Genomic DNA, 144,179 nt, shown 5'->3' with positions numbered 1-144,179 from the left:
TTTATTCAATGAGGTTGGAGCAAATCTGACAGACAGCATTGCTGCCAGCTGACACACGTTATGCCGACATTGTGTCAGGAATGAGTTGAGCCAGGGCGACCAAATGCAGCTTGAACCAGAATTTATTGAAGGGAAAGGGAATTGGAAGAGAGGTAGGTGGGGAACCGAATACACAGACAGAATAGAGACTCACGGCCAGCAAACAGACAGACCGACAGAAGTTCGCTTGGACAAGGTTACAATTCTGACCGTGAGCCTCCAGATAGACCAGGGGAAAACCAGACAACAGGAACACTGGGCACGGACAGGGACGGAACACAACAGTAGACACCAACAAGGAGGAACACACGGGCAGGGTTTAAATACATCAGGTAACAAGAGGGAGCAGGTGACAGACATGACGATAACAAAGGAAGTTGACGGCCGAGCGTGCTCTGTCACGGGACTGTGAGCCTCCAGACAGACCGACAGGGACGTGAAACAAAAGACGTGAAGACATTATGACAATGATCCGACGGGTAGTGAGTGGCAGACAGGACTTAAATACAAAACAGGTACCAAGAGGCAGGTGACTGTAGTTACATTGATTGAGGTGACGCAGGAGAGGAGGGGCGACATGAACAGAAACCATGGCAACCTAGACACATAGCAAAACTGGGGACGAGACGTGACACATTGATGTTTTAATTTGTATTTGTTGGGTTGTAGTTGATGGTGTTATTATACCGAATGTGTTTGTGTTGAATAAAAGGTTGGGAAAAAAACGTTATACCGACATTTGTTATTTTGGGGAACACCAACTCAAATACATATACACATATACATATTGTCATATAAAGCAGTTAACCAAATGTCAGATTTTTATGTTTTAATTGGCGAATATAAAAACAAGGAATAAAACACCAGACGTTTTAATGTAAATGTTTATTAAAATCCATCCATCCATCCATTTTCTGAACCGCTTAGTCCCCACGGGGGTCGCGGGCGTGCTGGAGCCTATCCCAGCTGTCATCGGGCAGTAGGCGGGGGACACCCTGAACCGGTTGCCAGCCAATTGCAGGGCACACAGAGACAAACAACCATTCGCACTCGCACTCACACCGGGTAGCACGCCCGCCTCACAGTTAGTAGGATGGGGGTTCGATTCCACCTCCGGCCCTCCCTGTGTGGAGTTTGCATGTTCTCCCCTGGCCTGCGTGGGTTTTCTCCGGGCACTCCGGTTTCCTCCCACATCCCCAAAACATGCTTGGTAGGCTGATTGAGCACTCCAAATTGTCCCTGGGTGTGAGTGCGAGTGCAAATGGTTGTTTGTCTCTGTGTGCCCTGCGATTGGTTGGCAATCGGTTCAAGGTGTGCCCCGCCTACTGCCCGATGACGGCGGGGATAGGCTCCAGCGCAACCGCGACCCTCGTGGGGACTAAGCGGTTCATAAAATGGATGGATGGATGGATGGATGGATGGATGGATGGATGGATGGATGGATGGATGGATGGATGGATGGATGGATGGATGGATGGATGGATGGATGGATGGATGGATGGATGGATGGATGGATGGATGGATGATAATAATAATAATAATAATAATAATAAAAGTAAATTTCAAACCAGCAATCTAATGTGAAATTGCAGTAGATATATTGGATAACAATATTTAGGCGCATATAGTATGTATACACGTGTTATTTAAGAACTACTGTATTATAAGATAAGATTGCCCAAAGAGAAGCATAATCTCCCCGTTGTTGCATAGCTACGCATTCCCTCATGCAATAAAGTTAGTCGTTAGCTTGGAGAAAATGAGCACAAAAGAAGTGGTGTTTCAGAGAGTGGTTCTTTCTTTCCTTGGCAAATCGTTTATCTACATTCCGGCTTACATAGTTCACGCCAGGAGACGCTACACGTTCCCTGACTGATCCGTTGATGCACGGGTAGGCACTTCACCCATTGACTCATTCGCGAACGGGAAAGTCAGGATTCGTTCTCTCATTGATCCGCTCAGTTGGTGAGCGGAAAATGTAATTCACGACTCATTCGTGAACGGGAAGTACGTCATTTTCTTCTTCGTTTTGTTTTACGGCGAGGTGGCACCAGCTTCAATGCGCATTACCGACACCGACTGGTTGAAGTCATATGAACTGGAAAAAAAAAAGAATCACTTTAGGAAGTGATTCGTTCACTCTCGTTCACTGAAATGATTCGTTCCTTTGGACGAATCGTTCACTCACGAGCCAACACGAGCATGAATGCAGCGGATTTGGTCGTCCTCTCACGCCTTTTTTTGCTTTACCATCTATGTTCTGCCCTCCAAGCACCTTTATCTCGTCACACACATGGTCGCGCACGGCTTCCTCTGCTTTTTTGATCGGTGAGACAACGCAAAGGTGCGCTAATGAGGGCGTCCATCTGTTCCTTTAGATTCCTCCACGGGACGTCCTCGTCTTCAATCAGAGATGAGGGCGAGCGAGGAACACCCGCTAAAAACAGCCTGACCCGGTGAGCGTATTGAGGTAGAAAGGCGAATTGAGGGTGAGGGAAGGGGTGAGGGGTGACGGGGACCTTCGGGGTGTCACCACGGTGATGGATCACCGACACTCCTGCTTGAGGAACCCTCAAACTGACAGGAAGCTCGCCACCGAGGACTTCTACGTCTTTTCAGATGTAACGCATGCAAATTAGCATTGAAGCGCGTGTACCACGCACGCACGCACGCAAACACAACCACAGTCTGAGTGGGCACTCTGAAGCTGCGGTTTTAAGACGCCAGGTTAGGAAACGTTATTAAAGGTCATTAACTTCTCGTAACACACAATGGCGCCATCAAAAACAACAACTCTGCTGGACAGCGGCTGGTAATGACGTTTTTATACAAAAGCACAGCATGCCACGCACATGTGGCCGTAAACACCAGCACTTGGTTTACATTGACGTATTTTGTCAGCAACAACAGCCGGCAAACGCACACATTCAGTGCATATGATGACGATGATGATATGTCTTTATTTACAACATACTTACAACATAAAAGGAAGAAAAAATAATAATTAAAATAAAATACAATGAATAACACTTTAAAGTGCCATATTTAAGTCACACAAAAAACAGAATACTCAAAAAGGAGTAGGAGGAAGCAGAGCTTTTTACATTACTGCCCCTTTCTCACTTAATCCATTAAACTAATAACATATACAGTGCCTTGCGAAAGTAGTCGGCCCCCTTGAACCTTTCAACATTTCGCGACATTTCAGGCTTCAAACATAAAGATATAAAAGTTTATTTTTTTGTCAAGAATCAACAACAAGTGGGACACAATCGTGAAGTGGAACAAAACTTATTGGATAACTTAAACTTTTTTAACAAATAAAAAAACAGAAAAGTGGGGCGTGCAATATTATTCGGCCCCCTTGCGCTAATACTTTGTAGCGCCACCTTTTGCTGCAAGTCGCTTGAGGTATGTCTATCAGTTTTGCACATCGAGAGACTGGAATTCTTGCCCATTCTTCCTTGCAAAACAGCTCGAGCTCAGTGAGGTTGGATGGAGAGCGTTTGTGAACAGCAGTCTTCAGCTCTTTCCACAGATTTTCGATTGGATTCAGGTCTGGACTTTGACTTGGCCATTCTAACACCTGGATACGTCTATTTGTGAACCATTCCATTGTAGATTTGGCTTTATGTTTTGGATCATTGTCCTGTTGGAAGATAAATCTCCGTCCCAGTCTCAGGTCTTTTGCAGACTCCAACAGGTTTTCATCCAGAATGGTCCTGTATTTGGCTCCATCCATCTTCCCATCAATTTTGGCCATCTTCCCTGTCCCTGCTGAAGAAAAGCAGGCCCAAACCATGATGCTGCCACCACCATGTTTGACAGTGGGGATGGTGTGTTCAGGGTGATGAGCTGTGTTGCTTTTACACCAAACATATCGTTTTGCATTGTGGCCAAAAAGTTCCATTTTGGATTCATCCGACCAGAGCACTTTTTATGGATATCTTTGAGAAATGGCTTTCTTCCTGCCACTCTTCCATGAAGGCCAGATTTGTGCAGTGCACGACTGATTGTTGTCCTATGGCTGTAGTTATCTGCAGTTCATCCAGAGTGATCTTGGGCCTCTTGGCTGCATCTGATCAGGCTTCTCCTTGTATGAGATGAAAGTTTGGAGGGACGGCCGGGTCTTGGTAGATTTGCAGTGGTCTGATACTCCTTCCATTTCAATATAATTGCTTGCACAGTGCTCCTTGAGATGTTTAAAGCTTGGGAAATCTTTTTGTATCCAAATCCGGCTTTAAACTTCTCCACAACAGTATCTGATGGAAATGATATACTTTTTATCATTGGATTCTATGTAACTACTTTTGTGTGCAAGATTCTCCGCAGAATCTGGCCTCGTGAAAATGACTTGGGGGCATATGGCAGTCATTAGCCACGCTATACAATAAGCCCCACAGTTAGCTAGACATGTGTAGATCATGAGATTGTCATGGGACGGCTGAAGCGGACAAAGGTCATGGGTACGGCACAGCAATGTATTCCCAGAGGCACTAAAGACTACATCTTTGTTGAGCTAATGGTCATGAGACGTCCATACTGCCCACTCATAAAGAGTACTCCCTGTGTTCTGTGGTAATGGGATATAACTATGGAATGTTGTTCTTTCTGTCTGGAAACCTATTCGACCATGTACACTTGCCCCTTTGTTTCTCTCTCAATAAAAGCACGGCGAATCTCAGAGAAGAGTGCGAATCTCAGCCACACTTGCTGTGTCCGGGATGCGCCCTTCTGCGCAGGAGAAAACGCTAAGCCAAGAAAGACCTACCGTCTCCGAGATTGATTTCAGATAAATGTTGTCAACCCAACATTTTTGGGGGCTCGTCCGGGATTTCCTGAAAATCTGCTCGCTGATCCGAAGAGTGTTGAAGACGCCGAATCCGTGCACGGCAGAGGTCACAGGACGCCTGAAGGAAAGCCCTGGGGAACAATGTTCATCCACCAGGCCGGCGTCCGGTTCAGCACCTCTCGGCAGCGAGGATTGACGGAAACTTCAAAAGAAATCTCTCGGAGACTCGGTGAGACCTTTTTGTTGGCTGCGTGGTTGGGGTATTTTAGTCCCCAGAAAAAGGGTACCTGGGTAAGGACAGCGGAGTCCTTGTTGTGAATTCCAAGTGATAGGAATTCGGTCTACAGATGGAACTTGTAGACGGAAATACACCTCGTTGTGTTAAGAAAATTCCGCGGTGTGAATGTGTGTGAATGGTAGCACGTATCACTCGCTATTGTGCTGCATGTAACATGGTGGGAAGAAATGGCAAATTTCTGTGGAATTCCTCACCAGAAAACTGGTCAAAGCAGGAATTACCACAGAAAGTTGTTATTGCACTAAAGAAACATTCCATCTTTAGAAATCCCTATGATTTAAATGTTGAACTAAATTGATTACAATGGGGGGCCGTCAAAGTGTTACTGACAATGTATCAGGGGATGAGAAGTATACGTTAAATAGGTTACCAAACTTGAGGCCGCAAGTATGATTGTCAGACAATGAAGCTATAGTGCGTAGGCGCACTGTTAGGCGTGGCTCAAGAAGAGGAGCCTGAGGCAGAAGCTCCTTCTGCTCCTATGCAAAACATGCATCTAATTTAAAAGACCTGAACCCCCCCCCCCCCCATATGATAGCAAAATATATTATGGTCAGTCAATAAGAACTCCTGTACAAACAAGAAGCATGACCAATTTCCCCAAAGTATAAATGACGCTGATGTATGCGAATGATACAGTTGTCAAACCTTATCTATGTGTTAAAATTTTGAAATTGGCTAAAATAGTGTGCAAGGAAAGTTACTAGACTGGGGTCTATTCAATTTGCACTGCAAGAAAAAATAAAATAAAAAAGGAGACATTAAAACTGGAAAATGCACTTTTTGGAGAAATTGGGGTAAATACTAAATAAATGAATATTCATAATAAAAGATGAATAAATACTTAGGAGATACAACAGAATGATGTTCGAGCAGAATTGAATCAGTTGAAACATGTAGAACTTAGAGGTGAAATATGAATTTTGTAAAATTTTGCAGAAATTTTAATCAATCTTTTATTGGCCAAGTTTGAGCATGCCATACAAAGAAGTAATAATTTAACGTGAAAATATGAATTTTTTAATTTTGCAATTTCGGGAATGTTTAAAAACTTTCCCAGTGTGATTTAAATGGGCTGAATGATGTGAATTTCAAACTGGGACAATGTAAAGGTGAAATGTAGAATTTGCCTTTAAGAATGAGTGGAAGGAAAATTGCCCTAAATTTGCAAATTTTGTGGAAATGAAAAGCTTATGGAATTAATTGAATGCAAGCATCTCTTGAGTGAATTTTTGGAATATGTCAAAATCGGAATGAGTGGGTTGTTTTACCAAGAACCTTGAGATAGGACAGATTCAAATGAGGACTGTGAATTAAAAATGATGTAGTATGACTGTGTGGACAGCTTGAAGAGAGCTTGAGGAGAGTGAGAACAGTGCATGCGTGCGTGCCTGTGTGTGTGTGCGCGTGTGTGAAATGCAAATGAGCAGGAATGAATGACAAGATTTGACTTAAAAAGAAAAAAAAAGATACAGCTTGACTGGTTGACGTTGTTGGAGACTACTATGTGAAAAGTAGTAGAACAACTTTGAAGAAAGAATGATTTTGAGCATATTTAATGCTAAGAAAAGAAAATAGGGCTTATTTCACAGTGGTTGACTGATTATCATGAATTGAATGGCTCGTTTTAGGCTTTCATCTAAAAGTCAAGTCAAGTTTATTTGTATAGCCCTAAATCACAAACAGTCTCAAAGGGCTCCATATAGAGAAAAAATCAAGTTTTCGTCTACAATGATGATAATTGCTTTTGAAACAAAGGAAGTGTAAGGATGAGATTCCTTTCTCCTCATGCAGCATTTAGGCCAGAGAGGAAGTGAAGTCAAGTAACAGAAGTTAGGATGGGTAAAAACCAGAAGTAAACTATCTTGGTTTACTCTCAGCGAAAGGGAGAGCAGGGAACAGGTTATATTAGACACACCACGACCTGTCACGAAGAACAACTGATGTTTTTTTTGTCATTACTGCAGAGCTTGGGCTCCATGCTATGCTGAAATTGCTAACCCACTAACAGGAGTGGCACATGGACAGCCGTTAGCAGTCAAAGATACATTCGCGTGGACACCAAAAGTAGAAGAAGGATTGACAAGATTGAAAATGATATTAGTTCAAACAACAAAGGGTGTGATAATGGATAAGGTGCTATTGACGATGTCAATAACAAAACTGTTTTGCCAAAATGACTTTTAAGGCAACGCCTGTTGTGTCACTTATGTGACAACAGGGGGGAGATGAGTTATTAGTTACCTATTAGTTACCTTTGGTTTAGATTCTTGAAAAAAAAATTTTTTTAAGCATGTCCTGTTTGTGTGAAACATGATCCACACAGGAACCTAAAAGAAACTCTATATGAAAATTCGAAGATTCGAATAGTGGAGCCTAACAGGAACATGGAAAAAGTGAACAGCTGAGAAATGGCCTTCGATGTACTGGCAGTGAATTATAAATTCAGGACAGTTCAGTAATATCTGTAAAGTGAGCATAACACCATTAATACTGAAGTCAAAATAGAGATGATACTAGGCAAAATTTGGAAACTAGATCAGAAATTGAAGGCTCAAATCAGGAAAGGTGGAAAGGTAATAGAGAGAATGGCATAAAATCAAAGTTAGGAAAACAAAAGATAGATAGTAGCCTGGAAATAGGAGGAGTTTCTGGAAATTACAGTATAATTGAGAGAAATCACAGTTAAGACTTGCAATTTAAGTTTAGGGTAATCTGTCAATTTAAAATGGTTCAAATGAGGTCCATCACAATACATCCGAGCGCTCATGAAGGAAAGGCGCTGTCCTTCTCAGGTAGATTAGATTATTGATAATAGTAGAATTTGAAGTTTGATTAACAGAAGGCACTATGGAATTTATGTCAAATTGGAAGATGATAATTAAGTTTGGTACCCCAGTCTGTTTTTTCAGTATCCATCAGTGACTCTGAAACTCGATCCCGAGACTCCACCGACAGCTGAGAACATCAAGAAAAATGGTGCATGGCTCTAAGGCACCTTTGACCTTTGCAAGAGCAAAGAAGGACTAAATTTGTGCTTTGGGGGGAGCACAACGCTTCTGGAGGAGAACGACATCCTCGGCGGCGGAGTACAAAGAGTGAATGGACTCACAAGATGAGAATGGACTCAGTTGAAAATGGACTCATCCAAGAGTGAGGGATGAGTTGACTCTGAGACTACAACCAAAGATAACAACCTGACAATGAGGTGCGGCGAAAGACACACAAGACCTGAAAGATGCATCAAGACGTTATCAAACTTGGTGGAGCTTGGGTCAGAGTGGATGGAAGCTTGCTTGGGCACTGAGTTTGACACAACTGAGGAGTCTTGCTAAAAGATAAACAAATAAGGAACAAATTGTGTAGTGTTACGAAGAAAGAAGAAGTATCATAGTCAGAGGATAAATTTGGATGAAACAGATAGGCTAAAATTGTAAGAAATAAGAGTAGAATCACATTTAGCCCATCCAGCTTAACAATTAGACATTTAGTCATTAACAGTTCGGAGAAGGAAAAATAGGGCATTAGGATCTACTAGGATGCAGTCAAAAGGTGATTAGATTATTCAATGGAGGTAATTAATAAAGTAGAAGTTAATCACACCTCATAGGGAAATTCTGGTGTCAAAACAAAAAGTTTGATAAGATCAAGGAATAACAGCCATGAAAACTTTTGACAGTTAAGAATAACACTGCATGAGACTCACACCAAGTGACAGTGAACGCGATGACAAATGTGATAGGACTCGGAAAACAAATGCCTTAACATGGCAAAGTGAAAATAATGTAGTGGAGTGGACTGTTGGAGGAAGACTTTTGAGTATCTTTACCCAGGTGCTCGATCAGAACGATGGATTAGGACAAGATTATTTAAGGACCTACTGAGGCTGCTTCTTTCCCCATGCTCACCCATGAACATGCTCAGCAGTACAAATGACTGAATTTTTAGTCATTTAATTGGCAATTTTACAGTAAAGGTCCGGTACGAATGTACGAAATATTCACTTGGGAAGAACATCCAGAAATGAAGGGTTTACCGTTAATATTCGCTGATTGCCTGTTCACTTACACATACTAAATTTGTTTGCTGTTGTATGAGTGATAGATGCAAATGGATTGGCGCTTGTGTGGTTACGAATATGTGTGTGTGTGTGTATTGAGGGCAGTATGAAAGGCCAAAGTATTTTGTGGTTGGTATGAAAGGGTCACAGTTGAGGGTGAGATTCCTCTCACCTGAGACGGGAACACCCAAGCGTGATGACTAACAGCCGATGGTTAATCAAAGGCACCATGAACAACAAAAATAGTTCATGGAGAAGGCCGAATTCAGCAACACGGATGGACAAGACAGGACTGATATCGAACACTAGGACGATGGACATATGACATGACGAACCTGAACTCACCCGACAAGGTGACAGACTATGTAGATGACAACCATACATATGGAACTTAAGCTTGCTTGTGGCAAGTGCGAGCTTGGCTTTGTTTCTGTGTGTCACTTGACTTATTGCAGCGTCAACCGACAGCCAAGGAGCAGATTGCTGGTTGTTTTATAACTTGTATTACTTTTGCAGGTTGTCGATTGCAGTCTTGGAAAGTTCATGTTGAATTCACGTGAAAATGTTAACCCTAACCCTTTTGATTTTTATGATGATTGATGATTTTCAGGACGGAATCCCAGTGCGCCATGATTCATGGTGTGTCTATTTTCATTCAGTAGATACTCGATGCCTGTGTAGTTTTGTGAGCACAAGTGTCCGTTGTTGGTATTGCCGAGTGTGAGGTGCACAGTCAATTTTCAGGAACTTGGGGATGACGATCCTGGATGACTGCAAGATTCGACAGGACTGGCTGCAAGACGTGATGATGTGGTAGGACGTTTGCCGGTTCCTTTTTAAATACCTAATGACACATTGGCCGAATGTGTCAAAGGGGGGTGGAGTTACGTTTGAGTGCGTAAGTAGATACATATAAAATTTAATTGTGACATTCAATGCTTTTTTGGATTCACTTGTTTTGGAGGCTTTAACAGGACGTGCCAGAATTCAACAGGCAGCAGTCACAGGAGAAATCGTGCGAGACTGACAGCACGATGAGAAATAAGGAAGATAATTCATAACTCCTGGGGGGAGTGTTGTTGTTTGTTTGTTTGTTTTAGGTTCACGCGGGCCTCTGGATCGTAGGAGTAGATGCAGGGACGCTTGGAGGTTCTATTGAACACTCCGATGAGACAACGACCACCAATCACCCCCGTGCCCCGAACAACCACAAAGGAGAAGAATTGTTTGCTGACGACTGGTTATGGAGATGTCGATTACTAGGGAACTCCTGAACGCTGACCGGGGCCTGGGAAGAGACTCTGAGGACGGTGAAGTGGACATAAGGATCTTGGATGGACAGCAGGCCCTGGGCAGTGATCCCAGAGCAATTCATCGACAGACACATACATATGCAAGGGGGGCAAAACTAAGAGCATTTCAACTTTGCGGTATGCTGTGATATTGTGTCAATATTATGTCCTTCATTACTTTATCAAATGACCACATGCGGCATTATTTTAATTAGTCACATGACTAAAAGGTTGACATCAGCATCTGCTGTCCAGAATATCATGTTGGCCCAGTGTGAACAAGATGAATGGGACCGCCTTGCATAAATCGCCTACCTGTCTATTTTTCTTGACGATCCAGAACAAAATACATTCCATTATAACGAACATAGCCAAAGCCGGATGAAGGGCTGTAGTTCTGATAAACTCTGGAATGTAAACTTTCATGCTTTTTGATGGTACTATACTATATTGTGTAAGCATATACTCATTTATACACATATGTAGTTATTAGTTGATGTTTTGTTTTCCATGAATTCCAATGTTAAACAGGGGGGAATGATGGAAATGATATACTTTTTATCATTGGATTCTATGTAACTACTTTTGTGTGCAAGATTCTCCGCAGAATCTGGCCTCGTGAAAATGACTTGGGGGCATATGGCAGTCATTAGCCGCGCTATACAATAAGCCCCACAGTTAGCTAGACATGTGTAGATCATGAGATTGTCATGGGACGGCTGAAGCGGACAAAGGTCATGGGTACGGCACAGCAATGTATTCCCAGAGGCACTAAAGACTACATCTTTGTTGAGCTAATGGTCATGAGACGTCCATACTGCCCACTCATAAAGAGTACTCCCTGTGTTCTGTGGTAATGGGATATAACTATGGAATGTTGTTCTTTCTGTCTGGAAACCTATTCGACCATGTACACTTGCCCCTTTGTTTCTCTCTCAATAAAAGCACGGCGAATCTCAGAGCAGAGTGTGAATCTCAGCCACACTTGCTGTGTCCGGGATGCGCCCTTCTGCGCAGGAGAAAACGCTAAGCCAAGAAAGACCTACCGTCTCCGAGATTGATTTCAGATAAATGTTGTCAACCCAACAGTATCTCGGACCTGCCTGGTGTATTCCTTTGTCTTCTTGGTTCTCTCTGCGCTTTAAACAGAACCCTGAGACTGTCAAAGTGCAAGTGCATTTATACGGAGACTTGATTACACACAGGTGCATTCTATTTATCATCATCAGTCATTTAGGACAACATTGGATCATTCAAAGATCCTCACTGAACTTCTGGAGTGAGTTTGCTGCACTGAAAGTAAAGGGGCAGAATAATATTGCACGCCCCACTTTTCAGTTTTTTATTTGTTAAAAAAGTTTAAATTATCCAATAAATTTCGTTCCACTTCACGATTGTGTCCCACTTGTTGTTGATTCTTGACAAAAAAATAAAATTTTATATATTTATGTTTGAAGCCTGAAATGTGGCGAAATGTTGAAAGGTTCAAGGGGGCTGAATACTTTTGCAAGGCACTGTAAATCAATAAAACAGAATACAAGTAGACGCAGTTCCAGACTTATTTTCTGTTTCCTTTTTACCTGTGTAGTCAGTTTGGCTAGGTTTTCCTTATTCTCGTACATGTTAAGGAACCAGTTTTTATACACTTTTTTGAACAGTTTTATGTTTGTGCTATTGTGTGCTAATTCTCTAGATCAGGGGTCTCAAACTCAACTTACCTGGGGGTCGCTGGTGGTAGAGTCTGGGTGAGGCTGGGCCGCATCAAATTGTAATCCACAAAAGTAATCCATAAAAAAGGTCAACTGATCCAATCTTCTCAATTTGAACAAATTAACAGTCAGAACATGCAGAACATGAAGAACAGGAACAGTTCTTCAGAACATAGGCTTCATTTCTACTTCCTCCTACTCCTTGCTGCCAGAGACTTGGCAGCGCTTCCTCTCACACAGCTGAGCCACATTTGGCTTGAGGGAGGAGGCAACTGAGACCCTCAGTATGGCTTTAAGATGCTAATCTTTAATTCTGGACCTGTACTTAGACTTATTGAAGTTCATTGTGGAGACGAGCTTTTCACACAGATAGGTGCTGCCAAAAAGGCACATGGTCCGCTTGAACATCCTGGAAAGCTCTGGGAAGCTGGGGGGCAGTTCACTCAAAAATTGTCCAAGCTCCACTGTTCTTCCACTCACTTCCCAGAATGTTAGAGATTCGCTCACTCCAACTTATTTTGAAAGAACCACACGGGAGACAAGTAAGTCCTTTTAGAGACCTGCAGGTAGAGAGTCCATTCGTCGCTGTGCGTGCAGCGATGTTCGAATGGAGGTCTGAACTCTCTTTATTAAGAGAAACAGAGTGGGGGTATGAGTAGGCTGGCTAGAAAGCCCTTGTCCTCTAGTCTAAACATGTCAGGGGATGTTTTACGACCTTGTGATAAAGAGGACAAGGTAGGGTATTTATTACCTGTTGCATTCCAACATAAGCATAAAACTAATCCAGCTAGGTTATTTATTACAAGTTGCATTCCAACATAATCCTACGATAAAGATAACCTGGAAAACCCTAACACTGAACTTTGGCTTTGAGTTCAGTATTGCACTGCAGGTCAATTAGCTCCATCTGCAGAACAGGGGGGGCATCCTCAACATCAAAGGAGAAGGGGTCAGCAAAAATTTTAAAAGTGGCTCTGTGTGTCTTGAAGTCTGCAAACCTGTGATCAAATTCTTCTTGTAGCTTCCCAATGGTATCAGCATACTTATCACCACTGAATGCTGTGCCTGAATCCATGAGTGTCTTGCAAGCTGGGAAATGGCAGAGGTTTTTCTGAGAAAGGTGGGCTTTCCATAACACAAGTTTCCTGGAGAATGCTCTGACATTGTCATATGCAGCACTGACAAGCTGGCCCTGGCCTTGTAACTTCTTATTCAGTACATTCAACTCCTGTGTGATGTCAACAAGAAAAGCTAAGTCCATCAGCCATTTAGGATCACTTAGCATAGGAACAGGCATCAAGTCAAGTCAAGTCAAGTCAAGTTTATTTGTATAGCCCTAAATCACAAACAGTCTCAAAGGGCTTCACATAGCCAAAATTGACAATTATTCTCAACGCATCCCCTGATCATAAGCTCCCAAAAGGGCAAGGAAAAACTCAAAAAACCCCTACCAGGGGAAAATGAGAAACCTTGAGAAGGGACCACAGATGGAAGGATCCCCCTTTCAGGATCACCAGGTTATAATGGATGCAGAGAGTACACAAGTAATACATGATATGAAAATCAATGAAAAAAAATGGATGTCGGAGGTGTCCTCGATTGTCCTGGCAGTGTCCTCAAGGGGGCCGAGCCGCAGCTCCCCCATCCCGAACTGGTCCCCGAGAATCCAGCCAGCCGCTAACCGCTTTCGAGCCACCTAACCCCCTCCCCAGCCGGGGAGGAGGTGGGCAGAGAGAACAGAACAAACTCCGGCCAAATCGGCCATCACAAGTTAGTTAAAGGCCATCTCATAGAAATGTGTCTTTAAACGTGTCTTAAATGTTTCTACTGAGGTAGTAGTTCTAATATCCATTGGTAGGGCATTCCAAAGCTCTGGAGCCCGAATAGAGAATGCTCTAGACCCTGCAGACATTTTCTTGGCCCTCGGTATAACTAAAAGACTAGCGTTTTGCGAACGAAGGTTACGAGACGGAACATAAGGAACGACTAGGTCGACGAGATATGAAGGCGCTAAGCCATGCAGTGCTTTATAGGTTAGTAGAAGAACCTTGAAGTCACATCTTAAATGGACCGGGAGCCAATGTAATTCGGCTAATATTGGGGTAATGTGATCAAATTTTCTTGACCGTGAGAGCAGCCTCGCAGCGGCATTTTGGACTAACTGTAGACTTTTAATACTGGATTTAGGAAGACCAGAGAACAATACATTACAGTAGTCCAGGCGCGACGTGACGAACGCATGTATAATAGTTTCCGCATCCCCAGTCGAGAGGATAGGACGAATCTTAGCAATATTACGAAGGTGAAAAAACGCAATCCTGGTTATATTCTTAATGTGTTTTTGAAAGGAGAGCGTTTGGTCAAATATTACCCCGAGATTAGTTGCTGTATCACTCTGAGTGATAGTACGGTTATCTATAGTTATAGTGGTTTGCTTAAATAAATGTTGATAACGAGTAGGACCAATTATCAACATCTCAGTTTTATCCGGGTTAAGACGAAGGAAATTGAGAGACATCCATTGCTTAATCTCCGCAAGGCACGCCTCGAGATTACAGCAGTCCTGTGGATCTGTCATCGATAACGGCATATATAATTGGGTGTCATCCGCGTAGCATTGAAAACTAATATTATATTTACGTATTATGCCCCCAAGCGGAATCATATAAATATTAAATAAAATCGGTCCGAGTACCGATCCCTGTGGGACACCACAAGTAACATTATAAAGCTCAGAGGACGTATTACCATGGACCACTCGGTGCGTCCTGCCTGATAGATAGGAATTGAACCAGCTTAGTGCTGACCCTGAGATACCAACACAACTTTTAAGACGCCCTAATAAAATATCGAAGTCTACAGTGTCAAAGGCAGCACTAAGATCAAGTAGTAACAATACAGACGCCGTATTTGAATCCATAGCTATGAGGAGATCATTAGTCACTTTAGCAAGTGCTGTCTCTGTAGAATGATTGGCTCTAAAACCAGACTGAAAAGAGTCATATCGATTATTATCGACCATGTAATCAATAAGCTGCTGTGCTACTACTTTTTCGAGAAGTTTTGCTATGAATGGGAGGTTTGAAACTGGCCTATAATTACTGAGACAGTCCGGGTCAAGATTTGCTCGCTTAAGTAGTGGTTTAATAATAGCGGTTTTAAAGGCCATTGGCACTATCCCAGAGGAAACAGACAGATTGATTATATTTAAGATGGACGGTCCTAAAATTGGAAATAATTCTTTAAGTAGTTTGGCTGGAAGCGGGTCGAGTAAACATGTTGTTTGTTTAGCCGTACTAACCAATTTTGTAAGCATTTCAAGGGACACGCTTTTAAAATTTGAGAGGGTTATTGCATGATCCCCAGCGCTAGTAACCGGCGGAGCGATTGGCATGGTATTCTTGATCTCGTCCCTAATGGACTCAATCTTTTGAGCAAAAAATTTCATAAACTCGTCAGCTGAGTGGAAGGAGCTATCGGGGGTCGGCTGGCGCAGAGTTAGCTTTGCCACTGTATCAAATAAGTATTTAGGATTATTTTTATTAAGATTAATGACTTGCGAAAAATAACGAGTTTTTGCTAAAATAAGCGCATCTTTATATTTCAGGAGGCTGTCCTTCCATGCCTGATGGAAAACCTCAAGTTTGGTTAAACGCCATCTGCGCTCATGCTTTCTACATAATTGTTTAAACGTACGTGTTTCATCTGTGAACCACGGAGTTGGCCATCTACGGCGAGTTTTCAGACGTAGCGGTGCCACAGAGTCGATGGCTTTTAATAATGTCGCATTGAATTCATTTGTAAGATTATCGATAGAGCCACTGTACGCGGGAAACATGGCGGTTGCCGGCGACAGTAACTCAAATAGCGCAGTTGCAGTCATGGAGTTTACATTACGGCTGCTATAATTCTGATTGCTCTCTTGTCTTTGACAAGGAACTAAAATTTCAAATTTTATTAAAAAATGATCAGACAGAACAGTAGTGTATGGCAGTACTGTTATATTTGAGGTTGCTAGTCCTCGGGATAATACCAGATCTAAGGTATTTCCATTCTTATGCGTTGCTGCCTGTACAGCTTGCGTAAAACCAAACGTATCGATTAAAGTTTGAAATGCCGAAGTCAGTGGTTCCGACGGTGAATTCATGTGGATGTTGAAATCACCCATGATAACTATATTATCTGCATTTGTCACTAGATCAGCCACAACTTCTGAAAATTCATCCAGGAAGCCAGAGTAAGCCCCGGGTGGGCGGTAAATAACAACAAGATAGAATGACGGTAACGCAGTGGATCGCACAATGAGAACTTCAAATGTTTTAAATACGTGAATTGAGCGAGGCCTAAATCTAAGCTCAGAATTTGAGATGAGGGCGACACCCCCACCCTTTTTTCGAGGACGAGCCACATGCGAGCTCACAAAATTTGGAGGCGAGGCCTCGTTAAGTGGCAGCAGTTCATTAGGTTTTAACCAGGTCTCGCAAAGACCAAAAACGTTTAGATTATGTTCCGTGATAAGGTCATTAACGAGAACTGCTTTCGTATGAAGTGATCTAATATTCATAAAACCGAATTTAAGTGTAATTGGTTGATCAGGGTGCGTATCTATCGAAGGATTTTTAAACGGGATGCGAGTAAAATTGTGTTCTCTAGGCCTAATATCACCTCTCAAAAGTTTATTAGGGCGGTGGGATGAAACGACCGTGGGAATTTGATGATGAGTATTTGTTACACATGTGAAGTTATCTAAAACAGGCACCGTTTCATCAGCAAGACCGGTCGGGACGGAGTGATTGGATTTGTCTACTACCCCAGTAGAAAGTGTGTTTATGTGTACTGCAGCACTATTTAAACTGTCGCACTCTAGTCTACACGAGGAGCTATGTGTATGCTGAAAGTCTAGCCTAGCGCTAGTTAACTTTAACTTAACAGACTCCAAACCCATCCTCACAGGAGGTCTAATCACCTGTGCCCTGACCTGCTCTAAAGTGACCTGTCATGAGTGGCTCAAACAGTAATCTATATTCCTAGAAAGAGTGAAGGCGCCTTCACGGTTAGGGTGAAGGCCGTCCTTCCTCAGCAGGTCGGGGCGGCCCCAGAAGGAGGACCAGTTATCTATAAAATACAGTCCCTGCTTTTTACAGAACCCAGCCATCCATCGATTAAGGGAGACTAATCTACTAAACCTCTCATCAGTGCCTCTCCCAGGCAGGGGGCCAGAGACAAATACTCGATGCCGACTCATCTTTCTGGCAAGATCACAAGTCCTCGCTATGTTTTTCTTTGTGATCTCTGACTGTCTCATCCTAACATCATTGGAGCCGACGTGTATCACTATGTCCGAGTAGCTAGTGTTGTTGGAACTACGCTGTTGACTAGGCCTATTGCGAGTCAGCTCCCTAAGATTAGCTTCTATGTCGGGTGCTCTGCCCCCAGGAATACACATTACCGTGGCTGGATTTTTAAGCGTAATGTTGCGGGTAATGGAGTCGCCTATGACCAAAGTGCGAGGGCCAGCAGACCGAGATGACTTTGGACGGCTATGCGTCTTACCTGGCTCATCGCGATTAGCAAGCCGCTTGGGGCTAATGCTAACCGGGCTAGCGGGCTGACTACAGCCCGCGTCTGTGTCCGCCGCAACTACTGTTATCGCACTATTCTGCTCTAACTGGCGGACACGTCCCTCTAGCAGAGACAACCTCTCTAAGAGAAGGGTGCAGTTGGTGCACGAAGCCGTACATACCTCTTGGTCCGCTGCCATACTTTGTGTCCGAAGAGCGACGATCTGTCCCATCCTTCTCGATGAAGGCTTTCACCTCTTCTCTCAACTCAAAAAACCTCTTCAAGACTTTCCCCCTGCTGAGCCAACGTACCTCGGTGAAGTAGAGCACGTCCTCATATTCCGACTCTATTTCTGCCAAAAAGTCGCGGAACTGTCGGTGCTTTAAAGCCCTGGATCTGATATGGTTGATCATTTTCACGACGTCAGACATCACCTTGTCAAACCCCAGGATTTTGCTGCAAAGGGCCTGCTGATGGATAATGCAGTGCAGAGCAATGGCATCCTCTACACCCTCCTCTTCCAGTTTTCTTTGAACAAGTGCTACAAGTCCGTTTTTTCTCCCCGTCATTGATGGCGCTCCGTCGGTAGTTATTCCGGCCAAACGTTTCCATTGTAAGCCGGCATCCTCAATGGAATCACACAGCTGTCGGAATATCTCCTGACCGGTGGTCTGGCCATGCATTGGAATCACTGAGAGCAACTCCTCCGTAACTTCAAAATTGTTGTCAACACCACGGAGATATATTGCAAGCTGCGCCGTGTCAGTGACGTCTGTCCTCTCATCAAGAGCCAGCGAGTATGAGTGGAAATGTTTAGCTTTCTCACGCAGTTGTTACCCGACAAATCAGAAATACGCTCTGCCACTGTGTTGGCGGAAATACTGATGTTACCAAACAGCTCCTTTTTTTCCGGGCAGACAATACTTGCAGCCTGGATCATGCACTGTTTTACAAACTCGCCGTCTTTGAAGGGCTTTCCAGCTTTTGCTATTATTTCACTCACAACATAGCTAGCTTTCACAGCCGCTTCGTTCTCTTTGCTTGTTTTTTTGAAAAAAACTTGTTGCCTCAGTAGAGATGATTTAAGTTTGAGATCCTCTCGCTCATCTCCCAGGTATTTTGCATACTCCTCAGCATGTTTAGTTGAGTAATGACGTCTGATGTTAAACTCTTTGTTAACAGCAACTTCACCCATGCATATTAGACAGGTTGCGACGTTCCTGTGCTCAACAAAAAAATATTCCGCCTCCCACTTCTCCTGAAATTGCCTGTGCTCATCTGCAACTTTTCTCTTCACGGCAGGTTTTGAAACAGACATGACGGGGGCTGACAAACAATGTACAGCACTAGGTGACAGTGGCAAGATATTTCCCTCCACTCGCTCATTCAAACATGTCAAAGTGCTAATTCGCCAATTAGCCAATTGCTAATTTGCCGAGTTGTCACGAGCCTGAGCTATGGGAGCCCATACGTGTCAAAAAAAGTAAAACGGCCAGATGCATGTGCGAAAAGAAATGCGCGGGCCGCACTAACACACAGCTTAGATGTCACGCAGGGGGCCGCAAAATATTGTTCCGAGGGCCGCAATTGGCACGCGGGCCATGAGTTTGAGACCCCTGCTCTAGATCATTCCACAATTTCACCCCGCAAACAGTCAGAAGAACTTTTCATAGTTGTTCTGACCTTTACACTCCTCAAATTCAGTTCCCCTCTAAGATTGTACCCACCCTGCCTTTCCATTAACAAATTTTGTATCCTACCCGGAAGCAGGTTGTATCTTGCTCTGTACATAATTTGAGCTGTATTGTGTTTGATCAAATCCTTGAATTTCAAAGTTTGTGTTTTTATGAATAGTGCGTTTGTATGCTCCCGACATCCTTTGTTATTGATTATTCTTATTGCTCTTTTTTGTAACGTGCACAATGGCTTTAGGTTGAACTTGTAGCTGTTACCCCATATCTCTACACAGCTCAGATATGGCAACATGAATGCATTATAGAGAATATGTAGAGATTTGGGAAATAACGCAGTTTAATAATACCGTCCACATCCCCTTCATATTATTTATTTCATATGCAGTCAAGCACGCACACACGCGCGCGCGAACAAACACGCAAAGTGACACACGAAAAGCTCAAATTTCAAAGCAACACTCGTCGAGTTGGCTTGAAAGCATCGTTCGGCAAAAATGAAAACAGGTTCAAGTGAAGAAGGAACTGCCAAAGGCAAGAGGAGGAGCCGGAGGAGGAGCCGGAGGAGGAGCCGAAGGAGGAGCTGGAGGAGGAGCCGGAGGCGGAGGCTGGGAAGCAGCGAGCTTCAGCAGAGGGCAGCAACGATGCAGCACATCCATCCGCTCGACAATGCTGACGCTTCCCGTTCATTGGATGGTCACGAATGGTGTCGTGCAGACTGGATCTCGCTTACCGACCCTTTGTCCTAAAAGGACTCGCTTTTCTGTCCCGACAGAACTTGTGCTTGTCAGGACGTAAGCGCCTGTTGTACAGAAGGAACTTGTAGTCACTCCGCCACGCCCGTGTGATCATGCGCGTGCGACGTCTGGGTATTAATCGAAATTAGCCAGTGCGTCTGCAAAGACAGTCATACCTAAGGAAAACCTCGTGAAAGCGACAGACACACGTTCAAGCTACTAATCCAGTGGTTCTTAACCTGTGTTCGATCGAACCCTAGGGTTTCGGTGAGTCGGTCTCAGGGGTTCGGCAAAGCCTCCACTGCGGAGGTCCCAACACGCCTGATTTACGGAGTAAATTCGTGACAACGCATATCTGAACTGGTCTCGTAAAGGCAACAGCAGAAGTCACAGTGATTTGCAGATATGGAATTTGTTTTGAGTTCATCCATTGAGTGGTTATGTTCTTTGAAGAAGGTGATGTTCATGCATGGCTCATTTCGTGCACCATAAACATTGACGTCTTGAATTTGAAAAAAATCTTTTTGTCACTAAAGAGGGGCTCTGTGAATGCGCATATGAAACTGGTGGGGTTCGATACCGCCAATAAGGTTAAGAACCACTGCACTAATCAATAATAATAATAATAATAGTACATTTAATTTAGAAGCACCTTTCGGTTCACTCAAGGTCACTTTACAAAGAGTTAAAAAGTTAAAAACAAATTAAAACAATAGCATTCAGTAAAGAGGATTGTGGAAAAACATGTTAAAAACAACAACAGTAAGGCAACTAGAGTTGAAATGCTGTCCTGAAATTGGTGGGTTTTGAGAGTGGATTTAAACTGTGGGAGGGAGTTAATATCGCGGATGTCAGGTGTTTTCCAAAGTTTGGGAGCAGTGCAGCTGAAAGCTCTACTCCCTATGGTGGTGACCCGGGCATAGGGGACAGTGAGGTGGATGGAAGATGAGGATCTGAGGGAGCGGGTGGAGGTGGCTGTGTGGAAGAGTTGAGACAGGTAGGGAGGGGCAAGGTTATGGATAGCTTTGAAGGTATGGAGGAGGATTTTGAAAATAATGCGGTATTGAATCGGAAGCCAATGCAAGTTCTGTAGGACGAGGGTGATACGATGGAACGAGGTGGTTTGGGAAATGATTCGAGCAGCTGAATTCTGGACCAGTTAGAGCTTATGGATAGATTTCTGGGGGAGACCGAAGAGGAGAGAGTTACAATAATCGAGACGGGAGGTGACAAGGCTGTGAACAAGAATAGCGGTGGAGTGGGGGGGTGAGAGAGGGACGGAGGCGATTGATGTTGCGGAGACGAAAGTAAGCATTGCGGGTAGTGGTGTTGATATGGGAAGAGAAGGAGAGTGTGCCATCGAGGATGACACCCAGACTCTTAACCTGGGGAGAGGGGGAAATTAAGGAGCTGTCAATGGGGAGGGAGAAACTGTCAACTTTTGATAGAGTGGATTTAGAACCAACTAAAAGGATTTCAGTTTTACCACTGTTAAGTTTGAGAAAGTTGGAGGTGAACCAGTTTTGTGGTTCGGAGAGGCAATGAGTCAGGGAAGAGGGAGGGAGGGTGGAGTTTTGTTTGGTGGACAGATAGAGATGGGTGTCATCCACGAAGCAGTAAGAGAGGACATTGAATTTACGGAAAATAAGACCAAGAGGGAGGAGGTAAGTGATGAAAAGGAGGGGACCCAGGACAGAGCCCTGGGGGACACCAGTGGAGACAGGGGAGGATTGGGAACGGAAGGATTTAAGTTGGATGAACTGGGTGCTGCGGCCTGAGAGGTAGGAGTAAAACCAGTTGAGGGGGGTGCCAGAGATACCGATGGAGGATAGTCTATTGAGGAGGATGGAATGAGAGATAATGTCAAAGGCCGCACTCAGGTCAAGGAGGATGAGGATGGAGAGTAAACTGTAATCAGCTGCAGTGAGGAGGTCAATGGTGATTTTTAGGAGGGCTGTTTCGGTGCTATGGCGTGGCGGAAACCGAACTGGAACTGTTCAAATAAATTATTTCGTGAGAAATGAGATTGAAGTTGAGAGGCAACAATTTTTTCAAGAATTTTACAGATAAAAGGTAAGTTGGAAATGGGGTGGAGGTTATTGAAGTTGTTGGGATCTGAACCAGGTTTTTTAAGAATTGGGGAGACAGCAGCAGTTTTGTAATATAAGGGAACAGAGCCACTACTGAGAGAGGTGTGGGTGATGGCAGTGATAAGGAAGAGCAGTGAGGAGAGGCAGGATATGACCAGGGCAGTAGGAAGTGGGTCTAACTGACATGTGGACGATTTGGATTTGGAGATGAGAGCAGAAATAGCAGAGGGATCAGGGAGTTGAAATGAAGAGAAAGGCAGACTGGACGAGATAGGTTCAGAGAATTAGGGAGAAGGGGAAGAGGGGCTCAATTGCTGGTGGGTTTTGTCAATTTTTTGAGTGAAAAACAAAAGGAGTGAGTTGCAAGTGTCGTTCGAGTACAGGTGGGGGGTAGGAGATCTTGGGGTTGATGAATTTTGTTGAGGAGTGACAAAAGAGCCTTAGGGTTCCCACGGTTGGACGAAATGAGACTGGAAAAGTAAGTGGATTTGGCTGAAGCAATAGAGTCCTTGTACTGTAAAATATGTTTTTTGTACATGTCCAGTACATGTACAGGTAGGGAAGTTGGTAAAGAAGTGAAAAACGGAGCTCTCAAGGCAGAATGGGAAGTCGTGGGTGAAGGGAAGAGCAGTGTTGCCCATATGGATGTTGAAATCGCCCAGTATAATCACATTAGGTGAAAGTATGGAGAGATGGGCAAAAAGAACAGCAATGTCATTTAAAAACTCTGGGTGGGGCTTAAGTGGATGGTAAACAGTGGCGACAATGGTAGGAATAGGACCAGACTGTTTGCATGCAATGCACTCGAATGAGCTGCATGTAGGGGCAGAGAGAGCCGTGACTTTCCACTTCTGGCGGTGAATTATTGCAAGACCACCCCCGCGACCAGAGCTATGGGGTTGCGAGATGTAAACAAACCCTGGAGGTGTAGCGTCGTTAATTTGTGAGAAGTCGTTGGGCTGCTGCCACGTCTCTGTCAGACAGAGAAAGTCGAATTTGCGTTCAGTGATTAAGTCCTGGACGAGGTGGCCTTTGCTCGTGAGTGAGCGGATGTCAAGGAGCCCAAAGTTGACGGTGGAGTTGTCATTCTTAACAGTAGCGTTAGCCGACCTGGGTAGGCTGGCTAACACACTGTGGTCAGCCTGGCGGCTGCCGGCGTTTCTCGGAGGACGATGGGTGGTGGACCAGAAGGATTTTATTAGCTTGGAATTGTCAGTTTCCAAAGTTCCGGCGAGAGCCCCGGTGGATATATCTGTGGCGAGGCAGGGGAGTGTCGCCCCGGAGGCACAGCACTGCAGGCGGAGGCTCAGACAGGTGGAAGCGTAGCCGGAGCAGCTCAGCAGCCGAGTACTGGAGAAGCCCAGACATACTAAGTCCGTGGAGCATCGACAGCGTAATCCAAGCGAGTGAAAATGAGTTTACTAAGCACAGTAAACACGGTAAAACGAAAAAGAACAGCCGGTGAGTAGCGGCAGCAAGACGCGCCAGCGTGCACTCAGACTGGAAGCATCCAACCTATGCCTACAGTGTGGGCTCTGACACGTGCGCAGCAGCATTGGCCCAGATAGCGCTGCCTTGGGCGCAACAAATTCAGAGTTATTCAGAGCGAGGCGCTTTGACCCAAACAAGGCTCAAGCCTGAAAGCTGGGCGAGTGTTCACATGACATGGCTACAACCTAATCAAATCATATGTGCCAAAGGAGATTGTTGAGCTTTTAAAAAAAATGGAACAACCTGTGTTAGATAAATTGTATATATATGTTATCATGCGTTCCCTAATGAGTACTTATTAATAAAGTTATTGCACAGAATGCTTGCTGTTTCACCTTGCAGACGTCCACCAGTCCACAACAAGTCATACGATGCTGTCTGGAGCTTCCTGACCTTCTACACCTCTGGGAATCCAAGAAAGTTGTTGATAGCTCAATCTATTTTGTTGATGTCTGCACATGGCATTTTGTCTTTGCACTCTTTTCTCATGGTGTCTTGTCTGCGACTTCTTGTTTCACATAGAATCTCGTTTCTTCTCTCATGAGACAAAGCCCACGCTAACCCCCACCTATCAGGGGCTAGTCTCACATTGTGGGTAGGGCATTCCAAATAAAAAGAGTGAGGAGTGTAAACAGATTTTTAGTGTAGTCGGATTGCTGTAAGTCTGAATGCACTCCTCGCGAGAAAAGACTCAATATTCTGCCTCACTGGTTTTGTCTGCTGATCCTTTTGCTGATTTTGAACCTAACAACCTGCATCCCAAGATGTCCAGCTGTCCGTTGGTCCATTGTTTGTTGTGGGCGTGCCTTCGGGCGATAGACGGGGGCCACCCTGAACCTAACCCACACAAAAGACACGATTTGCAAGTACACTTTTGTTTTTTTTACTCGAGACAAGTTTTACAAAGTACCGTAATTTTCGGACTATAAGTCGCGTTTTTTTTTTTTTCATAGTTTGGGTGGGGGGGCGACTTATAATAAGGAGTGACTTATATGTGGGGTTTTTTTCAAAAAGTTTCTAAAAAAAAAAAAAAGTGAAACCGCGATAAACGAACCGCGATGTAGCAAGGGATTACTGTAATTTGAATTTCAAGTGACGTCATCAGCGCAGCGTGGCGCGGCGGTTGTTTACAAAAAGGACAAAGATTGATCACGAGATGACGAAGGGCCCCACGTACTACCGGCATCGTCAGCGGCTTTGTTTCTAAGTGACACGGAGGACGAAGAGTTTGAACGATTTAAGGATTTGGAGTGACACAGAAGGTTTGAAAAACTATTATGGCTTTTACGCACACCTGGTCCTACTCTACGGAGCTCTCTTTCACCTCCGTGGATAGAAGTCGGGGGCCGGTGCTCGGCCGGGTGGCTGTCCGGGGACGGTGGATGGGGCTCGGTCATGGCTTTTATGCACGCCCGGCCGGTCCTATTCTATGGATCTCTCTTCCACCTCCGTGGCTGGAAGTCCACGCCGCCACACGCCTGGAAGTTTGTTTCGTTAAATAAAGAGCCGTTCACCAAACCCATGTTTTTCCTTGTACTTTGTTAACGCTACAATATAGTTATATAGTAGGTCTGTGGAATAACGACGAGGCTGACGTCAGGGCACACGCGCGGCGTTGTTGACAAAGGATGAGGAATTTAATCGATAGATTTAATGATTTAGAGTGCACAGATGATTTGATATTATTGCTTATATAATAGTTATTTGATATCTAATTTATATATCGTTATATGGGCCTGTGGAATATTTTGAAGTGCAAGCGCCGTCAGCGGCGCGCACCTATTGTTGACAAAGGACGATCGTTGGATTTAATGAATTGGAGTGACACAGATGGTTTTATAAACATGTTATTTATGTAATAGTTTTTTTTAATAACTCTGAATGTTACGTCAGGCCCGTTCTCAGCTCTTCATTTGTGTTTATGTCACGTTAGCATACCTGCCGTTTAGCCTGTTGTTGCTCGTTCATGTCTGTTCTTGGTGTTGGATTTTGTCGAATAAATTTCCCCCCAAAATGCGACTTATGCTCCGGAGCGACTTATATGTTTTGTTTCACGTTATTGTGCATTTTATGGCTAATGCGACCTATATTCCGGAGCGACTTTTAGTCCGAAAATTACGGTAAACTCAAACAATTCAAGGCCACCCAGCCCTGGGGAGACGCATACAGGCCGCAGCGTGGTGATGAGTGCAGCAATAGATGCAAGCCAGATAGAGTTCAGCGGCTATTTGTGTCTTTCTTGGAGGAGCGTTACATTTCTCTGAAGACAAAGGCATCTTAGAGCCTTGCGTAATGGCCCCAAATGTTAGCACGCTCTTCCCAAGCGCCGCTTTCTGCTCATTTCGTAGCAAACGTGTCACAACTCGTCCCCGGTTGTTTTATTATGTGTAGGTTGTCATGGTTTCTGTCCACGTCTGTGTACTCGCCCCTCCCTTCCTGTGTCTACTGACAATCTATGTAATAATTAATCACAGTCACCTGCCTCTCATTACCTGTCGCGTATTTAAGTCCTGTCAGCGTGTCACTCCCTTGTCGGATTATTTCATGTCTTCTGTTCATGTCTCTCGTCTGTCGTCGTTTCTCATTGTTTTGTCTCGTCTTTGTTCGTTTAGTTTCTCTCCAAGTTGGTGTGTCTCTCTGTCGGTTACCCCTGTCACTCTGCCTCTGTTAAGTTATGTTAGTTTGCCGGTTCTGTTGGTTTGTTCCCCACATCCTCCCTTCCAACTACCTTTTCCCTCAATAAACCCTGGTCCAAGGGCACTGAAGGGCCAGAGTGTGACGCAACGGCTCCGCCACATTTCCCCCATCCATAAGAACGTACTTGAATTTGGGGTCGCAGCGAGGAACATTTTCCCGTTCTGACTTGAAGTGTCGATGACGTGATAATAGTCCATATAGTCCAATGACAGAAAAATGCAAGACGGGGAGCTTGGTGCGTTACTGTCGATGCAATGATTAAACGGCAGGTTGGTTTGTGACATCTTGTCTGGCTTGTACCACCGAGGTGCGGTTGAATGCAGTAGCAAACACGCGACGCTGAGCAAGTCACGCAACACAATTATGACGGAAATGCGCCCCAGCAGGGATGCGCAGCGAGACAATTACAAGACATGTGCATGCAGCCACATCCAATAAAGATATTACATTAGAAAATAATGCATGCGCGCTGCTAATTGTGGACGGATATGTGTACATCTTCTCTTTAACTTCCACTTTCTTTGGCATTGTGGATGAATCATGATGCTTGATGATACGGATAAATGCGCAATCGTGGAGCGTGCAAGGTGGCGCTGCTGCTGCTGGCTTCCGTCGCCGTGGCGATGAGAAGAGAACACATTTGAAATAACTTGCCCCTGAGTTCAGTTGGCTAACTTTGGAAATTACACTTGGCCAAAGAACCGAGGGAATTGCTTATTGCTCTTAATTCATGAATTCGTCCTGGCTCTCTGTGTCCCCAACCTAACCCAACCCATACAACCACCACCATGGGAAATTTCCATTTTCAGAAAATTCTCAGAATTTGGTTATCTAAAATTTGTTTTATACGTGTGAAATATTGCATTTGCAACTCTGATCCAAATCAGACTCGTCACAAGTTTTTGTTACAACAGAGGGTGTCGTGTTCTGGATTTGCCAATTTGGGGCTTCAGCGGCCGCTGCTGTTGGCTGTGGCTGAGCCTTCTCGCCGCAAAAGGTTCTGGCTCTGAGCCCAATGCCCGTGAGTGAGAGGCCGAAGTCAAAGTTTCGATGTCGCTGGTGAGACAAGCAAGACAGAGCGAGCGAGACAGAGAGAGAGAAAGAGAGAGAGAGAGAGAGAGAGAGAGAGAGAGAGAGAGAGAGAGAGAGAGAGAGAGACTGTTCGTTTTGGAAAATAATTCTGCACGTCCAGCAGGAGGAGAGGATGAGGCTGTCATAGATCTCAGTGCAAATGTGGAAGCACTTACGGCCCTGGAAAGGGTTAAAGAGAAAAAAGAAGAGAGGATAAAAGCGGCTTGTTTAGAGCAAAAGCTGTCAGAGCTGCTCAGCGGCGATGTTTCCTTGACGGCATCCAGAAGGAGCTCCTCTCAGTTGCTCCTCAGCTGCTCTTCTTCCTCGGCCAATCCGCTCTCCTCCAGACCTGTCATCTTCTTGTCAACGCAGAAGTGGACGGTCCGGAGGGCCGCTTTTTTCCCGCGGATGTCGGCAGCCCGAACCTGAAGGCCAGCCAGTGCCTGCCAGGAGCCCAAATGCGTTTGCCACTCGTCGCCATTGTCATGTCTTTGCTTTGCGACGCCATCAGGAGTGTGAACCGGCCCTACGGTAAGTGCGCCCGACCGCCCACCTTTCGAGCAGAGACTCCGCCATTTGAGTCCAAGCATCGGACCTGAACTAAACCGCGTTGACCAGCATTGAGACTTTTGCGGGTGGATTTTCTAGCCATGAGAGTGGTTTGCTCGTAGACTTTGAAGGGCAAATTTGCTTCGAGCCATGTCGTGGGCGGCCATTGTCCTCCTCAAAACGATGACGCGTAAGCCGTCACACTCCAACCACATTTGACAGAGACGAGAGTGACCGGTGATTCTTTGGCATCGTCAATTGTCATTTTGAGGGAATCAAAATAAGATGATTTGGACACATTCCCCCAAAACAAAGTCACAGAAGTCACAAGGAAGTATCACGAGAAGCGACAAAGCGGCGAGGTGCCACGGCAAAGGGGCCGCTGACGAGCGGGCTGCCGTCGGCAGATGAGCCAGCGAGCGCCGTCCTTCCCCCCCATGCATGTGGTTGGCAAACGGACATCCCGTCGTGCTTTGGCCTTTTGCTGGCCTTTGGCCTTTTGCCGGCCTTTGGTCTTTCATCCCCGCTACCGCGCAGGCAAAGGGCAACCATGTCCTGCCTGATTTGCGCTTTGATGGCTCAGCGGCTGTAACCGTGCCGCGTCTGCAGACGGACGAACAGATGTTCGGTGTTTGCCTCTTTCTGTTTGCAATCAGTACGTGGGGGAATGCGGGGAATGAGATCCGTGTCGGGGTGGCGCACGACGTTTGCCGGGCTCAGAGCGGGACCTTTTCATGAAGGTGGTCGCTCTAGAATTGAATTGAAAAAGCTACAGAGGACAAGAATGTCAGCAGTTAAAGGGGAACCAAAGTCTGGCCTTCGGTTTTGTTGAGAATAACAATTTGGTGGCTGACGAGGCCTTTTACTTCTTCTTGTTGTCCTCTCTCCTCAGCTGAGCAAGATTGGTTGCAGAGCTGCACAAACTGCAAGGAGTGTTCCCGCGACAACGGCTGCGTGCACTGCGCCGAGCGCCTCTTCCTTCTGCTGCGTAGGCATGGCGTGGCCCAGCACGGAAGCTGCCTGCACGCCTGCCCCACAGGATACTTTGGCCAGAGGGGGCGCCACCTCAACCGATGCTTGAGTACGAGCGCAGCGCCGACGGCCACAATCACACGTGACAAACACCAGGTGGCGCGCATGCCACAAGTGCTGAAGCTTGATACTAAACTTTTCAAGGCTCTTGAAAATATGCACACAGCTGAGATGAGTGATGCTCCGCTCAGATTTCTTGCATTGCTTGTGCTCATTGTACCCCGCCCAGTCCAAATGAGTCTAGCAAGGCAGCGTCTGAACATGCAACCATTTGATGGGTTTGATTTGATGTTCGATTTGATTGGCCACGGGACCACTCGAGCGTGTGTCGGCCACGCCCGCTGACAAGGAAGAACATTTACAAATGGCAAAAATCTCAAAGGTTGCAAATAAGCGTCTGAGATGAAACACTCAAGTACTATACAGGAGCATCTGCAGTTGACAGCAATGCAAATGGCGATTTGACAAATGGGGCAGATTTGTCAGCAAAGCATCGGATGGGGCCTAACGGCTGCGTCCTTGTGCCGGCGCCCTCTGGAAATGAGAAGGTGTCAGCTTTTGCTAGCAAGGTGACGCAAATGGAGAGCTCTGCTGTTTTACCGGGTGGCCTTCTGAGAGCTGCTGAAGCATCGTCGAGTAAAACAAATTCCCGGGCGGAGTGCCCGGCCACTTTGTGACGGCAGCAGAAAGGGCGCATGGTTTCTTTAACAGCTTCGACGCTGCCGGGGGTGCGCGTCATGCTTTGATGCGAGTCGTTTTCGAATCAATGGCAGCCTTGTTTTCGCTTGACATGTAAGGCAAGGCTCAAAAAGCGAGCGGCAAAATGTCAAAATCCCCACTCGGCTCAAAGACACGTGGCGCAGCGCCAGGCCAGCGCATTGTTTGACCTCATGCCTCTTCGCTGTTGTGTGCAGAGTGCCGCTCGGCCAACTGCGAGCGCTGCTTCGGACGGGACTTTTGCACGCGGTGCAAATTGGGCTTCCACCTCTTCAGCGGCCGCTGCCTGACCGTCTGTCCCTCTGGGACCTTGGCCAACAACTCCCAATGTCTTGGTAAGGATCATGGGTTTGCAACGTGACGCTCGCACGACGTATCCATGGACAGTAGAGCCACCAACCGTGGCCAAGCTGCAAAATACTAAGAAACCCGTTTTGGTTTGAACCTTTCATTGTGAATATCAAACCTTCAGTTCTGAGATGTTCACTTTTGAAAATTGGTCCTGTGACTTGGCAACATAAAATTTGGAAGACAATTTCTATCATGGGCAGAGCCACAAAAAAGTCTGGAAAGACGCAGGAGGTCTGTCAAATGGACACAATTTGCAGACTGACTGACTAAGTGGTAAAGAATGTTTTTTGTCTTTGAAATTCACCACCTGGAGTCAATTTGCCAAACACGTCTGTCACGAGCATAAGCACCCAAAAAAAGACTCCCAAACTCTGAAAAGTCTCAGAAAGTCCTCCGTTTTGGTTAAGAGTTGGATGAGCCGCCGGCAAAGGCAAGACTCAAGAAAAAGTCAAGTCAAAGTCTGCTTTATTGTCAATTCCTTCACATGTCAAGACATACAAAGAGCTCGAAATTGCATTTCCTACTATCCCACGGTGGAGACATATTGCACCCAATTGGTCCACAGACAACAAAACATTCAAGTAAACAATACAAAAAGTAAAAATAAGAAGGCACATATAATGAATAAATAAGAGCTGTCACGGTCGGATGGAGCGTGGAGCAGGACGACCAAGTGCAGCTTGGACCAGGGTTTATTGAAGCAACTCAAAATACAGACTCGGTAAACTGACATGACTTAAACAATAATTTGACTGACTGACCGGGACGTGGAACAAGAAGACGGCAGGACATGATGGCACCAAGACAGGACGACAACACCGAACGACAGCAACCAAAACCAAAACCAATACCAAAACCAATACCAAAACCAATGATCCGACCGGGAGAGAGGGGCAGACAGGACCTTTATACACGACAGGTAACGAGAGGCAGGTGGGAACAATCACACTGATCATGGGCACACAGGAGGGGAGGGGCGAGCACACAGACAGAAACCAAGACAGACACATAGTGGAGCAGTTGGGGGCGAGACGTGACAAGAGCAACTTGGTTGAAATGGTGCAATTGTGCATACAGCAGACAGTCAGTATAATAGCGCAAAAGTACAAGTGGAGTAGTGCAAGTGGAGTAGTGCAAGGCAGCCATCGAGGCCCAAAAGGCCAGGACGTTATGCAGCCGAGGGTGGAGGTGGGAGAGAGCGTTCAGGATCCTAACAGCCTGGCGTATGAAGCTGTTGGTGAGTTTGGTGGTGCGGGAGCGCAGGCTTCTGTACCTCTTCCCAGAGGGCAGTAGATCAAACAAAGTGTGAGCGGGGTGACTCACATCACTCACAATTGTGGTCGCCTTGTGGGTGAGGTGGGAGATGTAAATGTCCTTCAGGGAGGGGAGTGAAGCAACAATAATGCTTCCAGCTGTGTTCACTATGCGCTGCAGGGCCTTCCTGTTGTATTCAGTGCAGCTTCCACCCCACCCAGCGATACAGCTGGAGAGGATGCTCTCAATGGTGCCTCGGTAAAATGTGGTCATGATGGCTGGCGGAGCACTTGCACGCCTGAGTTTCAGCAGGAAGTACAGGCGGCGCTGAGCTTTCTTCGCCAGTGATGTAGTGTTGGTGGTACAGGAGAGGTCTTCACTGATGTGCACCCCCAGGAATCTGGTGCTGCTCACTCTCTCCACCACAGCACCGTCGATGGTCAGTGGCAGGTGTTGGGTGTGGCCCTTCCGGAAGTCAACAACAATCTCCTTGGTCTTGCTGACGTTCAACAGGAGGTTGTTGTCCCTGCACCACGTGGTCAGAAAGTCGACCTCCAACCTGTATTGATTCTCGTCGCCCTTGGTGATGAGACCCACCAGAGTCGTGTCGTCAGCAAATTTCACTATGCAGTTGTTGCTGTAGGTTGCAGTGCAGTCATGCGTCAGCAGGGTGAAGAGCAGCGGACTGAGCACACAGCCTTGGGGGGCCCCCGTGCTCAGCATGATGCTGCTTGAGATCCCTCGCCAACACGTTCTACTTGAGGCCTCTGACAGAGGAAGTCCAGTAGCCAGTTGCATAGGTGGGTACTGAGTCCCAGTTTGTCGAGTTTGCAGATGAGTTGTTGTGGTACAATGGTATTGAATACAGAGCTGAAGTTCACAAACAGCAATCTCACATACGAGTCCCTATTTTCCAGGTGGGTGAGGGCCAAGATTGCATCCTCAGAGGACCGTTTGGCTCGGTATGCAAACTGGAAGGGGTCAAGGGTAGGGGGGAGGATAGATCTGATGTGTGTTATGACAAGCTGCTCAAAGCACTTCATGATGATGGGTGTCAGTACTACGGGGCAGTAGTCATTGAAGCAGGATGGAGCAGTTTTCTTCAGCATAGGTATGATGGTGGCAGCCTTGAAACATGATGGGACGATGGCTTGCTTCAGGGAAGTGTTAAAGATGTCTGTGAAGACACCCTTAAGCTCATCAGTGCAGTCCATCAGCGCTCGACCTGGGATGTTGTCCGGGACTGCTGTCTTACGGGTGTTGATAGCAGCAAGTGTCCTCCTCACGCTATCGGCAGAGAGGCACAGGGGCTGCTCGTGTGGAGGGGGAGGGGTCTTCAGCGGGCAAGTACTATTCTGAGCGTCAAAGCGAGCAAAGAAGCGGTTCAGATCGTTGAGTAGAGGGATGTTGCTCTCACAGCTCTGCGGCGTGGGCTTGTAGTCCGTGATGGCCTGAATGCCCTGCCACAGGCAACTGCCCCTGACTGCAGCATGAAATTTGCATCCATCATGGCAAGAGCCACAAAAAAAAAAACTAGCAATTTCCAGTCACTTGCACCACTTGTTCCTCTTGAGATGGCGCCTGAGGATTTTGTCAAATGGTGCCCCAGAGTCCACCATGGGCCGCTCTCGAATGGGCCGGCTGCGGGCAAGGTGACCTTTGAGTGCAGGGACGGCGGCTTGCCCCTTTGTGGCTCTTGTTTCTCCTCGGCACGGCACAGCTGCGGCCTCCCCCTGCAAGCGCTCCCTCCGTGCCTCTTCCAAGCTCGTCACCTTGAAGGCCATCTGTTGAGAATTGCTTTGAATGTTTGATGATGGTTTGCACATGTCACTGCTTTTGCTCTTTTATTGCTCCAAGAGACTGGCTCCATCAGTCGAATGGATGGATTTTTTTTCTTTTTCTTCTCAGACGATTGTGTCCTGGCGTCGCTGTCCGAGTGGAGTGCGTGGAGCGCCTGCCTGCGTGATGGCGCCCCTTGCGGCTTCAGGTCGGGACAGCAGAGCCGCACGCGGGAGAGCGCCCCGCCCAAGCACACACCGCCCGAGCACGCCCCACCCGAGCGCGCCCCGCCTGAGCGGACCACCTGCCCGTTGCATCGCGAGACCAGAAAGTGCCGGATGACCATGATGTGCCCCGCAGGTCAGGGGGCACCAGCCCACACGCACACATGAATTGCAAACCTTGTCAAGTAAATTCAGAAACCCATTTGTAAATGTCACAAATGCAAACGCGGGGCTAGGGAGGGGAGCAAAGCTTTGACACGACAGATCACTTGCGGAGCGGGCCAGGCAGCTTCTCGTTGTCCTCTTATTTTTGGACTCCTTTCTTCCCTTACCAGGTGAAATTTCTTCTTTCTTCCTTGACTGGACTCGGTCGCTTTTTCTCCATTTCTGTCGTTCTTTTCTTCTTGGGACCGAAACCCAGAACCTAAAAGTGCGAGGCCTCCCGTGGTGCCGCCCCTCTCCCCTCTGATGCTCTCCGTCATCAATTCCCTCAACGTTCCTATTTTGCGCTCCATTTCTTCCTTCTGTCACTATTTGCTTGCTTTACGTGTTGTTGTAGGACAACAAATGGAGGCAGCCTGCAACCTCCCAGTAGCGAACTACCAGTACAAAAAACCCTACGATACACAGAGTTGCCCTCTTGAAATGAAGACATCTCAGCTCCTTTCCTCGGCATAGGTCCAAAACGGAGCTCTTTAGCTAGTCTTACTACATCCATTTGGATTTCAAATTTTGTGAAAGAGTGGTGCTAACCTCCACTCTGGCCAGACCTTTAGGACGGGGAGAGTGCCCCCCCCCCCCTCCCCCCGGAGTGGAAAAGCTCAGCCGCAAATCTTCAGCACGCCACGCCGTCTCGTACATCAAACGCTAAAGCGGCCTGCTGGAATTTCAAGCAAAAGCTGATTCGTTAGCAAGCCGGTGTGGAATTTGGTAGTCGTATCCACCATGGGAAGAGCCACAAGACAAAAAGGCTCATGTTTGAAGAGACACAAAAAGTCCCTCACCGACAAACTCTTAGGAGCTTCTGTCAAATTTTGCAGCGGGATGTGCGGTGGGCAAGCCTGAAAAGATTCGTCAAGGTCGATCTTTTGCTGTGAAACACGGCCCGTTACCAAAAGGGCGCCTTGTGAATTTCTGTAGCCATGCAAACACATTTGGAGAGCCTCTCCATCTCCAAAATCATGAACACGATCGGCGGGCTGCGTCACTGACGCAAGCCAGGACTGTGTCCCGTTTCTTGGCGCATTTGTGCAAATGTTTGCCCATGCGGGATCAAAAGACAACAAGGGCAATTTCACATTTTTGCCACCCAAAAAAAGCTTGGGAATGAAAGCAAAGTTTGGTTTGCTTTTCTTTGCTCCATTCTCTCGGCCAACAAGCAAGCTTTTAAGCTTTTTGTGTGTTTGGTTCCCCGAGCGCAACTCTGACAGAAATCAGAAATCAATTGTTGAAATATAGTGGGACCGCTCAGTCGACACCAACTCGAGCCGACCGATGGCACACGTTCAGGACCAAAACAGACTTGATGGCTTCGCAGCATTTTGTGGCCAAGAAGTTTTTGCGATTTCTGTGACCAATATAAATTTTGTAATTCTTTTTTCAAATGATGAAAATAGCACTCAATAATTCAGTTCAAAATAAAAACAATGAATCTAATATTGGGTGAAATTATCAAATTTTTTGCGTTATTCATTGTTGAAGCAGATCGAGAAAAGTTTCAGAATTCCCTTCCTTTTCTTCCAAAACAAGACTTGACTTCAAAGCGAGAGCGCCGAAAATGTGGCAAAATACGTCGACGATGACTCACTCGGCGCTTTGGTTCGTGCCAAGTGGACAAAGTGGCAAAGACATTGAGCATTGTGTTCCAAAGTCAGAGCAGATGTTTGCAAATGTCATATTTGGAGTCCATGCAACCATCGCAGGGAGGAAGGAAGGAAGGAAGGAAGGAAGGAAGGAAGGAAGGAAGGAAGGAAGGAAGGAAGGAAGGAAGGAAGGAAGGAAGGAAGGAAGGAAGGAAGGAAGGAAGGAAGGAAGGAAGGAAGGTTTACGCGGGAAAAAAATAAAAAAATTGAGGATGACAATTCCATCAACCAAAGTCGCAAACGACGCTCCTGATGGGGTTGGGGGCTCGCTGATGCTGCCGCCGCCTCTGCCGGCAGCCATTACTGCGAGCAACTGCGAGAAAGCCATCAGAAATTGTATTTTTATGGGGGGCTAAAATAAATGTTATAACTTGAGGCCATGTGGCCTCGTTAGGAGAAACACAGATGTGCTCTTGTTCGATTCCAGAGTGGTGACGTGACAGTGAAAAACGTTGACGAGAGCAAGCGTGTCTCCACACGCAGGCGGAAAATCCCAACTCCAGGATAATTCTGTGTTCGTCCCTCATCGCACTGCCAACAAACATTTTGCTGTTGTGCCCCGCTTGCCCTTCTTTTCTGCATGACGCTGCTGTTTGACTCTTGAGCGGCGTCTAGAGGATCCTCAACTGGGAAGAGACAAGGGCTTCCTAGAATTACGTAACGAAATCTTCTTTCGACTTTTCCCCTCCCTCCCTTCCTTTTTTTAACCCCTCCGCCTCTTTTTCCTTCTTCCCCCTACGCTTTCCTTGTTTCTCCTTTTTCCCTCTCGCTGACATTTGTGACTTCTGCTCCTTTTCTTCTGCTTCTTTTCTCCCAGCCAGTGCATCCGTCCGCTTGCTCGCAGTCCTCAATGTAGCCGTGCCACAGCCTCATGCAGTCAAAGGAAGGCGCGTCAGCAATTTCCAGGCACCGTGAAGGGTCCTAACATTTGCTGAGAGCTCATATGTCCTCTCTGAGTGCAATCACACAAAATTGGTCCACACACTCTCTGGCTCGGGCGCAACTTTATGTTTGCTCATCAAAGTGCTTCATTTCTTCTTTTCATGTCCGCTGGTTTGGAGTGAACCCACACAAGCAAATTCCATGACGCGGTGAGACGGCACATGGACGAATTTGGCTTCCTGCTATTGGGCAATTTTTTCCTCTTCCTCCTCTTTCTTTACGTCCTGTCATGTGTCCCAATACTTCTGCATGGGTCAAGCATGGCATTCTCTTTTGCAACTTTTCTTCCCATGGATCCACATCACTTGCGTTCTTTGCTCATTCACCGTTTCTTATTCTGGCTGGGAGTCACGCGCATTCACGTGACCATGGCCCAAGTGTGTTTCCCGTGAATTGTCTCACAGTAAACGCACCGCAAAACAAGTTTTCAAATGCTGCTCTGGAAAAGGGCCTCAGTCTATGGCCTATGTGGGGAATAAAATGAAAAAGGGAGACGGTTGAGCAAAGAAACGGGATTTGCTTTTACAAGAGAAATGGGAGAAGGCAAGTTGTGCAGATGAGTTCAACTCAAACACGGGCTCCAAATGATGAATTCACGATCAAAAGAGTTCCCACTTCATTTGCTGACAGCTAAATTGTCAACAATCAAAGTCAAAGTCTGCTTTATTGTCAATTTCTTCACATGCCAAGACACACAAAGAGATCTAAATTACGTTCCCACTATCCCATCGCATGAATCGTCCACGTTTGCGTAAAAATTTGGCGGAGTTAGGAAAAACAAGCAGCCAAAATAGACGGCCACTTGGTAGGTCTGAGTTCTCTGCCCCCACCCTCCCTCTTCTTCGGATTTACTCCGGACAAAGCCATTTGCTGCGTGTAGGCGACCCAATCCCTCTGTCCACCTGTCTGTCCTTCCGTCCATTTGTCCACCCGTCTGCCGCCACTTGTTGTGACGTCCTTCCAAACGTCGGCTTTGGCCGCATCAGTCGTTTGCTGACATTTTTGCTACCGTCCCTTAAACAGAAACAGCCTGAGTTGTCTCGGTGCTGGCCGAGCAAACAAAATGGCTTTTGAAACATCTTCTTATCCCCAGTTTGAAAGGTTTTTATGGACTTTTGTTTTGATGCCGTGTGCTGGCATTAGTCACGCAGACACCAACCAAAGTTTGCCTTTGTGTGTAACACGTCCACATAATGAGGGACAGGACGAGCTCCAGCTGACAAGCTGAAGGATAAAGCGGGACAAATGGACATGGATGCTCCAGACTATTGTGTAGAAGGTCCAACGAAGCCCGCAATAAAAGAAAAAAAAATATATATATATATACATATATATATATATATATATATATATATATATATATATATATATATATATATATATATATATATATATATATATATATATATATATATATATATATATATATATATATCTATATATATATAGATAGATATATATAGGTCTTTCCCACGTGCTTTAAAGACATTTTCAAACTGATAACATTGGCTAGTTGATTTGGATGCTTCCAAAAATAAATTATTTTACACTACAAAATAAGACAATGACATTCAAACATTGAAAGAAATTGTCTAAAAAAGGACAACACATTGCACAACAGTTCTGACTGCAATGTCTCAGCATAGAAGGCGTTCAAAAACACATCCATTCAGTCAAACGTCCGTCCGTCCGTCCGTCCAGCCGTCCGTCCGTCGGAAAGGAAAGGAAAGGAAAGGAAAGGAAAGGAAAGGAAAGGAAAGGAAAGGAAAGGAAAGGAAAGGAAAGGAAAGGAAAGGAAAGGAAAGGAAAGGAAAGGAAAGGAGAGTGGCAGCTCTCCAAAGAAACGCGGCGTGGACGTTCAACAGAATGCGCAGCCTCAGCAAATCTTGCAAAGGCTGACACATCATCCAAAACCCCGTCGACGGGTCAACAGAATGCGCGGCAAAAAAACGAGCAGGTGGATTTGCATGAACGGCTGTTTCCAAAAGGCTTTTCTCGTCTCCAGGCACCAGAAGGCCGAGGACGCGAGGGCGAGGCAGCGACCATCCTAAGAAACCGCTGTGGATGCTGGCTATCAGCAACGCCAGCAATGTGCGCAACATTTTCTGAGATGCCCAGCAGGCCTGCCCGCTCAAGGACAACAACGAGGCAACAATTCAAGAGTCGGCTGCAAACTGGGACACCCTCTTGTCAATTTAGTGCACCTCGATAACACGGACGCAAGGATATCGCGGTGCTATTAAAGGTCCCGAGACGGGAGGGGCGGAGCTGCAACAAACAGTTTCCAGTCTTTGCAGAAAAGGTCTTTCCAAAGTGGCTCCGCTTGAAAGTGGACGTGCGTTTGGACAAGAGGGCGAGCTTTCAGAGGGCAGGTCAGTGGTCGCATTTAAAGGGGCGGGCCTCTAGCCGCTATGCTTGCGCAATGGCAAAATGTCAGCGGCCCAGAGCGGAAGGGTCCAGAGTGGATGGGCCCAAATTTGTGTGGTGAGGCACACAACTGCAACTTTCGAAATACGAGTCGTGTTTTATTTGGACTGTGAGGCCCAGTCCGAAGCAGTGGACGGGCCCCGCCTAAATCAACCACAAAAGCTATCCAGATATGCAGCAAATTCATCAGCAGAGACAACCGCAAAAAGGGGCAGGGCTTGAGACAGCGGCCCCGTGAGCATTTGTGCCCCCCTCCCATTTTGAGAACGGTGAGTCCTGGACATCGACTGACTCTTTGTCTTCCTGGGGGTCTGTTCAGGTAGTGTGGCAAATTTGAACAGGTTGCTTCCTTGCTAGCCCAAATTACAGTGGGGGAACAAATCCTCACAGCGGCCCCGTGAGAATTTGTGCCCCCCTCCCATTTTGAGAACGGTGAGTCCTGGACATCGACTGACTCTTTCTCTGGTTTCCTGGGGGTCTGTTCGGGTAGTGTGACAAATTTGAACGGGTTGCCTCCTTCCTAGCCCAAATTACAGGGGGCGAACATATCCTCACAGCGGCCCTGTGAGAAAAAGTAGACCCCATTACACTTTTTACATTGCTGTAGTGTCAACATTTAATTATAATGCACTCATTTTAATGCAAATTAATAAATGCAACAATATTAAGTTGCTTAGAACAGTGTTTCCCAACCAGTGTGCCGCGGCACACCGGTGTCACGTGAGAGATGTTCCGTGGGAAATTGTCCAACATTAAATACCGAGCGAGTTGTAACAGGATTACCAAACCACAGGTCAGTTTCCGCAAGGCTAATCGTGCATGCATGGCAAATCGGAGAATTTTGAGATTTCATGTTGTGGCATCGGCACATACTCAATTTATGTGTGTGTTGCTGTTAGTGTTGGCTCGTGAGTGAACGATTCGTTCAAAAAAGGTTGGGAAACACTGGCTTAGAAAATACATGAATAATAAAAATAGATTAATGATACTCACAATGAAGGAAAAGGTCTCCTTTGTAATATATACTCCTTGTAGCATGTAATGCTCCCCAAAACGTGGAGCTCCTTTGCATCGAGGTTCATGCAAAGATCTCACGTAATTATAGCATTGCTTTTTGGGAAGTGAATGAGTGTTCCGTCTGTACGATTGGTCTTTGAACGCACCTCGTGTCAACAGCAGAACGCGAATGAACTTAAAGAAATAAAATGAAACAAACCCTTTATAGAAATTAAAATTGACTGACGCAGATGTGTGTTCTTCATGTTTTTATTGAAAACAACCAAGTGCTGTTGCCGTATGGCATCGGTTTTTCGCTTTCCACCGCTTTCCAAACAAGGCGTGTGCGCTCCCGCGGCAGGGGAAACAAATCTTTACGGGTGAACCTACTTTGGGACACCTGTTGACCTCCCCTCCTTCAACTTTATTGCATGAAGTGATGCGTCGGTATGCAACAGCGGGGAGATTATGCTTCTCTTTGAGAAATCTTTATTTTATAATACTCACAGTAGTTTTTAAACAACCAGTTTATGCATTTATACGCCTAAATATTGCAATTTCACATTAGATTGCTGGTTCGAAATGTACTTTTATTATTATTATTACTATTAATTATTATTATTTTAATAAACTTTTATTTTAAAACGTGTGGTGTTTGAGTGGTTTATTCCATGTTTTTATTTTTGCACATGAAAACAAAAAAATCTGACATTCGGTTAACTGCTTTATATGACAATATGTACCGTAATTGCCGGACTATAAGCCGCACCGGATTATAAACCGCACCAGCTAAAATTGAGGGATATTTCATTTTTTTTCTTACATAAGCCGCACCGGACTATAAGCCGCACGTGCACACGAGTTTTTTTTACAAAGAAAGACAGTACATAGAAAGCCTTAACGTTTTAATAACATACTTGAACATGTCTTTCTTAACATTGCCTGTGATGCAGCAGTAGTACCGCAGCAACGCGGAAGTGTGCAAGCGAGTTATTAGCGAAGAAAGACTGGACACAGAAAGTTTTTTTTAAAGCTTTAATAACATACCTTAACATTTCTTTCCAAACACTGCCTGTGACGCGGCAGTAATACCGCAGCAACACGGAAGTAACACAGCAGCAACACGGTAGCACAGCACGAACAGGGCTGGTTAAAAAAAACATACCAGTAAAAGTAAAAAAGAGCCGTCTTCATCTTCCTCCTGTGCACTGAAACTATCGAAGTCTTCCTCCTTAGTGTCCGATTGGAATAGCGTTAGATATCCTTCGCCTCGCACTTTCTCAGTCTCTCTTTCGTCGTCGGTTTTATGCATTTCTTCGAGTGTGAAGAGGTTCTGTTCATGGTAATCTTATTCATGCACGAAGCGCTAAATTATATTAAACTAGCGAGCGACACGTATTGCTTAAAAGCGGCATCATATGCATTTCTTTTCTCCCCCATAATGACGGTTTGTGTATAAAAGCTTCCTGTCTTTGTGTGAATACGGGTGTGTGCGTGATGCGCGAGACGATCACGTCTTCTTCGGCGCATTATCTCTTCTTCGTCTGTCTCGCTCTTATTTCCTGCTAGAGCGCCCCCTGGAGCCCGGAGGCCGTAGAAATCCATAAGTACGCTCCAGAGTAGACACAAGATAATGTCATCAACATCGACTGTCTTTGGCTTAAAAGCGGCATCATATGCATTTCTTTTGTCCCCCATGATGACGGTTTGTGTATAAAGGCTTCCTTTCAGTAATGTCCGTCTTGATCGCGTGATGCGCGAAATGTAAACACAAACTAGCGCGTCTTCTTCGGCGCATTATCTCTTCTTCGCCTGTCCCGATCTTGCTTCCTGCTGGAGCGCCCCCTGGAGGCCGGAGGCCGTAAAAATCCATAAGTACGCCACGCCGCCGTTTAAGGTTCAAAGTAACCTTCTGAATAAAATGCATTAAAAGTTCACATTCATTACAACTTGTTTTTGGTGAGCAAAATGTCAGAAGAATTGAATTTAAATGCTGATTGATTGGGTTTTAATACAATGCAGATTACTTCACTGGTTTCTTTTATATCAAACAAGTTGTTATCAAACAACTTGTTTGATTTAAAAGAAACCAGTGAAGTGATTAAAAAAAAGGAAAAACAAGATGAACTTAGTACAATTACAATGCAGATTGTCCAAACAGCGTCACTGCTTTGTGTAATCTCTGAGTGATATGGCAGAGTAAGAGAAAGGGTTTAGAGCACAGGTGCCAAACTCAAGGCCCGGGGGCCAGATACGGCCCGCCACATCATTCTATGTGGCCCGCGAAGACAAATTGTGCATCAAATTCGTGTGTCGTTACTAGAATTGCAAATTGTCTTCACTTTTAATAATAGCTTTTTTTTTAAATATTTGACCAGTTTTTACTCGTCTGATTTGAAAACGAGTTATTTGTCAGTTTGTTTTGTAGCTTTTACTGTATATAATAGTGTTAAGAGTAAAAGTGATCAAGTCATCACAAAAATCTCGAAAAAAATCTTATATAAACCGCACCTGACTATAAGCCGCAGGGTCCAAAATTTTGGAAAAAAGTCGCGGCTTATAGTCCGGAAATTACGTTATAGGTGTTATACGTTGTGTTATATGTGTTGGTGTCACCCAAAATAACAAATGTAGGCATATTGTGTAATACTTACTTACTTACTTACTTACTTACTTACTTACTTACTTACTTACTTTCTGTCACGGTCGGGTGGAGCATGGAGCAGGACGACCAAGTGCAGCTTGGACCAGGGTTTATTGAAGCAACTCAAAATACAGACTCGGTAAACTGACATGACTTAAACAATAACTTGACTGACTGACCGGGACGTGGAACAAGAAGACAGCAGGACATGACGGCACCAAGACAGGACGACAACACCGAACGACAGCAACCAAAACCAAAACCAAAACCAATGATCCGACAGGGAGAGAGGGGCAGACAGGACTTTTATACAAGACAGGTAACGAGAGGCAGGTGGGAACAATCACACTGATCATGGGCACACAGGAGGGGAGGGGCGAGCACACAGACAGAAACCAAGACAACAGACACATAGTGGAGCAGTTGGGGGCGAGACGTGACAGAACCCCCCCCACAAGGGACGTCTCCCGACGTCCCAAAAAAAAAAAAAAAACTAGGGCAACCGAACCGCACCGCACTCGGGCGGCGACTTGGGGAACCGAACCGCACCGCACTCGGGCAGCGACTTGGGGAACCGAACCGCACTCGGGCGGCGACTTGGGGAACCGAACCGCACCGCACTCGGGCGGCGACTTGGGGAACCGAACCGCACCGCACTCGGGCGGCGACTTGTGGAACCGAACCGCACCGCACTCAGGCGGCGACTTGGGGAACCGAACCGCACTCGGGCGATGACTTGGGGAACCGAACCGCACTCCGGCGGCGACTTCGGGGACAGAACCGCACTCGGGCGGCGACTTCGGGGACAGAACCGCACTCGGGCGGCGACTTCGGGGACAGAACCGCACTCGGGCGGCAACTGCGGGGACAGATCCGCACTCGGGCGGCGACTGCGGGGACAGATCCGCACTCGGGTGGTGACTTCGGGGACAGAACCGCACTCGGGCGGCGACTGCGGGGACAGATCCGCACTCTGGTGGCGACCTAGGGGACAGAGCCGCACTCCGGCGGCGCCCTAGGGGACAGAGCCGCACTCTGGCGGTGACCTAGGGGACAGAGCCGCACTCTGGCGGTGACTTGGGGAACAGAACCGCACTCGGGCGGCGACTTCGGGGAACAGAACCGCGCTCGGGCAGCGACTTGGGGAACACAACCGCACACGGGTGGCGACTTGGGGAAACAGAACCGCACTCCGCGGAAACTCGGGGAAACACAACCGCACTGGGGCGGCGACTTGGGAAGTCTGTACCGCGATCGGCGGCCACTCACAAAGTCCGTACAGTGATCGGCGACATTCGGAAGGCGGGGCTCTGCGCGGCGGCAAGAGCCATCACGCGCCGCAGCAGTGGGAGTGGAGCCAGGGACGATCGCGGGTCCGACGCAGCTGGCTTGGATGTCTGGCGACGTTCGCGGGTCCTGCAACGCTGGGGTGGAGCCCGATGGCGGCCGTGAGTCTGATGACGCCGGGGGGGGAATTCCGATGGCGGCCGTGAGTCCGGCGTCGCGGCAGCGAAGTCCGACGACGGTCGCAGAGGCAATGGTGCCGGGAGGAACTCCGATGGCGGCCGTGAGTCCGGCGTCGCTGGAGCAAGATCCGATGGCAGCTGCAAGCCCATGGCGCTGGAACAAGCTCGGACGACGATCGGGCGTCGCAGCGGGAGCTGGTGGTGGAGGGGGGTCCAAGCGCTGGTCGTTGTGATGGTCGGATCATTCTGTCACGGTCGGGTGGAGCATGGAGCAGGACGACCAAGTGCAGCTTGGACCAGGGTTTATTGAAGCAACTCAAAATACAGACTCGATAAACTGACATGACTTAAACAATAACTTGACTGACTGACCGGGACGTGGAACAAGAAGACAGCAGGACATGACGGCACCAAGACAGGACGACAACACCGAACGACAGCAACCAAAACCAAAACCAAAACCAATGATCCGACAGGGAGAGAGGGGCAGACAGGACTTTTATACAAGACAGGTAACGAGAGGCAGGTGGGAACAATCACACTGATCATGGGCACACAGGAGGGGAGGGGCGAGCACACAGACAGAAACCAAGACAACAGACACATAGTGGAGCAGTTGGGGGCGAGACGTGACACTTACTTACTTACTTACTTACTTACTTACTTACTTACTTACTTACTTACTTACTTACTTACTTACTTACTTACTTACTTACTTACTTACTTACTTACTTAGGCCTTTACATTGCTTTCAGAACATAGGCCATTGATGAAGAGTTTCCACCCTCGTCTGTCTTGTGCCATTTTCTCCAGCTGTTTCCACGACAGTCCCCTCTTCTTGACATCCAGCTCTGTGCTCCTTCTCCAGTTGTTTTTGGGTCACCCTCTGCTTCTTTTGCCTTGTGGGTTCCATGTTAACGCCTGTTTAGTAATACCCGTGTTGTTTTTCTCAGGGTATGTCCAATCCAGCTCCACTTCCTCCTCATAAGATGTATCTCTATTGTTTCTTGTTTGGTGCGGTCCCACAGGCTGGTGTTGCTGATGCAGTTGGGCCAGAAGATCCTGAGGATGCGTCTTAGGCAGTGATTTGTGAAGGTTTGCAGTTTAGTGGTGATGTGTTTGGTCGTCCTCCATGTTTCTGATCCATGTAGCAGCACTGTTTTGAGGTTGGAGTTGAAGATTTGAAGTTTAGTATTGAGTGAGATTGTCAGGTCTAAGTACCATCAGACATTATTTTACACAATACAACAAAGAAGAGAAGACAATCAGTATTCGTTTTACTCACAAGGAGAATTATGTAGAAGGCCCGGTTACAGTCCTCCACCAATGAGCTTCTCTCCCGCTATCTCTTCTTTTTATTTTGGGTTGCCCTGGTTACAAAAGGCGTTGCTACACTAAAGGGAGGGGAGATTGTGGCTGTAGCAACGCTGATTAGCTAACGAATGTTATGTGGTGCAAGGCCTTGGCCGATTCGTGACTCCAGCAATGCAGAGTCTGTCCTGTTACTCCTCAGCTGGTTGGCAACCGGTTGGCTGACTCGTCCTTGATTAGATAGCGTGTTGAGTGTTGTTTTCCTGTGGAACAAGGATTTCTTGCTAAATGTCACACAATACTAATATTGAGTAAATATGGGATAACTTATATGCAACTACTTCAACAGATATGTTTTTTCTGTAACACTTAAAGACAGTCTCAATCAACAACAACACATAGATAAAAACTACAGAGTTGGCTTATAAGAACAGAAGTCCTTATGAATTAAACAAAGAACTAGTGAGATAAGAAAGGAAGGGAGGTAAAGGAATTCTCTGAGGCTAGACAGAGTCCTTTGTTGAAGCAAAGGACTCTCAACTTGTAAATAATGAGGCCTTTGGTCAGGCCGACCATCTAATTATTCCAACAGAAATGTTTTTGGTTTTCCAGATCTTGATATTGTGTAATGCGGTCACCTAATGGCCCAACGTCTTTGTTTCAGTATTGAAGTGGGTGAAACAGCAATGTGGACATATTTTGTTACGTTAGACAAACTTTTTCATGTTCATATGCGGGCAAATCTTATTATTTTATATAAACATAACTGCTCAATCAGAACATGGCTACAGCACCAAGAACTTTGTGGCCACATCGGCACACACGTGCGCACACACACACACACACACACACACACATACACACACACACACACACACACACACACACACACACACACACACACACACACACACACAAATACATATAAGGGCGGTAACCTCCCAATACACACAGGTACCAAATGGTCAGCTGATGCTTTCCCGCCTTTTCTGGACAGTATAAAATCTTGTGAACTCGAGAAGGAGACTGTTGTTTTATCTGCTGCCGTGCCTGGTGTACTGGCCGCCATTAAACAACCCAAGATCTTGCCAATAATGAACCAACTTGTTGGAATAATTTAGGTGAAGCCTTTGCTTGCCAGACCTGGGGGCCTTATCTTTTACGAGTTGAACTCCTTTTCATTTTCGTTCAACTGAGTTCTTCTAATTTTATCTCGTTCCAGGGATGTCCTTTGACTCCCAATCAGTTTTATGTATCCTTCCTGTCCTTCCCTTATCTGTTTGTTAACTGCTGTAAGAGGCCTTCACTAGCAATGAGCAGAGCTCCTTTGCACAGGCAAAATGTTCTTTGTTTAGTTCAAAGGAACTTCTTTCCTTTTTGTGAACTGTAGCTTTGATTCATAGATTGTTGTTGATCGAAACTGTTTTTTATATGCAGTTTGAAGTAGTTGCATATAAGTGATCCCATATTTACTAAATGTTTAAGTGTTTAGGGTTATTTACTCATTATTATAAACTCATTAGATAAACTTAGCAAAGGTTTAGTTGCATTGTTCCACAGGAACGCGGCATTCAACGTGCTTTACGTTATCTGATCACAGTCGAGGACGAGTCAGCCAACCATGGAGAAGACAGCCGGTTGAGGAAACAGGACTGCAATTCCAGTGCTGGGGTCACAGGCCAACAATTAAATGCTGAATCACACCACACTACATTCCTTAGATAGGCAGCGTTGCTACAGTTCCAAACCCCCTCCCTTTAGTGTAGCAACGCCTCTGTAACCAGGGCAACCAAAACATTAAAAAGAGGAGTACGCAGAGTAAGCACTCAGAATTGATGTAGATTGTAACTGAGCTTCCTTTCTCTATCGTTCTCCTTGCGAGTAAACCTATCCTGGTTGTCTTCTCCTCTTTGTTCCAGCGTGTGGTTTAATGTCTGATGGTACTTAGACCTGACACAACTCTTACTCCACATCTTTGTTTTTTCTGGCTCAACAACGGACATCCCAAACAACATGCAACAGATGGTGACCCTGACGTAATTTTGTCCAGTTGAGCGCTTTTCGCATGAAGAAAGTTGAGGCATTGCACTGCGGTTCGGAGGTCCGGGCCCCCACCCCCCCACCTTTGGGAGGTAAGACTTTCAGGGACTGTGACCTCCGCGCCGTAGTGGTATTGCCTTTCCTGACCCCAAATTTGACAAACCATAAATTGACTAGATTTGATGTAGAGGAACGTGTTTTCTTGGTACAGTTAAGGTAGAATTCATGTAGAGCAGGGGTGCTCAAACTTTTTCAGCTTACGAGCTACTTTTAAAATGACCAAGTCACAAAGATCTACCCACAACAATAAATTAAATAAATAAATAAATAAATAAATAAATAAATAAATAAATAAATATAGTGCGTGTATTTTTGTAACGCACTTAGAAAATGACATTGTGAGAAAAAAATCGACTGGTCAATCGCGATCGACGTATTGAACACCCCTGATGTTGAGTTGTTTCTTTGTTGAACTGTGTGTTATTGTATTGTGTTTTTTTTACAGGCAGCTGAGGCATGTTTCCAGCAGAGGGAGCGAAAATAAACTCCAGCCGAATCGGCTACTACAGGTTAATTAAAGGCCATATCATAGAAATGTGTCTTTAAACGTGACTTAAATGTTTCTACTGAGGTAGCAGTTCTGAAATCCATTGGTAGGGCATTCCAAAGCTCCGGAGCCCAAATAGAAAATGCTCTAGACCAGGGGTGCTCAATATGTCGATCGCGATCGACCAGTCGATCGCCAAGCTACTACTAGTATATCGCATGACGTTAAAAAAAAAAAAAAAAAAAAAAAAAAAATGCTGTATGCCAGAATCCAGCCCATCGCTTGATTGTCATACAGGTAGGCCTGTCGGGAGGCAATCACAGTGAACCGCACATGCGCAATAGACAGTGACTACAACCCCTCACCGCAGCATGTTTAACAGCCGCGCACACACAAACCGCCAAAGTTTATAAGCTAATCAACGCACGCACTCGCTTTTTACTTTTAAACAAAAGGTTTATGACCATCAAAAATGAGTGGGGTTGCTGGACCAAGTAAGAAGCCAAAAACGTATCACTTTCATACGGAATGGGAGTTGGACTTTTTTCTCACAATGTCATTTTCCAAGTGCGTTACAAAAATACACGCACTATATTATTTATTTATTTATTTATTTATTTATTTATTTATTTATTTATTTTATTTAATGTAGTGGGTAGATCTTTGTGACTTGGTCATTTTAACAGTAGCTCGTAAGCTGAAAAAGTTTGAGCACCCCTGCTCTAGACCTTGCAGACATTTTCTTGGCCCTTGGTGTCACTAAAAGACTAGCGTTTCGCGAACGAAGGTTACGACGTAACATAAGGAACAACTAATTCGACGAGATATGAAGGCGCTAAGCCATGCAATGATTTATAGGTTAATAGAAGAACCCTGAAGTCACATCTTAAATGGACCGGGAGCCATTGCAAGTTGGCTAACATTAGGGTAACGTGATCAAATTTTCTTTGCCGTGAGAGCAGCCTTGCAGCAGCATTTTGTACTAACTGTAAACTTTTGATGCTGGACTAAGGAAGACCAGAGAATAATGCATTACAGTAGTCCAGGCACGACGTGATAAACGCATGTATAATAGTTTCCGCATCACCGGTCAAGAGGATCGGACGAATCTTAGCAATATTACAAAGGTGGAAAAACACAATTCTGGTTATATTCTTAATGTGCTTTTGAAAGGAGAGCGTTTGGTCAAACATTACCCCGAGATTAGTTACAGTATCGCTCTGAGTGATAGTACGTTTATCTATAGTTATAGTGGTTTCCTTAAATAACTGTTGATAACGAGCTGGACCAATTATTAACATCTCAGTTTTATCTGGGTTAAGACGAAGGAAGTTGAGAGAAATCCATTGCTTGATCTCTGCAAGGCACGCCTCAAGATTACAACCCGCGAATCTGTCATCGATAACGGCATATATAATTGGGTGTCACTGGCGTAACATTGAAAACTAATATTGTATTTACGTATTATGTCCCCAAGCGGAATCATATAAATATTAAATAGAATTGGTCCGAGTACCCATCGCTGCGGGACACCACATGTAACATTATAGAGCTCAGAGGACGTATTGCCATGGACCGCTCGGTGCGTCCTGTCTGATTGATAGGAATAGAACCGGCCTCTGTGCTGACCCTGAAATACCAACACAACTTTTAAGACGCTCCAATAAAATATCGAAGTCTACAGTGTCGAAGGCAGCACTAAGATCGAGTAGTAACAATACCGATGAAGTGTTTGAATCCATAGCTATGAGGAGATCATTAGTCACTTTAGCAAGTGCTGTCTCAGTGGAATGGTTAGCTCTAAAACCAGACTGAAAAGATTCATATCGATTATTGGCGACCATGTAATCAACAAGCTGCTGCACTACTACTTTTTCAAGAAGTTTTGCGATGAACGGGAGGTTTGAAACTGGCCTATAATTACTGAAACAGTCCAGGTCAAGATTTGGTCGCTTAAGTAGCAGTTTAATGATAGCGGTTTTAAAGGCTGTTGGCACTATCCCAGAGGAGACAGACAGATTAATTATATTTAAATAGTTTGGCTGACCAATCCAACATAGTTATAGGATTTGGATGTTTTACCCGTAAACTTCACAATGACAAAGTTACCAGCAGACATATTCTTGTCACCGTCATCATCATCATCACTCTGAACATCTGAACTGTCATATTCAGTGACATCACTAAGTGGAAGCGGAACGTCACTCTCTTCTGAGCTACTGGGGTGTACTTTCTTTTTAGATTTGTTTTGCTTTGACCCTTTCAGGCTCCCCTTCTTATTTCCACTCCTTTTCTTCTTTTAAGCCTGTTACCGTAATTTTCGGACAATAAGTTGCGTTTTTTTTCATACTTTGGGTGGGGGGGCGACTTATACTAAGGAGCGACTTATATGTGTTTTTTTTCAAAAATTTCCCCCCCCCAAAAAAGTGAAACCGCGATAAACGAACCGCGATGTAGCAAGGGATTACTGTAATTTGAATTTCAAGTTACTCTTGAAATTAGTAACTTTTTTACTAATTGCGGCGTGCGCGGCGGTTGTTTACAAAAAGGACAAAGATTGATCACGGGATGACGAAGATGACAAAGGGCCCCACGTACTACCGGCATCATTAGCGGCTTTGTTTCTAAATGACCCGGAGGATGAAGAGTTTGAAGGATTTAAGGATTTGGAGTGACACAGAAGGTTTGAAAAACTATTATGGCTTTTACGCACGCCCGGTCCTATTCTATGGAGCTCTCTTTCACCTCCGTGGATGGAAGTCTGGGGCTGGCGATCGGCCGGGTGGCTGTTTGGGGATGGTGGATGGGGCTCGGTCATGGCTTTTACACACGCCCGGTCCTATTCTATGGAGCTCTCTTTCACCTCCGTGGATGGAAGTCTGGGGCCCGCGCTCGGCTGGGTAGCTGTCCGGGGACGGTGGATAGGGCTTGGTCATGGCTTTTACCAAGCTCTCTTCCACTTCCGTGGCTGGAAGTCCACGCCGCCACAGGCCTGAAAGTTTGTTTTGTTAAATAAAGAGCCGTTTACCAAACCCACGTCTTTCCTTGAACTTTGTTAACGCTACAATATAGTTATATAGTAGATCTGTGGAATAACGACGAGGCTGACGTCAGCTGCTCAAGCGTGGCGTTGTTGACATAAAGGACGAGGAATTTGATTGATGGATTTAATGATTTAGAGTGCACAGATGGTTTGATAATACTATTGCTTATTAATAGTTACCGTATTTGCCGGTGTACAGGTCGACTCGGTGTATAAGTCGACCCCCTAAAATTCGACGGAAATTTACGATTTTATGATATATCCTTTGTATAAGTCGAGCTCAATTGTTGCATTATATTAAACTTCAAAATTCAATATGCGAAATTTATTGACGAAATGTGTTCAAATTCCGGGAGGCCGTGCGCATGCGGCTGTTTATAAGCACCGCGGAGGAGATCGCGGCCAGCGAGCTCGCGCACGCCGCCCGGCACCAACGGGAGGCCGGAAATAGCTCCAAGCCGAGCGGATCGGCACTTTATAAGCACCGCGGAGGAGATCGCGGCCGGCGAGCTCGCGCTCGCCGCCCGGCACCAACGGGAGACCGGAAATAGCTCCAAGCCGAGCGGATCGGCACTTTATAAGCACCGCGGAGGAGATCGCGGCGCCTCATTGGACTTCCAGCGGCCGGCGAGCTCACGCACCCGCCCGGCACATCCGGGAGGCCGTGCGCACGCGCCAAGTGGCCGAAAATAGCCCCCGCCGAGCGGATCGGCTGTTTATAAGCACCGCGGAGGAGATCGCGGCGCCTCATTGGACTTCCAGCGGCCGGCGAGCTCGCGCACCCGCCCGGCACATCCGGGAGGCCGTGCGCACGCGCCAAGTGGCTGAAAATAGCCCCCGCCGAGCGGATCGGCTGTTTATAAGCACCTCGGAGGAGATCGCGGCGCCTCATTGGACTTCCAGCGGGCCGCGCACTCGCGCACGCCGCCCGGTTCAAATTTTCTAAGTGCAACGCACAATGAGATGCATGAGAAACGGCCTTGGTTACCATCACATTTGAAGCGATGAATACAAAGTTAAATTTTATGACTCGGTGTATAAGTCGAGGTCGATTTTTTTCGGTCGATTTTGGATCGAAAAAGGTCGACCAATACACCGGCAAATACGGTATGTGTTATTTATGTAATAGTTTTTTAATAACTCTGAATGTTACGTCAGGCCCGTTCTCAGCTCTTCGTTTGTGTGTATGTCATGTTAGCATACCTATCGTTTAGCCTGTTGTTGCTCGTTCATGTCTGGTCTTGGTGTTGGATTTTGTCGAATAAATTTCCCCTCCAAAATGCGACTTATACTCCGAGCGACTTATATATGTTTTTTTTTCCCGTTATTGGGCATTTTATGGCTAATGCGACCTATATTCCGGAGCGACTTTTAGTCCGAAAATTACGGTACTTTTGTGGCACAATTTACCCCAGGCCCTTTGGCACAAATTACCACAGACCCACCATTTTGAAGAAAATGCATCCCCCTGCTGTTTTGAGCAAGCATCATGCTAACTCATGGACTCATGCTTTAGCTTACTAAAGCACTAAAACGTGTGAACTGTTTTCAAAGTTGTTTATAATTATTCAAACACAGCAATCAAAAAACCTTAATAATAGAAATTTTACTTTTGAGGGCAAAAAAACGTTTTTGAACTTAAATGTGCTTACCTCTCAAGCCATGTGTCTCCCTCCTCTGCAGGATGAGTGAAATGGATGCCCCTTCAAAAATAGGTGGTCACATAACCAACTTCTTCTATGGTTTTCTGGAAAACAGGGGTGGCACTACTTGCCCCTTGGAAAAAATGATCCCACTCTCCCCTATGTAGTTTTGTTTGTATTTTACATTGGTTTGAGGAATCGAGGCTGAATCCGGTTTCTAGAGTATAATTTTTTTAGCTGAGGCATGTTTCCAGCATTTGCGTTTGTTTATTTTTTGTGCAGCTGAGGCATGTTTCCAGCATTTGCATTCGTTTTTTGTGTGCTAAAACGTGCGAGGAGGAATCCGGGGTTTTCATTTGTGTTGACTTTATTTATAAAAATTGTAGCTGAGGCATGTTTCCAGCATTTGCGTTCATTTATTTTTTTGTGCAGCTGAGGCGTGTTTCCAGCATTTGCATTCGTTTTTTTTTTTTGTGTGTGTGTGTGCTAAAACTTCCGAGGTGGAATCCGGGCTTTTCTTTTGGATTGTGTTAAAACTTCCCTGTCAGCCACAGATGTCTATTAAACGTCTGGTCTTTGTATAGACCTAATTTAGACGTCTAAAATTGGTCTTCGTATCGACCTAAAATAGATCCATCCATCCATCCATTTTCTGAACCGCTTAGTCCCCACGGGGGTCGCGGGCGTGCTGGAGCCTATCCCAGCCGTCATCGGGCAGTAGGCGGGGGAAACCCTGAACTGGTTGCCAGCCAATCAGCAGGGCACACAGAGACAGACAACCAATCTTACTCACACTCACACCTAGGGACAATTTGGAGTCTTCAATCGGCCTACCAAGCATGTTTTTGGAATGTGGGAGGAAACCGGAGTGCCCGGAGAAAACCCACGCGGGCCCGGGGAGAACATGCAAACTCCACACAGGGAGGGCCGGAGGTGGAATCGAACCCGCACCCTCCTAACTGTGAGGCGGACATGCTACCCAGTGCGTCACCGAGCCGCCACCTAAAATAGATGTCTAACTTAAAAACATCAAATATGATCATATTTCAAAATTTTAAAGTCTGAACCAGCTGTAAGTTGTATAAATAATGTACAGAAGTTTTTGGGATTTGTGTTTAACTAGCATATTGACCCGTACATGTGAATTGGTTATTTCTGTAACCTGATATAGATGTCTATTTTAGGTTATTTTATAGACCTAAAATAGACGTCTAAATTACGTCTCTATATGGACCTAAAATAGACGTCTAAATTAGGTCGCGGGCGTGCTGGAGCCTATCCCAGCAGTCATCAGGCAGTAAGCGGGGGACACCCTGAACTGGTTGCCACCCAATCGCAGGGCACACATAGATGAACAAAAATTAAATCCATCAAATACGAAATATTAAACCCTAAACCAGCTGTAAATTGTATAAATAATCTACAGAAGTTGTATTGCTTTGTTTTAAACAACCATTGGTCCGTGTTAAGTGTGGTTATTTCTGTAACCTGAAGCCAAAAATAAATCCACCCATCCATTGTTGGATTTGGTCCACAATTTGGGAAGCGTGCTATCCGCGCCTCACGGGAAAAGCCAGAGCCCATCATCTGTTATCCAATTTACTCACTGCATGTTCATTTTCTTTTTCAGTTTTAGGAAAAGACTAAGACACCGAAACAAAATTAGATTTACACAGGTTGGTTGAGTTCAATCACAATTCTTGTTAAGAAAACTCTGTTTTCAGGAAAGACACAATACAGCGCTCGGCCTTTCGTGCGACAATGCTCAAGAGCAGAAAGTCTCCATTCAAAAAAGGCAACATTCAAGGTTCTTTGGTCAGCTTATATTCAGTTGCACATGCCGGTGTGGGCCGAGTTTGTTGGGTGATGAGTCTTTGGGGTAGGGCAAGTTCGCAGGAGAGTTTGATTCTATGGGAGTGGGTGCTGGTTCGGTGAGAGCTGGTTTCGTGGGGTTGGATGCTGAGTATGGGCGATTCAGTGTGTTTGACTTGGTGGGGGCTGTTGTTTTCCTTCCCGTCTTTTGGCCTTGGCGATCATCTTTGGCGGGGTTCTTGGCTGTCTCCCTCTGGCACCTGCTGGTTTTATCTCCAAGTGACCTTCCTGTAAACATTCTCCGCCATTCTTGCACATACACTGTCGCACCTCGTCCATTCATCATCCTTCCACTTTTGTCGTTCTGTACGGACTTATGTGAAGTTTTGTGTGACATCATCAATTCATTAATGTTCCCTGACTATGCAAAGTTCTTTACTCACCACTTACCATGCATTTGTTTGTTTGTTCTTTTGACACTCCATGTATTTGCTAACTTTGTCACATTCTTAGTTTAATCCTGCTTCCAACCATATCTTTTCATTGTTAGTCAAAATATGTTTCTTCTGTCCAGAACATTCAATAGTAATCCAAGGCTGGCGTCTAGCATTAGGCTAAATACGACGTCACATCAAGCATTAATCAAAACATAAGATATAATCAAGTACAAAACATTCTTAGACACCTTGAGCAGTGTCTGTGATGGAGAATAACATCAAGCATGCATTAAATAGTTCCTTAAGGGTCATTATGCTATTCAGGCAATATATCAACAAACATTTGTTATTTCAAAGTGCACAGAAATACATATCAGATCATGAAGTTATAAAAACCTATCTCATTACATTATTAGATCTGTTTTTGTAGCTAGGCAGGACTCAGGGAACATTAACAAATTGATGATGTCACAGCCAAAAGTTCACATAAATCCGTACAAAATGACTAAATTGAAAGAATGACGAATGGGCAGTGTGCGACAGTGGGCGAAGTGGATGTATGCGCAAGAATGGTTTACAGGATGTTGCGACTCGTCCCTGGTTGTTTTATATGTAGGTTGTCATGGTTTCTGTCCGCGTCTGTGTACTCGCCCCTCCCCTCCTGTGTTACCTCACAATCATTGTAATCTCAGTCACCTGCCTCTTGTTACCTGTCTTGTATTTAAGTCTTGTCTGTGTGTCACTCCCTGTCGGATCATTGTTAATGTCATGATGGCTTTTGTCTCACGTCTCTGTTCAGTTTCTGTGGTTGACTTTGTTACTAAGTTACGTCAGTTTACCGAGTCTGTTAGTGTCAATAAACCCTGGTCCATGCTGCACTTGGTCGCCCTGCTCCATCCGTTTCGTGACAGAATTATCCGACCATCACAGCGACCAGCGCTTGGATCCTCCGTCCACCACCAGCTCCTGTCCGCGACGCCCGATCCACGTTCGTTGTCTGAGCTTGTTCCAGCGCCATGGGCTCCGCGGCCGCCATCGGACCTTGCTCCAGCGACCCGCGGCCGCCATCGGAGTTTGTAGTGTCTTACATGTGTCATTCTGACTTGTATTGTCTGTGCAGCTGTTTGCTTGAGTGTTGCTGAATAATGATTGTAATTTGATTGTGGGGGTAAAGGCCTGCTCTTGTATTGTCTTACCTGTGTCGTACTGAATGCGGAGAAAGCCAGTTTGACCAGTTCGCAATCATGAGTAGAAAAAAAAAAAATTGTTGCAAAACCGTGGCTGAAAGGTCAGCGCAAGTCAGGAAGCTGGGAGGCCAAGGGACGTTTGGGTGGTCCCAAAATATGATTTGTAACGCAATTATTTTTCCTTTCAATAATTCATCACAGGGTCAGAGTCGCAGTCCGAGATAAAGCTAGTTTTTGGTAGCACGCAGCAAATTCTTTTTAAAAATCTGTACTATCATGTGACCCAGAGGTCACCAACACGGTGCGTGGGGGCACCAGGTCGCCCGTGAGGACCGCATGAGTCACCCGCAAGACTGTTCTAAAATTAGCTCAAATAGCGGCACTTGTCAGTGAGATGCATCTATTTATTTTACAGTCAAACCTCGGTTTTCGAACGTCCCAGTTCTCGAACAAATCGGAATTCGAACAAAAAATTCGAGATTTTTTTGCTTTGGTTGTCGAACAAAATTCGGAGGTCGAACCTCGCGAGATGAGCCGGGAACCCGAGAAAACCCGAACGCGCGGCCCTGATGCTGACTGACTCCGTTGTTATTCTATTTTCGTTACTTTGAGGATTGTATTAACCACTAATCATGCCTCCAAAGAAAGCAAGTGGGAGCAGTAAAGCCATCCTAAAACACAAAGACGCTCTTAAAGCAATGCGACAGTGAGCGCCCGGCGCACTGCGGTTGCGCGATCGGACCAAATTAAGGTCCCTGCGCACTGAGGTCCACTTAAATTTTGGAAAGTACATCAGGACTTTTAAAATATTTTCTAAATTTTAGCGACGGCTCTGTCACAATAATGCGACCAGCGCGGTGCAGTTGCGCGGTGTGTCAGGGTCCGGGGTTTCATGTTTCTTTTATCCACAGGGGGTAACTGTGAGCAGAGTGCAGAGGGCCCAGGTGTGACTCATCAGGCTCGTTAAGGAGTGCTCTTAAGGAGCATGCTGTCGACTGCTCGTCGACTGAGCGTCCCTACCAGTGTGATCATCTCTACGGTTGTGCCTCTAGCTCCTTGATCTTGCTCCTAGTTCTCGCCTTGCTCATCGACGCCACGCTCTTCAGATTCCTCTGATAACTTCCACCGATCACCACCAAGATCCACCCCGTTCTGGCTGAACTCCTCACGCCCCGCCACTGCTGCCCCGCTCCGTGCTCCTGGCTCCGATCATCCCGCTCTACCTCAACGCAGCTCCTCCAATAAACACTCCTAACTCATTCTGGACATCTGAGTTTGTTTTTCTGCATGTGGGTCCAATCAGTCGTTGCAGCGATGACACGGTGGGCGACGGTTGTGCGTTCGTCGGTGCGCTGCTGTTGCACGATCGGACAAATATGCACAAATGAAAAAATGCTTAAAGGCGGGGTTTTTTTTTTTGTCTTGAAACAAATAATTTTTTTTCCCCATTATTTGTAATGGATTGATTGAACATTTATTGATCCCCGGGGTCGGGGAAAATTAAGGCCCCAGCAGTATCCATACCACAGAGCGGGTATACAAAAGACACACAGATGGCATGAGCGCAAATCAATAGGCTCTCAGACAACGGCGCCACAAAGAAAGCCAGAAAGTGCGAAAGATAAAAGCCTTCAAAGCAAAGCAAAAAGACAAAGGAAAAAAAATAACAGCGGACAACCAGAACCCCTCAATATCAGAGAACACCCCAAAATACACAAAATAGCCTCCACGGGGTCCATAGACAGGTGTAAGGGCAGTCCAGTTCAACGGCGCCCAATGGACCGTGGTCGTGAATCCGTGAAAACATCACAAAGCATATATATGATATAAAAGAAACCAGTGAAGTGATTAAAAAGGAAAAACAAGATGAACTTAGTACAACAAAGCAGGTAAACGTGTGCGCAGCGTCCTGGGCACCCAGCCGGGCACGTGCAGATGATCACCACGGGGCTAGCACGGTGGAGGTCGTTGGTTCCAACGAGCACGAGGGTGCGGACTCCCCACAGGGGTCGCGGCTGCGAGGCCAAGGCAAGGGACCCGGTCAGCACCGGCCGGATAAGCAGGAAGCCGTTGTAGAGTTACGCCGGTCTCGACCGATGTGCGCAGCTGTCCCGTCCCAGGGGAAAAAAAATATCCGATCCGAAGCGATACCGAGGTGCGGTAGAAGGCACCAGCATCGCCGAATGGACAAAAAGACAGAAACAAAAAAGAGAAAAGAAGGAAATAGAGAAAGAGAAAAAAAAAGATTCGGAATTCGACCGATTCGCTTCTCGAACCGCCTTCTGGAACGGATTGTGGTCAAAAACCAAGGTTTGAATGTATTTTTGCTATTCTTGTTAAAATCACACATGTGATCTGGAATCGACAATAACACACAGTGAAAGCCAAATTGAGCAAATTGGCTATTTCAGAAATGTGTGTCAAACTGGTAGCCCTTTGCCTTAATCAGTACCCAGGAAGTAGCTCTCGGTTTAAAAAAGGTTGGTGACCCCTGATGTGACCCATTTGAAAGAACAATATTTTAAGACCCCAAACAACTTTTGATTTAGGATTAAAGATTAAAGTGAAAGATTTAAAAGCAATGTTTGTAGCAGCTTACGTGAAGGCCTTTTCCGAGTTCCCAGCTCACTTGAGCGCAGCAGCATGCCCCTCAGGATCAAAACAAACTCAAATCTGTGCGCAAAAGAATGCAACTCTTCATGAAAGCTGTGATAACCTGACAGGAATAACATCACTTTTTAAGTAGAAGTCATTTTAATATTATATAAAGAAATTGGTGTGGTTTTCTCTTTGTTTTTCCAGAAAAGTGGAGTTTTCCCCAAAAAAGTAAAACCACAAAATGAGTGAGCAAAATGTCAGGCTGGTCCTCGGGTTGCTTGGGAAAAAAAAAAAAAAATCTACAGCACCTTGTGTGGAATCCAGGCTATTGGCCAAAGAACCTCCTCCTCTGCCCTCCAGCTTGTGAATTAGATTTCGGTTTCTTTTTGGTTGTCGTCTATGAAAACAGGCGCTCAGACTCCATCTTGTGCTTTGATAGATGTCGTCTCACCACGCAAACAAACAAAGGCAAATGAAGGGTTTCTTCATGTTTTCTTTTACTTGGATTAATAAGACAAAATAATATTTGGCAAAGCAAAAGGTATCATCATAATAATAATAAATTATGTGGCACCACAATAAGTTGTGGCAAGGCAATGTCTACCAAGTGTTTTTTTTTTTTTTGTCTTGCCACACACGAGGACTGTGCAAAAATGTATTTTTTTTCACGTCATTTCAAAAACAACGTGACCCTGTTGGATGTTCATAACTTCCTGTCAGCACGCGCGTGCGCGCACACACAGTCAGACAATGAGTTACAAGCAGAAGGCCAAAAGGAATAATTAAAAAAAGCAATATACAGCACCACACGTGTTTGTTGATATATACATGTGTGTATATACGTTTGCAAACCTTCTATTTTTTCCGCATTTTAACCCCAAAGCTTTTCTTTTTGCTCCGTTGTGCTTTCTGAAACAGCCCACGTTGGCGCCCAAGCTCATCGCATATAAAAGTAGAGCTTTGGTGCCATGTCGTAGCATCTCATTGCCAAAGGACTACATTCAAGAGACAGGAGTGTCGTTTGGAAACAGAAAAGTAGTGCTTGGGTGCCCTTTTGCGGCATCTCAGGAAATGTTAATGACTTGCAGTTTGTCAGCAGTCACAGCAGCGCTCAGTATCAGCGACGTTACTGCACTGTACACTTTACAGGACATGTACATCTATACACGACTAGCCAAAAACAGTTGTACTGGCTTTTAGAGTGAACTTTCCACATGTAGCACTTGCACTATTGCTGGGCAACCTAATTAGTTTTGGGAAGGGGGCGGCGTGGCTCAGTGGTCGTCTCCCAAGCCAGAGGTCAGAGGTTCACTCTCCAGCCACTGTGAAGACTGCGCCGAAGCGTTGCTCTAGATGCCGCCTCATCCATCAGTAGGTGAACAAGGGAGGCAGTGCAGAGCGCTCGGAGTAGCAAAGGTAGAAAAGCGCTACAACCCATTTAGTATTTTACCAACGGGTGGAATTATGGGGAGTACCTCTTCAACTTGCTCATCAGAAGGTAGGAGATGAATGGAAACATTCTTAACAGGGGGTTGATCTGAAGGCGATTTGTTTGGTCGACATGCCACGGTGGGGGGGAGGCCAAAAAAGCAAGCCACTTTTAGATTGGAAGCCCACCTTTGCAGGGCCATTTCAAGGGGACCTAATGTTTGTCTTTGTGGGGAGGATCCACTGCCAAAGCCAGTCTGACCACACTGCCATGACAATTGAGGGCACTGCAGCTCTTCACTTTGAATATGGACATATATTTTTTCTTTGGATTGTTTTACATTATGTTCCACGTGCCCTCTCTGTATCCATTGCAACCTGGTCATTCTGGAGGGGGGATACTCTCATCTGTGGTCTCTTCTGAAGGTTTCTCATTTTTCCCCAGTACGGGTTTTTCCTTGACCTCCTGGGAGTTTAGATCAGGGGATCTTGAGAATAATTGTCAATTTTGCACATGTGAAGCCTTTTGAGACTTGTCTGTGATTTAGGGCTATATAACTAAACTTGACTTGATCAGGCAGCCTGGATTTTGCCGACCCACAAAAAGAGTCTCTGAAGGCCATGCCCAAAAAAAAGTCGGATGTCAAGTGGCCATTTTAGGGTCCGTTTGAATCAATACGCACGTGACGAGAAATTTGGCAGACAGCTCCAGGACAAGAAAATCTCAAGAAGCCATGCTGCTTAACAGGGAGTTTTACATTCTAAACTCCCTGTTAAGTTGGTGGGGTAAGTGTGTGTGTGTGTGTGTGTGTGTGTGTGTGTGGGGGGGTCTTCTGACTTTCCAAGCTACTCCAAATGACCTCGTCCTCTGTCCTCGAGTTAAAAAAAAAGGGCTGTTGTGTGTGAGTGTGTAGCATTGTCACAAAAGATACAAACAATCCCTTTTAATGGGCGAATTAAGGACACGTGTGCATTGGTGACAAGTGAATTGGCTTCCAAGTTCCTGCCCAATGGAACTGTGCAAATGTGTGTTGATGGATGTGTTGCTGCTCCCTGCAGCACCTGTCAAAGTGAGAGAGAGAGCCACAGACTCCACAAAAACATGTCATGGACGCCAGTCTTTTACCCTAAAAGTTGCAATATTATAAGGATAAAGTCAAATCAAATTAAAGTGTATTTTTTTTAAGCTTAATGTAAGTCTTTCCCCAACAAAATGTTTTCTTCAAGAGAATCTATATTGTTGGGGGGTTTGTTGATGATTTTGGCTCTAACACTTGTCAGTAAGAAAGTGACTGCGTGTGTTTGTGCGCGTGCGTGCGTTTTTGAAAGCATGGTCTTTTCAGTCATAAAAAAACAAAAATCATACAACCAACAACATGCATCATGATTGTTCTCTGCTTTGCTTTTGTAGTGATGGGTCGGCGTTGAAGAGATGAAGTGGAAAACGGAAGTGCCCGCCCGAGAGGGACCATTGGATGGCGACACGTCATAGGAGCTTAGAGAATAGAAAGGAGCATCTCCGATGGAGGGGGCTACGTCAAACAAAATATGTTGGTCCGAGGATGAGGAGGATTCATGTCGGATGACTGACTGACAGATGCGGCACAAACGTTACACTCAGAGTTTCCTTCCTGCACTGTTAGACGCCCTGCTCCTGTCTTTCCGCTTGTCTTGCTCCCCTTTCTGGGTCACGTGGCTCTCCCGCAGGCCTCTGATGGCAGTGCGCTTCTTGTGTCGGGGACAGCGAGGGCACCGGGACAGAAGGGCTCCGCTCGGCCTGCGGCTGTGGCTCCTCGCTGCGCTGCTGCTCCTCTTCCGTCTCCAGGCGCAGATCCAGGTCCTTGCAATGTTTCGACTCCTGACGGCATTCCGCTCCCTCCTGGAGTTCTGACTCCCGGCGCGGCTGCGGTTCTGGCTCCTGGAGCAAATCAGGCTTCTGGCGCAGAGGGGCCCGCTCCGACTCGTCCCGCTCTCGCCGGCGCCTCCTCTTGGGGCTCCCCGGGGAGGCGTCGTTAGCAGACGTGCCGTGTGGCACGGCGGGCAGCGCCATGATGCCACCGTGTGGTACAAACATATGCGGGTAGAGCAGGCCGTGCGACACGCCGGGTATCAGGAAGGGGTTGAAAGTCAGATGGCCGCTTGTATGTGGGTCGCACTTATTCTGGCCCTGGGAAGGGGCAGCCTCGGCGGATGCGGCCGAGGCGTCGCCGCCCATCTCTGCCGCGCTGGCGGCAGCTTTCGCGGCCGGCGAGGCGGAGGAGGGTGAGTGCAGCGGCATGACACTGAACAGTGCATGTTGCGGGACGGCGGCCCCGCGGGGGGATGGCGGCACGCCGTGCAGCATCATGGGTAACATGCTCAAGCCGTTCTTGGCATCCTCGGCCGACGCCCCGCCCACGCCCGCCGGAAAAACGTGAGGGAAACCCGCCGCCATGATGCTGGAGATAGGGATGCCGGGCATCCCGCTGCGCAGGTTTTGCATGGCCACCACTGAGTCGACGCCGCTCATCAGGGCTCCGTTCATGAAGATGGGTGGCGGCGGGCCCGAGGCATCTGACGGGAGGGGTTTGGGCATCTCACTGCGTGGGCGGCGGCCGCGACGGCGCGACGAGGGGTCTCGGTTGACCGGTTCTGTCAGGATGCGGGAGAACTTTCCCTCTGGGAGGAAACCCTGCGGATGCAAGACTGGGTGATCAGACGGGATTGGCGGCAGTGCCCGTGGGTGAGACCCCAAAAGTGTTTGTCACTCACAGAATGTTTGACCACGTCCGCCCAGTCTGGAGCCACAAAATACTCTGAGTTGGCATCCAACCAGCGGGACAGCTCCTTGATGGCTGGAGCCATCGCGCCACCCAGCTGCAAGGCGGGAGAACACAAGTTGGACAATGGATTGAGCGGCACATTCAGAGGGCCGACCCTCCTGCCTCTAACCCAGTGGTTCTTAACCTGATTTGATCGAACCCTAGGGGTTCGGTGAGTCTGTCTCAGGGGTTCAGCAGAGCCTCCACTGCGGAGGTCCGAACACACCTGATTTATCATGTAAATTCACGATGACGCATATCTGAACTGGTCTCACAAAGGCAACAGCAGAAGTCACACTGATTTGTAGGTATGTAATTTGTTGCGAGTTTATGCGGCCGCTAATGTTTTGTTCGTTTAACAAGGTGATGTTCATGCACGGCTCATTTTGTGCACCAGTAAAAAACATCCGTGTCTTGAATTTGAAAAAAAACTATACATATTTTTCACTAAAGAGGGGTTCGGTGAATGGGCGTATGAAACTGGTGGGGTTCGGTACCTCCAACAAGGTTAAGAACCACTGCTCTAACCCCTCCGGCAGCGCGCTGACCAACAAAGGCGGCGTGGACGTACCCGGCGTCCGGTGGCGCGGTGCACTACGGGCACGCGCTCCTCCCCTGTCAGGGAGTTGACGTCTAGCTTGGTAGGATCTTTGCAACGGTGGCGCCGCTGCTTGGGCCGCTCCACCAAACCGTGCAACACCCCCGTGCCAACCTGCCGAGGGCAAAGACCACAAGTCAGGAGTGATTTTGCCATGTCTGCTTGCTATTATTGGTTGCAATCATTACCATGATTATTTCTGCTCAACCCGCGCCGTTTTTTTTTGCCAGAGATGTATTGTCATCCTTGTTTTAGTATCGCTGAAGCCACTTAAATAGCCTTTTAGAGGCTTTGAACTACATTTGTTCAATCATTCTTCTTATTCCCCAAATTAAATCTGATTTGTGGGCTTCAACATATCCTTATTATAAAAATCAACTTTGATTATTATTATTTACTATTATCATTGTTTCAGACCTTACAGTTGTAATATCTGCAACATTCAAAAAATGTATTGTACTATTAACATTTCTGAATAGCAGCGAATGGTGCACCATTTTGGAGGCAGTTGTTTGAATCGTTATGTTGTCATCAACCAGTGCACCAATTACTAAAGCAATAAATGTTGGATTAAGTTGTTTGAGTCCTCCCTCTTCGCTTTCGGCTAACTTTCTACTTATGGCAAAGGTATTTCCAAAATTCAAGTTGCCCTCCAGCAAATACCCCCACCCCACCCCCACGTACCGAATGCGCAACAGGCATTTTCTAGAAAATGCAAAGTGTGAAATAACATACATGAACCAAAGGAAGGTCCAAGCTGTATCCCGGTTTGTGTCGCAGCCACTCCATCAACCCTTTGCCGGCGGTCCCCTCCCGCTCCATGGCTGCCGCCTCGGGGCGGGGCGGCGTGGACGCCGAAGTGGGTGCGGACGATGTCATAGGCGGTGCCGCCACCGGACACTCTGAGGATGAGGCTGACTGAGCTGACGTGGATGGCGCCGCCGCCGACGGGCTCAGAGCCTCGGCGTGACCCTGGACATGCGTACAATACATCCACGGACGTGGTATGTAGGTAAATGGCCCTCTATCCGCCGCAGATGGATGGTTTATGGTTTGGGGTGGATGCCAAAGTGTAGACTGAGTCACCTGTGCTGTGTCAGGGAGGCGCATGGCTTGAGCTTTAGTGAATTCCGAGTAGAGCGCCTCAACGTTTCTCCTGCGTCCCCGTCTCCTCCTCAGGCAGTCGTCGCCCCTCAGAGTTCCGTTGACAATCTGTCCTGTCACTGGGTGGATAAGCCCAGCCTGCAGGATTCCCGCCATGTCCATTGCCGCCGAGCCTGGCAGGGGCGCCGTAATAGGCGGCGGCACCTTGCGGGCGGCGTCCCCTGACCCAGAAGCCAGTGAGCCTGGCGACTTGCTGAGATCCATTGCCGCCTCCTGCCAACCGTTCATCAAGAGATTGGTCGGCGGTGCGTCCACCCCAGGCGTCCTGCTCGCCGCTGCCTTCCCCGCTAGGGTCTTAGCCGTTGGTGCTGCTTCATAGTCGAAGGAGTGCCGCCCTCCGGAACGCTTGAGTTCGGGGAGGAAGCCCGGTGCCACCAGTCTCTCCTGTAAGAAAGGGAGGGAGGTGAGGCGCCAAGCCCCGCGGCCGCCGCCCCGCCCCGAGTACTGCCGGAGTGGACAAGACACACAAGAACGATGGGCTGGTTAAAACAAAAAATGAGCAGCATCATTATATAGTACACACATCAAAATTGCGCCTCTGATGCCAAAACCACTTGGGAAGGCTTCGATTATGAGGGAATCCTCAACAAAAAATGGCAATGGCCCAAATAACAGTGAATTTTGCTTTGAAGCAGACAATTTAGGCTCAACTGGATTAAGCACAGCCCACGGGGCCATTTTCACTTGCTGACATCAAATTTGACCCAGAGAAAAACGGCAACAATTATCCGTTAGAATTAGTTTAGGGACCTTTTTTAATTTAGAGTCATCCAAAGCCTCACAATTTGATAAAGGAGATAAATATTCTCACCCTCCCTCCATAAAAGTCGATTGGTTGTGTGTTTCTTCTGCAATTGAAATTTCTGTTTGTATAGTGATAAACAATGATAGACACGTGCCATTTTTCTAACGGACTAAAACGGGCTATACCCTAATTTTTTTTTTTTGCATTTTCTTCACTGTCAATTTTTTTAATAAAGGGTGGATTCTTTTTCTTTTAATTTGATTCATTGATGAAGTTACAAAATAAATGAGAGATTAATCGCTTCTTAAAATAAACATTAGTTGAAAGCATGTTTAAACCTGCAAAAATCTTTCAAGAACCCATGCCTCAAAAGGAATTCATCCAGTTTTCTTTGCACCAACCATTTTAGGTTTGTTTTGCACATTCACAAGGCTCCTTCAATTTTTGATAAACTCAACCCCAGATGCCAATTTCAGTGAGAAACATGAACATTTTGGAGACATGTCTTCTATGATGTGTTCTACAAAAAAGTCTCAACAAACCATGCCTGAATAAAAATAGGAAGTCAGCCATTTTGATTGAAGCAGACCTATGACCGATTGAGCACAACTAATGTCGAGCCACAAATGAATGCCGTTTCTGAAACGCCTGGCATTTTGCTTACTTTGTAGTGGCTGTTTTGGACATTTCCAGTTGTTGTTTAAAGGCTCAAAACTGGTACCAAAGATCCATGTCATGTACCTTTGAGCAGTTTCTTCGTTAAGTACGACGAAAGCGTTAAAGAAAACGACGCGCATACGTGAACACATGCACGCGCAGGCACGTAGCATGACGTCAAGCAGAAAAGCCGGACGGCTTCAGCTCACCTTGGGCAGTCTGGCAAGAGGAGGCGGTATGATAGGGAAGGCCGGGCCCGGGTTGAAGGCAGTGCGCTGCAGCTGCTGCCGGGCCAAGTGGTTGGCACAGACTGAGGCCGGTGAGTCGTACTGGTCACTGGCCGAAGGCCATTTGCCCTTCAGAATGGCGTGGCAGATGCTGTCCAAACGGTTGATGATCACGCGGTCCTGCCGAGACCAAACAAACAAGGGACGCCTCGGCATGAGACAAGAAGTCAACCCAAACTATCTTGTGAGTACTCCAGGTTTGTGGTACAAAACAGAACGCAACGATGCTGTGATGTAACGGTCGGAGTACCTTGGGCCAGTCGGAATAGGAGTAAAGCGCTTTCTCCTGGAGCAGCTGAGCAATGGTGGGCTCCCGGGCGTCGTGGATTTCGGGGGACTCGCACACAGTGAAGGGAGCGGTAAAGCCGGGACTTCGGGAATAGTCCTCGGCCGCCGTCACTGTAACACACCAACATTGACATCTCAGCAAGGAGCGGGCGCAGTGACTCGCGAGACGACGCTCCAAATGATTTTTGCTATGGCATTGGGAACGAGACGTGTTTCAAATGCCTGTCCGACATGAATGAATTATTATAACCTGAATCAGGCAAAGCATGGAAAATGCATTTGGCACACCCAGGGCCAGACTGGTTCACAGTGCCTTCATTTGCTCTCGCCATTAACGTCCCATTCACAAAGGATTTTGCGCTCAAGGCAGCCCAGGGCAAAGGCTACCCCACAATTTACCATTGCGGGCATTGCGGCATGGTCAAACGATGCCAGTTTGGAGGAGACTCTTTGGCTCGATTCAAATCACAACTCAAAAGGCACTCGTTTCAAAGTGCCGACTCAACGTGTCATGTCTATCAGGCCCCTTTTGGTTGCATTTGACTGCATTTCTCTCAATGCAATTCTTATTGTTCTTTTAATGAAGGTCATCGTACGGTTTTATGATTATGATTCCAAGCCCAAGTAGCGTCTTTAAAATTATCAGTTGGACAAGAGGTTTCTCATTTTGGACGACAAGCCCTCGTGCAATTGAGTGATGGCCGAAGTAATGTCTCGTGAATGTTGGACACAGATCCCTCATGCTGCTCTGGTAACCAAACTGGAGCTCGAATTTGAATGAGACTGAATGAAAATGAGGCTCATTTGCACAGAGGTGGGAAATGTCTCTGATGTTTAAATCGGGGCAAATACCACCAGCGCGTCGAGACGCATACTACCCAGCGACGTGGTTCACCACGCACGCTTTGTGTGTTTTTGCCCCATTTTTACCGCTTTGTGCCGCACAAAAGCGACGCAAAGCTGTCGTGAATGTGGCCCCCAGTGTGCAAGTGTGGGTGTAGCGGAGCGGCCCTTACCTGGTGAAGAGGGCATGTCATTGTCCTTGGGCTGACCCCTGAGTCGGCCCGGCCGCTCTCTCTTGGCCTCCACAAAGTTCTGCCCACTGTCGTTCGAGTCCAGAGCACCCGGCTCGGTTTCCTGTGGACGCCCTCCAGCTGTGGGCTGGAGGGCGTCCTGTTCTACGGATTCGCCTACAGGGCGGACTCCGACTTCCGACTTGACGGTGCTCGTCTCAAGGTCCTGGTCTTCGGTCTTGATCCGGAGCTCCGATTTCTCCTCTGAAGGCGGCGCTGCCGGCTCACCCCGCTGGTCCGCCGTAGTGTCGTCCAGAAGACAGAAGCCATCGGCCGTCCGCTCGGCAATGGGCTGGCCGCTGAGGCATCCGTCTTCTTGGAGAAGCGCTCCGTGAGCCCCGGTCATCAAGTCGGTCACGCTGGTGTGCTCTTCATCGTCGTTCTCCTCCTCCTCTTCTTCCTCGGCAAACATCAAGGTGTCCACCTCCTCCATGGGACATATGAGCTGGTTGGGAACCTCCATGCCGTCCACCGGATCCCTCAACGCCGACGACGGAGGCTCGCCAGCACCCATGTGTGCCAAGTCCAAAGGCAGACGCAGATTCGGAAGAACTGCTGCCAAGTCACAGACACGATCAAACCTCATTTGAATGCTTGATTGAAAACCTCAAGAAGACCTTAATTTTAAGCCCCAGTTTGAAACCCGAGAAAATTACAACACTGATCCTGGCTTATTAAAGTCAAAATTTTGTGATGGATGAGGCCCCCTCAGGAGGAACCGGGGGCTCAGCGCCTCGCTGGCGCGATCCTTGGAACAATAGCCGGGGAACGAAGCCCCGACCTTTGGCTTGGGGGACGGCAGCTCTACCACTGAGCGACTCCGTCCTGAGGCTCCAAAGTCTAACCTGAAGCCATGGCCCTGGTTTTAATCCCTAAACCTAATTTTAAATTTGACTCCCTATCATTTCAAATCAGAACCCAAATTTCATATTGCAACCCTAATTTGAAAGCCAGGTGCTTCTACTCGGGGAGTTGGTTGACCTGCCTGTTGAGTAGCAGTACCCGAGTGTAAGGCTAAAGTCTTCTGCTTAAAAGCCGACCCTGAATTTCCAACTCAACATCCACTTTCAAACCTTGGCCTGTCTTGATACCCCACTTTGAAAGCCTCGCCCTCGTCCAATGTAATACCGAGTTAAGAAACCGGCATTCAATTTGAGCACACGTCATGAGCTCAGCGGGCTCTCTCACCCTCGTACGTTGACGGAGAGGCCACGAGCCGAGCTTTTTTGCAGCCACTCGTGCCGATACCTTTGTGCGGGTCAAGCAGAAGGCCATCTTTTTCGGTGCCCACGTCTTGGCACTTGCCGTCAAAGCGGAAGCCACCTCTGCCTGGGCCTTCACTTGCACCTCCATCTGCGTTCTGGCTCCCGACATCCTCCTCCCGGTGGCCCACGATGTCGGGGGAGGAGAGCGGGGTGTGCGGGGGGATGTAGGGCGGCAGCGGGCTCGCCGCCAGGTCGTTTTGCTCCACGCCTGCTTCTTCGTTCACGCCAATGTCCTGATCACAAGCAGACGGATGAGCAGAGAATTGCATCGTAGTCCAAAAGCGGACAATGCTTGATTGAACCTATTCGGCTGCTTTCAAAGCAGACCGGCCCATATTGGCTGCAGCCTGACTGGTCAGGTAATGACAATATAAGCATTGAACTAGTGCTGCTGACTCATGACTATTTGAATACTCTCGCTGGGTTTCAAAGTTGACACCACCCATGCTTTCCTACCCGTATTTGTTTGTTCCAATATGTTTATGTTAATACTACAAAAGTTTATCAGCCGCTTATTTCCTGTAAGCTTCTACAGAGCGAAAAAGGACTTTGATGGCAAAATATTACTTTCTGTCCAGATATTCAACAAAGAAGCATGCGCTTTGAGTGATGCTGACTGACACGAACTGCGTTACCTTTTCGCATCATGGCGACACACACTTTTGGTAACCTGCACTCTGTTCGTAGCATTCCTACAGGTTCTCTGTTAAAGTGTCAGGTCCCTAAACTTGTGCGACTTCCTACCTGTTGCCATTTGCTCCCTCGTAACGGATGAGCAGAGATTCCTTGCAGTTTACAGTCCTGTTCATTGACAAAGCTGAATTTGGCAGAGCGTGCCCATTGAAAAGCATAGAATATGGATGGCGACGACAATTAATGGCAGGATTCCAGCTGACCAATACAAAGGTCCGTAGCAGTTGAGAACAAATGCTCTTTAGGGATTGCCGTCATGACGAGTTCAACAGGCGAACCGGGGATCTTTTCAAACTGTATTAAAAACTGTCTGATATGAATCCCTGGATTATTCATCCTTTCCCTTTCAAATACTTTATTCTTAATTGGACGCAAACGGAAGGCGAGAACGTCATCTGTGTGCAATAAGCAGGATGGACAATGCTACGAGTCTAAGTCCTGCCAAGCAGCACAAACCTTGAAAAGCAGGAAACTGGACGACTCTACGGAGTCTGCGGCCGAGGGGTGAGAGGGCGAAGACGGGGGAGGGAGGCCCAGACACTCTTCCAGAGTCCCATCGGCTGTGCCGTCGCCCCGCCCAGACTCCTCGTCCTCCTCCAGGAAGCCCGTGGGACCCAAGATGGGGTCCGACTCGTTGAACATGTGGTGAGCTGGGCTGGAGTGGTCGGTCCCGTCCCAGGGCGCCTGCACGCAATGCTTGCTCAGTACCGGCAGACGGACAGAAAGAAAGAAAGCGATGCAAGCATCCTGTTCATTTGGCTTCTTCTTATCTTACATTTATGTATTAAGAATATACGGGACCGGCTTCTACCACTTCTGACAGGGCCAGCACAACTGGACCTCGCCAGCGCGCTCACCGCCATTAGGAGGATGAAGGAGCTGCATGCAGCTCTGGAGCTGTGCGCCGCTGCCTAAAACTGTTGCATGTTACTGTTGCGCCCGCTTTGTTTCTTTTTCTGCTTCTTTTCTTTTTGGGGGAGGGTAGCATGTTTCCATTTGTTGGTTGGTGTGCAGTGAGGGAAGCGTGCTGAAATACCTGCAGCCGATCCAACTCCACGGACGGCGCCAGCAGCCCGGTCTCTTCGGACGATCCCTGCTCACCCACCAGCACGTCGCTCCTCAACTCGGAGCAGAGATCAGCCCCGCCTAGTCGTCCATACGGGTTAAGCATTCTCTGACCGCCCGCCGCTGAGTTGAAGGGGAAGCCGTTCAGGGCGTCCTTAGAGGCCTTGGCGCCGTGCAAGGCTTCCGCAGACATGGGGTCCAGGTCGGCCAGGCTCTCGTCCAGTGGAGGGCAGTCCAGGAAGTCCCCCCGAGAGGTGGAAACCATTCCCAGGCCTGTAGCGGTCGCCTCATCCAAAGTAGGTGGAGGCGGAGCGCGGAGGTGAGAAGAGGAGGACGACGAGGGAGCAGAGGGAATGGTGACCTGCTGGGCGGCCTGCTGGGGATAGTCTGGAGGCTGGACCGCGTCGTACAGGCAACAGTGAGGGGGCGGCAGCTGGGGAGAACGGTTTAGTCACAAAAAAATTATACGATGGTGCCTTGAGATTCATACATACGCCATCAAGAAATGTTTCTCGGAATCTGAGAAACGTACGGATTGCGTTTGAAGTGAAAACATTTTGGTTGCAGTTACTGTTTGTGACATGGTCATTGTTGTTTACTTGCCATTGTTCAATGATGAAACAAAGCCAAATCAACAAGGAGCAATGTGCCACTCTTGATGTCAAATTCTGTTTAATGGGGCTGGCAATATACGTCATGGCTTAGGTGACAATAAATGGCCACTCCTCTTGATTTCTCCAGTATAGCGCTTTGCTAACATCCGCAATCAAATCAATCAATCCACAATTAGAGCCCGGGTACTTTTCTTCACGTACCCTGTGAAGATGCGAGGCGTGGTGTCCCCTCACGTAGTTGCGGTGGGCCTCCAGGAAGCTGAGCTGCGGGTCGTTGAGGATGTAGAAGTCGGTGCGACTCAGGCCGTGTCGCGCCGCCCCAACCAGGAGATCGCGGTCGTGCTTGCCCGACTCCCACCACACAGGGAGGTAGAGCGAGGGGCGGCACAGCTGCAGGCGCGCCGACAGCAGCGGGTGACGCAGAACCTGAGGGCGACCGGGATCCCGGCTGTGGATGACTCGCTCGGCATCTTACCCGTTTGCTGCGTTAGCGATTTAGTCACCTGCTCGCGGATCTTGCGGAGAAGCTCGATGCGGTATAAGGTCCGAGCAGCTCGCTCTTCTGTCAGAGGCTCCACTGGAATGGCAGCGTCCGTCAAACCTGTGTGGCAGAGAGGATGGGGAGAATACAGCTTCAGACAGAGAAGAGGACCGCCAGAGACGAAGGCTGGGCAAATACGCAAACAAATACAAATAACCACGCTCATCTTATTGATCTTGAAATTATGAGAAATATAAAAAACTGTATAAAAAATATATAAATAAATATAAAAAATGTTTTTAGTTAACTAAATGCTCAACTACCAAAAGTCAACTACTCTGAATTACCATCCGAGACTCAACTCAGGCCGCCCATTCAATGCTGCATGTTGAGCACTTGATTCAGGTGTTTTTCTATTAGTGTTTTCTTTCCTGATTGCCTGTGTGTGTGTATGTGTTCCTGCAACATAATTGAGGGAACATCACTCCCGGATTCCAATGTTAACTGCCCATTAGCATGCCAATGACTTTGGGTAGAGCACCGGCCGGCAATGTTCTTTAAAAGGAAGCGTGGCTGTGTGCCTATGTCTTAAAGCTTCTAGTCAAGCGCAACTGTGCTGCCCTGAAACAGGTCACCTTCCTCCTTCCTGGGCGGGAGCTTGCAGGAGGTGCGACACATGCTGACGAAGGAATTGAAGTATCTTTCCAAGCTGTCGTCCGTCTTCCTTTCCAGTCGCGCCAGCACGCGAAACTGCGACCAGTCGAAGGTTTTCCTCTCGGGATCGAAGGCCACGCCAAAGGACGACACCGTGCGGTAAAAGTCCATCTGCTCGCGCCGGCTCCATCTGACAAACACCATACACAACTGACCTTTCAGACACACCGACCAGAAAGGAAAACAAACTGTCCTGGCTTTACACACAAATTATTGATTTTGACTTGCCTGACATGTTAACATGCAGATTGTTAAATTTGTTTGATCGCCCTGAGCCATTCAAAGACATACCTGTTTGCAAATTGCCCATCTTATTTTCCCTGTGCCTTTCACACAAAAAATTTAGAGTGGAATTCGCGCATTTCACAAACATTCGCACAATTGTGGATTTTGTCTGCTTCTGCACAATCAAACTGAAAAAAGAAAATTACATTTTCATCTGTCCGTGTCTTTCACACAGAGTTCTGCTGCTAAGCTGATGTTTATCTACCTGTCCATTTCACACTTAGAGCTGCAAAAAGTATTGACAAAGTCACGTGTCAATCATCCTCTCACCTTCTCTGCCACTCCATAAAAACAGCGTCTGATTCAGCGTGGGAGGCGGAGCATCGCCTCAACTCCTCGCCAAGCTGCCAAGCCAGTGCTCCCCCCGCGTGGTGCCCGAGAGGGGCGCCTCCCGCGCTGCCGGCCCCCACCCCAAGGGCCGCCAGGCCATCGTGGAGTAGGAAGTCGGGGCGCAGCGGGGGCTCGCGGCGCAGCGTGAAGCGCTGGTAGGCTGTGATGAGGCGGCGCAGGCGGGCTGTCAGCGCCGGGCCGGTGGGCCAAAGGGGGCGCGCATGGACCACATGGAGGGCCGCCACTCCCGTGCCGCTTCCCACCACCCCATCGAACATGGTCGTCACCAGCGTGGCGTCCTGGGCGCACAAGTCAGCAGCCGCTGCATGCGAGTCTGGCGAGTGTCAAAGGCAAACATTATCGATACGCTGCTCTGACTTTCACGCTTCACCATCTGCAAAAGTGGTCTTTTTTTTCTGCCTGCACTTATCACACAAACCATTTTTTCTGGTGGGGGTTTTGTTCCACGGAAATATTGCAAAATTGCTTTTATTTGCCTGTCTGCTCGGCACGAAGAGAACTGCATTTTTGACCTGCCCGTGTCTTTTAAAGCAGCGGTTCCCAACCTTTTTTGCGCCACGGATCGGTTACATGTCAGACAATATTTTCACGGACCGGCCGTTATATAAATATATGAAACATTTATAATAAAAACCGCATAAAAATAAAACTCACCATTAAGTATCTGCTCCGTAGCTTTGTGGGCTCGACTGGGGAAACATGTTACGTGACCGGGACGAGCGTCTTGACCTAAATTATTTGATTGTCGATAATTTTATTTTTTTTCTGTGCGGCCCAGTACCTAATGACCCATGGACCGGTACCGGTCCGCGGCCTGGTGGTTGGGAACCTCAGTTTTAAAGGACAGTTATCTTGCAAAACCTTTTTTTTTTAATCTTCTTGTGCCTTACACAAGGAATGAGCAAAATAGTGTTGTTTTTTTAAATCTGCCTTCAACTTTCAGATAGAGCCTGCAAGTGCCTTTCATACAGACGTCCTGACTTTTTTTCTTAAGTCTTGTGCCTTTTACACAGGGATGTACTGAACTGTTCATGTTTGTCTGCCTTTCAAAAAGAGAGCCTGCCTCATTTGCTGCTGATGTGCATTTTTTTTTTTTTTTTTTTTTTTGCTTGTGCCTTTTCAAACACGGTAAATTGCGTGTAGCGGTAAAGCAGTAAAGTGCTCAGTGGCCTTGTGGCAGAGATGGGACCAAGTCACACATGTGCAAGTCTCAAGTAAGTCCCAAGTCATATTTTTCTTGGGCAAGTCAAGTCAAGTCCTTAAATAGGTCAAGTCAAGTCCAAGTCAAGTCCTTAAATAGGTGACGTCAAGTCCAAGTCAAGTCACCTTATTATTGCAATTTTACCCGCAGAATCTAATCTTAGTAATGAAAAGACAAGATATCAGTAACTTTAAGTAACCATCATTGTCCAATGTGTCTAACCTGTTTAAAAAATATGACAATAATTTGGATTTGCACTGTAATTACTGATATTCAGTAAAATACACCATGGAATCAAACAAAAAAGAAATTACCTCATACAATGATTTATTGACAGCTTAATCTAAACAAATGAACGTCTGCCAACAGTGTCTGACACATTTGAGATGCAAATTTTACTTGGCAGAATGGCTCTTCAAATGACGGACAAAGTTTGAAGTTGTCGTCTGGCTGTCCGAAATGTTTTTGCTGCATATCTCGCACTGTGCTGTCCGTCTTTTGCTGTCATAAAAGTAATTGCGATTGCCGAAGGTTATGACTCGCGGTACCGCTCCCGCTGACATGTTTGCGCGTGTCTGATATACATAAAGGGGCGTGATTCTCCAATAAACACGTTCGGTAGGTAGAGAGGGCACGACTGATTGATTGACAGGGTAGTGATCCAATTATGACAACGCCATTCTCAGCCTGCACTCCTACCGTGTTATCGATATTATTATTTTAAATGTATTATTAATTTTATATTCAAACTGAAAACATGAACTAAATAACACTGAAGTCATTCAAGTCATCGTGTCTCAAGTCAAGTCAAGTCCCGAGTCTTTAATTTTCAAGTCCAAGTCGAGTATCAAGTTTTTTCATTTTTTGTCAAGTCAAGTCACAAGTTATCAAAACAGCGACTCGAGTCGACTTCAGTCCAAGTCACAGTGACTCGAGTCCCCATCTCTGCCTTGTGGTATGAATGTCCGCTCTGAGACTGGGAAGTCTTGCGTTCGATCACCGGCCAAGTCATACCAAAGACTATAAAAAAATGGAACCTGATGTCTCCCTGCTTGACACTCAGCATTTAAGGGTTGGATTGGGGATGCTGTAAAAGCTGCACCTTCTTGGGCCGCCCTGCATGTGGCAGTACCTGGACCTGCTGGGCAAACGACCCTCTGAAGGCGAGAGGGTGGCAAGGGCACGGCATGGCCGCTTGACACCTAAAACAATCTTTGTGCTGGTAAGACTTGCAGAAATAACTGCTAGTCTACTCATCCGTCGGATCGACGGGAGATTCCATCCATCCATCCAAATTCCGTGTAAAAAGGCAACCACAGATGAGTTGTGTGAAAGTCTCCACTTGATAGTGAGGCTCGCGCGAAAGGGGGTACTGACCTGGGGCAGCAGCGCCACCGTCCGGCTTGTCGGCGGAGGCGGTGCTCAAGCGGCTCTCCTCTCCCTGAACAAGGTGTGCAAAGGAGCAAACGTCACAGAGCTGACGAGGAAGACGCACGCCCTACGTACCTTGTCGTTGTCGTCTCCTCCTTCACTTTGACTGTTTACGTTCTCGCTGACGTCCACTTTTACAATGCTGCTCAAAACAATAAAAACAAACACGCACCCACCCTTATATTACTTGTCTCTAATCCGCTTGTTCTTGCTAAGGTTGTTATTGCTAAGGTTACTCTGTTTGCTTTGTTCTGGCTATCTTTGTTTTTGTTATTGTTTTTAGTGCCGTTGTTCAAGTGTTTTTGCTGTCATTACTTTCTTTTTGTTGCCCCCTTTCATAGCGCTACCTGTCGGCGGCGTTGGCAGCTGGCTCTCCTCCTCCCTGCTCAGTGGAAAGCGTGGTGACGTCGGGCATGCCGACCCTCTCCAGGAAGCACAAGTCGGTGTCAGCCCGCATGGCGTTGTAGCGCTCGTAGCCTGTTCGGGCGCATGTTTCAAACACTGTACCTCTTCTTCACGCGTCAAACATTGTGTCAGGTAACTCACCGTGTTTATGGACGCCTACAAGCAAAGACTTGTCCGCATCAGCATCCCACCACGACGCCGGAATCTCGATGTAGTCGATGTCAGGCAGCGACACGTCCAGCTTACTGGAGTCATCAAATGAATATGAATTTCACTCGTGCGGCGCTCTGTTTCAGTTCAGTTCAGTTCAGTGTGTGCGTGTGTGTATGTGTGTGTGTGTGCGTGTGTGTGTGTGTGCGTGTGTGTGTGTGTGTGTGTGTGTGTGTGTGTGTGCCTGCATTCAGAAACATGAGTGACTACCACTGACATGAACTGACATGAACTGAAACAATGACTAAACATCATGGCTTGCATTGGCATTGTCCTACATTTATGAGTTAGTACGTGTGGTGCCTTGTACCTGGCGGGTGTGCCCTCCAGAGCCTGATTGGCTGCTTCACCCAGAACCTCTACCTTCAGGTAGTACAACATCCTCACCCTCAGTAGAACCCTGCACACAAACACGCAAACATAATTCAAGGCGAGAAGAGTCCAATGCGGCAAACGCCACAATTATGCAGCGGCTTTAAGCCAAAACGGCACACTTCCTTTTCAGTGGATCGACTTGTCTTGGACGAAAAGTGCATAATACGAGGTTGAAATGGCTTCAATGTCAGAATACATGTTGGTAGAGCGAGTTTGCCATTGAAAGAGCCTTGGCAATGGCCAGCCTGATCAAACGGCACCTCGAACTCAAGCTTCCTGTGTATTTTCTTGCCAAAAAGTTCTCGTCGACAATGTTCATTTGTGAAGGCTCCCTGAAAATGGCAAAACAGACTGTTTCACACAAAAAGGGCAGACTTCTCGTGGGACTTGGTGGGTCTTCTTTCAATAGACATTTCTCTCTGATTTCGGGGGCTGAATTTTAACAGTGACAAGACTACTTCCCTAAGTGTCACTGAAAATGGCCAAAATGAGGCGAGTGTGTCGGCTGCTTGACAAAATGCGCTCACTACCGGTATCTTTTCGGGCATATGGTTTCGCTAGACTTTTTGGTGGGTCTACTCATGATGCACATGTCCACCAAATTTGATGTGGCTTTGTCAAAGTCGCAACGCAAATCTTTTTTGGGGGTGAATGAAGTAAAAGGTAGGACTGCTCTGACTTGTTGCAATGCTGTTTGAGATGTTTCTTGTAGCTGTCGTCCTGCAGAACCACTTCGGGGTTGCAGTGGGCCAGCCAGTCGGCATTCTTCAGCTCGGGAACAGTCAGCGGACTCTTGGGTCTGTTGCCCTTGCGTCCACGAGGAACCGGAGCCGACAGACCTGAGGCGTACACACGCACGCACGCGGAAGTCAACCCTCGTTGATGGAGACAGCTGGGCTCCTAAAAGTCTGCGGTACCGACCGGAGTGGTTGAGCAGCTCTTGGTCCTGGTCCTGGCCCTCCTTGCTGGGGGAGATCAGATCCCAGATGAAGCTCTTGATCTTGTCGTCACCTTTGTAGTGCTTCAGACTGTAAACCAGCAGAGCCCTGAAGGAAGAAAATACAACAATATATGCCGGAACGTACAAGCGTTTCATTTAGATCACAGCTCTCAAACTCAAGGCCCCGGGGGCCAGATACGGCCCGCCACATCATTTTATGTCGCCCGCGAAGACAACTTGTGCATCAAATGCGTGTGTCATTACTAGAATTGCAAATTGTCTTCACTTTTAATATCTTTTTTTTTTTAATATTTGACCAGCTTTTACTCGTCTGATTTGAAAACGAGTTGTTTGTCAGTTTGTTTTGTAGCTTTTACTGTATATAATATGATGTGCTCATACATTTATTTGGGTTGACAGTCATAATGGCCCTCCGATAGAAGCTATGACTACAATGCGGCCCACGAAAAAAATGAGTTTGACACCCCTGATTTAGATCAACAATTCTATCTATCGGCATACATACTGTATCAATTCCCAATCCATTGGTCGACCACCATCTCAACATCCATCCAGGAACCATCCATTCATCCGACCACTTAGACATGCACACCCACATCTAGTGATCTTATCTATCCATCTGTCTGTCTGTCCATCCATTCATTCATAAAGCACTCCTCAGCGACCATCATCATTGAGTCACCGTTTTATTTTTTCATCCTTGTAACATGCAAGCGACTATTCACTCATCATCCGTTCTTTCTTGGATCAACAATATGTCTGTTTAATGATTCACTAATTCATCATCCATCTATCATACATTGATCTGTTCCAAATCAATCATCCATGTAACATGTCGGCAGCGGGTGACCTGCAGATGGCCTCCATGTCTCTCTCGGTCAGGTGCCACTTGAAGCGACCGTGGTGGAGGATGTCCTTCCAGCGGCCCCACCTACACACACCACCAAGATCCAAAAACTCAGTAATCTTCCATGCATATGACATGCCTGTAAGGCATAATTCCTGATTTCTATTTGATCAACTCCTCGGACCTTCAGCCCGTAAACAGTACCGACTGTCACATTTTTGTAGTCCTCCATGAAAATGGACTGATTATCATTGCGTTTAGCAAAATAAGACGCTTGCAAATATCTGCTTCTACTTTGGAAAAGAAAGCTTAACATTTTTAGCAACTTTCTGACATGTAACATACCAATCAGGAACTGAATCCTAATTTATGATTGGCCATTGATTTTCTGCACTGTCAGTTTTGTTTTGTTTTTTTAAATGAAATCTGATCCAATAACAAAGTTATGGACAGATGAATCGCCTCTTAAAATAATCCAAGTGGTTGCTGCCCTAACAGATGACGCCAACTTGATTGTACCCAAAGATGAGCAGGTTCTTCTCCACGCGGAAGCACTCGGCACGCAGGTAGCGGCGGCTGCGCTCCCCCAGGCGGCGGGTGCGGCACGGCTTCTCCTCAGAGTCGCTGTCCAGCTCCGAGAACTCCATTAGCTCGTCGTCCTCGAAGGAATTGTAGTGGCGCGTCTGCTTCCTGACGCGGGGCGTGTCAATCACCAGCGACTCCTGAGCATTGCGCGGGCCAGGGCGGAATGGAGGCGGTTCAGCAAAGATGCGAATTGCATCGTCAGCTCATCTTTTTTGTACCTTCTCCGACTTGGAGTCGATCTCCACTTCGGCGATCTTGGCCCACTTCTGCCAGAAGTTGGGGTCGTCAAGAGAGATGTCTGTGCGGTTACCCGAGGAGACAAAGCTGGCCTGGAGGAGGGGGGGGGGGGGACGGGACAACATCAACAAAAGAAAAAGTTGACATGTCACAAACTGGATTTGACAGACCGATTGGACCCGAAAGCTGAGCAAGAACTCTGACTCATTATAAACGGCCAAAACAGACGTAGCAATCAAAACAGAGAACGAGCAATAAGAGAAAACGATGACTCTTTGTGACTCACCTTGGCAAAGGTGGACCCTTTGCCTTCCGACTGGATGGTGATGGTCTGCGTACGTCTCTGCAGGATCTGGTCGATGTCCTCCTCGCAGAACTTGGAGCCTTCGTCCTCTTCGTCCATCAGAGCACCGTAGGCGCCTTTCTTCAGCAAGTCCTCCAGCTCCAGCTTGGACAGCTGCTGCACCTGCACCCCCGCCCCAAAGCGCATCACAGACATGCCAAAACCTCAACGTTGTCACCAAAGCGCACAACACCCAATCGTAGCCCCGACTTGCTGTCGCTCGTCCTACGGTGTTTTACATAAAGGACAAAGGATTTGATCACGGGATTTAATGACTTGGAGTGTCAAAGATTGTTTGATAAAATTGTTGTTTATAATTCTATGGGCCTGTGGAATATTTTGAAGTGTAACCGCCGTCAGCGGCGCGCACCCGGCATTGTTGACATAAAGGACGATCGATGGGTTTAATGATTTGGAGTGACACAGATGGTTTGATAATATTATTGCTTACTTAATAGTTATTTGATATATAATTTATATATCGATATATGGGCCTGTGGAATAATTTGAAGTGCAACCGCCGTCAGCGGCGCGCATGCAGCATTGTTGACATAAAGGACGATCGATGGATTTAATGATTTGGAGTGACACAGATGGTTTGATAATAATATTGCTTATATGATAGTTATTTGATATATAATTTATATATCGTTATATGGGCCAGTGGAATGATTTGAAGTGCAACCGCCGTCAGCGGCGCGCATTTGGCATTGTTGACATAAAGGATGATCGATGGATTTAATGATTTGGAGTGACACAGATTGTTTGATAATATTGCTGATATAATAGTTATTTGATATATACTTTATATATATCGTTATATAGACCTGTGGAATAATTTTAAGTGCAACTGCGGTCAGCGGCGCAGCACGCATGTGGCATTGTTGACAAAGGACAATCGATGGATTTAATGATTTGGAATGACACAGATGGTTTGATAATCCATCCATCCATCCATCTTCTTCCGTTTATCCAGGGTCGGGTCGCGGGGGCAGCAGCTTTAGGAGGGACTCTCAGACTTCCCTCTCCCCAGCCACTTCATCCAGCTCATCCCGGGGGATCCCAAGGCGTTCCCAGGCCAGCTGAGCGACATAGTCTCCAGCGCGTCCTGGGTCGTCCCCGGGGTCTCCTACCGGCGGGACATGCCCGGAACACCTCCCCAGGGAGGCGTCCAAGAGGCATCCTGATGAGATGCCCAAGCCACCTCATCTGGCTCCTTTCAACGTGGAGGAGCAGCGGCTCTACTGCGAGTCTCTCTCGGATGACCGAGCTTCTCACCTTATCTCTAAGGGAGAGCCCGGACACCCTGCGGAGGAAACTCATTTCGGCCGCTTGTATCCTGGATCTCGTTCTTTCGGTCACGACCAATAGATCGTTACCATAGGTGTGGGTAGGAGCATAGATCGACCGGTAAATCGAGAGGTTTGCCTTTTGGCTCAGCTCTCTCTTCACCACGACAGACCAGTACAGAGTCCGCATTACTGCCGACGTTGCGCCGATCCGCCTGTCGATCTCGCGCTCCAACCTGCCCTCACTCGTGAACAAGACCCCAAGATACTTGAACTCCTCCACTAGGGGCAGGATCTCATCCCTGATCCGGAGAGGGTATTCCACCCTTTTCCGACCGAGAACCATGGACTCGGATTTGGAGGTGCTGACCCTCATCCTGACCGCTTCACACTCGGCTGCGAACTGCTCCAGTGAAAGCTGGAGATCATGGCTTGAAGAAGCCAACAGCACCACGTCGTCTGCAAAAAGCAGAGCGTCCCCGATGTCCACGCAATGTTGTAGAGGCGTGTCAGCCATGACAGCCCCACAACATTAATAACTTTAATAACTCCGGGTGGATGTCATCCACCTTGCCACCGAAGAGTTTTTTAACTACCTCAGTGACTTCGACCCCAGAGATTGGAGAGTCCGCCTCAGAGTCTCCAGGCCCTGCTTCCACAATGGAAGGCGTGTAGGTGGAATTGAGGAGGTCTTCGAAGTATTCTCCCCAACGACTCACGACGTCCCGAGTCGAGGTCAGCAGCACGCCATCTCCACTGTTAACAGTGTTGACGGTGCACTGCTTCCCCCTCCCGAGACGCCGGATGGTGGTCCAGAATTTCCTCGAAGCCGTCCGGAAGTCATTCTCCATGGCCACGCCAAACTCCTCCCATGCCCGGGTTTTTGCCTCAGCAACCGCTGAAGCCGCATTCCGCTTGGCCATCCGGTACGTGTCAGCAGCCTCCGGAGTCCCGCATGCCAAAACGGCCCGATAGGACTCCTTCAGCTTGACGGCATCCCTTACCGCCGGTGTCCACCAGCGGGTTCGGGGTTTACACCAAACCTCAGAATGCTGTGCAAAGCCAAGGAGGAGGCCTACAGGAGTGGGGATTGTGACCTGTTCAGGCAGGCCAGGAACACACTGACTCGAGAGATCAGGAAAGCTAAGAAGAGCTATGGGGAGAGCCTGGAGAGGCACCTATCTGCCAATCGTGATCCCTCAACAGTGTGGAAAGGCCTGCAGAGCATCACAGGCTTCAAGAAACCAAACCCCCGTCCTGTGGAGAACACAAGGCTTGCAAACCAGCTAAACAGGTTTTATTGCAGGTTTGAACGGTCCACCCACACAACAGGACCTCCTGCATCACAATCAATAACCACACCTCCCCCACAACCCCCCTGTTCATACCTCCATCGTTGTTATCACTACCCTCTCTCTTTCAGAAGCCGTGCCCGCACTTCAGATCCGCGAGGAGGAGGTGTGTCAGATGTTCCGGAGACATAAGCTCAGGAAGGCACCAGTCCCAGACGGCGTGTCCCCCTCCAGCCTGAAAGTCTGTGCTGAGCAGCTGGCACCCACCTTTGCACAGATCAACCGTTCCCTGGAACTGTGTGAGGTGCCATCGTGCTTTAAAAGCTCCACCATCATACCGGTGGCCAAGAAGCCCGCCATCACAGGTTTGAATGATTATAGACCTGTCGCCCTGACATCTGTGGTCATGAAATCCTTTGAGAGGCTCGTGTTGAGCCAGCTGAAGGACATCACGGGCCCCCTGGGGTGCGTCCTCTCTCCACTGCTCTTCTCTCTCTACACCAACGTTTGCTCATCAGGCGACTCTTCTGTGAAGCTCCTGAAGTATGCGGACGACACCACTCTCATCGGACTGATCCGGGACGGTGACGAGACTGCGTACAGACAGGAGGTGGAGCGGCTGGTCCACTGGTGCAGCCAAAACCATCTGGAGCTGAACCCGCTCAAGACCGTGGACCAGTCATGACGGTGGACTTCAGGAGAGACCCTTCACCACTTCCACCCCTCACTATCCTCAGTAATGCTATTCCCTTAACAGACACCTTCAAGTTCCTGGGATCCACAATCTCTCGGGACCTGAAATGGACCGGCCACATAGACTCTGTCTGAAAGAAGGCCCAGCAGAGGCTGTACTTTCTGAGACAGCTCAGGAAGTTCAACCTGCCACAGGAGCTGCTGAAGATCTTCTAAACTGCCATCATCCAGTCTGTCCTCTGCACCTACATTACTGTCTGGTTTGGATCGGCCACCAAACAAGACAAGCACAGACTGCAACGGACAAGCACAGACTGCAACGGACAATCAGGACTGCGGAAAAGATAATCGGGACCAACCTCCCATCTATCCAAGACTTGTACCTGTCCAGGACCAGGAAATGTGCAAGTAACATCTATACAGACCCTTCTCACCACGCCCGGACTGTCCATCGGGAGAACCGGGAGTATTCTCGAAGCGCCGGCCCAGGATTGGCCTGCTGGCCTGAGTCTCTCTGCGTCACTCTTTTTTTTTTTTTTCGGCTGCTGGTGCGGCGGCTCGCCTATCAGAGAGACAGGCCAGGCCACTCAGGCCAGGAGCATGTGAGGAGGGAAAGCCGATTGGTTTATATCAATTAACACCCGCCCCCACAGTCCGTATCAACCACACAGCGCGTGTGGAGGAAGGGGTGTGTTAATAGTAATTACTATGTAAGGTGCCGGCTGCTGTAGCTAGCAAACGGTGCAAGTGAGGATAATGGACTCCGAACGTGGTAAAAAGAAGAGGAAAGGCGGAGAGGGACAAAAAAAGAAAGGCGCTGGAGGAGGACGCGGCCAAATGCAGAAAAGTTACGGATTTATTCAGCCCCCCCCCACACACACACGGTGCCATTAAAAACTGTGTGTGCCGGCGCGTGTATCCATGCCAGTTTGCATGTGTTGCGTGTATATGTGCCACTGCCATGTAATAAGGCTGTCCCTCTGCTAATTTATAGTTAGATTTAGTTCTAGTTGATTTTGTAAGTTGAAGAGTCATTTGTTAGTCTTTCTTACTTGCACATTCCTCTAAAATTTGTAACTGGCCCTGGCTAAATTAATATTAAAATATATGTCTATGTTTCCTATGCAAAGGTGGAAATATTGCCAGTTTTGGTGCTTCAGAAAGTAGGTCAGCGCAGCTGACAGGTATGACTATGCATGAAACATTTGGTAAAAAAAGCATATATTTAACCATATCATTCTTTTGATATTGATTAAATGTATTCTTGTCAATAATATAATTATTATGCTGGTTGTTCTGACACTCCCAGCAGATGCAGAGTATACTGGCAAGACAAGTCCAGGGAGCAGTGCAAGGGTAAGGCCAACTCAGGACACACACAGACAGACAGTCAGACTCAGAGACCTTTTGATTATTTTGCTCGCCCTCATTCTAGAGATTTTGATTTGTTTTTTCCGGTACCACCCACAACAAAACCCAAAGAATGATTGTGTGCATGTGTGTGCGCACAAATGTGTTTTGCTTGTGCCCATGCATTTAAGGGTGTTTTCACACCTGGACCCTTTTAAAAGAACCAAAGTCAGGCCTCTTTTAAGTGGACGAAAAAGTGGACCAAGAGGAAACACACTCAGTTCTTTTTGTGTTCACATTGTGAGTGTATTTCAAAGAGGACCGAGTTCTCTTTCTGGTTCAGTTCAGCCTTGATGGGGCCTCAGTCCTCTTTCTGTTCACACTAGGTCCTCTAGAGCTCTCATACTCCCACTGCACTGCATTCTGGGTAGTTTTCAGTTGGAGCAAAATGTCTGCTGCTGTGCTTGCACTGGTGTGTTTTCTGGTGAAATTAGCGCACAAAACAAGGGAAAATAGAGTTACATATGAACACAAAAAGTGGGTGGTAGATAGTTGTGATTTAATGCTGTCGTCGTTCCAAATTTCCAAAAGACATTCCGTTTCGTCTTCTCCCCAAACTATGCCGCGTCCAGGTGCCATGGCAGAACTTTGAACGACACATGCTTCTCTACGTTTACCATTAGAACCACGGTCACGACCACGACTTGCTGCTGCCATACTTTAGATTCTCTGTTCTCTACAATTTTGTTTTTACGCCTACAGTCACGTGACCAATCTACGGCAAGCCAAGGAGGTTACAATACAGTGCAAAAAGGCGAAGTGAATCCAGTGCGCTTTGTGTTCACAATGCACAGATTAGGTGAACCGTACCGTTGACTTTTTAGCGAACCGTACTGAGACCACCTCCTGAGGTGGTCTCAGTACGGTTCGTTTTAAAGGGGCCTGAGTGTTCACATATGCACAAAAAATGCTGAGTCATCGATCTGAGTTCGTTTAGAGGGCTGAAAGGGACCAAGTGTGAAAACACCCTAAGTGTGGGTGTGAACATGCACGTGTGGGCAAGGCCAGGGTGGCCTGGTTACATAATTGACTCCTGGCCTGAAAAAATCTCTGTGACCTGCTTCTCACCCAGGTCACAATTGTTTAAAACTACTCCCCTCCGGACGGCGTTACAGAGCCCTATACGCCAAAACCAGCAGACACAGACACAGCTTCTTTCCCCAGGCTGTCGCTCTGATGAACTCACACCACTCAGAGTCTCAGAGACATCACTGGGCAATAAATACTGTTCTTGCCACTTAAATGTTGTTAGTAACCTGAATGTTGTTAGTCGCTTAAATGTTGTACAGAGACTGGGATCAACCGGAGTCAAATTCCTTGTTTAGCATGCACAAACTTGGCCAATGATTCTGATTCTAGTACAAGAATAAGAATTACAGGTCACCAAGTTAAAAAAAAAAAAAAAGGATGATCCCTGATTTGATCACAAGATGGATTAACCTATTTGAGACAATTCTGTGCAAAAAGACAAAACTGTTTAAAAATATTGTTGTTGTTATTTTTTTCAATCCAAACCGTATGTGCTGACAACAACTGCAGCACAGGACATCCCTGGAGTGGAGGAGATTTTGTTTAGTGACTCACCGTCAAATTATGACACTGATTTTTGCAATGAAATGCCAAGTATCTGCCAATCAGATTTCCGTTAAGTCTCGGACAAATCATCGAACGTGTGTGACGACTGGCCATGAGGCGAATACGGTCGAGTTTTAGTACTGTAGTTTTGAAGTCACTGAAGGACGGTTCACTAAATTGTGAGGACTTTTGTCACATTGCCCTGCTGGCCCAGCCAGACGGACATGTCTCACCCCGTTGAGGCCGCCCTTGCGGTTGATGTCCTGGAGGACGGCCTTGTCCAGGCCCAGCTTGAGGCTGGCCTTGTCAAACATCTCTCGCTCGTAGGAGTTCCTGGTGATGAGGCGGTACACCTTGACCGCTTTGCTCTGGCCGATGCGGTGGCAGCGCGCCTGAGCCTGGCGGGGGAAGCGGACACACGACGTTTTGATTACTCCCTAATCTACCCATATATCAATTCTGCCAACATAATTTGGGCCAGCACTCATCCTACCAAGTTGAATCGCATTTATTGTCTACAAATTGGCCTACCTTGTTCATTGACTACCGCTATTCCAGGAACTATCAATTCTCAGCTTATACCAGGTAAACTTTCTCCACACAGCTCAGTTTGTCTTCCAAGCAACCCACAATCTGTTCCCCAATACACTCAATAGCTTTTACAGGAGAAGGGAAGACTATCACTGTCATAACACCAGAAATAAGGCTAGACTTGAGTTGCCCACCATACGAACTTCCCTGTCCAACTGTAGTCTTCATTTCAAGGGTGCCAAAGTATTTAATCAACTTCCTATCCATTTCTTTGACCTTTCGTCCTTCATGTTTAAAACTGTTGTTAAATGACACATATTCACAAATCACAACTATAGTAGTATTACCTGAGTTAGGTTGCTTGTTACCTTGGCTACTGTTATTATTTTGCCTTGATGTTGCTATTATTTGTTTACTAAGGATTTATTAACATTATTTGTTTATTAAGTTTTTATTACCATCCCTTTGTAATTACAGTGATTTCAATCCTACTTAAAATGGTAGGCTAATTGATTGATTATATATTTTTTATAAAACTTTCTTTAATTTTAACTTGAAATCTGAGGGAGACACCTTATAAGCCCGTCAGGGTTTCTAGTCTTCCTTGCGCATGACTATTTTCTTTATTTTTTTTTCTTTATATGATATTTATGTTATTATGTGTGCGCTAACTAAAAATAAATAAATAAATAAAAAAAGGGCTCGCTCAGAAAACCCCCCCAAAGGCAGGACGAGCGGCTACCTGCAAGTCGTTCTGCGGGTTCCAATCCGAGTCAAAGATGATACAGGTGTCGGCAGCCGTCAGGTTGATGCCCAGGCCGCCCGCCCGCGTGCACAGCAGGAAGACAAAGCGGTCCGAGTCCGGCTTGCAGAAGCGGTCAATGGCCGCCTGACGCAAGTTGCCGCGGACGCGTCCGTCGATGCGCTCGTACGTGTAGCTGAGGACAGGCATACACGTGCACAAAGTTGGGTTAGAAAACAACTGATCACTCCAACGTACGTATTCACAGTGTTCATATTCATCAGCCCTTTCAGACATCCTTGGTGGATAATGGCTTTAAATTCCTGGTAGTTCATAGTACTGGGTATCTATGTATTGAGAGTACCTTTGCTAGCTTTCCTATTTGTGTGCACGTGTTTCTTTTTATCGGTTGTGTTTCACATGTAAGTCGAATTAATTTTTTTAATTTTGATCCGTTCTTGTCTTGTACTGTCTGTTTGTGTCAATAATTTGTAGTGATTATGTAGTAAAAAAGATTGTGTTATACAAGTACAAATAAAGTGTTGGGGCAAAAAAAGCTAACTCCAACCTGCTAATAAGTTCATGGGAGAGTTGTTTATTCGACCGAGCAATGATTTACGCTTGCCGGTAAATGGATTAGATTGACCGATGACCGGAACCTGACAATGAGTATATTCAACTGGCCAATAGTGTAAAGATGTTGGTGTACAGTAATCCCTCGCTACATCGCAGTTCATTTATCGCGGCTTCAATACATCGCGGACCACCACCAAAAATAACAAAAATTCTAAATGAAAAATCTAAATTGAGGGATTATGGCATGAAAGTTGCCCGCACGCCAGCAGAAGGCAGGGAGTGCCCACACAATTGCAGTACGTACAACACTTGTACCTTGTTATAAAAAAGTTGTTATAACCTTGTTATACATGTTTTTATAATGAAAGAGTTCTTAAAAATATATTTACAGTATGTACACTTGTATCTTGTTATAAAAAAGTTGTTTATAATAAGAGTTCTAAAAACATATTTACAGAATGTGTACTTTTGCGACATCTACATACATGTCATGAATACAATTAATATAGTATTTACATGTTTGAAACTATTATTTGTTGTTCTAATGATAACGTATGCACTTATATGGTTTAATATACATTTATTGATACACAAAATGAAGTCCTCGCCTTCCAACACTCGATTGATGTTATCTGCCTCCAAGAGACTCACATTGGCACAGAGGAAGCGGGCCGCTTCACCATCAAAGTCCTTGACCTCCTGTGCTACATCCCACATGCCACCTATATCCGCTCTGGCAAACCACTTAACAACACATTTCTCTGACACCATAACTATCGGTGGTTTCAATATTGTCAATGTGTACAAGCCCCCTAGTGCCAACTGGGATGTGCAGGTCCTACCCACACTACCCCACCCTGCCATCTATGTGGGAGATTTCAACAGCCACCACCCTGACTTGGGATACCCAACAGCGGATAGCGATGGAGAAGCACTTTCAGACTGGGCATCTAAAAATGACCATGCCCTGATACACGATCCCAAACAAAGAGGAACCTTCCACTCCGCCAGGTGGAAGAAAGACTACTCTCGTGACCTGTGTTGTGTCAGCTCTTTGAATGAAACGCCATATCCTGCTCAGATCCTCATCCTTGACGACTTTCCACACGGTGAACACCGCCTCTTGCTCATACACGTTGGCCTACAGCTTTCAGTCATAAACAGCCCGAGGAAGATGCGCTGGAACTTCCGCAAAGCCTACTGGAAGAAATACAGTGAAACTCTGGATAGGAGTGCTGTCACCTTCCCACTCCACACCATCACTGTAGATGAAGCCTACAATCGCTTCTGCAGCGCTATCTACAAAACTGCCCACTCACATGAGGCTACCAACCCCTGTACGTCCCGTGCCTGGACAAAGAAAGCGCTGCGCTCCTCCAAGCCTATAAAACATCAGGGGACCCTGAGATAGCAGACCATCTCATTGAATTGCTAACTACAGCTCGGCGAAGGAAATGGTAGGAGACAGTAGCTGCCCTGAACTTTACACACTCTAGCAGGAAATGCTGGAGCCTCATCTGCCGTCTAGGAGCTGCACAAAAGCCCCCCAGCCAAAACCGAGCATCCGTCACATCCAATTGAGTTGCATCCCACCTACTGGCAATTGCAAAAGTAACTCAAGACAAACCCACCAGAAGAGCAGTTTCATTTGAGCTAAAGAAACACCAACAAGTGCTCAGAAAGATAGAATTCCCGAGCCTTTTGAGGTTGCTGAACTGGAGAAAGTCTTGCAGGGCCTGAAATGTGGAAAGGCAGCAGGATATGACAACATCTCTCCAGAGTTCATGAAACACCTTGGCCCCTGAGCCCAAACCTGGCTGACACAATTCTACACTAGGTTTGTAAAAACAAATTCGATCCCAAAGAAATGGCGGACAGCAAACGTTATTGTCATACCAAAACCTGGCAAAGACCACAAACTGCTAGCCAGCTACCGCCCAATCTCCCTACTCAGCGTTCCTTTCAAAATCTTGGAACGACTAATTCTACAACGTATTTCGCCAGGAGTAGAGGAACTTCTTTGTGTGGATCAGGCAGGTTTCCGCAAGGACCGCAGCACAGGAGAACATGTACTGGCCCTATCCACATTCATCGAAAATGGTTTCGAGAGGAGACTGAAGACAGGGACTGTGTTTCTCGATATCACAGTCGCCTATGATACTGTCTGGCACAAAGGCCTCCTACTCAAACTCACAAAAGCGCTCCCTGCCTGGGCAACGGCAATAATACAAACTCTGCTGACAAACAGAAGGTTCAGAGTGTTAAGTTGAATAACGACAATAACGACAACTGTGCGTCTCACTAGACTTAACTTGTACACCTGCACAACGTGACAACTTTACCACCACCGAATCATTTCCTTGACTCCCAACATACAACACGTCTGCACATGCGCAGTAGGAAAAGCATATAACAAATGCATATAACAAACGCGCAGTAGGAAAAGCATAACAAACTCCTCTTTTTTCTTTAAAGAAAAGCAGCGCAAAGAAAATATTTCCTTCCATTTTTTTTTTTTTTACCTTAACCTTAACATATAACCAAATTTAAGGTTTCAGCTGCCATACACCTTCACTGAGGGCCCTCAGCAAAACGAGTGCAGATGCCCCTTTCTTGGTCAGTCAGCGAGTTGCTCCTTAGTCGCTGGCCACAGGATCTGCTGAATAGTTCCAGAGCTGAGGAGTTCCTTCATACTGCTGATCTCGAGTCTGAGTCTTTTCTCTGTTACAGATTTGTTGGATTTGATGGCGTCAAAAAGAGAGTGGTTGTCTGTTACACAAACAATAGGCAAATTATTTCGTTTACAGTCACCTGTGGTGAGCTCTGAATACAGTGTGGCTAAGAAGACTGCACTGTCAATACCATCTCCAAGTGCCAAAGTCTCTCTTTATGAAGTGCCTCGAACAACTCTCCTGATCCTCTTTGATTGCCAGCATATAGGTGAGAATCTTCCAGTTTCTCCCATAAGCATGATGAGATGCCCCCCTTGAGTGCCTCCATCTGGAAGATTTCCCATGGACGAATCACTGAACACCACCAGCTTTAGGGAGCTGTCTTTTCCCAAGCACTGAAACTTCAAAGTCCCGTCCTCCGACTTAAGTTTCCTGATCAGTTTATTTGCACAATGCAGAGTCTGGACTGTGGCATGCTTTGTACTGGATGCTAGGATGGATATGTCACATATTATGTCAGGTCTGCTTTGTCTCACTACCCACAGTATCTGGCCAATTTTTGACTTGAGCATGTCATGTTCAGTGTCTGTTAAGGGGGCCTCTCGCTGTGTGGCTCTGGTAGGGTCAATAGGAATGGGTTAAAGATTTTCTATGTACGTCCATTGTTGCACCTGTATTTCATGCTGCAAAGAGAGAACCTCCATTCCAATGTAGCTGAAGCTGTTGTGTTCTTTGAAATGACTTTCATGGCGAATCTTTCTGAACCCCCCCAGATGAAGTCGCCCACATGACAAGCAAGGACTCCCATCACAATGCCAGAGTCAACTAACCAGTAAAACACTGCAGGGTCCACTTTTGACACAATACCTCCTGACTGCTGCACAATGTCTTTCACCCTGTTGTACCAGTACAGAGAACCGTCTGCCAGGCGATAAACACACTTTTTCAATTTCCACACAGTTCCTTTGCTCTGTGTTTCCTGGGGGGGGGGGCGAATGTAGACATTTCTGGTTAACTCTTTACCTTGCAAAAAGGCTGCTTTAATGTCCATAGAGTTCAGCTGCTATTTCTTTTGACATATAACAGCCATAATCATTTTTAAAGACTCTGAGGCACATGTGGGTGAGTCTGTGTTCATTTCCTCAAAGCCTCTTGCAACTAACCTGGCTTTGGGTACGACCCCCTGTGGTGTTTCCTTGAGTGTGCACACCCACCTTGTGGAGATGCATTTCTGACCTTCATCTTTGACCTCTTCAAACACATTGTTCTGTTTCCAGTTGCTGAGTTCAGCATGTTTGGCAGAAATTAAGGCATCATCATTCACTATCAGTATGTCCTCTACATGGCAGTCTGTACATAAGTCAGCATGCTCAGTTGGACCCAGCTGAAGATTGTCCACTTGGCCCAAGTCCACTGATCCAGTTGTGCCAGCAATTTCCTCAGGTTCTGTATACTGTAAGTTGCACCAGTTTTTGTATGTTCCAGTGGACTTTCCTGCCCGGCTGACGATTTTTCCGGTTTGTGCTTGGCCACTTACACTGTCTGTATATGTGACTACCTGTCCAGTTTTCAGCTTTAGTCCTTATATAATAGTATTTGAACATGCTGATGTGTGAGAGGGCTCATTGTTATCCTCAGCATCTTCATCGTTTGAGGGTGCCTCTTCCTCACTTTCATCTACAGAGTTATTTTCAAAAAGTCCTGCTTCTGGTAAGGTGACATTTTCAGTTCTCATTAACGGCTCATCTCTTTCCCTCAACACACAGCTATCAACTCTTCGAAGTCTGGATTGATGCACACGGACATAAGTGCCCGCGTGGCGAAAAAAATATCACCACACCATCTTGGACCTTTCCACTCTGTTGAATCCACCCGTTTATAGTAAACGTTATCCCCCGTTTCATACAGGTCATCAGTGGGTCGCTGTTGTTTACGAAGGGCTCTTCGGATCTGCTCAGAGCATTCTGCTTCTGTGAATGCTTTCCTTGTGGCATGCAATGCTGAGATGTGTTGAGCTATCCAAGTAGACATGCTAGTCCCTTCCAGAGCTGGCGGCTTATCAATGAGAACTGACGGCAGATTTGGGTTCTGCCCGAACACAAGTTGGTAAGGACTGTAGCCATGCACATTATGCATAGAGTTTTTTGCCATCAGGGCCCAGTCAAGGGCTGTCTTCCAATCACATCCGTTGTCTTTCTTTACGTTCAACAGGATTTCAGTGAGGGTTTGATTATGCCTTTCTAAGAGGCCATTGCTCCATGGGCTATATGCTGCAGTTGTTTTCACTTCCATGTTAAAGTTTTCAGCCAAGTCCCTCATTTCTTCATTATTAAATTCACCCCCATTGTCAGTGAACAGTCTGCGTGGAGGGCCATGAACACTTATCCAGCAGTGAATAAAGTGCTTCACAATCTCTTTGGATTTCTTTGTGGTAATAATGCTCCCTGCACTGAATCTTGTGAAGTGGTCAATGGCATGTAAATACCACACCCCTGGCTTGAGCTCATGTAAGTCCATAGCTACAGTTTCATTGTAGGCTGAGGCCATGGATAGACCTACTGCTGGCTTTTGCTTTGGTTTACTATACCCGATGCATGTCTCACAGTTTTTTACAATTTCATGAAGGATTGTGATGCACTCCTCATCAGTATTACCTGAGCAGGTCAGTAGTTTATTCAGTCTGTCAACTGAGGCATGTCCAAACTGTTTGTGCAATTTCAATAGCACCTTTTGTTTCTCTTGTTTTGTCATATGTTCTGTCACAATAAGGATCTCGTTTTCATTTAGGGTGTCACTTCCATCTGGGGTATTCAAGTTCACACAATAATGTCCTGATGATGTAAATTCAAGTTTCACTGGTTACTTAAACATTATGGCCTTGTTATTCTCAATGTCCAAAACAGTACCAGCTCTTTTCCGTGAAGTCTTGCTTAAAAGCAAAGGGATATCGGCTGGGACAACTTCTGTCTCAATTTGGCATTTAGTTTGTGCTATCACAGCTGGGATTTTCACTTTCTTTGTAGAATGGTGATTTTCCATCCATCCATCCATCCATCTTCTTCCGCTTATCCGGGGTCGGGTCGCGGGGGCAACAGCTTCAGGAGGGACTCCCAGACTTCCCTCTCCCCAGCCACTTCATCCAGCTCATCCCGGGGGATCCCAAGGCGTTCCCAGGCCAGCTGAGAGACATAGTCTCTCCAGTGCGTCCTGGGTCGTCCCCGGGGTCTCCTACCGGTGGGACATGCCCGGAACACCTCCCCAGGGAGGCGTCCAGGAGGCATCCTGATAAGATGCCCGAGCCACCTCATCTGGCTCCTCTCAACGTGGAGGAGTAGCGACTCTACTCCGAGTCTCTCCCGGATGACCGAGCTTCTCACCCTATCTCTAAGGGAGAGCCCGGACATCCTGCGGAGAAAACTCATTTCGGCCGCTTGGATCCGAGATCTCGTTCTTTCGGTCACGACCCATAGCTCGTGACCATAGGTGAGGGTAGGAGCGTAAATCGACCGGTAAATTGAGAGCTTTGCCTTTTGGCTCAGCTCTCTCTTCACCACAACGGACCGGTACAGGGTCCGCATTACTGCCGACGCTGCACCGATCCGCCTGTCGATCTCACGCTCCATCCTCCCCTCACTCGTGAAAAAGACTCCAAGATACTTGAACTCCTCCACTTGGGGCAGGATCTCATCCCCGATCCGGAGAGGGCATTCCACCCTTTTCCGATTGAGGACCATGGACTCGGATTTGGAGGTGCTGACCCTCATCCCGACCGCTTCACACTCGGCTGCGAACCGTTCCAGCGAGAGCTGGAGATCACGGCCTGAAGAAGCCAACAGCACCACGTCATCTGCAAAAAGCAGAGACGCGATGCTGAGGTCCCCAAACCGGACCCCCTCAACGCCTCGGCTGCGCCTAGAAATTCTGTCCATAAAAATTATGAACAGAATCGGTGACAAAGGGCAGCCTTGGCGGAGTCCAACCCTCACTGGGAACGAATCCGACTTACTGCCGGAAATGCGGACCAGACTCTGGCATCGGTGATACAGGGACCGAACCGCCCTTATCAGTTGGCTCGGCACCCCGTACTCCCGAAGCACCCTCCACAGAACCTCCCGAGGGACACGGTCGAACGCCTTCTCCAAGTCCACAAAACACATGTGGACTGGTTGGGCAAACTCCCATGCACCCTCGAGGATCCTGCCGAGGGTGTAGAGCTGGTCCACTGTTCCACGGCCAGGACGAAAGCCACACTGCTCCTCCTGAATCCGAGGTTCGACCTCCCGACGGACCCTCCTCTCCAGCACCCCTGAATAGACCTTACCAGGGAGGCTGAGGAGTGTGATTCCCCTGTAATTGGAACACACCCTCCGGTCCCCCTTCTTAAAGAGGGGAACCACCACCCCAGTCTGCCAATCCAGAGGCACTGTCCCCGATGTCCACGCAACGTTGTAGAGGCGTGTCAGCCATGACAGCCCCACAACATCCAGAGCCTTTAAGAACTCTGGGCGGATCTCATCCACCCCCGGGGCCTTGCCACCGAGGAGTTTTTTAACTACCTCAGTGACTTCGACCCCAGAGATTGGAGAATCCGCCTCAGAGTCTCTAGGCCCTGCTTCCTCAATGGAAGGCGTGTAGGTGGAATTGAGGAGGTATTCGAAGTATTCTCCCCACCGACTCACGACGTCCCGAGTCGAGGTCAGCAGCACGCCATCCCCACTGTAAACAGTGTTGACGTTGCACTGCTTCCCCCTCCTGAGACGCCGGATGGTGGACCAGAATTTCCTCGAAGCCGTCCGAAAGTCATTCTCCATGGCCTCACCGAACTCCTCCCACGCCCGGGTTTTTGCCTCAGCAACCGCCGAAGCCGCGTTCCGCTTGGCCATCCGGTACCTGTCAGCTGCCTCCGGAGTCCCGCAGGCCAAAACGGCCCGATAGGACTCCTTCTTCAGCTTGACGGCATCCCTTACCGCCGGTGTCCACCAGCGGGTTCGGGGGTTGCCGCCACGACAGGCACCAACGACCTTACGGCCACAGCTCCGGTCGGCCGCCTCAACAATGGAGGCGCGGAACATGGTCCACTCAGACTCAATGTCCCCCGCCTCCCCCGGGACATGGGAAAAGCTCTGCCGGAGGTGGGAGTTGAAGCTCTTCCTGACAGGAGATTCTGCCAGACGTTCCCAGCAGACCCTCACAGAGCGTTTGGGTCTGCCAGGTCGGACCGGCATCTTCCCCCACCATCGGAGCCAACCCACCACCAGGTGGTGATCAGTTGACAGCTCCGCCCCTCTCTTCACCCGAGTGTCCAAAACATGCGGCCGCAAATCCGATGACACTACTACAAAGTCGATCATCGAACTGCGGCCTAGGGTGTCCTGGTGCCAAGTGCACACATGGACACCCTTATGTTTGAACATGGTGTTCATTATTGAAAATCCGTGTCGAGCACAGAAGTCCAACAATAGAACACCGCTCGGGTTCAGATCAGGGGGGCCGTTCCTCCCAATCACGCCCTTCCAGGTCTCACTGTCATTGCCCACGTGAGCATTGAAGTCACCCAGTAGAACGATAGAGTCCCCAGAAGGAGCGCTCTCCAGCACTTCCTCCAGGGACCCCAAGAAGGGTGGGTACTCTGAGCTGCTGTTTGGTGCATAGACACAAACAACAGTCAGGACCCGTCCCCCCACCCGAAGGCGGAGGGAGGCTACCCTCTCGTTCACCGGGGTGAACCCCAATGTGCAGGCGCCCAGCCGGGGGGCAATAAGTATACCCACACCTGCTCGACGCCTCTCACCGTGGGCAACTCCAGAGTGGAAGAGAGTCCAGCCCCTCTCGAGAGGGCTTGTACCGGAACCCAAACTGTGTGTGGAGGCTAGTCCGACTATATCTAGTCGGAATCTTTCTGCCTCACACACCAGCTCGGGCTCCTTTCCAGCCAGAGAGGTGACATTCCATGTCCCAAGAGCCAGCTTCTGCAGCCGGGGATCAGACCGCCAAGGTCCCCGCCTTTGGCTGCCGCCCAGCTCACATTGCACCCGACCCCTTCGGCCCCTCCCACAGGTGGTGAGCCCATGGGAAGGGGAACCCACGTTTCCATTTCGGGCTATGCCCGGCCGGGCCCCATGGGCGAAGGCCCGGCCACCAGACGCTCGCCTTCGAGCCCCGCCTCCAGGCCTGGCTCCAGAGGGAGGCCCCGGTGACCCGCGTCCGGGCGAGGGAAAACTAAGTCCATTTATATTACTCATCATAAGGGGCTTGTGATTTTCCCATCACCAAACTGGACAGAACTTGAAGGCCCTGCAGCGCATAGTGAATACGGCTAGTAAGATTATTGGTGCTTCGCTCCCCTCCCTGAAGGACATTTACACCTCCCATCTCGCCCGCAAGGCAATCTCGATTGCCAGAGATGTGAGTCACCCGGCTCACTCTTTGTTTGACCTTCTGCCCTCTGGGAAGAGGTACAGGAGCCTGCGCTCCCGCACCACCAGACTCGCCAACAGCTTCTTTCTCCAGGCTGTTAGGGCCCTGAACTCGCTACCCCCTTCTGCGTAGCGTGTGGCACTGTTGCGCTATTTTCGGGAATGTCTGCTGTACGCGCACTTGCTCCTTTTTTTTTCCTGCTCCTCTTATTTATTTATTTATTGTTGTGTTATTTATTCATTATTTATTCAGCACGCTTTTGTTATACTTGTTACTTGTTTGTCTGTTGTGAGCCATGTCTTGTCACCGTGGGATAGGGGGGAACGAAATTTCGGTTTCTTTGTGTGTCTTTGGCATGTGGAGAAATTGACAATAAAGCTGACTTTGACTTTTCACATCTTTCATTTTCAATAACTCATAATAATGATCAAGCCATTTTTCACCACACACTGTTCTGGTGCAAGCTGTATCAATTACAGCAGATCCTAGAGACTCCACCATGAAAATCTCTGTGTTAGTCAATGCATCTTTAGACAATAAGGTAATGTTGCATTCATCAACCTCCGTTTGTCGTTCTTCTTCTGTTAGTTTAGCATGTTCATTTTTGTGGGGGCAGTCTTTTGCCCAGTGATATAAACTTTGGCAGACTGCACATCTCGTTCTTCTACCATATCTGTCAAATAGATTGGTACCTTGAACAGCTGCTTGTTGTCTCGGATTTAACCTACTTTCTCTCCTGCCGGCAAACCTTGTGTAGTAGGCATCGTCAGTTCCATCTCCGCTCACCTGCAGTGCACCGACTTCGCCTTGTGGTGTATTGTCGCTAAATATCCTCTTCAAGGCAGCCTTCATGTTGTCAAACGTGAGGCTTGGACAAGGTAAGTGCCAACTGTTTGTCTTTAATATAAAGTCCCGCAGTGTCTGGCAGCTTAAAAGCTAACACCGCATTTGGTAACTCCATTTTGAACTGGCTTATTCTGTTGTACCTCCGTTCAAACTCGACCATTGAAATGCCCGTGTCTTTCGTTATCCGGTCAAACTCCGTATATGCCTCGTATTGGCGGTCCTTTTCCTCCTTCAAAAACACAGAGTCCAGTTTTCCCAAAAGTGTAGTCATTCCATCATCTGCATTCAAATCCCCTGCGGATATTTCCAGCGCGCTGTCTCTCGCTCTTCCCGTTAGCGACAAGGCAACCGCCAAAGCCTGCTTCTTTTTATCCAAGTCCGTAACAAGTCTCTATATTTCGACTTCATTTTTCCAACTTTCGTAAGAATTCGTCTCATCAAACGCTGGCGGAACTTTGTAATTACCAGCGGCCATCCTCTGCTACCATGTTAAGTTGAATAACGACAATAACGACAACTGTGCGTCTCACTAGACTTTACTTGTACATCTGCACAACGTGACAACTTTACCACCACCAAATCATTTCCTCGATTCCCAACATACAACACGTCTGCACATGCACAGTAGGAAAAGCATATAACAAATGCATATAACAAACGCGCAGTAGGAAAAGCATAACACAGAGTTCACCTCGGTCAGAATACGAGTGCATGGAGAAGGCAGACAAACGGGCTGCTCAGTTCTAGCTCCAAGTTGTTCAATCTCTACCCAAATGACCTACCCACCACCAAATCCCGGAAATTCATCTATGCAGATGACATCTGTCTGGCATTTCAAGCACTAGACTTCGATTAACTGGAACGGGTGCTCACAGAAGATCTTGCCAAACTGGACCAGTTCTGCAAAACCTGGCGCCTAAAGCCAAGCCCAGCAAAAAATGTATTACATCTCCATAATGCAAAAGCCGCCAGAGAACTAAACATCTACCTGGGTGGAGTCAAGCTGAAGCATGCCTCGAACCCAACAGACCTTGGAGTGACCCTTGACCGGACCCTATCTTTCAAGGAACACCTAAAAGGGACGGCAGCCAAAGTTAAATCAAGGAACAACCTGCTCTGCAAACTCGCTGGTGTAAAATGGGGGGCAGCAGCGTCCACACTGCCACCTCAGCACTGGCCCTTGCATACTGTGCAGCTAAATATTGTGCCCCTGTCTGGTCAAGGTCCCCCCACACTCACTGTGTGGACACCCAGCTCAACACAACCATGAGGACCATAACCGGGACTGTCCGCTCAACACCACTCCTCTGGCTTCCTGTCCTATCAAACATCCCCCCCAAACACATATCCGGCGAGGAGCAGCCACTCATAAGGTGGTTCAAAAGATCAAAGACTCCCCATCTACCGATCTATACAGACATCTACAACCCACCCACTGCTCGACTCCCGTCCAGACGACCAATTAGGAAGAACATCCCACCAACCGACTTCACCATCCAGCTGGCTTGGAAAATGGAATGGGAGTCCAAGGAGGTCCCAAACAAACACTTGGTGCCAGACCCAACCAACAGGTCCCTAGCACCAAACTTCCAAGAAGACAGTGGTCCACATCCAATCGTTTCAGGACTGGACATGGCCCCTGCTTGGCCAGCCTTCACAAATGGGGCACTTCCTAAACTGTTGGTTAGTGTCTCAGAGTGAGCACTGACCTCTCAGTCCATGTATAGGAGTGGCCACCAAGGGCTGTAACAAATGAGCAAAGTGTCTTGGCGCGCGCTCACCGTCTCTGTATGAGGTAGTCCTCGAGGATGTCGAGGCAGCGGACCATCTGCGAGAAGACCAGGACCTTGTGTCCACCGCTCAGCAGTTTGGGCAGCAGCTTGTCAATGAGCACTAGCTTGCCAGCCGCCTGTATCATTGCCTGCAGCTGCAAGTCGCAGGCGTCGGCCCCGTGACTCTTGCGGAAGCTCTCCAGGATCTTCTCCTCGGCCCCTGCCCAGACAACAGTCCGTCACGCTAGAAGCCAAGTTGCTAGCAACTCCCAACACAAATTTTTTGAGCGACCAATAACTTGAACCTGTTGGAAATGTATCGCAACTAGCAGTGACTTAACTATCAGACTGAGCAATAACTCAAATTAAGATCAATCAACAACTTGAAACTGAAAGTACAGGAAATGTATTAAATTCACTAATCACTAACTTGAAACAGCCGCTAAAAGATAAACGGAGAAAAATTACGTCACGTCACGTCACGTCACGTCACGTCACGTCACGTCAAGTCACGTCAAGTCAAGTCAAGTCAAGTCAAGTCAAGTCAAGTCAAGTCAAGTCAAGTCAAGTCAAGTCAAGTCAAGTCAAGTCAAGTCAAGTCAAGTCAAGTCACGTCACGTCACGTCACGTCACGTCACGTCACGTCACGTCACGTCACGTCACTTCAAGTCAAGTCAAGTCAAGTCAAGTCAAGTCAAGTCAAGTCAAGTCACTTCAAGTCAAGTCAAGTCACTTCAAGACTTTAGGAGGTGCGCCGGCCCGCACCGGTGATCAGGTAAGGATGGTTGCAGCACTTGCGCAGCTCCATCATGGTGTTGATGAGGTTGGGCATGTTGTGCTGGTTGGCTCCTTTGGACAGGAAGGAGAAGTTCTTCTCCAGAATCGCCCGGTAGTATTTCTTCTGCATGTTGGTCAGCTCCACCTGCAGGAGGATGCCGGCAAGCTCAGAGTGGGAGGGGAGGGGGGACTGAGACAAGAAACTCCTACCTCAATGATGGTCTCCTCTTTGGGGGCCAGGTTCTTCTCCACGTCGTCCTTCAACCTCCTCAGCATCATGGGCTTCAAGATAGCCTGAAGCTTCTTCACCTGGGAGTGCAATAAAGCAAGATTAAGATCTGACGACCACATAGTTGGGAATCAGATTATCAACAAAAAAAAAAATCCACATTGTCAAGAGCAACGCAAACAGCCAGTCGTGGCATTCACTGCCTTTAGACGCCCAAGATCCTTTTCAACTGGGTGGGCGGTCAAAGAGTTAAAGGGCCTTACCTGCTCCTCGGTTTTCAGGTCCCCAAACTCGTCGAGGAAGGCGCTCTCCGAGGGGAACTGCAGCGGCTCCAGGAAGTTGAGCAAGCTGAACAACTCCTCCACCGAGTTCTGCAGCGGCGTTCCCGTCAGCAGAACCTTGTGCTCCTGCTCCGAGCAGCCAGAACAGAAGTCGCAAGTCAGTCTCAGGTCTCAGTCTCTGCCCTTACACTTTTCCACAAGTGCCCCCGAAACAACCAATATCGTCAACCTTTTAGAACTATTACAGACAAAGCCATTACTGAGACGCAGACCAACCAATGACTTAAGCATGTGATGACTTTGTTTGTGAGAGGGGCTGAGAAGTTTGGACTGACCAAGTTCATGAGTTTGAGTCCTTCCAGCAGCTTGCAGTTCCTGTTCTTGAGGCGGTGCGCCTCATCGATGACCACGCAGCGCCACTGCAGCTTCTTCAGCTCGGGGCAGTCAGCCATCACCATCTCGAAGGTGGTGATCAGCGCATGAAATTTGAGCACGCTCGGCGCCGCAGTGCCCTGGCGGGAGCCGCATGTTAGCTTGGCGCTCATGCCAGGGAGCATCTCGGTTTTTGTGCTTGACGCATTTGCGCAACGGACCCAACGCAAATGCTTCCGCCACATGCGGACAAACAAAATAATAGTGCTACGTTCTTTATCTTCTGCGTGGAACGATGAAGAGTGTCACGCGAATGCTGGGCACATCATTGAGTGATGCAGTGTGGCAGAAACGGTTGAATTCTATTCAGCTATAGTTTTCTTTTTTTACCACATGGTTTCAGGCTACAGAGTTACAGTGATGATTTTCCTGATAAAAATGCGTGTTAAAACATTTTTGTAATCAACCTGAATTATAATTAAGTAAAATTGTCAAAGATTTTCATTTTAAAACATCATCAAATTCTAATAATTATAGACTGCTGTGAGTTGTGTTGCGACTTACTTTTCCACTGCTTGCCAAGAAAAGATTACTGAGTGGAACTTTGGTCGCTGTATAGCTGAGTTTCCGTAGGTTTTTTATTTACGGCAAATACCAAACTGGGGAGGGTGTATATGTCGTTGGAGTGTGATGCACGTTTGCGTCTGTTGTGTTTGCCAAAGAAGAGCGAGACCTGCGCTTTGCGATGGAACATCTCGTACTGCAGAATCATCTGGCGGCTGATCTGCGAGCCGTGGTACACGATGACGTTCATGCGCGTCCAGGTGCGGAACTCGCGCTCCCAGTTGGTGATGGTGGAGAGGGGCGCGATGATCAGGAAAGGCCCCCGGATGCCCATGCTGAACATCTCGTACAAGAAGGTGATGGACTGGATGGTCTTGCCCAGGCCCATTTCATCCGCCAGGATGCAGTTCTTCCTGCCGCGGACCGGCGGGAGGAGGAAGGCGCGTTCAACTTCTACTGTGAGAAGGCGTGTGTGTAAATGGATTCTGTCTGCATGTGTCTATGTGTGTCTCCCTATGTGTGCGTGTATCTGTCTGCAGGTACGTGTGTGCAAGTGCATCTGTGTGTAACTGTCTCTGGCTCTATTCACACCACAGGTCTTAATCAAAACAGTCCTAAGCGGAGCGCATGATGTCGTCCGGGTGAGATATACGGCAACTGGCTGCCACCCGGCCGTTCAGACCGCGTTGCAAAATATCCGAAATGTATACGATCTAGAAGCACGAATGAAAGTGGCCGGATTTGGGGGAAAAAAAAATTCTGAATTGTGCCGCAGTATGAACGTAGCCTTTGTGTTTGGATGCATGCGCGTTCACCTGTTGTACCAGTTGAAGAGCAACCAGTTCATGCCCTCCAGCTGGTACTCTCTCAGCTGGTTCCCATTGCGGTAATCTCGTGAGCGCTCCAACTTCTGCCATTTGTCCGGGGGAGGACGCTCCTGAGCACACAGACAAAACTCACGCTTGTATGTTGACATTAAAATACTACACAGTGTTCACCATACATTTGCCATTCATGACTTGTGAATGTACAGTGGTACTGCTACTTACGAATGCCTACACTTATTAACTTTTTGAGCTACGAACTGGAGCCTCGCAATTATTGTTGCATCTACTAATGAACCAATTTTTGATTTCCGAACCGACGCACCCCTCCACCCGCCTTGTCTCTGCCATTCCCTGTTCGTCTCTGCGCATTAGTAGTGTAAGAAATAAGTAGTGTAGTCGAGTATGTCTCCAAAGACGATCGACATGAAACACAAAATCATAAAGGAGCATAGCAAAGGCATGCGTATCATCGAGCTTGCGATGGAATATAGCCGGCGTTGTGCCAAAATACTAGGTATCCCCTGCTGCTGGATCATTCACGGCAGCATCACTTTGTCTGTGTCTTCTTAGGGGTATTTTCACTAAGTGTAGCAAATGTGAAAAGGTGCCCCCCTCTACAAGCAAAGTTACAGGGGTACTCATTCTAACAGTAGCCCTATTAGAAAAAAATCAGCCCGTGAGAATAAGTGCACCCCCACTCATCTTCAAATTGATTCCAGGCCATCAACCGTTTCAGGCAACGGTGATTCCTGACTGCCTAATGGCTTTTTTCACATGGCTCAGTGGTAGAGTGATAGTCTCGCAACTTAGAAGAGGTGGGTTCAATTCTTAATTGCACCAAAACGTAATGATGAGTATGTGAGCCCATTGCAAGGAGTGTGTGGAAGCACACAATAATTTATTAGCCTGACTTTTTCTGTGTCTTCTTGGGCAAATTTTTAGCAATGGTAGAAAATTAGAACTTCCCTAAGCAAAGTTGGGAGGTCAAAAATAAAGCAACATTTATATTTTGTTCTAAAAGTTTAAAAAAGCACAAATAAAATAATAATTTGCAAATAAATTCTTTAAAAATCAGACAATGTGATTTTCTGGATTTTTTTTTTTTTAATTTTGTCTCTCATAGTTGAAGTGTACCTATGATGAAAATTACAGCCATCTCTCATATTTCAAGTGGGAGAACTTGCACAATTGGTGGCTGACTAAATACTTTTTTTGCCCCACTGTATGTAGCAGAAGGTTCCAGAAGGTTGTCTATGGGCTCCTCACCAGATGTCGCAAGTCTGGCGGCAGCTTTTGAATCTCCTCAAACTCTTTGATTTTCTCAGGGTCCAAGTCCTCCTGGAGCTCCCAGGTGGCCTCTTCATAGGACAGGCTGCACCACTTGACCAGGTAGTGCGTCACCTCCTTAACACGCAAAGTGCGGCATATGAGCGCGCGCATGTGAGCGTGCGTAAGCGCATCAACCAACCTCTCCGGTCTCCGTGTCCGTGGTAACGGCCACCTCCAGCACCCTGTCCACCTCCACGTAGTCGGGATTAAACAAATCCTCGTCAGGCTGGAAGAGGAAAAAAATAACATTTGGAAATGGCCCAAATGACAGTAAAACGGCGGCAAAATGGCAGACCCTGGGAAGAGGGACTGTTCATATTTTTCAAATCCACATAGGATTTACTTAAGGAGTGATTACTCTTTAATCTTCCGCAAAGATATGCATAGGGTTCTGGACTGTGAAGTGGGAATTATGGACCTTTCGGACCATAGCCCTCTCTTTTTGGAAGTGCAACTTGAACAAAGTTGGAGAAATACTCTGTGGAGGTCAAATTGAGTCATATGAAAGAGCAACTTAAAAAGGACATTTCAGAGTTTCTGGAAATGAATGATCATCACGAGGTTTTACCCCCAATTCTTTGGGACACGTAAAGCGGTACTGAGAGGCAAGATCATAGGATATTGTTCCTATTGAAAGAAACAAAAACAAAAACAATTGGATCAACTATTGGCAGAATTGAAAATGTAAGGCTGGATTTTATTTTATTTAAGGGGTACCCCACGATTCTTATTCTAGGGAGTTTTGGATTATTACAAAGAGTTGTTATTGTTCATTGGTGGTAAAAGAAAATATTCATTGCTGCATGTTTGCATGTTTGAAGTACCGTATTCTCTGCACCTTGTGCAGACTCAGTTGCAGGTCTATTTAGTATTTAATCCTCACATTGGGCGCACCGCATCATAGGACGCATGCATACCATGACTTACAGTAAACAAAAAAAGGTCACGGGAGCAAGACAGTGAGTTCAGTTGTACTTTATTCTACTGTTTAACCACGTACTCTACTGTACTCACATTATTGTTAATCAATATTCATACGCAAATCAGTCAAAGTCCTCATCTTCTGTATCCAAATTAAACAGTTGGGCAAGTTCGCCATTAAACATGCCAAGCTCCCTCTTGTCATTGTCTCGTCGTCACGTTGCTCTTCTGCAATGATCCTGGCTTTCCAGGAAGCTCTAATTGTGCCTCGTAAGCATGTCTCTTTGTCTATACCATTTTAGAGGGTCCTAGTGCTGTTTACTTTGCACAAACGATAGTATTTATTTATCAATGGCGACGGAGGTACGTACTCTAAGTGTGACGTACAGTCCTCTGATTGGTTTACTGCCCCGGTCGCCGTAAAACATAATGTCCTCTGATTGGTTCATCACGTCTACATATTATGCCTGTATATTACGCCTCTGTGTGGCGGAAGCCAAACAAAACAACTTTACAGATTTGCACAAACGGTAATACCGCATTGGCCCGAATATAAGGCGGTGTTTTTTGCATCGAAATAAGACTGAAAAAGTGGGGGTCGTCTTACATTCGGGGTCTAGACATTATACCCATTCAGAACGATAGATGGCGCCAGATATCTTTAAAGTAAATGCTGAATCTAACTCCCCAAGCCAAAGTGAACCCCTGTCACAAAGAAGAAAAAGAAAAATAGCTGTTAGAAAGGTTCCTATGTTGATGTTAAAATGTTGGAAAGTTACATCACCGCGCCTTACGTCTCGCGTGAGTTACCTCAGCTTATCGCGATTGTTGGAGCTTGTGCGCAGCGATAAGTTAAAGGTTTCTGGTATTGACTGAGTATGTTGCTGTGATCGTGTGCGTCTTTGACACAAAGTGAGTATATACATTTCATTGTTACTACTGTCTACTCGAACAAACTCTACTCGTCTAGAACAAATCGGAATTCTAATGAAAAATTCGAGATTTTTTTGCTTCGGTTGTCGAACAAAATTCGGAGGTCGAACCTCGCGAGATGAGCCGAAAGGACCCGAAAAAACCCGACCGCACGGCCCGGATGCCGACTGACTCCGTCCCTTATGGTATTTTCGTTACTTTGAGGATTGTATTAACCCCTAATCATGCCTCCAAAGAAAGCAAGTGGGAGCAGTAAAGCCATCCTAAAACACAAAGACACTCTTAAAGCAATGTGACAGTGAGCGCCCGGCGCGCTGCGGTTGCGCGATCGGACCAAATTAATCTCCCTGCGCACTGAGGTCCACTTAAATTTTGGAAAGTACATCAGGACTTTGAAAATATTTTCTAAATTTCAGTGACGACTCTGTCACAATAATGCGACCAGCACGGCGGTGCAGTTGCGTGGTCGGCAGTGCACTGCAGTTGTGCGATCTGACAAAAATGCGCAAATGAAAAAATGCTGGTCTTAGAACGGATCAAAAAATTTTCCATAATTTGTAATGGGAAAAATAGATTCGGAATTCGACCGATTCACTTCTCGAACTGCCTTCTGGAACGGATTGTGGTCGAAAGCCGAGGTTTGACTGTAGCTGTTAGAAAGGTTCCTATGTTGGTTAAAATGTTGGAAAGTTATGTCACCGCGCCTTAAGTCTCGCGTGAGTTACCTCAGCTTATCGCGATTGTTGGAGCTTGTGCGCAGCGGTAAATTAAAGGTTGCTGCTATCGACTGAGTATGTTGCTGTGATCGTGTGCCTCTTTGACACAAAGTGAGTATATCCATCCATCCATCCATTTTCTATACCGCTTGTCTCCATGGGGGTCACGGGTGTGCTGGAGCCTATCCCAGCAGTCTTTAGGCAGTAGTCGGGGGACACCCTGAACCGGTTGCCAGACGATCGCAGGGCATACAGAGACGAACAACCATCCGCACTCGCACTCACACCTAGGGGCAATTTGGAGTGCTCAATTGGCCTACCAAGAATGCTTTTGGGATGTGGGAGGAAACCAGACTGCCCGGAGAAAATCCACGGGGAGAACACGCAAACTCCACACAGGGAGGGTCGGAGGTGGAATTGAACCGGCACCCTCCTCACTGTGAGGCGGACGTGCTAACCAGTGCGCTACCGAGCAGCTGAGTATATACATTTCATTGTTACTACTGTCTACTGTTGTGCCGTTTGTCTGATCGGGGTTTGTTTCGTGTGTGTGCCGTTTGATTGATAGCTTCGGCGCGCTCCTTTAAGTTTGCCTCGCATCGTACGAGTAGCCGTTATGCAGCGGCACGGCGACTAACGGTCACCAGCAAATGTATTTTGCTGTCTCGATGACTTATGTTTGGTGTGTTGCATAGTATTTTATTCATGGTTATTTAGTATAGCGGAACTGTTACGCGCAGTTAGTTATGTATTGTGTGCCGTCTACTAGTGGTGTGTGACGTCAGAAGTTGAGCGTTGACTTACGTGCTGTATTTCTGTCTGTTGCAGAACCACACACCACACACCCTTCACACGCTTCACACAATAATCACACACACAAGAATCACATTCACACACCCAAAGACTCAGCCATGTACACGACACACACCTGCTTTCACATCCTTACGACCAAACGTGTGCCTATACCCTTTTGCCAGTTTGCCATTTATACCCCTATGAGCCATAGTGCCTGTTATTTTTTTGCCAATAATTAGTGTTATTCTATGTTATTCTGTTATTATTATTATTATGTTATTCTACACCATTCACTTTATTATTTATTATTCATTATTATTAGATTAGATTAGATTCAAATTTATTGTCAATGTACAGCACAAGCACAGTACAGCGAGAAGAACTTTGACATCCAACCAGAAGTGCAAAAAGCAGTAAAGTGCAGAGTAAAAAGAATACTGAGCAGTTTGTACAGTGCAATCAGGTAAATATGAGGTGAGTTATACTATGCGGGATATACAAGAGGGACGAGTGCGGATATGACTGGCTAAGTATTTACAATAAGGTGCAGTAGAACAAATATTTGCAGGCAGTACTAGAATGCTAATTATAAATAGAGGGTTATAAATACGTATATATAGTGTCAGTATAACCAGATATGAAGAGATATGTACAAGCGGAGTAAGAGTGATGAATAAATATATAGATTATATAGAATTATATGCAGATATGGACAGTATATGCAGGTAATACAGGTGTTGTTGCAGTGGGGTTATTGTGCTGCAGGGTTCAGAATGATAAGAGTTCAGGGGGATGACAGGGGTGTTGTGCTGCGGACTTCAGGGTGATGACGGCAGAGGGGAAAAAGCTTTTTCTGAGTCTACTCGTCTTGACCCGAAGAGTCCGGTATTGCTTCCTAGAAGGAAGAAGATTAAACAGTCTGTGGTTGGGATGACTGGAGTCTTTGATGATGCTGCGCGCCTTCTTCAGGCACTGTTTTTGGTAAATGGACTCGATGGTAGGAAGTGATGTGCCGATGATGCGTTGGGCCATCTTCACCACCCTCTGCAGTGACTTTCGGTCCGCGGCTGTGCAGTTGCCGTACCAGACCGTGATGCCATTGGTGAGGATACTCTCGATGGTACACAAGTAGAAATTCACCAGGATTCGAGGAGATAGATGGGCTTTCTCAAGAAGAAGAGACGCTTGTGGGCCTTACTGACCAGTGACGAGGTGTTGAGGGACCAGGAGAGGTTATCGGAGATCTGGACACCCAGGAATTCGAAGGTGGCGACCTGCTCGACCTCCTCCCCGTTGATATGGATGGGGCCGTTCACAACGAGATATTCTGCATCCGCAGAACAGTGACTCTCAACTGTGGAACTGTCTGAACACCAAGCCTTGTTAATAAAGACGCACAAGCCTCCACCGCGGGTTTTCCCGGAGTCGCCAGTTCTGTCGGACCTGTGCAGGACGCGGCCTGCTAGCTCAACAGCGCTGTCGGGGTTAGCGCTACGGAGCCATGATTCTGTGAAAATCATGACGTTGCAGTCCTTAATCCATTACTTGATGTAAATCCACAGCCGCAGTTCTTCCATTTTGTCCACCAGAGAACGGACATTGGCGAGGAGTAGGCTAGGAAGTGCCGGACGGTGGGGCGCTAGCCCCAGCCTAGCCTGTGCGCCTCCACGCTTGCCTCGCCTTTGTTTACGTTTTCTGGCCAGGTGCGCGATACAGCCAGCCGGTTGAGTCGCGTTGGGTAGCCACGGAGAGCTAGCGATGTCGTTATCGATTCGTAAACCTTCCAATCCAGCGTGTTGATGTTGTAATCCTATGTCCAGGAGATGTTGTCGGGTGTAGGATAACAACGCACGACTATTTTGGATAAGTAGACTGACAACTGTAAGGTAAATAACTACGTATTTGCGAAATCTGATCGGACCTCTGGCTTCGCTGTGCAACCACTGCACCGCCATGTTGAACATCTGTTATTCTACACCACAGGTGTTAAACTCAAGACCCGGGGGCCATTTTATGTGGCCCGCAAAGACAAATTGTGCATCAAATTCGTGTGTCATTACTAGAATTGCAAATTGTCTTCACTTTTAATAATATCTGTTTTTTTTAATATTTGACCAGTTTTTACTCGTCTGATTTGAAAACGAGTTATTTGTCAGTTTGTTTTGTAGCTTTTACTGTATATAATATGAGGTGCTCATACATTTATTTGGGTTGACAGTCATAATGGCCCTGTGAAAGAAGCTATGACTACAATGCGGCCCGCGAAAAAAATGAGTTTGACACCCCTGTTCTACACCATACACTTTATTAGTGTGAAGGCGATGGCCTTCACACGTTATTCTACATCATTCACTTGATTATTAGTGTGAAGGCCTTCACACTTATGCTATTCTACACCAGGTGTTGGGAAAAATATACTTTTTATCATTGGATTCTATGTATCTACTTATGTGTGCAAGATTTTCCACAGTATGTGACAGTTTGACCTTGTGATAATGACTTGGGCACATATAGCTGGCTAAGGAGCACATGACCGGGGTCATGAATCGCATTATACAATAAACTCCTTCGTTAGTTAGTCATGACCAGGTCATGAGTCTGTTATGATATGGCTAAAGCAGACAAACGTCTTATTTAATCTATAGTCATGAGTACGCCGAGGATGTATGCATCCCAGGGGCACTAAGACCCTCCTGCTTAACTTTGTTAAAGTCATTAGACGACCATACTGCTTTCTCTATAATAGCATCCCTGTTGTTCTGTAGTCATGAGATGTAATTATGAGATGTCCTTGCTGTTTAAGAAACTATGCATTCATGTAGACTCCCCCCAATGTTTTTCCTCAATAAAAGGCACGACCAAACTGGAGGAAGAGCGCGAATCTCAGCCACACTTGCTGTGTGTCTGGTTTGCGCCCCTCTGCAGAGGTCGCTGGCCATCGAAGACATCTTCTGCCTCTGTGAGATTCTTTTCAGATAAATGTTGTGAACCCAACATTTTGTGAGGGCTCGTCCGGGATTCCAAAAAATCTGCTCGCTGATCCGAGGAGTGTTGAAGACGCCGAACCCGTGCACGGCAGAGGTCATAGGACGCCTGAAGGAAAGCCCTGGGGAGCGATGTTCATCCACCAGGCCGGCGAAGTCCAGTTCAGCACCTCTCGGCAGCGACGATTGACGGAATCTTCAAGAGAAATCTTTCAGAGATTCGGTGAGACCTCTTCGTTGACTGCGTGGTTGGGGTATTTTAGTCCCCGGAAAAAAGGGTACCCGGGTAAGGACGGCGGAGTCCTTGTTGTGAATTCCAAGTGATAGGAATTCGGTCTACAGATGGAACTTGTAGACGGAAATACAGCTCGTTGTGTTAAGAAAATTCCGCAGTGTGAATGTGTGTGTGAATGGTAGCACGTATCACTCGGTATTGTGCTGCATGTAACATGGTGGGAAGAAATAGTGAATGTGTTCTCTGTGTGTTTATGTGTGTCTATGTGTTAAAATTATGAAATAGGCTAAAATAGTGGGCAAGGAAATTTACTAGACTGCGGTCTATTAGATTTGCACCGCGACACAAAAAAGCAAAATGATTTTGACACTAAAAAATGCAATTTTTGGAGGAATTGCGTGTGAAGGCGAAAAAGATGAATAAATACTTAGGAGATGCAACAGAATGATGTTAGAGCAGAATTGAATCAGTTGAAAAATGTAGAAATTAGAGGTGAAAATTGAATTTTGTAAAATTTTGCAGAAATTTTAATTGATCAATCTTTTATTGGCCAAGTTTGAGCATGCCATACAAAGAATTCATAATTTAACGTGAAAACATGAATTTTTTAATTTTGGGAATGTTGAAAACTTTCCCCGGTGTGATTTGAATGGGCTGAATGATGTGAATTTCAAACTGGGACAATGTAAATGTGACACGTGGAATGTGCCATTGAGAATGAATGGAAGGAAAAATTGCCGTAAGTTTGCAGATTTTGTGGAAATGAAAAGCTTATGGAATTAAAGGCCTAGAGACATCCCTTTTTTGTTTTCAATTAGAACGGAATTTGATAGAATGTATAAAGTGAACACATTTGCCGCATTGGAAATTAAAAATGGACACCGATTACTAAGAATAAAGCTAAAATGAAATGCCAGTTTATCGATCGGGTCCCGCACGAAGCCACACTGTCGGCGCCATTACTGTGACGTCACAAGTTGTACATCTGGATGTCAACAAACCAAAACAACATGGCAGATGATAGCGACAGCTCCGTTTGTTGCGGCAATATTAGCATCATTTTATCCAATTCAGAAACCTCTTTTGACGCAGAATATGATGAATTTAGCAGTTCACTTGGGCTGAGCTGAGCACATTTTCTGAATTGTGCCCCTCCCGTCACTCTGGTTAGGTTGGCATAGTAAAAAGTGCTCTTGGGGGCTTTAGAGTGCTGAGTTGATCTCGGCACATGAAGAAATGACCACCTGCAACGTTTGGTTTAGGTTTTATAAGCATTATTAATTTTATTGCTTAAATCGCATTTTCTCGACGAGCTGAGCACGTTTTCTGAATTGTGCCTCTCCCGTCACTGTGGTTACGTTGGCATAGTAAAAAGTTCTCAGGGGGCTTTAGAGTGCCGAGTTGACCACTGCGCATGGAGAAATGAACATCTGCAGCGTTTGGTTTAGGTTTTAGGCGCATCTTTAATTTTATTGCTTAAATCGCATTTTTTCGACGAGCTGAGCACGTTTTCTGAATTGTGCCCCTCCCGTCACACTTCGACATACTTTTCAAAGTCAAAGTCTCAAAGTCTCCTTTATTGTCAATTCCTCCGCATGTCAAGACACACAAAGAGATCGAAATTACGTTTCTCACTATCCCAGGGTGACAAGACAGAGTTCACAACGCACATACAAGTAAACAATACAGGAAAAATAAAACAAGAAGATGAACAATAAGAGTGATAGCACGCTAGCCGCTCCCGATGCACTGCAGAGTCCGGAAAGATGACAGTCAACCAGGCCACTGTGAACACGAGCACACAGCAGGCACGCACTGTCCGGTTCGTGGATCCTATCAGGCGAACGCAACCCATCTTGTCGTCCCGCGAACGAACGTACGCCAGGAGAATGGAAGGCACGGCTGGGCGAGCTCGGTTGGCCGCAAGCCTGGCCCGACGTCTCCGCACTGGCCCCTCTTCTCTTTTTGTTTACATTCACTGAAGCTAAACGCGTACAACTTGAGATGTCATGAGACGTCACTTCCGGCTGGCGGCTCGGTGCAGTCAAACTCGTCTGCGCGGCAAATTTAAATTATATTTTTCAGAGCAACAGCTTCCTTTTCGTTGTTTCGATCGTCAATTTATATTTATAAGCCCATAAGGTAACTAAAACCGATTTATACATATACCGGTGTCTCTGGGCCTTTAAATGAATGCAAGCATTCTTGCGTAAATTTTTGGAATATGTCAAAATTGGAATGAGTGGGTTGTTTTATCAAGAACCTTGAGATAAGACAAATTCGAATGAGGAATGTGAATTGAAAATGATGTATGACTGTGTGAACAGCTTGAAGAGAGCTTGAGGAGAGTGAGACCAGTGTGTAATGGAGGCTGTGTGTGTGTGTGTGTGTGTGTGTGTGTGTGTGTGTGTGTGTGTGTGTGTGTGTGTGTGTGTGTGTGTGTGCGTGTGTGAGATGCAGATGAGCAGGAATGAATAACTGACAGGATGAGAAGAAAATACAGTTGAATGGTTGAAGTTGTTGGAGACTACTATGGGAAAAGTAGTAGATCAACTTTGAAGGAAGAGTGATTTTGAGCAAATTTAATGCTAAGTAAAGAAAATAGGGCTTATTTCACAGTGATTGACTGATTATCATGAATTGAATGGCTGGTTTTACACTTTCATCTAAAAGTCAAGTTTTGGTCTACGTTGGTGATAATTGCTTTTGAAACAAAGGAAGCGTGAGGATGAGATTCCTTTCTCCTCATGCAGCATTTAGGCCAGAGAGGCAATGAAGTCAAGTAACAGAAGTTACGATGGGTAAAAACCAGAAGTAAACTATCTTGGTTTACCCTCAGCGAAAGGGAGAGCAGTGCAGGGAACAGGCTATATTAGACACACCACGACCTGTCACAAAGAACAACTTATGTCTTTCTTTCTGTAATTGCTGCAGAGCTTGGGCTCCACGCTATGCTGAAATTGCTAAGCCACTAACAGAAGTGGCTCATGGACAGCCGTTAGCAGTCGAAGATACACTCGCGTGGACACCAAAAGTAGAAGCATTGACAAAATTGAAAATGGCATTAGTTCAAACAACAAAGGGTGCGATAATGGATAAGGTGTTATTGACCACGTCAATAACAAAACTGTTTTGCCAAAATGACCTTTTAAGGCAACGCCAATTGTGTCACTTACTAAACAGTAGCGCGGACAAAGTGCAGTAGTAGTGCAGGAGGAAAGTGTCATCAGTGTCGGCTGGAGTTGAGGGCGGCTATGGCTTGGGGAAAGAAACTGTTTTTGAGTCTGTTTGTCCTGGTCTTCATTTGCCTGTAGCATCTTCCAGAGGGCAACAGGTCAAACAGGGTGGAGCCAGGGTGGGAGCTGTCCGCTGAGATGGCCTTAGCCCTGCTGAGGCAGCGGGTAGTGTAGATGTCCGTAAGGGAGGGGAGAGGGCGGCCAATGATCCTCTGAGCTGCCTTCACCACTCTCTGCAGCTTCTCCCTGTCAGCGGCGGTGGAGCTGCCGAACCATACTACGATGCAGTAGGTCAGTAGACTCTCAATGGAAGATCGGTAGAAGGTCAGCAACAGGTCGGTGTTGAGGTTTTACCTCCTGAGGACTCTCAGGAAGTGTAACCGCTGCTGAGCCTTCTTGACGATGGTGGTAGTGTTCTCTGACCAGGAGATCCGGTCAGAGATGTGCCAGGTACTTGGTGCTGTGGACCCTCTCCACCTGCTCGCCGTTGATGAAGAGGGGAGTTGGCTCAGGGCTGTGCCTTCTGAAGTCTATGATGATCTCGTTGGTCTTCTTGGTGTTCAGAGCGAGATTGTTCTCTGAGCACCAGTCGACCAGCTCCAGGACCTCCTCTCTGTAGGCTACCTCATCGCCATTGGAGATGAGACCGACCACAGTGGTATCGTCAGCGAACTTGACAATCCGGTTGTGGTTGTGAGCCGGTCTGCAATCGTGAGTGTAGAGGCAGAAGAGGAGGGGGCTCAACACACAGCCCTGTGGGGAGCCGATGCTCAGCGTACGGGTGGAGGAGAGGCGGGAGCCAACTCTCACAGCCTGGAGTCGGTTGGTCAGAAAGTCATTAATCCAGGCACATGTGAGAGAAGGGAGTCCGAGAGTGTCCAGCTTTGTGGTGAGTCTGTCCAGGAGGATGGTGTTGAATGCCGAACTGTAATCCACAAAGAGCATCCGGACATAGCTCTGCTGCTGCTCCAGGTGGTTCACCGCACAATGGAGGGCTACGGCGATGGCGTCCTCTGTGGATCTGTTGGTCCGGTATGCAAACTGGTGGGGGTCAAGGTGTGGGGGAAGATAATCCTTGATGTGCTGAAGAACCAGTCTCTCAAAGCACTTCATGATCACCGGAGTGAGGGCCACTGGTCGGTAATCATTCAGGCTAGAGATGGCCGACTTCTTCAGCACTGGGATGATGTTTGAGGTTTTCAGGCAGGGCGGGACGGTTGCTAGGGCCAGGGAGCGGTTGAAGATCGTGGTGAAGGTGGGGGCGAGCTCCTCAGCGCATGCCCTCAGCACCTTGCCGGGGACCCCATCTGGGCCTGCGGCCTTTCTGGGATTCACTGCAAGGAGCACCTTTCTGACCTTGTGCTCCTGAACAGTGTGTGGAGTGATGTCAGAGCTGGGTGGGGGAGGGGGCAGGGCAGGGACAGGGGAGTGCTGCTGGGATGTTCCAAACCGAGCAAAGAAGCTGTTTAGCTCCTCTGCCAGCTGTGTGCCTTGGTCTTCGACTTGAGCGGCACTGCCCCTGAAGTTGGTGATCTCCTGGATGCCCTGCCACACCTTACGGCCGTTGTTGCTGGACAGGTGGGACTCGATGCGTTGTCTGTGGTCCGCTTTCGCCCATTTGACTCCTCTCCTCAGCTCGGCTCTGGCAGCGCTGTACAGAGCTCTGTCTCCTGACCTGAAGGCGGTGTCGCGGGCTCTGAGGAGAGAGCGGACCTGGCTGCACATCCAGGGTTTCTGGTTAGGGAAGACCCGGATGGTTTTGGTCACAGTCACATTGCTGGTGCAGAACTGGATGTAGCCCAGAACTATGTCTGTGTGTGTCCCCAGCTCCTGGTGGTCGAACAGGTCCCAGTCTGTCCGTTGAAAACAGTCTTTGAGTTTGTGGAGTGCATCCTCAGGCCAGGAGGTGATGGTCCTTAAGGTGGGTCTGAGTTTGCGTCTGAGGGGGGTGTAGGCAGGGAAGAGCAGGAGGGACGGATGGTCTGATTGCCCGAGGTGGGGAAGGGGGATAGCTCTGTATGCATGTTTGATGCTGGTGTAGACATGGTCCAGGGTGTTCTCACCCCGTGAAGCACACTTTACGTGCTGGTGGAAATTCGGCAGGACAGTCATTAAGTTGGCCTTGTTAAAATCCCCCGCTACAATGTGGAAGCCATCAGGGTGAGCCCGTTGTTGTTCACTCACAGCTCTCAGCAGGAGAGAGAGTGCCGTGCTTACGTCAGCGTCGGGTGGAATGTAAACAGCAATGACGATAACAACAGCTAGCTCCCTCGGGAGGAAAAAAGGCCGGCACCTGACTGCCATGTACTCGAGGTCCGGACAGCAGTGGCTGCCTACGATGGTCGCATTGTTGCACCAATTATCATGCACATACATACAAAGCCCCCCACCCCTGCGTAGCAGGGAGCGGCTTGCTAGCTGCATGCTAGCATCGGGGATATCCGGGCGCAGCCAGGTTTCGGTTATAATAATCACACAACAGTCCCGGATGTAGTGGTTTCCCGTGAGCTGTAGATCCAGGTCATCCATTTTATGCAGCAGGGATCTGGCGTTGGAGAGAAACAGGCTCGGGAGAGGCGACTTGTGCGGTTGTTTACGTAGCCTTAGCATTAGGCCAGACCGACGGCCTCGCTTTTGCTTCCTCTCTCTTCTTCGCCTGCGTCGTCTCCCAGACCCGACAACAATCCACGGAGACCCCGGCGGTCTCGCAATCTCGTCTGGGATGTTGTGCTTGCGGTGAAAGTCACTTGAAATAGGTATCCGTGATTGGTATCCAATGTCCGTGAGCGAGTGGAAAGTGTACTTGGGATTCCCAGTACAGAGTGTGCCAAAGAGTGAAAATAAAAAAAGATAGGCAAAGAAAAAAGAGCACTGGCGTGGAGAGCCGTAAGCCGCTGCGTCCGTGCGCGCCGCCATCTTGGGAAAAAATAAATAAATAAATATATATATATATATATACCGTAATTTCCGGACTATAAGCCGCGACTTTTTTCCAAAATTTTGGACCCTGCGGCTTATAGTCAGGTGCGGCTTATATAAGATTTTTTTCGAGATTTTTGTGATGACTTGATCACTTTTACTCTTAACACTATTATATACAGTAAAAGCTACAAAACAAACTGACAAATAACTCATTTTCAAATCAGACGAGTAAAAACTGGTCAAATATTTAAAAAAAAAGCTATTATTAAAAGTGAAGACAATTTGCAATTCTAGTAATGACACACGAATTTGATGCACAATTTGTCTTCGCGGGCCACATAGAATGATGTGGCGGGCCGTATCTGGTCCCCGGGCCTTGAGTTTGACACCTGTGCTCTAAACCCTTTCTCTTACTCTGCCATATCACTCAGAGATTACACAAAGCAGTGGCGCTGTTTGGACAATCTGCATTGTAATTGTACTAAATTCATCTTGTTTTTCCTTTTTTTAATCACTTCACTGGTTTCTTTTAAATCAAACAAGTTGTTTGATAACAACTTGTTTGACATAAAAGAAACCAGTGAGGTAATCTGCATTGTATTAAAACCCAATCAATCAGCATTTAAATTCAATTCTTCTGACATTTTGCTCACCAAAAACAAGTTGTAATGAATGTGAACTTTTAATGCATTTTATTCAGAAGGTTACTTTGAACCTTAAACGGTGGCGTGGCCTACTTATGGATTTTTACGGCCTCCGGCCTCCAGGGGGCGCTCTAGCAGGAAGCAAGAACGGGACAGGCGAAGAAGAGATAATGCGACGAAGAAGACGCGCTAGTTTGTGTTTACATTTCGAGCATCACGCGATCAAGATGGACAATACTTAAAGGAAGCCTTTATACACAAACCGTCATCATGGGGGATAAAAGAAATGCATATGATGCCGCTTTAAAGCCAAAGACAGTCGATGTTGATGACATTATCTTGTGTCTACTCTGGAGCGTACTTATGGATTTCTACGGCCTCCGGTCTCCAGGGGGCGCTCTAGCAGGAAGTAAGAGCGAGACAGACGAAGAAGAGATAATGCGCCAAAGAAGACGTGATCGTCTCGCGCATCACGCACACACCCGCATTCACACAAAGACAGGAAGCTTTTATACACAAACCGTCATTATGGGGGATAAAAGAAATGCATATGATGCCGCTTTTAAGCAATACGTGTCGCTCGCTAGTTTAATATAATTTAGCGCTTCGTGCATGAATAAGATTACCATGAATATAACTTGCGTGCACACTTCCGCGTTGCTGCGGTACTACTGCTGCATCACAGGCAATGTTAAGAAAGACATGTTCAAGTATGTTATTAAAACGTTAAAAAGGCTTTCTATGTACTGTCTTTCTTTGTAAAAAACTCGTGTGCACGTGCGGCTTATAGTCCGGTGCGTCTTATGTAAGAAAAAAAATGAAATATCCCTAAATTTTAGCTGGTGCGGTTTATAATCCGGTGCGGTTTATAGTCCGGCAATTAATTACGGTACACATAATATATATATAGTTCCATGTGTGATCATTTGGACTTCTGATTACGTCAGCCATATATATATAATTTTTTTAGTGGGTAGATCTTTGTGACTTGGTCATTTCAAAAGTAGCTCGCGAGCTGAAAATGTTTGGGCACCCCTGTTCTACACCATTCACTTTATTAGTGTGAAGGCGAAGGCCTTAACACTTATGTTATTCTACACCATTCACTTTATTAGTGTGAAGGCGAAGGCCTTAACACTTATGTTATTCTACACCATTCACTCTATTATAATTGTGTGAAGGCGAAGGCACTATTGTTATTTGACAATTTTATTCTCCCACTTTTTTGACGCTTAACTAGTTCCACATACTTCAACCGATTCACTCCGTTCCACTTTTAACTTATTCACAAATTTCTGGCAAATTTTTCCCCATTCCTTTTTAACGGCAGATTTAACATTTCACATTTACATCGTTCCAGTTTGAAATTCACATCATCTAGCACATTCAAATCACATTGGGTACATTCCCAACATTGCCTAATTAAAAAAATTCACGTTTTCACATTTAAAATTTGTGCAAAATTTTGCAAAATCTCATTTTTCACTTCTAATTTCTACATTTTTCAACCCGTTCCAACTTTCAACTGGTCATATTTTGCCTACCTATTCCACAACTTCCAAAAATTCCAAATTTTCAATTTTGAAATTCACGCCAAATTCTCCAAAATTTGTTTTTTCCCTTCTAATTTCTGAATTTTTTCAACCCATTCCAACTTTCCATTGTTCATCTTTTGCCTACCTATTCCTTCCCACTTACCAAAAATTTAAAATTTTGAATTGACACCAAATTTTCCAAAATTATTTTTTTCCCTTCTAATTTCTACATTTTTCAACCGATTTAACCCATTCTAACTTTGTTCACCTTGTGCTTACCATATTCACCCCCTTCACCCCCACTTCCACCATGCTTACACAATTCACCCCTTCACCCCTACTTCCACAGTGTGGCGGCCATCTTGGATTGACCCCGAAGTGCCCCCGAATGAACTCAGAATGAACCAGAAGTGAACCAAAACAAACAGGAAGTGCCCCAAAATGAACAGGAAGTGCCAAAACATGAACAGGAAGTGAACCGGAAGTGCCCCAATTTCAACAGGACGTGAACCGTAAGTGCCCCAAATCAAACCGGAAGTGACATATTGAACCGTAAGTGCCCCAAATAAACAGAAAGTGATATCAACTAAACCGGAAGTGACCTCAAATAAACCGGAAGTGGCCCCAAACAAACTGGAAGTGCCCCAAATGAACCGGAAGTGACCTAAATTCAACCAGAAGTGCCCTACATAAAACCAGAAGTGCCCTAAATTAAACATTTGCTCTAACTTTTACAATTTTTGACCGATTCAACCCGTTTCAACTTTAGAACTCCAAAGTGAACCTCTTAAACCCATAGTTTTCATTTCGATCCAAAGTTCAAAAACTTTTGGCACAATTTTTTTTTTTAAACTCCCATTCATTCTCCATGGGGATTCAACATTTGCTCTAACTTTTAAAATTTTTGTCCGATTCAACCCGTTTCAACTTTAGAACTCCAAAGTAATCCTCTTAAACCCGTACTTTTTGTTACGTTAAAAATTTTTTGCACAATTTTTCTTTTTAATTCCCATTCATTCTCTATGGGGCATTTAGCATTTGCTCTAACTTTGACCATTTTTGTCCGGTTCAACCTGTTTCAACTTTTGAACTCCAAAGTGAACCCCTTGATTCCGTAGTTTTTGTTTCGTTTTAAATTTAAAAAAATGTTGGCCTAATTTTTTTTAATTCCCATTCATTCTCTATGGGGATTGAACATTTGCTCTAACTTCTACATTTTTTAACCAATTCAACCCGTTCCCACTTTCAACTGTTCATGTTTTTTCTACCTATTCCACAATTTTCAACTTACCAAAAATTCCATATTTTTCAATTTTAAAATTCACGCCAAATTCTCAAAAATTTCGTTTTTCACTAATTTCTACATTTTTCAACCAATTCAACCCGTTCTACTTTAAACATCATTCTGCAGCATTCCCCAAGTATTTATTCAACTTCTTGGCCTTCACACTCAATTTCTCCATGAATTGCATTTTCTAGTTATTATATTTTATTCCTCGCACAATTTAAAGTTAAAGTCCCAATGATCGTCACACACATCAGGGTGTGGTGAAATTTGTCTTTTGCATTTAACCCATCCCCGTGTGATTCTGATCCATCCCCTCGGGGAGAGGGGAGCAGTGAGCAGCAGCGGTGCCGGGCTCGGGAATCATTTCAATCGTTCTACTACTTCCACATAATTCATCCAATTCACTCTATTCCAATTTCGACATATTCCAAAAATTCACGCGAGGGGTGGTTGCATTCATCTCATTCAAAAAATTTTGAGTTTTCACAAAATTCGCAAATTTACGTCAATTTTTTCCCCATTCATTATCAATGGCACATTCAACATTTCACATTTACGTCGTTCCAGTTTGAAATTCACGTCGTTCAGCACATTCAACTCACATTGGGGAACATTTTCAACATTCTCAAAATTGCCAAATTAAAAAGTTTCACGTTTTCACGTATAAAATTTCCGCCAAATTTCACAAAATTAAATTTTTCACCTCTAATTTCTACATTTTTCAACCGATTCAACCCATTCCAACTTTCGGAATTTGAAAATTTAGAATTCGCGCCAAATTCTCCATAAGTTTGTTTTTCCCTTCTAATTTCTAACTTCTCATTTTTCAACTCGAATTTCTACATTTTTCAACCAATTCAACCCGTTTCAACTTTCAACTGTTCAGCTTTTTCCTACTTTTTCCACAACTTCCCACTCACCAAAAATTCCAAATTTTCAATTTTGAAATTCACCCCAAATTCTCCAAAATTTTGTTTTACATTTTATTTCTACATTTCTCAAGTAATTCAACTCGTTTCAACATCATTCTGCAGCATTCCCCAAGACTTTATTCAGTTTCTTCGCCTTCACACTCAATTTCTCCAGAAATTGCATTTTCTAGTTCAGGAAAGCAATCAAAACTGAACCACGTCTTCCCTCCTGTTTTCTGACTGACACCCAGGGGTGAAAAGAGCATAACCATCCGAGCCAACCCCCTATACCAGGGGTGCCCAATACGTCGATCGCGTGACATTAAAATGTTTTGGGGTTTTTTTTGCACTTGACGCATGTGCAAACAACGGCGCTAACAACACAACACAACACTAACGCTCGCGAGTTCCCTCCAATTGTCAGATCCCTGTTTTTTCTCTTAAACTTAAGAAAGGGTACAGTCATGAACGAGCAACAACAGGCTAAACGGTAGCAACAACAGGCTAAACGATAGGTATGCTAACGTGACAAACACAAACAAAGAGCTGAGAACGGGCCTGACGTAACATATAGAGTGATTAAGGACAACTATTACATGAATAACATGTTTATAAAACCATCGGTGTCACTCCAATTCATTAAATCCATCGATCGTTCTTTGTCAACAATGGGTGCGTGCGGCTGAGGGCGCTTGCACTTCAAAATATTCCACAGGCTCATATAACGATAGATAAACTATATTTCAAATAACTATGATATAAGCAACAACATTATCAAACCATCCGTGCACTTTAAATCCATTAAATCCATCGATCAAATTCCTCGTCCTTTGCCAACATCGCCGCGCGTGCGCCCTGACGTCAGCCTCGTCTTTATTCCACAGATCTAGTATAGAACTATATTGTAGCGTTAACAAAGTACAAGGATAGACGTGGGTTTGGTAAACGGCTCTTTATTAAACAAAACAAACTTCCAAGCGTGTGGCGGCGTGGACTTCCAGACACGAGAGCTCCATGGCATAGGACCGGGCGTGCGTAACGGCCATGTCCGAGCCCCATGCACCGTTCGCGGACAGCCACTCGGCCGAGCGCCGGCCCCCGACTCAGCAGAGGAGGACCGGCCGTGCGTAAAAGCCATAATAGTTATTCAAACCTTCTATGTCACTCCAAATCCTTAATTCCTTCAAACTCTTTGTCCTCCGTGTCACTTAGAAATGATCACCGCTAATGATGCCGGTAGTCTTTACGTGGGTACGTTTGTCCTTTATGTAAACAACCGCCGTGCCACTGACGTCACTTGAAATAGTAATCCCTTGGTACATCACGGTTCTCCAAACTTTCTTTCTGCTGCTCGATTACTGTTTTCAGCTGCATATTTTACAACTTGAAGTTTGTAACCTGCAAAATATGAGTTTCTTTTTGGTGCCATTTTTCTTAAGCCCACCCAGTTGATGAGTCACGGCCAACGGTGAAATTTAGAGCGCCCTCATCCAGTTTCGTCTGAAAATATTTTTTTTTTCAGATGTAGTTTTTTGTTTTGTTTATTTGGTTGTTTTAGCAAAGTCAAAGCCTGCTTTATTGTCGATTTTTTTTCATATACCAAGACACACAGAGATTGAAATTACGTTCCCACTATCCCTCGGTGAGATAGTACACAAATGCATACAAGCAACACAAAAAAAAACAAGAAGGCACAAACAATGAATAGATAAGAGTGTTGAATAAATGATAAATAAACAAATAATAAATAATAATAATAAATATAAGAGGAGCAAAAATGGAGCAAGTGTACATACAGCAGACAGTGGACTTGGATATGGTGCTTTAAAGTGTTAATTGATTTATTTGATGTTTTCTCTATTTTTTATGTTTTGAATATGTTCAAGATAAAGATATAAAACCATGTGAAGTGATCAACTATACTAAAAATAACATGGGAAGTGGTCAACTATACTTGTAAGTGATGTCTTAATGATCAAGTAAAAATTTGTGAAAAAAAACATATATAAGTCGCTCCTGAGTATAAGTCGCCCCCCCACCCAGACTATGAAAAATTTATTCATAGTCCGGAAATTACGGTATATATACCTGCAGAAGCTGGCTCTTGGGACATGGAATGTCACCTCTCTGGCTGGAAAGGAGCCCGAGCTGGTGTGCGAGGCAGAAAGATTCCGACTAGATATAGTCGGACTAGCCTCCACACACAGTTTGGGTTCCGGTACAAGCCCTCTCGAGAGGGGCTGGACTCTCTTCCACTCTGGAGTTGCCCACGGTGAGAGGCGTCGAGCAGGTGTGGGTATACTTATTGCCCCCCGGCTGGGCGCCTGCACATTGGGGTTCACCCCGGTGAACGAGAGGGTAGCCTCCCTCCGCCTTCGGGTGGGGGGACGGGTCCTGACTGTTGTTTGTGTCTATGCACCAAACAGCAGCTCAGAGTACCCACCCTTCTTGGGGTCCCTGGAGGAAGTGCTGGAGAGCGCTCCTTCTGGGGACTCTATCGTTCTACTGGGTGACTTCAATGCTCACGTGGGCAATGACAGTGAGACCTGGAAGGGCGTGATTGGGAGGAACGGCCCCCCTGATCTGAACCCGAGCGGTGTTCTATTGTTGGACTTCTGTGCTCGACACGGATTTTCAATAATGAACACCATGTTCAAGCATAAGGGTGTCCATGTGTGCACTTGGCACCAGGACACCCTAGGCCGCAGTTCGATGATCGACTTTGTAGTCGTGTCATCGGATTTGCGGCCGCATGTTTTGGACACTCGGGTGAAGAGAGGGGCGGAGCTGTCAACTGATCACCACCTGGTGGTGGGTTGGCTCCGATGGTGGGGGAAGATGCCGGTCCGACCTGGCAGACCCAAACGCTCTGTGAGGGTCTGCTGGGAACGTCTGGCAGAATCTCCTGTCAGGAAGAGCTTCAACTCCCACCTCCGGCAGAGCTTTTCCCACGTCCCGGGGGAGGCGGGGGACATTGAGTCTGAGTGGACCATGTTCCGCGCCTCCATTGTTGAGGCGGCCGACCGGAGCTGTGGCCGTAAGGTCGTTGGTGCCTGTCGTGGCGGCAACCCCCAAACCCGCTGGTGGACACCGGCGGTAAGGGATGCCGTCAAGCTGAAGAAGGAGTCCTATCGGGCCGTTTTGGCCTGCGGGACTCCGGAGGCAGCTGACAGGTACCGGATGGCCAAGCGGAACGCGGCTTCGGCGGTTGCTGAGGCAAAAACCCGGGCGTGGGAGGAGTTCGGTGAGGCCATGGAGAATGACTTTCGGACGGCTTCGAGGAAATTCTGGTCCACCATCCGGCGTCTCAGGAGGGGGAAGCAGTGCAACGTCAACACTGTTTACAGTGGGGATGGCGTGCTGCTGACCTCGACTCGGGACGTCGTGAGTCGGTGGGGGGAATACTTCGAAGACCTCCTCAATTCCACCTACACGCCTTCCATTGAGGAAGCAGGGCCTAGAGACTCTGAGGCGGATTCTCCAATCTCTGGGGTCGAAGTCACTGAGGTAGTTATAAAACTCCTCGGTGGCAAGGCCCCGGGGGTGGATGAGATCCGCCCAGAGTTCTTAAAGGCTCTGGATGTTGTGGGGCTGTCATGGCTGACACGCCTCTACAACGTTGCGTGGACATCGGGGACAGTGCCTCTGGATTGGCAGACTGGGGTGGTGGTTCCCCTCTTTAAGAAGGGGGACCGGAGGGTGTGTTCCAATTACAGGGGAATCACACTCCTCAGCCTCCCTGGTAAGGTCTATTCAGGGGTGCTGGAGAGGAGGGTCCGTCGGGAGGTCGAACCTCGGATTCAGGAGGAGCAGTGTGGCTTTCGTCCTGGCCGTGGAACAGTGGACCAGCTCTACACCCTCGGCAGGATCCTCGAGGGTGCATGGGAGTTTGCCCAACCAGTCCACATGTGTTTTGTGGACTTGGAGAAGGCGTTCGACCGTGTCCCTCGGGAGGTTCTGTGGAGGGTGCTTCGGGAGTACGGGGTGCCGAGCCAACTGATAAGGGCGGTTCGGTCCCTGTATCACCGATGCCAGAGTCTGGTCCGCATTTCCGGCAGTAAGTCGGATTCGTTCCCAGTGAGGGTTGGACTCCGCCAAGGCTGCCCTTTGTCACCGATTCTGTTCATAATTTTTATGGACAGAATTTCTAGGCGCAGCCGAGGCGTTGAGGGGGTCCGGTTTGGGGACCTCAGCATCGCGTCTCTGCTTTTTGCAGATGACGTGGCGCTGTTGGCTTCTTCAGGCCGTGATCTCCAGCTCTCGCTGGAACGGTTCGCAGCCGAGTGCGAAGCGGTCGGGATGAGGGTCAGCACCTCCAAATCCGAGTCCATGGTCCTCGATCGGAAAAGGGTGGAATGCCCTCTCCGGATCGGGGATGAGATCCTGCCCCAAGTGGAGGAGTTCAAGTATCTTGGAGTCTTGTTCACGAGTGAGGGGAGGATGGAGCGTGAGATCGACAGGCGGATCGGTGCAGCGTCGGCAGTAATGCGGACCCTGTACCGGTCCGTTGTGGTGAAGAGAGAGCTGAGCCAAAAGGCAAAGCTCTCAATTTACCGGTCGATTTACGCTCCTACCCTCACCTATGGTCACGAGCTATGGGTCGTGACCGAAAGAACGAGATCTCGGATCCAAGCGGCCGAAATGAGTTTTCTCCGCAGGATGTCCGGGCTCTCCCTTAGAGATAGGGTGAGAAGCTCGGTCATCCGGGAGAGACTCGGAGTAGAGTCGCTACTCCTCCACGTTGAGAGGAGCCAGATGAGGTGGCTCGGGCATCTTATCAGGATGCCTCCTGGACGCCTCCCTGGGGAGGTGTTCCGGGCATGTCCCACCGGTAGGAGACCCCGGGGACGACCCAGGACGCGCTGGAGAGACTATGTCTCTCAGCTGGCCTGGGAACGCCTTGGGATCCCCCGGGATGAGCTGGATGAAGTGGCTGGGGAGAGGGAAGTCTGGGAGTCCCTCCTGAAGCTGTTGCCCCCGCGACCCGACCCCGGATAAGCGGAAGAAGATGGATGGATGGATGGATATATATATATTGAGCTGACTAGCTCAATCAGTAAGTCACATGACTTACAAACGGGAGGCCCGCGTTCGATTCCCGGCAGGGGCACTATATGAGCAATGAGCGATTACCTTACCAACAGTCAGTGTGGGTCCTTAGGCAAGACCCTTAACGATACCGCCTACCTCAGAGATAATGAGAGTACAAGAAACGAAAGACATGCCGGCTCAGACGTCGCCCGGACAAACAGGGTCTGCGTCAGGTGCTGGGGAACCAGAGCACCCTGATGAAAAATGGGCTACTGGAACAAGACACAAATGGGCGAGATGCGAGAATAAGGATCTGTTGGAATGCTACTACTCCAGCAACCCGAGCGAGAGGGGTTACATGCGGAGAATGCGGGAACAATGGCAACTTCGATACCCACAGTCAACACTATCGGCCAAGCAACTAGTAGCTCAATGTTCCAATATCCATAAACGGCACCTGCTATCACAGCTCGAGATTGATGAGACACAACACAAATGCCATAGCGAAGGTCAACCAGAGCACCGGGTCAGAGACGAGTTAAATCCATGTACAAGTCCAGAGGTTGAGTACGAAACCTCAATAAGCATAATCAAGCTGAACGAGGCAGCAACTGACCTGAAGAACAAGATCACGGTGAGAATGAATGCTCGGGAACCTAGATACACACTGCAGAGGCTAAGTGAAGTACCCTCAGAAAGTCTCCTAGAAGATGTGAATGCAGCACTGACAATAATTCCTACGGCTACAATCACTGAAACCAATGAGCTGATATACACCTCAGCAGCAGTGATCCTAGAAATGCTTGGCTACAAGAAGAATGACCATATGCGACCACAACAGTGCCCACCATGGAAGAGAAGGCTGGAGGCCAAAATCAAGATAGCACGGAGACAGAGGCCCAGAAAGGTGCAATGAAAAAGCAAGTTCCCAAGAAATACAGCCAGATGCCCATACCTGAAGCACTCAAAACTGCCAAACAAAGACTCCAAGCCTTGGCCAGCCGCCTAAAGAGGTACACAAGAGAGAATGAAGCCAGACGAATAAACAGGTTGTTCACAACACAACCAGCGAAAGTGTACGCTCAGTGGCAGGGGAATAATAGCAGAGCAGACCCACCAAGGCTGGAAACTGAACAGTACTGGAAGGATATATGGGAGCGGGAGGCATCACATAAGAAGGATGCACAGTGGCTGGTGTCTCTGAGAAAGGACGACAGCCAGCTCCCTGAACAGAACCCAGTAACCATCACAGTGGCAGACATCCAGAGAAGAGTCTCAGGAATGAAAAACTGGACAGCACCAGGCCCTGACATGATCCACAGCTACTGGCTCAAGAAACTTACAACTCTCCATGAGCGCCTGGCAGCACAAATGAACCAGCTGCTAAGGGATGGGACTCACCCTGAATGGCTAACCCAAGGGCGTACGATCCTGATCCAGAAGGATCCTTCAAAGGGTACAGTCCCATCCAACTACCGGCCAATCACCTGCCTCTCCACAACATGGAAGCTGATGTCAGGCATAACATCAGATAAGATCAGCGGGCACATGGATCAATACATGAGCACTGCTCAGAAAGGGATTGGTAAAAATACCAGAGGAGCAAAACATCAACTCCTGGTGGATAGAACAGTCACCCAAGACTGCAGAACCAGACGTACCAACCTGAGCACTGCCTGGATTGATTACAAGAAAGCATATGACTCAATGCCACATACTTGGATCACTGAATGCTTGAGGCTGTACAACATCAATGGGACTCTGAGAACCTTCATCGCCAACTCGATGAAACAGTGGAAAACCACACTTGAAGCCAATGGCAAGCCACTTGCCCACGTGACCATCAAATATATATTTATATACCAAGGAGACGCTCTGTCCACAAAGCTGTTCTGTGTTCTTTGACTTTGGTATAGGACTGAACCCCCTCAGCCAAATAATCAACAAGACGGGCTATGGATACCAACTCAGGAATGGGGCCACCATCAGCCACCTCCTCTACATGGATGACATAAAGCTGTACGCTAAGAACGAGCGGGACATTGACTCCCTGATACCTTGGAATTCCACAGGCAAATGGCAACCTTTACGAGGAAACAAGGAAAGCAGCCACAGCCAAATACCTCCATCGAGTAAGGCAAGTCCTAAGAAGTCAGCTCAACGGCAAGAACAAGTCCCTAGCCCAGGTATGGGCAAACTACGGCCCGCGGGCCACATCCGGCCCACGGGACCGTTTAATCCGGCCCGCCAACCCTAAATAAATTGTATTATTAAACTTTCTTTTTTTTCGGTCATTTTGCCTGCAATGACTGCGTTTCCCCAGTAGATGGGGAACCACTCGCCTGCGCATTTACTACCGGATGCCGTGTCAGAAAGCTCGGTGCACACTCACAAGTGCGTGTACGTACTCAGTAGTACGGAAACGGCGCACTCGCGCTCTATTTGTCTCAGGGCCGAATTTAGAGCGTGGGCTGTGACGACAGCATTCTTGTAATTTGCGCGCCGAGCTTTCGGATACAGTTTTGCGCTAAAGCCACGGACGCACAAACCTTCCCCTGCCCTGGAATCCTTCCATTAAAATGAGTCGCCCAAGGAAAAGCAAGGTGGACACCGAGTGCCGAGTGTTTAAAAAGAGTGGCCAATTTGGCTCGACGTACGCGACGTGACGTTCAGCCACATGAACATCAACATCAACCCGTCACAGATATAGGTAAACGGACCAACACCTCGGATCTCTCCTAAGAATTGCCACAACAAATTTTACTCCAGACTATGACACACTAGCATAAAAATGGAGACCAACAACACTGTTCCCACTGAAAATGAAGGGGAGGCTTTCAAGTTTGTTGTAAAAAAATGCATTTTGAATATGAGCCGTACAAATACCAGGGATTGAAACTAGCGACCATTCTCATTTTCAAACAATGCAGGATGCTCAAGGACATTGATGCACCTCCTGTTTGTGACTAATCTTAACCTGTAAAGTTCTTAAGGCTTACTTTAAGGAAGTGTTTCCCGTTTCCTCACCTCTGTTACCAGGTGTTTGTGAGTTAAAACTCTGCTCTGATTTTGAGATACCCCTCACCGTGTTGCCGTTTTGATTACTTTATTTGGATGTATGCTTTCACCGATTCTTCAAGATTATATATTTGGTCAGAATGTTTGCTGTTTGATGTGATCTCATAAGATAAACATGCATCTTTCATTAATCTGACCTGCAGGCACTGAAGTGATGGAGACTGTTATTCATAATAACAGTGTCATATTTTATGAGAATCACTGATAGCAGTTTTTTAGGGATGTTTTTTTTTTAATGTTGTTAATAAATGCATTTGTTTTCAAAAAACTTTTTTTGAATATCCATGCGTTACTACCTACTAAAGGCCCAAATCTTTTATGCAATGACCTTTACAGGTCGTTTATATTACTTCACACAAACACTACATCCAACTGCTCCTGGTTCGGCCCCCCGGTCAAAATTTAGAACCCAATTCGGCCCGCAAGTCAAAAGGTTTGCCCACCCCTGCCCTAGCCATTAACAGCTACGCCCTGCCAGTAATCAGATACCCTGCAGAAATCATACGGTGGCCAAAGGAAGATATACAGACCACAGATATCAAGACACGGAAGCTCCTAACCATGCATGGAGGGTTCCATCCCAAGTCCAGCACCCTGAGACTGTACACTAGCCGTAAAGAAGGAGGCCGAGGACTAGCGAGCGTGAGAGCCACTATCCAAGATGAAACATCCAAGATCCATAAGTACATCAGGGATAAGGCCCCAACGGATCACGTGCTCAGTGAATGTCTCAGACAATGGGCATCAAAGGAAGATGAGGTGCTGGAGGGACCATCATGGGAGGACAAGCCCCTACATGGGATGTACCACCGAAACATAGCAAGATCCAAGTGGGAAACACCTCCAAAGGTGGTAGAGAATGACCAAGCCAAGATCCTCTGGGACTTCCAGATCCAGACAGACAGAATGGTAATGGCGAACCAACCGGACATTGTGGTGGTGGACAAAGAGCAGAGGAAAGCCGTTGTGGTTGACATAGCCATCCCAAATGATGGTAACATTAGGAAAAAGGAACATGAGAAACTTGAGAAATATCAAGGGCTCAGAGAAGAGCTGGAGAAGGCCTGGAGAGTGAAGACTTCAGTGGTACCTGTGGTCATTGGAGCACTAGGGGCAGTAACCCCCAAACTGTAGGAGTGGCTGAAACAGATCCCAGGAAAAACATCTGACATCTCAGTCCAGAAAAGTACAGTACTGTTTGGGCACCCCTGCCCTATACAGTCCTCAGGCTCCCCAACAATAGCGGTAGCAGTTTGCATTATTTTATTGCAACATTTTTCCTTATTCAGATTTGTTTCAAGACTACAGTTACAGTTAGACTTTACTTTGATGGTTAATGCAGTTATTGCAATTTTGCTGTTTTATCACAGTAGATTGGTTTATTTACATTTCAAAAACCAGAAGCTATTATTTACAAATGTGATTGCACTTTAGTTTACAGATTTAAATGTTCAGATATTAAGATGTGATACAGTTTTTGCATGATTTGAATGAGGCAAAATAACATGCTTTCAAAAACCAGAAGCTATTATTTACAAATGTGATTGCACTTTAGTTTACAGATTTAAATGTTCAGATATTAAGATGTGATACAGTTTTTGCATGATTTGAATGAGGCAAAATAACATGCTTTTTCTCTCGTATATATTGTTATAATAATTTGTTTCAGATGTACTGTAATTATTTTCTGTATAAAAATTTAATTTAATTTAATTTGAAAGTATTTTTTCAAACTTGAGTCTTGAAAAAGAGGGGGTCGTCTTATAATCAGGGTCGTCTTATATTCAGGCCAGTACGGTATTTATCAACGGGGGCGGAGGTACGTACTCTACGCGTTACGTACAGTCCTCTGATTGTTTGTCTGCCCTGATCTACGTCAAAAGTACTGTCCTCTGGTTGGTTCATCGGGTCTTCATATTACACTTGTACATATGGAATCCACACAAAACAACTTTACAGATTTTGGAATTTGGTCCACACAAAAGGCGCACCTTATTAAAAGGTGCACTTCGTTTTTTGAGAAAACTCAAGGCTTTTAAGTGCGCCTTATGGTAAAATCTGGTACTATGAGTCGAGAAACGTGGATATGATTGAAATGTGCAGAAGTATGGATGTTTATTTTGTATCTGCTTTACAAATGATGGACATGTAGACTACCAAAGTGTTAATTCAAAAGAGAAAATGGCCCAAACGAGAAAAAAAATGTTGGCTTCAAAGCAACATTCATGACCTCTTGTGTCTTTTGGGCTATGACTTCTTTCCTTTTTTGGGGGGGAGTGGTATCCTGTTGACAAACGTGTCAACAATTTTCTATGTTCTTTCACAAAAGTTTTTTTTTTTAAACGCAGAAGATAGCACCAAAACTACATTTTGAAGGGCTGCAGGAAGGGGCCAAAGTGTGGCCAAAGTGTGCCCAAAATGTCGCTTTCCGATTGGCTGCGCTCACCATCAACCATCCGCGTTCCCGTTTGTTGCCAGGGGACACCACATGGTGTGAAGTCGGGCCCAAAAAATCCAACATGTTTATCTGCTAAGATTATCTTTGGAGCCATGACTGGAATTGCGACCGACCTACAATTGTCGGGAGGGGACTTAATTCGGGCCGCTAATCCTGCCAAGTGACAGCGTAAAGTGTTACCTCGCTGAAAAGGTGCTTCATCTGCGCCCGCTTGGTCCTGAAGCGTTTGATCTTCTGGTGGATTCTGGGATCTTTCTCCAGCTCACCTAGCGTGGCCCACTTGCAATGCAGGTACGAACTGCAAGGGGCATAAAATGCAAGGACCAATGAATGACTGAACAAAACAAAACAAAACAAAACCAAAGTTGACTCACAAGTTTCGGTATTTGACGTAAAACTCTTCCATCTCGTCGGCTTGGTCCTCCAGCGACGACGTCTGCTAAGGAAGCCCAAAGGCGACAATAACGATAGCAGTAAGCAACAAAAGGAAAAAATAACGCTTTACCTCTTTCTTGACTGGTCGCACCGACAGGATTTTCTCGATAATGTTGGCCTCATCCTCGGGCGGCTCCTGTGGAGAAGATGTCATTCATTCATTTGATTTTCATGTAAATAGGTCAATTTGACTTGTGAGGCTTTATTTTTCTTCTTCTATAAAGTTTGCTTTTCCTTTGAATGCAAAACACATGCACAAACTGTTCCTTCCATATGAACATGTTTTCTTTTCATGTCAATCCAATCCAGTAAGGTTTCCTTCCTTGCGTGTACCTCAGCTTGCCAGGCCAGCGCCGTAGCACTGAGCGCTGCGATGCGTCCCGCTCCCAGCACGGCAATGGTCTCTCCGTCGTCGTCCACCACCTTCAGGTCCAAATCCTCGTTGTACTTCCGGCGTTTCACTTGACGCCCTGAGCGCCGCTTCTGAAGGTAAGAGAAGACAAAAAAAAATAAAGGTTCCTGTCTAACAAGTCTTGTGCGCAATAAAAACGCGCATGCACTGTCGGTACAGCATGTTGACAAATGGCCAACAAAAGAATAAATGTAATGCTTGCTTGATTTTCACACAATACCCATATGGACGGCTCTCGACTCAGTGATTGCTGTCTTCCTTGATATTACAAATGAAAAAAAGAATAGTGTACAGACTGGTGTGAAGACAGTTGGAGCCTCATCAAAGTTGTACAATTGAGAGAATACCAATGTCATAACTTGGCAATTAGTACTTTCCTTCATCAACTCCAAGGTCTCGAGAACAATGTCATTTTCATATTCAGCGACATCAACACACCCTTTACTGTTGAAGCTTTCCCAGCACCAAAGATGTACAGTATGCAATCAGTATAATTGACAACTAGTCTATTAATAATTTAAGACTGTCTCAATGAAAATTGTCCAACCTGTCATCAGTGATTATTCTCTAATTTCAGTATTTAACGAAAGCATACTGATTATATTTGCAAACATCCGCTTTTAATTTGGGGAAGAAAAAAACAATGATCACCATTGTTTGCCAATTTTCTGACAGACGTTACTCTCTTTTGGACTCCCAACTGAATTATCAATTTTATGATGAATTTTTTTTTAAGGTTAATGACTGTTGTCAAAGCGTGCCAATTGGTTTTCCATCCAACGAGCCATGTGTGAGGCTCACCGCGTTGTCCATAGGGTCCTGGCTGTCCTCTCCGCCCGTGTTGACCGACAGCGAGGTGGTGTCGTCACTCTCGGCCCCCTCGGGGAGCGCCGCCATCTGCTTTCTCCTTTTGGCCTTCTTCTTCCTCTCCACCGGGGCGGCGCTAGCATCTCTGGAGAAGGAAGACGACGCGGGGATTTCTCTTTCCACCGCGTTGTTCACTCTGATGGCCTTACCTGGGTTTGCGGGCCCTCTGCTTAGGCGCAGAGTAGAGGTTGGACTTGAGGCCGGATAGGGGCTTAGGGGGCGGGGCTGAGGCTGGAGCAGGTGTGGCTGTAAGGAAGAAAAGCATGTGACATCAAAGCAAAACACCACCTGCAGTACATTCATGTTAATAGGTATTTCAGAGTGTACTGTACACACGCACGCATGCGCGCACGCACACGCACGCACGCGCACACACACACACACAAACACACACACACACACACACACACACCTTGATGAGGGGGATGAGGGGGCAGGATTTTGATCTTGGGTTTCCTCCCACGTTTTCCAGGCACCTTAACAGGCACCTCTGAGGGAACCGGCACGGCTGTGGGGGCAGAGGCGTTTTTCCGCCCGGCGTCGTGCTTGAGCTCAGCCCGGTCGTCCGGCGTGGTGTCCCCCCTCCCTTTGGTTCTGCTCTCCTTCCTCTGTTTGGGAACCAGCGTTTATTATTGTTTGCAATAACTAACAAAATGACAGAAACGAGATTTCATAAGTGCATTGTCCGTTGACAAAATTAAGGCTGGCTTCATACTGCAGAGAAATGTGACCCAGATTGGCTTTTATTTTGCCCACATGCACCTCGAAGCAGGCCCCCTGTAAAAACGAATGCCAACAAAATGATTTGGAAAGCAAAAAGTGAAAATCAAATCAATCAAAGTCCGGTGACCTTATTTGGAAGCACAGTGACGACGGGCACCTCCCTGGCCTGCTTGCGCTTCTTCACCGAGGCTCTGTTGTCGCCCTCCGCCCGCTCCCGTTTGTCCTTTTTCTTCCGTTTCTTCCTCACCCTGCCGACGGCCCCGCCGCCATCGTCATCCTCCTCGCTCAGGGAAGAGGGGGGTCTCGGGGTCGCCGCCACTACCAGGGCGGGGGCCTTGCAGTGGTTGGACAAGCTGCCCACAGGGGCCAGAAGCCGGAGCTGGTCCTTAGAGCCCACCAGGAGGTGGGCCCTGGGGATGGCAGGCAGCGAAATCTGCGCACCGCTGGTCTGCTCCGGCGGCGGCGACGAAGCTGACGCCAGCGGCGCGTGCTTTGGAAGGCCGCCCAACGTCTGAGAAACAACAACAACGATGGTTTGGCTCGCATGTTGCCGTCAGAGCAGTCACCATCCTGAAATCTGGACTTTCATTTGGGTTGTCTCCAAATTGGTAGGCCAAATGTGAAGGCCACGTGGCGTAGCTTCTGGTGCGCCTTAACGACACGCGGCCTTCAAATGGAGCCTTCCAATCTGCCCTTCCTCTCCATGGAAAGGAGCGAAGGCTCTTGTGGAGCACAAATGTGTTGCATCAACATCGGGCCTCGACATCCAAGGCACTTTACTGTGGTTGTTTCCATGGCAACAGCTCAAGGGTAGCTAATTTTTGGTTGTAGTTTTATTTTGCTGTTTTTCTGTGTTTTGGTGGCATGCCTTATCAATAAAAAAATATCCTGAGATAACATTTCAATCAATGCCACACACACACGCACAGACACACACACACACGGAGGGGCATATGGGCCGTTGCCATGGAAACTGTCTCTTTGCAGCAAATGTTGCGTGGAAAAGCAGACAAACAGGTGGTTGCCATGACAACAGCCTTTTGTTGCCCGCCCGTCCATTCTACCCCTTCGGACGCGTTTGTGACGCACCAGTCAAAACATCGATGTCATCCATATTGGAAATTATTACAGCTTTATCTTTTTTTCGCTATTACGTGTGTATAACGAGCCCGTTTTTTTTTTTTTCTTCAAAAGATTGATTCATTTTTCCAATTTTACCCAATGTTTATTTTGCATCAAATTTGCTTTATTTCACATAATTTGATAAAAATGGGTCATGTTCCTATAACTTTATCAGTAACGATTAAGACATAGAATATTGCGTTTCCATCTGAAAAACAATACATTTTCATTGGAAGATGGTATCATTCAAAATAAAAAAATATTTCTGAATGAAAAAACAAAAAAGCTATCGAGTGATGCTTGTCGCAGTGTCTTTAATGTTATGTGCCCCAAATCACATTTCATGATTTCAACATGATGCTTGAATATGTTTCTCCAATTGCTTAAAGTTATCTCACAAAAAAATACCCCAAATGCATCTTACTGCTGTCAAAGTATGGTGCTTTTGGTTCTTTCTTTTCATTGCCACTCAAGCTATCTTTGGGGTTCATGCAATCGGAAGTAGCCTGGCTACAGTATGTCGTCGCAGGCCTCCAGAGGGAAGTGGCAGAATGTCGCAGAGAATTTGCGCTCCCGTAGCAGCAGATAGCAAAAGAGATGCAGGCGCTCTTTGTGAGCTTTGCGAAGGCCCCGGAACAATTGCATGACTTCATCACTGACAAATCGTCTTCAAACCCATTTTTTCTCCTTGGCTTTTGACTCCGCATGAGATTTGGATTGTTTTAGCGTTTTCTGGTGTTGACTGTTTTTGTGTAAATAATTGATTTTGAAAGGTATGAATTTTTACACTTTGTGATCAGCAAGCGTTGTTTTTAAAGCGCTCTATAAATAAAGTTGAGTTGATATTTTAACTATTATGGCCTAAAATTTAACATGATTTTAATTTTCTCCTTTTGAATATAGGACTCCAAGCATGGCTGACTCAGGATGGGAGATGTGTGCAAATGTAAAACCAAGGCGCCATGAAAAATAAAATTTAATTGAAAACAAAATGATGGTTTTTGGACAGTTAATAATTTTTTTATTTTTTTTATTTTGTGCAGCATTTGTTATTAATGTATTTTGGTGATGCTTTAACGTAGTTTATACAATTTTATTTCACTGACCTTAAGGCAATATAAATTGTTTGTTCTCATTAACATCGGCTAAAATTAGCTGCTACGATAACACGGGCTCAATGAGCAGAACTTTACGCAGGCGCTCACACATAAACGGGCAACACAAAGCCAAAGATTTGTATCACAAATCACTACGCCTGTATGGATGACGTCACGTGTTGTAATGGCAATCGGACGCAGGCAGGCACACACAGTAGCATGCTGCAGCGTAGTGGCGGCTGCCAGCCCAGCGAGCACAGCTGCCGCTTGCAGTCACACACCTGATGAATCACGCACATACAAAGAACACGTCTTTGGACATAAGTGAAGCGCGTGGCTCTGCAGTTTCGCCGCTGCTCCTGCGGCAGCCAGAACCTGTTTAGCATACTTGCTAAGTTATCCCTGCAGTGTGAGCAATGCCATTCACTGTGCTCTGGGTTAGCATTTGGGACCATCCATTACTGTTGAGTCGAGCGCTCAACAACTAATCTAGATAGCAAACTAAACAAAAAAACAAAAATCGATGAATTGTTTTGAGTTTCAATTTGATTTGTCAAAACGCGCTGTCAAGGCTCTCAACTAGGACTGCACCAAAGTATTTTATTCTAATGATTAATCTGTCATTTATTTCCATTCGGATTTAATTTTCATCCCTTCATTGAAAAACAGGACCTTTTTTCAACCTGACTGTGAGGAAAATAGCCTAACCTTAATTGGTTGATTCACTGAGTGGCTTAGTATGTAACATCTGTCCGAAAACAGGCAGAAATGTTGATCACTGCAATCCAAAGTGAGAGCAAATTGTCATCTTTGAATTCACTACAAACGTAATCGTGAAACGGAGTTCTTGAAGCAGACGGGCATTTCTTTGGGGGGGTACTTGCAGCATTTTAAGAAAAAAACTGGATGGAAATATAAAGGGCAACCAACCTGCTGCTGCTTGTCCTTTTTGTGGATTTTCATCTTCTAGGTCGTCACTGCATCTGTCTCTCATACACACACACACACACGCGCACACACACACACAGACACACACACACACACACGTGCTTGATTAAGCACAAAGCACTCCAATTAGTGATCGGCGCACGCAAATCAAGATGTTCCGATCAGGGTCTAATGCTGCCGGTTCCGAAATCGATTCTCCGTGAGCGAGATGGGCCGACAGCAATTCAACTGGTACCAATCACATGGATGAGGCGCACACTCCCTGGGTGTTTTCTAACCTACATCGGAACACAGCTGCTTCAAACAATCACGATTGTCGGGCAGAGTGTGCGAACCTTGCGGATTATGGCGCACACGCAGGTTATGTTGTGTGCGCCTGATGTCACGTTGGAACGCCATGTCACGTTCGGCTAGGCTATTATTTTGTAGCAACAAATATGGATCACGGCAGCAATAGTCATTGAAGTTGCATACATCCAAAGCAGCACACACATGGTCCCTCGCTCGTTCTCGATCCTACGTTTGCAAACAGACATGATCTTTGCTGCAACTCCTCGACATAAGTTTGCCAGTTTATCACAATAAACTACCAGACCGTAAACTACAAGCTGAAAGAAAGGACATTCATCAAAATTGTTATGGATTTTCTTTTTTGTTCCCATTTCAGGTGCATTTTGATTTTGTAGATCAATGTAATACTAATACACACTAGTGGAGAAAAGCAAAAAGTTTTGGATATAAAGTTTACATCAAAACAGAAACTAGGAACCCCATACCTGTGTTTTCTTTTGCACCATGCCATTTCCTCATTTTATTTATCAGTATGTTCTACATTTACAAAATGCTTGATGCCCGAATGGAGTAAAATATGTCAACCAGTATTTACTTTTGGTATTTGTGGTTACATTCATAAGGCAACTATGCATCATTGATTGTTCTTTTTTTTTTTTTTTTTTTTTTTTAAATGCACTAGACATTGACAGCTAAAAATGTTCAGGCCACAGTATTTCCTTCATTAGAAGTTGCTCCATCATCTGTAAACATGTCAGGAGTGCCGATACAAGCTGAAAAGTTGAATACAAGTTGAATACACATCTTAATGCATGATTTGCACATACCTCAAAAAAGGGCCGTGAAACTCTTTTTTGTCACGGACCACGCATTGCAGTTACGGTTTCCCTCAGTGGGCCGTTATGACTGTGAAAATATAGACCTGATTCATCATCTCCACATATGATGACATGAACAGTGAACAACAAATTGAGAATACTCCTTTTGAAATCAAAAGACAAGAATAGTTTGTTCAATTATTATAAACAAGAAAATGCTTGCAATATCTCGACGATGTAACGATTTATTACATATGACCATTTGAGATTTTGGGGCCTATTTTAGCAAGTGTCATGGAAGTCAACATGGGTTTGTCGCCTGTACTTTAAAGAATTCAAGGTGTGAGCGAAGTGTGGTTTCACAAAAGTGGACGCTTACCAATTTGGGCTCTGTGCGATCTGACCAGTCGACTCATCGAGACTACTACCAGTGCCGAGTCGACTCGCGATTCATATTGATGGCCTTGATTTATTGCCCCGCCCCAAGTGGAAGTCAAGGGAGAATATCGAATGAAGTTGAACTTCTTCATTTAGGTTTGAATGCATTTTTAAACAGATTTTCTCTAAGCATAATGACAAAACACCCCCACCCCACACCATGCCCTATACACAAAAAGTCTCCAGAACCTATCATGTGTTTTTCAAAATTTGAGCTTCATTGTACTCAGGCTGTAGTGGCCATTGCAACCAGACTGAGCGTTTGGAGAGTTGGTCTTTTGGGGAAATGTTGACATGTTTCTACTTTTACTTCTCATAACTCTGAGCACCTCACCAACAGTAACTCAAACTACTGGATTTATTAATCGTGTTGTTTACTAACTATAGTAGAATATGTGTCTCAAGATGTACATGAAAATGGATCTGATATACTGTCGTGTCGGCATTCAATGTAAATTGGACATTTTTGTCCCCATTGTGCAATCTTATCTTTGGGGCCTGAGCAACGAGGTGTTTTGTTAGGCATTTACCCCTTAGTATTGCAACCTTTTGATGACTTAACTCGTATCAAGACTAGTTCATAAAATGCTCTGTTTTGTGATTGTGGTATGAACGTTTGGAGGCTGCGCTAGCCTTAAAGCCAGGCAACATCAATATCCACCTACCTGGCCAGGTGAAAGCGAGAGGACGCCGCGCGACTATTTCGTTTATTTGCCATCTTACAGCGGTTAAGTGTGAAAAGGCATTCGCCTGAGCTAGGAGGCTAGCCTGCTAGCTAGCTAGCTTCCACATCGCTCGGGGGGCTTGAAGGGGATGCTACCGAACGCGGCGGCGATCGCTCGGCTTGCCCGCCTCCATGTCTGAGTATTCCGCCAGTGAGGCCCTCGTCTCGGATCGAAGGAGATTGGAAAGGAGGCGATTAGCATGTAAGAGGGAAAAAATAAAGCCAAGGCGGGCAGGGAAAGCGGAGACCCTCGCCGGGTTGTTTTAGCTCCTGCCGTGTTAGCCACCTAGCTCGGTGGGTCGGCTAGCTCAGTCATGTCCTCGCAGCGCTGGAGGAAATGCATCCCCGGCATCTGCCTCCTCCTAACACGTGCGGAGCTCCGAGGAAAAAGTCCGTCCGGAGCGACGACACCGACGACGACGACGAACGTAACCCGACCAGCCAGCCAGCTGCTCACCTGCTCCGGCGGCCGCTGGCACGCTGACTCCCCGCTCAGCCCGGCGAGACGTCCACCTCCCTCGGCCCGGTGAGCGCGAAAGTCCGCCGCCGCCGCTTGCCTCTGCTGCTGCTTATTTCCAAGGACACAAAATCGCCATGACAGTTAGGAAAAATGCATAAAAAATGAGCGGGAGGGAGGGGCAGGGTGGTGGGGAGGAGGGCAGCACGAAAAGGGGGGAGCAGGAGCAGCGGCGGCAGCAGCAGGGGGAGGAGGATGAGGTGGAGTGGTGATCCACATCCCCTAAAAAGACTCCAGTAGGATGGGACTGTCTCCTCCAAGCTCCTCAGCTTCCCGGAGGAGCCAAAATGGAGCCCCCTAAAGAAGCGCCTCAGGATGGATGCTCGGGAAGTTGGCCGTGCTTGCGTGTGCACGTGTGCCGCAGGTAGACGTGCACGTTTGCCTCGTTTCGTACAAGTGTTCGCGTGTTATTGTTGAGTTTACATTTGACCACCAGGTAATCTCGTCGTGCGAAATGTATTCGGGTTCTCGCATAGATTTTCAACAATATTCAGAATTGTTTTGTGATTCATCCATCCATTTTCTATACTGCTAGTTCCCACGGGACTCGCGGGCGTGCTGGAGCCTATCCCAGCAGTCATCGGGCAGTAGGCGGGGGGCACCCTGAACCGGTTGCCAGCCAATCGCAGGGCAAACAGACACGAACAACCATCTGCACTCACACCTAGAGGCAATTTGGAGTGCTCAATCGGCCTACCAAGCATGTTTTTGGGATGTGGGAGGAAACTGGAGTGCCCGGAGAAAACCCACGTGGACACGGGGAGAACATGCAAACTCCACACAGGGAGGGCCCGAGGTGGAATTGAACCAACACCTTCCTAACTGGGATGCGGACGTGCTAACCCAGGGGTGGGCAAACTGGCAGGCTGAATTTGGTTCTAAATTTTGATCGGGGGGCCAAACCAGGAGCAGATGGATGGAGTGTTTGTGTGAAGTAATAGAAATGACATGTAAAGATCAGTGCATAAAAGGGTTATGCTTTTAGTAGGTAGTAAAGCATAGATATTCAAAAAAAGCTTTTTGAAAACAAATACAGTTTTGTGTGTATTCGTCTCGTGTGATACGTCGTGCTACTAGTGCGGCGGGCATGTTCTGCTCAACATCGGCGGAAGTGGGTTTTATGGCGTTCTGGACTTTGGTGTGGAGAGATTTGCTGCTGGTGTTAGCGCTCGGACTGCTTCGTCATGGAGCGACGCCGGACTGGCCTGCTCTTCCTCCCCCGGTTGGACTGCGTCCTGAGCTCGGACTGCTCCGTCCTGGAGCATTGTTGGGATGCGTCGGCAGCGGGTCTGCGAGGCAGCGGAAGAGGGGCCAGCGCGGAGACGTCGGGCCAGGCTTGCGGCCAACCCAGCTCGCCCATCCGTGCCTTCCATTCTCCTGGCGTACGTTCGTTCGCGGGACGACAAGATGGGTTGCGTTCGCCTGATAGGATCCACGAACCGGACAGTGCGTGCCTGCTGTGTGCTCGTGTTCACAGTGGCCTGGTTGACTGTCATCTTACCGGACTCTGCTGTGCATCGGGAGCGGCTAGCGTGCTATCACGCTTATTGTTCATTGATGTTGACTTCTTATGTTATTTTTCCTGTGTTGTTTACTTGTATGTGCGTTGTGAACTCTGTCTTGTCACCCTGGGATAGTGAGAAACGTAATTTCGATCTCTTTGTGTGTCTTGACATGCGGAGGAATTGACAATAAAGGAGACTTTGACTTTGACTTTGACTTTTATTATGAATAATAGTTTCCATCACTTCAGCGCCTGCAGGTCAGATTTATGAAGTATGTTTATGTAATGAGGCGAAATCACATTAAACGGCAAACATTCTGACCAAATAAATCATCTTGAAGAATCAGTGAAAGAATACTTCTAAATAAAGTAATAAAGAAATCAATAGTATTGTTGGTCTCCCTACTTTGCTAGTGCATCATGGTCCAGAGTAAAATTTGTTGTGGTAATTCTTAGGATAGAGCCGAGGTGTCGGTCCATTAACCTAGAGCTGTGACGGGCTTTGTTGACGTTCATGTGGCTGAACGTCTGCTCACACACGTAGGTCGAGCCAAATTGTCCTCTTTTTTTTTAAACACTCGTCCACCTTTCTTTTCCTCGGGCCACTCATTTTAGTGGAAGGATTCCAAGGGAAGGTTTGTGGGTGGCATTAACGTAAAATTGTATCTGAAAGCTCAGAGCGCGAATTACGAGAATGCTGACGTCACAGCCCACACTCGAAATACGGCACCGATGGAAATAGAGCGCGGAGTGCGCCGGGTCCGTACTACTTAGTACGTACACGCACTTGTGAGTGTGCACCGAGCTTTCTGACACGTCTTCCGGTAGTAAATGCGCGTGCGGGCGCTTCCCCATCTATTGGGGAAACATACTAATTGCAGGGAAAATAACCCAAAAAAAAGTTCAATAATACAATTGATTCAAGTTTGGCGGGCCGGATTAAACGGCCCCGTGGACCGGATGTGGCCCGCGGGCCGTAGGTTGTCCATGTCTGTCTAACCAGTGCACCACTGAACCTCCGAATTGTTTTGTATGCCACGAAAGAGTATTGTTACAAAGAGTCACCATTTCACCAGAAGCAAAGACCCCAGAGTGGTTTTGTTCTCTACTTTCAGGAAAATAAAGTTGTTAACTCAGACAGAGGGACAAATTTCGTGGCTGCTAGTGCAGAACTAGGGATGAGGCCCTCACATGAAAAGCAGAACAAGATCTTGAATTATCTCCACAGCAAAGACTGCACGTGGGAGTTCAACCCACCACACGCTTCCCACATGGGAGGTGTGTGGGAACGCATGATTGGGGTGGCACGAAGAATATTAGATTCCATGCTTCTGCAAAACAAACATACTCGCCTGACACATGAGGTCCTGTGCACGCTGATGGCGGAAGTGTCGGCAATAATCAACGCCAGGCCGTTGGTCCCTATTTCATCAGACCCCTCTGTTTCAGTCTTGCTGTCTCCTTCCATGCTACTGACACAGAAGCCAGGCCTGCTTGCTCCTCCGGGCGAGTTTGCAGGGAAATACCTTCTGAGAGGCCAGTGGAGGTAAGTGCAGGTGCTGGCGAACGAATTCTGGAACCGTTGGAGAAATGAGTCCCTGAGCACTCTTCATCCAAGACGTAAGTGGCACAGGACACACCGCAACCTTCAACCTGGGGACATTGTGCTGCTAAAGCAAACTCAAGTGCCTAGGAATGAGTGGCCGATGGCTATGGTCATATCCACCTCAGAGAGCAGCGATGGAAAGGTCTGGAAGGTTGAGGTGAGGACATCATCCCAAGGCATCTCGAAAACCTACCTGCGGCCCATTTCTGAAGTGGTCCTTCTCATGGAAAAGGCGGATTAAAAGTGGACTGAGAAAAAGGAAAGTAGTTTCAAAGGTTAGTGGCATTACATGCCAGACGGGGAGTGTTCTGCCCTCAGAATTGTTTTCATGATGTAAGAAATGTTTTCTATGTAAAGAAGCATACACAATGGTTATTTGTCGTTCGGAAGCAAACCGGAAATGTATTTTGAAATGCACCGGAAGCTGCGCATGTTTTTGTTGAAGCGACTTGACAACTGATGAGTTGAGAGACGTTGGCGTTACTCGCGTCATCTAAGCGAATCTTTCTCCTCTCCTTATGCTCAGAGAATCAACGGCTGTAAGTTATTGTTTTATTGGATAACTTTATTATTGTTTATAAGACAAGAAGAAAACTTATAGAAGAAACTAAGTGTGTTTGTTGTTTCACTTGCAGTTTCACTCGTTGTGTTTAACACTGAATAGAAATAAAGGGAGCAAGACGCTCTGAATCCTGGCTCAAGTGTTCTATACATGACTTTGGCTGGCTGATGAACTGTGACAACGTACATGAAGTAGATAACGCACAGGGAGATCAGTACACTCCAAATCATTAAATCCATCGATCAAATTCCTCGTCCTTTGTCAACAACGCCGCGGGTGCGCCGCTGACGTCAGCCTTGTCGTTATTCCACAGATCTAGTATATAACTATATTATAGCGTTAACAAGGTACCAGGAAAGACGTGGGTTTGGTAAACGGCTCTTTATTTAACTAAACAAGAGTTCAACGAGCCAACAACTACTGAACTGTAACAATAAAAACATATACAAGTTGCTACACGAAATAAAATATATCAAATAACTATAACATAAATAGTTCACCGCCACACGGCCCCAAGCACCGGCGTCGACTTCCAGGCGTGTGGCGGCGTGGACTTTCATCGGAGATGGCACTTCCAGCCACGAAGGTGGCTGGGACCTCCATAGAGTAGGACCGGGCGTGCGTAGGAGCACTGTCCGACCCCCATCCACTGTCCCCGGACAGCCAGCTGCCGAGCGCTGGCCCCCGACTTCCAGCCATGGAGGTGGAAGAGAGCGCCGTAGAATAGGACCGGGCGTGCG

General features: G+C 46.7%; 2 protein-coding genes and 1 long non-coding RNA gene across 16 annotated transcripts; 2 read left to right on the top strand and 1 right to left on the bottom strand.

Moving 5' to 3' along the window:
* The first annotated feature begins 27,644 nt into the window (after positions 1-27,644).
* On the top strand, positions 27,645-40,307 carry rspo4 (R-spondin 4). Its single transcript, XM_049734301.2, has 5 exons — positions 27,645-28,060; positions 28,971-29,159; positions 30,025-30,162; positions 33,341-33,571; positions 38,245-40,307. Exons 1-5 carry the CDS (start codon positions 27,988-27,990, stop codon positions 38,346-38,348), a joined length of 735 nt encoding a protein of 244 aa, XP_049590258.1. The 5' UTR covers positions 27,645-27,987; the 3' UTR covers positions 38,349-40,307.
* Positions 40,308-57,661: 17,354 nt separating this feature from the next.
* LOC125977584 (uncharacterized) lies at positions 57,662-59,152 on the top strand. Its single transcript, XR_007484685.2, has 2 exons — positions 57,662-58,102; positions 58,595-59,152. It is a non-coding gene; the product is annotated as an uncharacterized lncRNA (long non-coding RNA).
* chd6 (chromodomain helicase DNA binding protein 6) lies at positions 58,866-140,316 on the bottom strand. 14 transcript variants are annotated; one of them, XM_049734222.2, is made up of 48 exons: positions 139,192-140,316; positions 138,098-138,176; positions 136,962-137,080; positions 133,940-134,323; positions 133,502-133,697; positions 133,239-133,335; positions 133,024-133,174; positions 132,144-132,293; positions 131,881-131,946; positions 131,750-131,814; positions 131,556-131,673; positions 103,828-103,914; positions 103,626-103,763; positions 102,348-102,469; positions 101,702-101,945; positions 100,932-101,108; positions 100,579-100,722; positions 100,297-100,395; positions 100,075-100,231; positions 99,319-99,529; positions 87,027-87,222; positions 85,987-86,151; positions 79,438-79,617; positions 79,133-79,243; positions 78,849-79,051; positions 78,333-78,413; positions 77,443-77,567; positions 77,201-77,360; positions 76,457-76,546; positions 76,078-76,181; positions 75,879-76,008; positions 75,607-75,673; positions 75,478-75,541; positions 72,819-73,212; positions 72,185-72,393; positions 71,572-71,669; positions 71,270-71,494; positions 70,426-70,887; positions 69,846-70,073; positions 68,620-68,929; positions 67,375-67,986; positions 66,321-66,469; positions 65,993-66,190; positions 64,304-64,825; positions 63,953-64,189; positions 63,191-63,331; positions 62,570-62,674; positions 58,866-62,489 (listed from the first exon to the last, which is right to left on the bottom strand). In XM_049734222.2, the coding sequence occupies exons 3-48, from the start codon at positions 136,992-136,994 to the stop codon at positions 61,458-61,460; spliced, it is 9,237 nt and encodes a 3,078-aa protein (XP_049590179.1). In that variant the 5' UTR covers positions 136,995-137,080; positions 138,098-138,176; positions 139,192-140,316; the 3' UTR covers positions 58,866-61,457. The 14 variants fall into 14 exon arrangements, with proteins under 14 accessions (XP_049590179.1, XP_049590178.1, XP_049590175.1 ...); XM_049734221.2 differs by having other exon boundaries at positions 136,962-137,014; XM_049734218.2 differs by having other exon boundaries at positions 139,708-140,316.
* Positions 140,317-144,179: the final 3,863 nt, after the last annotated feature.

Source organism: Syngnathus scovelli, chromosome 11 (assembly GCF_024217435.2).
Source record: "Syngnathus scovelli strain Florida chromosome 11, RoL_Ssco_1.2, whole genome shotgun sequence".
Lineage (NCBI taxonomy): Eukaryota > Metazoa > Chordata > Actinopteri > Syngnathiformes > Syngnathidae > Syngnathus > Syngnathus scovelli.
The sequence above is the reverse complement of the archived record's forward strand: the minus strand, read 5'-3'. Positions and strand labels throughout refer to the sequence as shown.

What these genes read in the sequence shown, in the direction of transcription:
- rspo4 (XM_049734301.2), top strand. Translation starts at nt 27,988, where the DNA reads ATGCGTTTGCCACTCGTCGCCATTGTCATGTCTTTGCTTTGCGACGCC. An exon ending in CCACCTCAACCGATGCTTGA is followed by an intron (nt 29,160 to 30,024) that starts GTACGAGCGCAG and finishes TGTTGTGTGCAG; the next exon opens with AGTGCCGCTCGGCCAACTGC. An exon ending in CAACAACTCCCAATGTCTTG is followed by an intron (nt 30,163 to 33,340) that starts GTAAGGATCATG and finishes TTTTCTTCTCAG; the next exon opens with ACGATTGTGTCCTGGCGTCG.
- chd6 (XM_049734219.2), bottom strand. Translation starts at nt 136,994, where the DNA reads ATGAAAATCCACAAAAAGGACAAGCAGCAGCAG. An exon ending in CGCCAGACTTGCGACATCTG is followed by an intron (nt 102,470 to 103,625) that starts GTGAGGAGCCCA and finishes CTGTGTGCTCAG; the next exon opens with GAGCGTCCTCCCCCGGACAA. An exon ending in CCTATTCCGACTGGCCCAAG is followed by an intron (nt 66,191 to 66,320) that starts GTACTCCGACCG and finishes TGGTCTCGGCAG; the next exon opens with GACCGCGTGATCATCAACCG.